Source organism: Saccopteryx leptura, chromosome X, assembly GCF_036850995.1.
Source record: "Saccopteryx leptura isolate mSacLep1 chromosome X, mSacLep1_pri_phased_curated, whole genome shotgun sequence".
Classification (NCBI taxonomy): Eukaryota; Metazoa; Chordata; class Mammalia; order Chiroptera; family Emballonuridae; genus Saccopteryx; species Saccopteryx leptura.
This window is the reverse complement of record NC_089516.1, coordinates 37,591,377-37,735,555: the sequence shown is the minus strand read 5'-3', so window position 1 is coordinate 37,735,555 and position 144,179 is coordinate 37,591,377. Positions and strand designations below refer to the sequence as shown.

Here is a 144,179-nt window from a genome sequence, read left to right as displayed (position 1 = left end):
TTATTGTGGCTCTGGAGTATAATTTGAAGTTATGTAATATTGTCCAGCCTCATTCTTTTTCCTCAGGATTGCATTGGTTATTTGGGTTTTTCTATGATTCCATACAAACCTGGTAATTTTTTGTTCTGTTTCTTTAAAAAATGACACTGGAGTTTTGATGGAAAATGCATTAAATTTGTACATTGCTTTGGGTAAACTGACCATTTTAACTATGTTGATTTTTCCAACCCATGAACATGAAATAGTTTTCCATTTCAATGTGTCTTTTTCAAGTTCTTTTAATAATGTTTTGTAGTTTTTAGTATATAGATCTTTTGTTAAGTTTATTCCTAGGTAGTTTAATTTTTGTTCAATTTTTGTTATTGTTTAATACACATAGAGTTTTTTGTTGGAAACAATGAAGACATTTTGAGTATGGGTAGTGAAGATGGTTACACAACATTGTGAATATATTTAATGTCACTGAATTATACACTTATAAATAAGAAAAGTGATAAATATTATGATATATATTATATATTTTACCACAACATAAAAATTAGTTTACCCCCAAATCAGGCCACACAAATGATGTTATTTTCCATTCCCTGAGTATTTCTTGAACTGTGGAAAGGGATAATTTTAGGCCATTGTGCACCAGGCATAAGAATATTGTTAATTAATGATAATAGATATAACCACTAAATTTAATGAGGGAGAGATAGAGTGAAAATAGTAGACTACTACAGATAGTATTTCAGTTAGGATATGGATAAAGAAATGGGGTGCCTATATTCAATGGAATATTACAAAGCAATTAAAAATTAAATCAGCATGAATAAAGCTCAAAATAAGAATTTTGAATAACAAGGCAAAAAGAATAACATGCACAGGAAAATACTATTTTTTAAAAACACGTGAAACAATAATGTTTCACAAACAAACAAAACATAACCATAGAACCAGAGATATGATTGTCAGAGGAGAAGGGGATGTAAGGATGGGTGAAAGGTGAAGGGGAATAAGGTAATAATATTATGACAAGTACATGGTGACAGATAATTACTAGAATTAGTGGGGTAATTATATTAGAAGGAATAAAAAGTCAAATCATTACATTGTGCATCTGAAACTAATATAATTAATATAACATGGTATACCAACTATATTTATGTAAAAATAAAGACATCTCCATATAATGCAAAAGAAATATAGAAACTTAAAATCTTATTGATGTTGAAAAAAAATTTTTTTTATTTTTCAGAAGTGAGAAGCAAGAAGGCAGAGAGGTAGACTCCTGCATGCACCCAACCTGGATCCATCTGGCAAGCCCACCAGGGGGCGATGCTCTGCCCATTGGGAGTGTTGTGCAGTTGCAACCAGAGCCATTCTAGTACCTGGGCAGAAGCCATGGAACCATCCTCAGCACCCAGGACCAACTTTGCTTCAGTGGAACCTTGGCTGGGGAGGGGAAGAGAGAGATAGAGAAAAAGGAGAGGGGGGAAGGGTGGAGAAGTAGATGGGCCCTTTTCCTGTGTGCTCTAGCTGAGAATCAAACACAGGACTTCCACACACTGGGCCGACACTCCACCACTGAACCAACTGGCCAGAGCCGATGTTGAAAATATTTTGAAAGACATGCCCAAAACTTAAAACACATAATTATGATTACTTCTGGTTGGCAAAGGATGAGGGAAAATCATCATGGAAGTTAGCTGTCAAAAGGAGTTTTGGCTTTATCTGTAATATACTAGTTTCAAAAGAAGAATGTATTTATCTATTACTTGTATAATTTAATTAAATAAAGGAAAATACTCAAAGAACAACAACAACAAAAAAAAACCTTTCAACTGTTCATTATTGTTTCCTAATACACTTCTCTATTGTTATACATTTCTGGAAAGAAAGAAAATATTATTATAGAAATTCTGCATAGTTCAGTGGTTAATTGTAGATAACCAAATATCCACTTTAGCTAGCTTAGGCATAACAAACTTTCATAGAAGAAATTAAATGTTTATTTGCTTGTTGAAAGCTCTGGAGGAGTAGGTTCTAAGCTTCTTTGCTTCGAACAACAAATTCAAGCCACCTAAGGCACAAAACCCTGGCTTAAATTAAGAAAGCTCATCCAAGTATTAAAGAACCTCACAATTTGGATACTACATCCCAAATTTTGAAGCTACCATTATGACCACATCAGCACTACCACAATTTGCATTAGTAAAATAAATACTTCCCATCTCTCCCCTCACTTAACATGACACATTTCTGAATCAGTCTCACAGATGTATATCTGATTTGTAAAATCCAAGTTGGGTACTGAACTTTAGCTGTAAGGGAATCTAGAGAATGTAGTGTTATTATTAATATTATTAACATTAACTTTCTAGCCTCTGCATAATAGAGGAAGTTAGGATGAATATTAAACAAGCCAATCCACAATACCTTCAATGGTCATTTTGAAAATTACAAAACCATAATCAGATTACTGATATTTAGATATAAGCTGATACATAAATACATGTTATCATTTTCAGCAACTTGTAGACAGAAATCATCATACAGCTGAAATTAGATTGCAAAAATGAGCTATCAAGCTCTGAGAAGATGTGGAAGAACCTTAAATGAATATTACTAAATGAAAGAAGCAAATAAGAAAAGTCTATATGCTAGACGACTTCAACTTTATGACATTAGACAACTTCAACTTTATGACATTATGGAAAAGGTAAAACTATAAAAACAGTAAAAAGATGGGTAGTTGCTAATAATTTGGGGAAATGGGAGAATGAATAAGTGGAGGGAAGTAAAGCTATTTTATATAATACTATACTGGTAGACACATGTCATTATACATTTGTCCAAACTCAGAAATATGCAATACTAAAGTGAGCTCTGATGTAAACTGTAGGTTTGGAGTAATAATGGTGAATATTAGTTCATTAGTTGTAATAAATATACAGCTCTTGTATGGGATGTCGAAGGTGGGGGATTGTGTGGAAGTGGTAAGTACATAGGGTAACTCTGGACTTTCCATTCAATCTTGCTATGAACCTAAAACTGCTCTAAAAATAAAGTCAATCACAAATCAGGAAGGTCATGATTGCTTAGTCTTCTATGACTAAGCAATTAGAGTCTTTCTCTCCTTTATCTTTTCAGCAACTAGTAAACAAATATCTTTTTAAAAATAACAAACATTTATTTAGAAATGAATAAGTAACAAGGTCCCTTCCATCCCTTAATGCCTCTTCCTCTCTTTTTTTTTTAAAGAAAAGAGACACAGATAGGGAGTGCAAGGGCATGGGAGGTGATGAGGGACACAATTATTGATTAGTCCATCACCTTCTCCCTGTTTCCTGCAATAACATCATATAGAGCAGGGGAGACAAACAGGTTCCACCCTACAATGTGCCACGTGGTTATTCAGAGGACCAGGTCCACATGACCAGATAGCTGCAGCTGGCCCAATAAAACTCTGGTAACCAGAGCAGTCTGTCATGGAACTGGAGGGAGAGAGGACGATAAAGTTATGCATTTAGGAAATTTACCATCTATTCTGAAAGCAGGCTCCAAGCAGTGACCATATTGTGCTCAGGACTTGAAAAACAAGGTCTTAATGTCTTTACTGCTCTCTTGAGCTAAGAAGGGGGGAATTGTTTGCATTCATTCACATGGGAAGAAGGGAACAAAAATTGCATTTTTAAAAGAACTGGAAAGTGGAACACCATTCCTTGGACTTCTCAGGTTTGGGCAACCTCAGAGTTAGAATACTGAGCTGGATTAAAACCCTAAGTTTTTCTTGCTTGATAGATTTAACTCTGTGGAAATATTAGGTTTTAGGTTGTTCTTCACTGGGCTGGCCCCAAGCAGGTCATGAGAGGTTCTTAGTATCTCAGATTCCTTTTACTTTCTAGGCTTGTGCCTTTAATAGCATTTGCAACTGATTCTGTAGAACTCCCAGAATCTTGCTTCCCAACTCTCCAACTGTGTCATACTGGGCACCCTTTATAGTTTTAACAAACTGGTGGGAGACTGAAAATGACTCTGGGGCAATGCTGTCTTGATATTTCAGGGGCTTCTCCTGTGTTCTATAGTTTTTTTTCCCAACTCCCTGGAATAATGTTAAGGGAATAACCCAGCAGTTACTTTGAAATACTGTTTGGTTTCTCAACTACCTCTCCACCACCCGCCATTATTCTCCCTCCACTGCTAATGCAGGAAAATAGCTCTCTGGTCATGAACAAGAGGGTCACTTACATTAGTGGAGACAATGCTGGATATATGCCTCTACTCATACCTGATTTATCCTGTATACATCTGAAACCAGAAAAGAAGAGCCAAGAGCAAGCCAAGATCTCCCCTTTTTATACTCCTCCAAACTCACATTGTCACAGAATTAGTGGAGAATTCACGCTGACACCTAAAACCAGGGTGTGACAAGTGCTGGTCTAGTTAGAATGGAAAAGCCTAGCAGGACAGGTTCTCCCAGCAGTGAAAACCAGAATCCAATAAAGCTGGGGTGGAGCACTCAAATAACCCAAGGGGAAAGGTAAATGTGACTTCTCAAGATTTAGTCTGGGTTTCTGAGACAGTATAAGCTCCTCAAGTCAAAGTTAAAGTAAACTCTTCCTAACAAAACAGTTACCACTGAATATTCTCCATACCAGATTAGTTTGAAGCCAGTTGTGATGAAAAGACAAGAGGCCTGTGACTTGATCCCTACCCAGGCCATTGCCATTGACTAGCTAGGTAAGTAGCACAGCTCTGGAGCTGACTTGACTCCCATTCTCTGCCTAAAACCTTTTTTTAAAAAAAAAAGGAGAGAGAGAGAGAGAAAGCAACCCTTCACTACTGAAGAATGCAATGTCCTTCAAACAGTCTCTATCCTGTATTCCATGGAGCCACAAGAAAGCCTTGCAGAAAATTTAGGGCACCATTTCCAGGAAAGAAATCAGTTTGTTACTGAGGTTAGGGAAAGAGACACTCTGTGCAACGCAAACCTGTCTTGATGAGGAGGTGGAGGAAAAAGAAACACATTATGGGAAATGTTAACATACAGAAGAGCACATGGTAGAACGCATCATAAAAAAGCATGTTTATCCAAGGAGGAAGCTCTCTATTTCCCACTTGGGGGCCTCCAGCCCAATGGCTCATTGGTCATAAGTTTTGCTTTACAAAACAGAGCTATCCTCGTCTGTCCCTATTTCTGACTGCCTCACTGCCCCTCTCAAAGTTTAATTTTGAATTCTGTGGGTTGTGTGGTCAAAGAGGCCTCTGAGACCTAAAGAATCCCTTCGTGATGGTGCCAGGATTCACTTTCGCTGGAGGATTGGATGGGGCAGCAGAGTTCACTATGAAAGGTAGCTCACTTTTTTTTAAGGTGTAGCAGGATGGGTTGGTCTGAGGATATAATGCTCCCATTCATGTGAAGGTTGCACATTGTTGATTGCCCTTACAAACACTGGTTGTTATACTTCCCTCTTTTTATTTTTTTTTCTTTTCCAAGTAAGAGGAGGGGAGATAAAAGAGATAGACATCCAGTGCCTAGACCAGGATCCACCAACCAAACCCCATATGAGGTCAGTACTCTGCCCATCAGGGGCTATGCTCGCTCGCAACTGAGCTATTTTTATTTCCTGAAGCAGAGGCTCTGTGGAGCCATTGTCAGTGCCCAGAGCATGCTTCAACCAATCGAGCCATGGCTGTAGGAGGGAAAGAGAGAGGGAAGGGGGAGGGGAAGGGTTGGATAAGCAGATGGTCGCTTCTCCTGTGTACCCTGACTGGGAATCAAATTGGGACATTCACACACTGGAGTCGCTGTACCACTGAGCCAACCAGACAGAGCTGTATTTATTTTAAAAATTTTATTTTTTATTTTTCTGAAGTGGGAAACAGGGAGGCAGAGAGACAGATTCTCACATGCACCTGACCAGGATCCACCAAGCAAGCCCACTAAGGAATGATGCTCTACTCATCTATGGTATTTCTCAGTTGCAACCAGAGCCATTCTAGCACCTGAAACAGAGGCCATGGAGCCATATTCCAGTGTCTGGGCCAACTTTGCTCCAATGGAGACCTGGCTGCAGGAGAGGAAGAGATAGAGAGGAAGGAGAGGGAGAAAGGTGGAGAAGCAGATGGGTGCTTCTCCTGTGTGCCCTGGCTAGAAATTTGAAACACTAGGCTGACTCTACCAATGAACCAGCCAGCCAAGGCAAGGCTGTAATTCTATTATTTTATCTTTTTTTGTGACAGAGACAGAGAGAAACAGAGAGAGGGACAGAGAGGGGCAGACAGACAAGAAGGGAGAGAGATGAGAAGCATCATTTTTTTTGTTGCAGCACCTTAGTTGTTCATTGATTCCTTTATCATATGTGCCTTGACCAGGGGGCTACAGCAGAGTGAGCAACCCCTTGCTCAAGCCAGCAACCTTCGGTTCAAGCTGGTGAGCTCTGCTCGAACCAGATGAGCCTGTGCTCAAGCTGGCCAACTCAGGTTTTTGAACCTGGGTCCTCTGCATCCCAGTCTGACACTCTATCCACTGCACCACCACCTGATCAGGCACAGGGCTATATTTCTTATACACATTGATGGACATAGTCCTTCTAAACAAAGAACACTTTTGCTACTCCAGCCCAAAAGATAAGTATTTTTGATGATTTGAGAATGAAGTTCCTTTATGTTTAAAACACTCAATAAAATCATAATGGAGAAAATACTTCAACATAATAATGGCCATATATAAAAAACCATCAGCTAATATCATACTAAATAGTGAAAAATTGAAGGTTTTTCCTCTAAAATAAGAAACAAAACAAGGTTGCCCAATCTCTCCACTCTTATTCAACATAACACTAGAAGTTTTAGCCAAAGCAATCAAGTAAGAGGAAGAAATAAAAGGCATCCATATCAGGAAAGAAGAAGTGAAAGTATCACTCTTTGAAGATGACATAATCCTGTATATTGAAAACCTCAAAGACTAGAACAAAAAACTATTAGAAACAAAAAATCAATCCAGTAAAGTCACTGAATACAAAATTAATACAAAAAGTCTATTGCTTTTCTACATGCCAAAAATGAAACTTCAGAAAATGAATTCAATAAAACAATTCCTTTTACAATTACAACAAAAAAAATAAATACCTAGGAATAAATTTAAGAAAAGATGTAAAGTACCTATATACTGAAAACAACAAAACATTATTGAAAGAAATTGAAAAATATAGAATGAAATAAAAAAATATTCATATTCCATGTTCATGGATTGGAAGGAACAACACAGTTAAAATGCCCACATTACCCAAAGCAATATAAAATTTTAATGCAATCACCATAAAATTCCTGATGTCATTTTTAAAATAAATAGAACAAAAAATAACTAGGCTGGTATGGAACCATAAACAACCCTAAATAGCCAAAGTAATCCTGAGCAAAAATAATGAAGCAAGAGGTATCACAATAGATGGCTTCAAATTATACTACAGGCCATGTTCAGTTGTCTCAGTAGTAGAGTGTCAGACTGGTGTGTGGATGTCCTGGGTTTGATTCCTGGTCAGGGAACACAGAAGTGACCATCTGCTTCTCACCTTCTCCCCCTCTCTCTTTCCTTTATCTATCTCTCCCTTCCTCTCCTGCAGCCATGGTTCAGTTAGAACAAGTTGACTCTGGGTGCTGAGGGTGGCTCCATGGCTTCCCCTAATGTGCTAAAATAGCTCTGTTGCCAAGCAATAGATCAATGACTCCAGATGGGCAGAGCATTTCTCCATAGTGGGTTTGCAAGGTAGATTGCTGTAATGACACTTTCAGGAGTCTCTGCTTCCCCAATTCTCATTTAAGAAAAAAAATTTAAAAATTATACTACAGAGCTATGATAACCAAAAACAGCATGGTGTTAGACATACGAGTTTGTAAAATTTGTATTTTTTGAGTCTGCTCACATTTACTGCTTGAAAATGGCACTAGGGCCCTGGCTGGTTGGCTGAGTAGTAGAGCGTCAACTGAGCATGTGGATGTCCTGGGTTCGATTCATACTCAGGGCACACAGGAGAAGCAACCATCTGCTTCTCCTAACTATCCTATCTCCTTTCTCTCTATCTCTCTCTTCCCCTCCTGCAGCCAAGGCTTTATTGGAGCAAAGTTTACCTGGGCACTGAAGAAGGCTCCAAGGTCTCCACCTCAGGTGATAGAATGGCTCCAGTTGCAATGGAGCAGTTATCCAGATGGTTTAAGCATCATCCCCTAGTGGATAAGCTGGGTGGATCCCATTTGCATACATGTGGGAGTCTGTCTCTCTACCTCCCCGCATCCACTTCAGAAGAATAAAAAAAAGAGACACCTAAAGATGGCAGTGGAGTAGACAGACACACAGACTTCCAGGTCACACCACCAAGCTGGATTACAAATTAATTTAGGAACAATCAGAGTTAAAAACCAACTCTGGACTATAAGAACAGCTCTCAAAAACCAAGGAGCAAAGAAGAAGCCACACCAAGCTTAGTAGGGAGCACCAAGGAGCAGTGCATGAAAATCTCTCACAAGTACAAGAAGCACAGAGAACTCCATTAAAGAGAAACACAAAGAAATCTACACCAAGGCACATCATAATTAAAATACCAAAGCTAAGTGATAAAGAGAAAATATTAAAAGCTGCTAGAAAAAAAAAGGCTGTCACCTACAAAGGAGCCCCTATAAGGATGACATCCAACATCTCAACAGAAACACTTGAGGCCAGAAGGAAATGGCAAGAAATATTCAAAGTAATGCAGAACAAGAACCTACAACCGCCCTGGCCGGTTGGCTCAGCGGTAGAACATTGGCCTAGCGTGCGGAGGACCCGGGTTCGATTCCCGGCCAGGGCACACAGGAGAAGCGCCCATTTGCTTCTCCACCCCTCCGCCGCACCTTCCTCTCTGTCTCTCTCTTCCCCTCCCGCAGCTAAGGCTCCGTTGGAGCAAAGATGGCCCGGGCGCTGGGGATGGCTCCTTGGCCTCTGCCCCAGGCGCTAGAGTGGCTCTGGTCGCAACATGGTGACGCCCAGGATGGGCAGAGCATTGCCCCCTGGTGGGCCGAGCATCGCCTCTGGTGGGCGTGCCGGGTGGATCCTGGTCGGGCACATGCGGGAGTCTGTCTGACTGTCTCTCCCTGTTTCCAGCTTCAGAAAATAGCAAAAAAAAAAAAAAAAAAAAAAAAAAAAAAAAGAACCTACAACCAAGACTACTTTATCCAGCAAGGATACCATTTAAAATTGAAGGAGAAATAAAAGCTTACCAGACCAAAAAAAAAAACAAAAAAAGCAAAAAACTCAAGGAATTTATAACAACCAAACCAATGCTGCAGGTAATGTTAAGGGGCCTGCTGTAAACACATCAAAGTGGGAAAAGAATATACCAAAAGAAGAATACAGCTTTAAAGAATAAAATGGAAATAAACAACTACATATCAATAATAACCTTCAATATAAATGGATTAAATGATCCAATCAAAAGACATAGGGTAGCTGCATGGATAAGAAAAGAGGCTCCCGTACATATGCTGTCTACAAGAGACACACCTTAAAACAAAAGATGCACACAGACTGAGATAAAAGTATGGAAAAAAATATTTCATGTAAATGGAAATGAAAAAAAAAAGCTGAGGTAGCAATACTTATATCAGACAAAATGGACTTTAAAACAAAGGCTATAATAAGAGAAAAAGAAGGCCACTACATAACGATAAAGGGAGCAATTCAACAGGAAGATATAACTATTTTAAATATCTACGCACCTAATATAAGAGCAACTAAATATATAAAGCAGACTTAAATGGATATAAAGGGTGAGATCAACAGCAATACAATAATAGTAGGGGATTTCAATACCCCACTAACATCACTAGATAGATTCTCAAGAAAGAAAATTATCAATGAAAAAGCAGACTTAAAGGACACACTACAACAACTGGATTTAATAAATATATTCAGAGCCTTTTACCCTAAAGCATCAGAATATACATCCTTTTCAAGTGCTCATGGTACATTCTCTAGGATAGACCACATGTTAGGGCACAAAAGCAGTCTCAACAAATTTAAGAAGATTGAAATCATATCAAGCACTTTCTCTAATCACAATGGCGTGAAACTAGAAATTAACCGCAACAGCAAAACTCAAAAATTCTCAAACACATGGAAACTAAATAGCAGTTGTTAAATAATGAATGGATTAAGAATGAAATCAAAGAAGAAATAAAAAAATTCCTAGAAACGAATGATAATGAACATACAACAACTCAAAATTTATGGGACACAGCAAAAGCAGTACTGAGAAGGAAGTTCAAAGCACTACAGGCATACTTTAAGAAGCTAGAAAAAACTCAGATAAACAACTTAACCCTGCATCTAAAAGAACTAGAGAAAGAATAGCAAGTAAAGCCCAAATGTAATAGAAGGAAGGAAATAATAAAGATCAGAGTGGAAATAAATGACATAAAGGCTAAAGAAACAATACAGAGGATCAATGAAACCAGGAGCTGGTTCTGTGAAAAGGTACACAAGATCGATGGACCTTTAACTAGACTGACCAAGAAAAAGAGAGAGAGGACTCAAATAAATAAAATTAGAAATGAGAGTGGAGAAATAACAACTGACACAATAGAAATACAAATGATTGTAAAAAAAATACTGTGAAGAACTGTATGCCAAAAAACTAGATAACCTACATGAAATGAATAAGTTCCATGAAACATACAATCTTCCAAAAATCAATCTGGAAGAATCAGAAAACTTAAACAGACCGATTACAACAAATGAGATCAAAACAGTTATCAAAAAACTCCCAACGAAAAAAAAGTCCTGGACCGGATGGCTTCACAAGTAAATTCTACCAAATATTCAAAGAAGAACTCACTCCTATCCTTCTCAAGCTATTTCAAAAAATTCAGGAGGAAGGAAGACTTCCAAGTTCCTTTTATGAGGTGAGCATAATTCGGATTTCAAAACCAGGCAAAGAGAACACAAAGAAAAAAATTGTAGGCCAATATCCTTGATGTTTATAGATGCTAAAATCCTCAACAAAATATTAGCAAATTGGCTCCAACAATATATGAAAAAAAATCATATACTATGATCAAGTGGGATTTATTCTGGGGAAGCAAGGCTGGTATAATATTTGTAAATAAATCAATGTGATTCATCACATAAACAAAAGGAAGGAGAAAAACCACATGATAATTTCAATAGATGCAGAAAAAGCATTTGATAAAATGCAGCACCCATTCATGATCAAAACTCTCAGTAAAGTGGGTTACAGGGAACATACTTCAACATGATAAAGGCCATCTATGACAAACCCACAGCCAACATCATACTCAATGGGCAAAAATTAAAAACAATCCCCTTAAGATCAGGAACAAGTCAGGGGTGTCCCTATCACCACTCTTATTCAACATAGTCCTGGAAGTCATAGCCACAGCAATCAGACAAGAAGAAGAAAGAAAAGGAATTCAAATTGGAAAAGAAGAAGTAAAACTATCATTATTTGCAGATGATATGATATTGTATATAGAAAACCCTAAAGTCTCAGTCAAAAAACTACTCGACCTGATAATGAATTCAGCAAAGTGGCAGGATATAAAATTAATACTCAGAAATTAGAGGCATTTTTATACACCAACAAAGAACAGTCAGAAAGAGAAATTAAGGAAACAATCCCCTTCACTATTGCAACCAAAAAAATAAAGTACCTAGGAGTACATTTAACCAAGGAGATTAAAGATTTGTACTCGGAAAATGATAAAACATTGATAAAAGAAATCAATGAAGATACAAAAAAGTGCAAGCATATACCGTTCTCATGGTTAGGAAAAATAAACATGTATATTACCCAAAGAAATTATAAATGCAATGCAATACCAACTAAAATACCAATGACATACTTCAAAGATATAGAACACATATTCCAAAAATTTATATGGAACCAAGAAAGAACACGAATAGCCTCAGCAATCTTGAAAAGGAAGAATAAAGCGGGAAGTATCACATTCTCCATATCAAGTTATACGACAAGGCCATTGTACTCAAAACAGCCTGGTACTGGCATAAGAACAGTCATATAGATTAATAGAACAGAACAGGGAACCCAGAAATAAACTCACAGCTTTATAGGCAACTGATATTTGACAAAGGAGGTAAGAGCATACAATGGAGTAAAGACAACCTCTTTAATAAATGGTGTTGGGAAAATTGGACATCTACCTGCAAAAAAATAAAACTATACCACCAACTTACACCATTCACAAAAATAAACTCAAAATGAATAAAAGACTTAAATGTAAGCCGTGAAACCATAAGCATCTTAGAAGAAAACATAGGTAGTAAGCTCTCTGACATCCCTCACAGCAATATATTTGCTGATTTGTCTCCATGGGCAAGTGAAATAAAAGACAGGATATCAAATGGGACTATATCAAACTAAAAATCTTTTGCACAACTAAAGACAATAAGAACAGAATAAAAAGAGAAACTACACAATGGGAAAACATATTCGACAATATGTCTGATAAGGGGTTAATAAACAAAATTTATAAAGAACTTGTAGATCTCAACACCAGAAAGACAAACAATCTAATCAAAAAATGGGCGAAAGAAATGAATAGACACTTCTCCAAAGAGGACATACAGATGGCCAATAGGCAGATGAAAAAACGCTCAACATCACTAATCATTAGAGAAATACAAATTAAAATCACAATGAGATATCACCTCACACTGGTCAGAATGGTGCTCATCAACAAAACAAAACAGAATAAGTGCTGGCGAGGATGTGGAGAAAAGGGAACCCTCCTGCACTGCTGGTAGGAATGCAGACTGGTGAAGCCACTGTGGAAAACAGTATGGAGATTCCTCAAAAAATTAAAAATCAACTGCCTTTTGACCCAGCCATCCCACTTTTAGGAATATATCCTAAGAACTCCATAGAACTGTTCCAAAAGGAGAAATGCACCCCCATGTTTATGACAGCACTGTTCACAATAGCGAAGATCTGGAAACACTGCAAGTGTCCGTCAGTGGATGAGTGGATTAAAAAGCCTTGGTATATATATACTATGGAATACTACTCAGCCATAAGAAATGATGACATCGGCTCATTTACAATAACATGAATGGACCTTGATAACATTATACTGAGTGAAATAAGTAAATCAGAAAAAACTAAGAACTATATGAACTCATACATAGATGGGACATAAAAATGAGACTCAGAGAAATGGACAAGAATGTGATTGTAAGGTAAGGGAGGTAGGAGGGGGAGGAAGGAGAGAGAGTGGGTGGGGGGAGGGGAGGGGCCCAAATAAAACCAGATAGAAGGTGATGGAAGACAATTTGACTTCGGGTGAAGGGTATGCAACATAATCATATGTCAAAATAATGTGGAGATGTTTTCTCTGAACATATGTACCTTGATTTATCAATGTCACCACATTAAAATTAATAAATTTTTAAAAAAAGAATAAAAAAAGAAAGAAAAAAAAATGGTGGTGGGCAGTGCCAGGTATGTATGGTCTCTGAAACTGCACATTATCTTCTCCCATGGGAGAGGCTATTGTTTTGCTAATGTTTGTTGAAGGAGAGGCCTTTGTGGGCCCCAGCCAGTTTTGCAGAGAGAGCAGAGAGCATGCAGAGAGCTGAAGAAGAAGCCAATTGTGCAGAGAGAAAGAAGGTGAGCAGATGGGGAATCAGAGTGAGGAGCTTTGGTAACCCTACTGAGGCTTATGGGGTCCTTTGATTCTAGGAAGAATAGAAGATTCGCCGGTTGTAGAATGGAGAATGCTCCAGGGTTTTGAGAGCCACTGAATGAAAGGGAAGTGTCTTCATTGCCTGTTTGTTTGTCAGCTGGTGGACGACTTTAATAAAGGAATGGCCCATCATTTTTTCACTCCACTGTTTCTTTACTGTCTGCCTGAATCCAATGAGAACCTGCATGGCCATGACAGCTGCAGCCTCTGGCCCTACACATGGTATTAGCAGAAAACTAGACATACAGACCAATGGAACAGAATTGAGAACCCAGAAATAAAGCCACATGTATATGGACAAGTCATCTTCAACAAAGAATCCAAAAACACATGATGGAGAAAAGAAGGCCTCTTCAATAAATGGTCCTGGGAAAACTGGAAAGCCACATGCAAGAAATGAAACTTGACTACAGTTTTACCCCTTCACAAAAAGCAAGTAAAAATGGATCAAAGACCTAAATATAAGATCTGAACAATAAGTTACAGAGGAGAAAATATAGGTACTAAATCCATGGACCTTGGCCGTAGAGAACAATTTATGAATTTGACCTCAAAGGCAAGGGAGGTAAAGGAAAAAATAAATGACTTGTATTATATCAAACTAAAAAGCTACTACACAGCAAAAGAAACTTATAACAAGATAAATAGGCAGCCACCTAAATGGGAGATGACACTTGCAAATAACAGCTTTGATAAGGGGTTAATATTCAAAATATAGAAAGAATTCATAAAGCTCAGCAAAAAAGAAGTAAACAATCCAATTTAAAAAGAGGAAGGAGCCCTGGCCAGTTGGCATAGTGGTAGAGCGTTGGCCTGGAGTGTGGAAGTCCTGGGTTTGATTCCCAGTCAGGGCACACAGGAGAAGCGCACATCTACTTCTCCAACCTTCTCCCTCTTCTTTCTTTCTATCTCTCTCTTCCCCTCCTGCAGCCAAGGCTCCATTGGAACAAAGTTGGCCTGGGCACTGAGGATGGCCCCATGGCCTCTGGCTCAGGCATTAGAATGGCTCTGGCCACAACAGAGCAATGTCCCAGATGGGCAGAGCATTACTCCCTGGTGGGCTTGCCAGGTGGATCCCGGTCGGGTGCATGCAGGAGTCTGTCTCTGCCTCCCCGCTTCTAATTTCGGAAAAATTCAAAAAAAAATAAAAATAATAAAAAAAAGAGGAAGGAGAGAAGACTTGAATAAATACTTCTCCCCAGAAAACATACAAATGGCTACAGATATATGAAAAGATGCTCATCTTCAGTAGCTATTAGAGAAATGCAAATCAAAACTACAATGAGATACCACCTCACACCTGTTAGATTGGTTATTATCAACAAGACCAATAATAACAAGTGTCAGGGGGCTGTGGAGAAAAAGCTGGTGGGAATGTAAACTGCTAAAGCCATTATGGAAGAAAGTATTTTGGTTTCTGAAAAAAAACTAAGAGTAGAACTACCATATGACCGAACAATCCCTTTACTTGGTTTCTTACTCGAAAACATTGATAAGTAAAGACACATGCACCCCCATGTTCATCACAACAGCATTATTCACAGTGGCCAAGACATGGAAACAACCAAAGTGTCTCTTGATAGAGGATTGAATAAAGAAGATGTGGTACATATATATATACAATGGAATACTATTCAGTCGTAAGAAATGATGACATAGTGACATTTACGACAACATGGATGGACCTTGACAACATTATACTGAGTGAAATAAGCAAATCAGAAAAAGCTAAAAACTATGATTTCTCACATAGGTGGCATATAAAATTGAGATTCTTCTACATAGATAAAAGTGAAGTGATTAGGGGAATGTAGGGGAGGAGGATGGGGGAAAGGGTGGGGGAAAGGTGTAAAAAAGGACAAACATAAGATGACGGAAAATGATTTGACTTTGGGTGATGGGTACACAACATAATCAAGAGTTCAAATACTATAGAAATGTTTACCTGAAACCTATCTACTCTTATTGATCAATGTCACTCTAATTTATTTTTTTAAATAAAAGTTTTAAAAAGTTTGAAACACATAATGCAATATATAAATGTATTATAGAATTGTACATATGACACCTATAATTTATTTAATGAAAACCACCTCAATAAAGTCAATAAAAAAGAAAAAAAAAGAAAATGAATATTAATTTTTTACCATGTTTTGAGACTTTTCTACAACTAGATTTGACTCTCAGAAGGCACATGTTGTTACCCCAGCCCAAATTTGCTTTTAGAAGCTGAAATTTCTTGTGCAATCCTGATAACCTAGTTTCTTAAGCCAAAAACTTACCTATATATAAGCAGAAAGGCCACACAATGAGTTTCAGTCTCATCCACAAGCTAAAGTGAGCTTTGAGTCATGTACTATGTGTTTATAGCTAGTCATCAGCTCCCTTTCTTTTAGTGTTCACCCATTCTATTCAAGTGTAATATAAAGAATATATATTCTGAGGTCATAGAAGCTTGGTTTGAATTGCAACCATATAAATATTAACTGCATGGCTGTGTATTTTACTTAATCTCTCTGAACATCCATTTTCCCATCTGTAAAAAAGAGAGATTGATTCCAGAGAGGATGGATATGGAAATTAAATGGAGTAACATGTTAAAATCATATATTAGTGTCTAGGATACAATAGAAGCTCAAACTCAAAATAAGTTAATTTCCTTCCTTCTTCCTTCCCTCCCACTTTCCTTCCCTCTATCTTCTCTCTCTCTCCTTTTCTTCCCTCCTTCCTTTATTTCTTCCTTCATTTTTTCCTTCCTTCCTTCTTGCCTTTATCCCTCCCTCCCTCCTTGCTTTTTTCTTTCTTTCTTTCTTTCTTTTTCTTTCTTTCTTTCTTTCTTTCTTTCTTTCTTTCTTTCTTTCTTTCTTTCTTTCTTTCTTTCTTTCTTTCTTTCTTTCTTCATTTTTTTCTCTATCTCTCTTTACTTATTTATTTATCTCTTTATTTTATTCTTTCTTTCTTCCTGTCCCAGATCCATCTGTCCATCTTCAGACTGAGCTTATAAACTATACCGGAAGAAATCTGTCTACTTGATAAAGTCTTTTACCCACCTGCACCAATCCTCCTTGTCCAATTGTATACAACTCCAATCCCTATAAATCCAAACTGCACAAATGTTTGAAAATGCTGTGAACCACTCTATGCATTCACTTAATTCTCACATGTGTGTCTTCTAATCTGTATTTTAAGTGGCAGAAAAACCTTGTTTAATCCTAAACATTTCCAGCGCCTTAAAACTCCAGGATTGAATGCACAGAACTATGGTATCAAAAGACAAACAATTAGCCTCTGGGATTTGGACTATACATGAAGTGGGGGATAAGGGGCAGCAATAATAAAGACTTCACTCCTAGGTGAAAACAAAACAAGAGAAAAAAATAAGAGGGCCCTTTGTCTATTAAAGGTAAGAAATTCACACACTGTGGTCAGATCACAACTATGCAAAGTCACCTTAAATATCTAGTAACTTCTAAGCAACAACAAGCCTTGACTAAAAATAGAGAACCTATATAGAGGAAAAAAAATCATTAATCAGAGGGTGATAATACAAGTTTTGACATATTAAATCTCAAGTCAGAAATGCAAATACAGACAATATTTAACAAATATAAACAAAAAGAAAATGGTGCTGGGCGGAGCCAGGTAAATATGGTCTGTGAAATGCAAATTACTTTCCATGCTTGGGAAGACCATTGTTTTGCCAATGTTTGCTGGAGGAGAGGTTTTCATGCCAGAACGTTTTGAAAAGAGAGAGAAGAAGGAGAAGGGAGAAGGAAGCCATGTTGGCAGGGAAAGAGAAGGAGTGTAGATGGGGAACCAGAGCTGAGGGGCTTTGTGAGCTCTGCTCTGACTGGCAGGACCTTTGATTCTAGAAGAAACCAGAGAAGATTCTCCTGGTTGTGGAACTGGAGAACGTGTCAGTGGCTTTGGGAGCCCTGTGTGTTTGCTTGTCGGCTGGTGCGAGACTTTAATAAAGGACAATTTTTTTGGCTCCACTGTTTCTTTACCATCTGCCTCTATTCAATGAGAATCTGTATGTTAATGGCCATGACAACTGCGACTACTGGCCATAAAACTGGAATAGTTTGTGGTAGGATTCGGATCAGATCAGTATGGAGCCACCACCAACCTTGAGGTGTGGAGTAGAGGATTGGTTGTTGTTATGGTTCCCCATGGCTGTCCTTTTGGGGACTGTGGGCTGGCTGTTTTTTATAGCCCTTAAGAGAGGAAACTGAGAGCTCTGTGTAAGAGGCTGCCAGAGGCCTGAAAACCAAAGAGCAACAGGTGGGAGATGACGTCAGAGTAATGGCGGGGTAGGAAGTGATATCGATAAATCTCCCCCAAAACTCAACAAGATCTTCAACCAGAAACAGAAAAACCTATCCTTGGAGCCTCCAGATGTTTCACAATACACCCGAAGGTATGGTCGAGCAAAGAGCGACAGTTGGAATGGCCATGGGAGAAAGAGATGCAGAGCCTGGAACTGGAGCAAGCACTGAAAAAAGAGGCCACATGGGTTCATGAGTTGCAGTTTGCCCTGAAAGTTGAACGTTCACAAAAGCAGTTGTTGGAGGAACAACTGTGGGTTCAACTTCACAAGAGCTGGCAGCCGCAGGAGCCTAAGATGGAGCTGTGTTGGCAGAGTGGCTCTGAGACTGTGAAAGCAAGGTTTTCCAGCTCCTCTTTTGAGGATGAGGAGACTTGGGCTAAAACTGCCATCTGCAGAATCCAGAAGGTAAAAGCCCAGCAGCAAAAAGTGCCAAGTAAGATCCTGGTTGGTTTGCTGCAATTGTGAAACATAGGGAAGGATGGCATCATGCTCTCTGGAGCAGAGATGGAGATGTTGGCCACCATTGTCATGCGCTCCTCCTTGTGGCAGTGTCTTCAGAGCTGCCATGATGACAAGGATGAGGGTGGTGGCGTGATGTTCCATGTGCATGGACTGATTCTTGGACTGTGACCAGAGGGGTTGCCAGCTTCCATGTTGGATGGACATGTGGCTTTTGGATAATATGAAAGACTCTGGTGGGGGGCAGCTTTGGTGGAGGCTCTTCTGCACCAGGAAGCTTTTCATCAAGTTGAAGAGAAGCTCCAAGGACATTTTGCACTTTGGACAAAGTGCTCAGAAAGACATTGTGAAGGGCACCTTTGTAATTGTTGAAATTGTATGACTTGTATTGTTACTGTAATTTGTATAATGTGCCTCATTACTTGCACAGGAATGCCTGTGGTATGGATTGTAAAGTGAGCAAAAGGGGTGGAATGTTGGTCAAATAAGTTTTTAAAATATGATTTTTATATTTGCTCGCTTATAGTTTGCATTGGGGGCTGGGCAGCTCACCTATACGTGGTCTGTGAAATTGCAAATTACCTTCCATGCTTGGGAAGGACCATTGTTTTGCCAATGTTTGCTGGAGGAGAGATTTTCATGCCAGAAAGTTCTGAAAAGAGAGAGGAGAAGAAGGGACAAAGAAGCCATGTTCGCAGGAAAAGAGAAGGTGTGTAGATGGGGAACCAGAGCTGAGGGACTTTACGAGCTCTGCTAAGACTGGCAGGGCCTTTGATTCTAGATGAAACCAGATAAGATTCTCCTGGTTGTGGAACTGGAGAATGTGTCAGTGGTTTTAGGAGCCCTGTGTGTGTTTGCTCATCAGCTGGTGTGAGATTTTAATAAAGGAATGGCCCACCATTTTTTACCTCCACTGTTTCTTTGCCATTTGCCCAAATTCAACGAAAACCTGTATGTGAATGGCTGTGACAACCATGACCCCTGGCCATACAGGGACAAACTAGTCAAGTTTCATTCTTTTGCATACAGGCATATATTCTTTTAAATTATTACTTTGGGTTTCTTTGGATAAACTCCAGAAGTGGAAAAACTGGGTCATAAAGCAGTTCTGTTTTTTCTGTTTGTTTTTTTGTTTTTTGTTTTTTGTTTTTTTTTCTGAAGCTGGAAACAAGGAGGCAGTCAGACAGACTCCCGCATGCGCCCGACCAGGATCCACCCGGCATGCCCACCAGGGGGCGATACTCTGCCCATCTTGGGGCTTTACTCTGCCGCAACCAGAGCCATTTTAGCGCCTGAGGCAGAGGCCACAGAGCCATCCTCAGCGCCCGGGCAAACTTTGCTCCAGTGGAGCCTTGGCTGCAGGAGGGGAAGAGAGAGACAGAGAGGAAGGAGAGGGGGAGGGGTGGAGAAGCAGATGGGCGCTTCTCCTGTGTGCCCTGGCCGGGAGTCAAACCCGGGACTCCTGCACGTCAGGCCGACGCTCTACCACTGAGCCAACTGGCCAGGGCCAAGGCAGTTCTATTTTTAATTCTTTGAGGTAACTCCATATGACTTTCCATAGTGGCTTCATCAATCTGCATTTCCATCAGCAGTGCACAAGGGTTCCCTTTTTTCAACTACCTTGGCAACACTTATTTGTTGACTTATTGATGATAGCTATTTTGACAGGTGTGAGGTGATATTTACTTGTGGTTTTAGTTTGCATTTCTCTGATGATTAGTAACTTTAAGCATCTTCTTTTAAAATTTATTTATTGATTTTAAAGAGAGAGACAGAAACATCGTTCTGTTCCTGTATATGCCCTGATCAGGGGTAAAAAAAAAAAAAAAAGGAGCAAGCTTTGCATATTGGAATGATGCTATAACCAACTGGGCTATCAAGATAGGAAAAATTGAGCATGTTTTTATATGCTTATTGGTCATCTGTTTGTCTTCTTTGAAGAAGTGTCTATTCAGTTCCTTTGCCCATTTTTAATTGGACTTTCTTGTTCTAGAGTTTTATAAGTTCTTTATAAATTTTGGATATTAACCCTTTATTAGATGTATTGGTGTATATGTTCTTTCATTCAGTGGGTTGTCCTTTTTCATTTTGTTGATTGTTTCTTTGGCTATGCAAAAACTTTTCATTTGAAGTAGTTCAATCTATTTATGTTTTCTTTTGTGTCCCTTGCCTGAAGAGACATATCAAAACAAATATTGCTATGAGAAGTGTTGAAATTTTACTGCTTACATTTTCGTCTAGAATTTTTATGGTTTAAAGTTTAACATTTAAATATTTTCTTCATTTTGAGTTTATTCTTGTGTATGATGTAAGAAGATGGTCTGGTTTTACTTTTTTGCATATCTTTTCAACACCATTGATTGAATAAAATATCTTTATTCCATTGTATATTTTTGCCTCCTTTGTCAAATATCAATTGAGTATAAAGGCATGGGTTTATTTATGGGCTCTCTATTATGTTCAATTGATCTATGTGTCTGTTTTTATGCTGGTGCTAATGTGTTTTGATTACTATGACCTTGTAGTATAGTTTTTACCAAGTAGCATGATTCTTCCAACTATTTTGTTTCTCAAGATTGCTGTAATTATTCAGGGCCTTTAATGGCTTTATATAAATTTTTGGATTATTTGTTCCATGTATGTAAAGTATGCCATTGGTATCTTAATAGGAATTACATTGAATTTATAGATTGATTTGGGTAATATAGACATTTTAATGATGTTAATTCTTCCTATCCATGAACACAGTATATGCTTTCACATATTTGTATCTTCTTCAAATTTTTGGCATAATTTTCCAAGTATAGTTCTTATATATCCTTGTTTAAATTTACACCTAGGTATTATATTATTTTTGAAGCAATTGTGAATGACATTGTTTCTTAGTTCCTTTTTCTGATAGCTCATTATTGGTATATAAAAATACAACTGACTTCTGGATATTAATTTTGTATCCTGCTACTTTACTGAATTCATTTATCAGTTCTAGTAGGTTTTTTTTTTTTTTTTCACTTTTCCGAAGCTGGAAACAGGGAGGCAGTCAGACAGACTCCCGCATGCGCCCGACCGGGATCCACTCGGCATGCCCACCAGGGGCTCTGCACCTCTGGGGCATCGCTCTGTTGCTTCCAGAGCCATTCTAGCACCTGAGGCAGAGGCCACAGAGCCATCCTCAGCGCCCAGGCCATCTTTGCTCCAATGGAGCCTTGGCTGCGGGAGGGGAAGTGAGAGATAGAGAGGAAGGAGAGGGGGAGGGGTGGAGAAGCAGATGGGCGCCTCTCCTGTGTGCCCTGCCTGGGAATCGAACCGGGACTCCTGCACGCCAGGCCGACACTCTACCGCTGAGCCAACAGGCCAGGGCCTCTAGTAGGTTTTTGATGGAATCTTTAGGGTTCTCTCTAAACAGTATCACATCATGTGCATGTCATCTTCATTTCTAATTTGGATGCTTTTTTCTCATGTTTTTGTCTAATTGCTGTGGCTAGACCTTCCAATACTATGTTGAATAAGATTGGTGACAGTAGACATCCTTGTCCTGTTCTGGATCTTAAGGGAAATGCTTGTAGTTTTTGCTCATTGTGTATGACGCTGCCTGTGAGTTTGTCATAAATAGCCTTTATTGCATTGAAGTATGTTACTTCTAGCCCCGCTTTGCTGAGAGTTTTTATCTTAAATGGGTGCTGGGTTTTAGCAAATGCTTTTTCTGCATCTATTGATATGATCATGTAATTTTTATCCTTAATTCTGTTTATGTGGTATATCACACATATTGATTTGAGAATATTGTACCAACCTTGCATTCCTGAAATAAATTCCACTTGATCATGGTGTGTGATCTTTTTAATGTATTGCTAGATCCAGTGTGCTAATATTTGTTTAAGGATTTTAACATCTGTGTTCATCAGGAATACTGGCTTATCATTTTCTTTCTCTGTAGTGTCTTCATCTGGTTTTGGAATTAGGATAATCCAGCCATTGTGAAATAAGCTTAGGAGTCCTCCCTTATCTTGAATTTTTTTTGAAAAATTTGAGGATAGGTGTTAGTTCTTCTCTGAATGTTTGGTAAAATTCACCACTGAAGCCATCTGGTCCAGAACTTTGTTGGGAGTTTTTTGATTACTTTGATTTAACTAATTACATAATATGACTATTCGGATTCTCTGATTCTTCCTTATTCAGTTTTGGAAGATTGTATGTTTATAGAAATGTATCAATTTCATCCATACTTTCCAATTTGTTAACATATAGTTGTACATACAAGGTCATGTTCTTAAGGGGAAGATGCTGGCTCTCCTGTTTCTTCTTCCCAGTTTCTTTATCTAAGATGTGTTTATCTTGGTCCATAGAAATTTAGAGAATATTGTGATAATAGCAATGTAACGCAATAATAGAATCTTGGTTACTGGCCTTTGCAGAGCAGCATAATATTACAATTTGAAAATACTTTGGAATTTTAGCCATTATTTTAAGTTTTCTCTTATATGCAACTGAACCTATATCCTAATTATATGAATAGTAAAGTAAACCTCTCTAGTTTCTCTCAACGTATTGGTGCCAGAATAACTTAAATTCTAATTATAAATTTCTCACCTATAAACTCAACAACTCTCAACAAATTCCCCCCTCAGAGCCTCAACTTATGCATTTGTAAAATAGAAATAAAAAATATTTATAATATGCAGTCAATCTCTCTTTCTTAGTACTTCTGTTTGGGTCTTTAAAATAGAAATATCAGTCTTCTATATAAGACTTTCTTTCATCCCCTTATTTACTCCTCATCATAGGAGAGAAAGTCATTATCAGTTTGGTGATATTAGAGAAAGGGTCTGCACAGGCATAATCTGCCTTCTTTCTTTCTCAAAGTAATCTGTTCAGACAATGTTTGAGTAATCAACATAACCTTAATCAATTTCTACTCATGCAGAGAGTGGACTGCAAATCTAGTTGCTCTGCTGGTACCTGGTACAAAAATTTGATTTTGGAACAAAGAATTAGGAAGCTACATTGTGGTCACAGATTGAAGCTACATTCTCTAAGTCAGCTTTAACAGATATAAAACTGATGTTTTGATCTCCATCTAACTGTCGTGTCTTTTTTTAACTAGTTCTGAATTCACAGAAAGATGTTAACATGTGATGTCACATCAAACTTTATAACAATACTTTATTAAAGATCAAAATTAAATAATTCATAAAATGTGTGTGAGACTCAATTAGTGCTCAATAAATGATAATATTCTTCCTATACCTATAATTTCCTCAAATTACTGATGATAGTACCAATTTATTAACTTTATTGTGGAGATTAAATGAAATAGCAGAAGTAAAGCATTCAGGACCAAAACCACTTCATACATGAGTTAGTACTAAGTACTATAAGTAGGTCAAATTATTAGTTGTAAAAGTGATTATTTTCTCATTAAAACTCTAAATTAATTGCTTCAATGATGGAGTTCTCTCCCACTATGGAAACTTAATTTTAGGGTTTCTCACCAGTTCTACACTCAAATTCTCCACTTCTCCCCTCTTATAGTACTAACGTCTTTGACTTCAAAGCCGTTATTCTCCAATAATGCTCCGATAGGACTCCAACATTCCCAGAGGTATTTCAAGGATTCCACAAATAAATATAAAATATTGTATATTATCTAAGTCATACATATGTCACTTTTATTTGGTTTATGTAACAGAGCTCCATGTAAGAATTTATTCCTTTAAAATTTACATTAGGAAAGTTTGAAAACCACTAGCTTAAAACAGTGACTCTTAGAATATTCTTGTTAAAATGTAACTTTGCTACTTAGCTGAAATAACACATTAATAGTCTCTCATTTGATTTTTGTTAAACTAATGCAAATTCTTAAAACTAACTCAAAGACCTAGAACCATTGATTATATATTTTAATTAAAAAGTCAGCTAACATTGATAATTGTATGTTTCCACCATATAAATGAAAGAGTATATGGTTTAGTTTTATTTTTTCCACTTCAGTTAACTTTCTTCTGACTCTGAAGTAGATATATATTACCTTTATGGTCATGTAGCATATAAAAAATGTTCTGCTTTGGCAGAATCTTGTATTTTAGGAGCCTGCTTCCCATATAAAAAATGCCAGACACTTTCCTATATTACCTTAAATTTTTACTGTGCTGTCATGCATGCTTGCCCTGAGTGACAAACCAGTAGCAGAAAGAATTGGGGATTTCACAAAATTCATTGTGATCATAGGTGGTGGTCAAAGTAGCAAGGGCAGAGGCTCTAAATGCAGTAACACTAGTGTCCAGTGCTACTGGGGTAGACAGTAGAAGTTGCAGTATCACTAGTGCCCAAGAATCACAATATTGAATTCCTTAGAGTAGTTCTACAGTTTAATTTTGGAAATTGTTCCTGGCTTTGTAGCCTCTGCAGATATTCTGAAATTTAACTAGTTCACAGAATTTCTGGAAGGATAATGCTGTGAACTTGGTAAATTTCTTTTCTGTAGCTATCAACCAGATTTAATTCCTGATGCGTCCAACAACAGCCTTGATAGAAAGTCATTTATGATTTTAATTATAGTTTGAACAATAATTTATGAACATCTACCACACTAGTGACTCCCAAATGAAAACAAAAATATAATTATTTTTCTATCCAGTTAAATATTTCCTTATTTAGCCTGTGAACACTCGTATGTTCTAACTTCTTAATGTAGTGGGCAACCTGAGAGATTATTATAATTTATTTTCTCACTTTTCCTCATTTATTGCTAGATGAAAGGAGAGTAATATTACCTAGCTAATATATTTATAGTTTGAAGAACAAATGATACAGTGTTTTGGAATTAATTTGAACCCAAGAGGACAGTAAATTGATTACAGAATAAAAGTGAGTAGAGCAATAGTCCTGGCTCTAAGTGGGGTTATGAATCTTCTACAAAACAAGCTAAGTACATTTCTAGGAGGCCAAGACAAAGGTGTGAAGCAATAGGTCACCACTACATATCTCCCTATCCTTATGACTTAACTGTGGTCTACATACAACACAGAACAAAAGATAACCTACTCTTTACTGCACAATGAAGCCATTGATACTTACAGTATACCAAAAGTATGTCAGAGGGGATGGAGCTATTAAACATATATAAGTAAAAGTAAAAATAAACTTATTAACTCACTTTTTAAAATATTAGATTAATAATGCATGAGGGATATGAGAATGGTATGAACCATGAGAATGGTACATAACTGGCTGAGTTTAGGAAACTCTCCATAGCATCTAAAATGTTGCCCTTCTAGGGCAGTAACTTATCAGAAGGGTATTGGCAAAGCTAAACTGGAAGACCATGAAAGATGATCCCTGATTACATTCTAAAACTATCACTTTTATTAACAATCTGGACTCTGAGACCTTTGGAAATACTAGTCATCAGCTAGTCTTACATGTTACACACTTATTGCTTACTATGTGTCAGGCACAGGTAATAATTCATTTAGAAATGTTGATAACAGTCTCTTGTTGGAGTTTTGGTTGTCAACACTCACAACACTTTTGCCCTTTGAGATCCTCCTTGTTAAGCTACAACTGATAGGGATTTTTTTGAAGAAGGTATTACTAACAAAGTTAACTATGAAGAATGGCTGAAAATTCATGCTTGTTGAAGGGTTGACATATCTTTTACAGCATGTACAAGCTGAGAAAAAGAAGATGATACTAAGATGTGGAGAGAAAAATATGGACCTGACAGACTCAGTTGATCAAAGAAGTCCTATGGCTTCTGACAGACAAGAGAGAACATCAGTTCTTGACATCTTCCCAGATCATTTGATACTTTATTGGACTTTAATTTTTGCCTTTGGATTCAACAAGACAGGTGCATTTATAAAATGTCCACTCACTTGCATCCCTGACACATGTACTTTTTATTTTTCTCAAGACACATTAGGGCAGGCAGTGGATAGTGTCAGACTGGGAAGTGGAGGACCAAGGTTCAAAACCCCGAGGTCATCAGCTTGAGCGCAGGCTCATCTGGTTTGAGTAAGCTCATCAGCTTGAGCCCAAGGTTGCTGGCTTGAGCAAGGGGTCACTCAGTCTGCTGTAGCCCCCCCAGTCAAAGCACATATGAGAAAGCAGTCAATGAACAACTAAGGTGCAGGAAATTATGCTTCTCATCTCTCTCCATTCTTGTATGTCTGTCCCTCTCTCTGTCTCTGTCACACACAAAATAACACATTAAATGGATTTTTGTCCTTATAACCCAGAGTCCCAACTAGAAAATAAATCAAAAGATAATAAGTACAATACAGACATGGGGTAAATATCAAGGAAAGAAAAAAGAAAACAGAGGATCATTTGGTCATTGGGTTTCTGTAAAGTTATTCAGAGATATTTTTTAAATGAGCCTTTAGTATTTTTTTACTTGTCTCATATTCTCTAGCAATCTAATTATTTATATTAAACTCTGGTATTTTCACATCGGGCTTTTCTTTCAATCTGTGCAATAAAAGTTATTAGTAAGGATTTCAGAAGGTGATTTTTTATTTCTTTTTTTGAAAGTCTTCCTTTTGTTCATCTTCCTTTCATACTTCTCCCTCTCCAACCCCAGACACCCGCACACACACATGCACACACATGTAGTTCAGTAAAAGTCAACAGTTAACATACATTCAAATATTGACTTAGTGAAAACCAAAGTACTACATATATGTATTTACAAAAAACAATTTTTTTTCTTTCTTTTTTTTTTTTTTTTCATTTTTCTGAAGCTGGAAATAGGGAGAGACAGTCAGACAGACTCCCGCATGCGCCCGACCGGGATCCACCCGGCACGCCCACCAGGGGCGACGCTCTGCCCACCAGGGGCGATGCTCTGCCCATCCTGGGCTTCGCCATATTGTGACCAGAGCCACTCTAGCACCTGGGGCAGAGGCCAAGGAGCCATCCCCAGCGCCCGGGCCATCTTTGCTCCAATGGAGCCTTGGCTGCGGGAGGGGAAGAGAGAGACAGAGAGGAAAGCGCGGTGGAGGGGTGGAGAAGCAAATGGGCGCTTCTCCTGTGTGCCCTGGCCTGGAATCGAACCCCGGTCCTCCGCACGCTAGGCCGACGCTCTACCGCTGAGCCAACCAGCCAGGGCAAAAAACAATTTTTTGCTTACCCTTTCCTTAGCTACAGGCTCTTGTGTTTCAATTCTAATTTTTTTAAAAAGATATTTTGACAGTTTTTTAAAGTGAAATACCTGCCTATGCTTATGTAATAGTCATGCTGTTCACCCTCACTATCTTTTTCGAGTAAAAGCAATTTGAATGCTAGGCCTCTTATTTTTTGCAGTAATTGCTTAGGTTGGCTGTTTTCTTTGCATTCATCTTCTAATAAGAATAATTAGTAAGTATAGAATTAATTGGCCTTTCTGTGAACCTCCTGGAGGATGTTTGTCAGTTTCTCCCATTTTGTCTGGATTAAAAGAATAGCAATAACAGTACAAAGCATATTCACATTTACTGTAGAGGTCTCAAGTTCGGAATAAGTATACATGGGGTTTTCCTTAAGAAAATACAAATAGCAAAGTATTAATATATAAAAACCTCCAAGATGAGGTGGAGAGTATTAGTTTGGAAACCATGGCTTAACATTTCTCACCTACCACTTCTGGGTTTAGCAAACTGCATTCACTCAACAAATACATCCCTACTATATGTAGTGAAGTGCATGTACATATACTTACACATTAAATACATTTCCTGAAAAGACTTCCAACTCCACAATTCAAGGCAGGTTGAAAGCCAAATAGAATAGATTGTGTGAGAAAGAAGTTACCAAAAAAGGTTCAACTGGTTATGGTTAAGAGGGTGGTGTTGTCCGATATTTAATAGATCCAAAATTAATGTGTTTATTTCTAAAAGGGAGAGTTGACACAGGAACAGAGAAGGGAGAGTGAGTTGGCTACTTGGTTTGTATTTTATGGTTGATTTTTTTAACTATCACTCCCGGAAGAAAACATATTCAGTGTAAGAGGTCCAGATCCTGTCATCTTTCTGGTCATGGGTGATAGTGCAGGTGCCAGTGGAGTTGCATGTTACCATGTGAAAGCCAGCATTAGCTAGTTTGTCAAAGGCTTGTTCCAGAAAGGTAAATTTGAGATAATATCGAGAAGTGTATTGCTCAGGGGGACGGTCAGGGTCTCTGCTCTCATTTAGAGTATCTCCAAATACTTCTTTGGCCAATGAGATCTTACCACACACCATGATTCGAGCCACACGGCGGAATTTGACATCTGTTTGGCTATCCCGACCCAGAGCATAAGAACCTCGATATCCAATGGTGATGAAACCTGCCTTTTTGAGGTCAGAATTAATGTTTGCTGGCAGAGCTGGGGGATTATCATGGCCACTAATTTGGATGTTATTTCTTGAAGAGAAATTATATGTTATGTCAATGTTGGTGGAAAGCTCTTCTAAATCACTTTGGCATAAATCATTGCCAATTGAGTTGATCTTGTTGATTTTAGGAGCCAACATCTTCACTAACTCTGGTAGCTTGAAGTATTCTGCTTCTCTCTGGAGCCTACCACACTCTGGAAAGTGGTCAGGAAGCACTAGTTTCTGGTCTCTCATGTAGTCTAGCACATAGCGAAAGAGGAAACCATCTCGGTCTACAAAGAATCTCCCTTTGTTGTCCTGGATTAGGGAACAAGGAGTCTTTTCCATGAACATTTCCCAGAGTAGGGAGCCAGGAACACTGACCAATGTAGGATAACGAGTGATGTACACTTGACCACCCACATTGAGTTCAATAATCTCAGGAAAATGACTGAAATCCTCACTTGGTTTAGTGAAAGTTGATTTCTCTGGCATGGCCATATTGATCTGCAGAATAAAAAACATTGGTTCTAAGTAAATGTTTACAGTATGGGGATTCTGTTTATAAACATTATTTTCTTCACTCATACATACCATATACCAAGAAAATCAAGCAAACCATAACCTTTTTCAAATTAACTTTTTTTAAAGAGAAGAGGAGCAAGAGATGAGAAGCATCAACTCATAGTTGCTTTACATTAGTTGTTCTATTGACTGCTTCTCATTTGTGCCTTGACAGAAACGCTCAACCCAGTAACCTTGGGCTTCAAGCCAAATTAACTTGAGAATTTCAGAATATAAAAATCGTACAGAATTTGACTTTACAATGATATTTTTAATGTTTTTCTGAATGTTGGTTGCATCAAGTGATCACAATTTTCAATTCATGGCATCTTATCACAGTCCATGAAAGTCCCCCTTTTCTTGTAGTGTTTATTTGTTTTTGGTTATTCTATTTTACTGTCATATTCCATTCCTGTTCCTATCCCATCAGAAGTTACCATTCTTTCAGGTTTAGTGTGTATTTTTTTGTGTATGTATATCCTTGAGAAGTGAATTTTGTTGTTTTAAATAGATGTATGTTATTGTGTTATATATTTCAGTCTTAATTGATACATATTTATATGTTTTTCACTCTCAGCACTATATTGCTCAAATTCCTTCATGTTGTTCTGTGTTTATCTAATCTCCTGCTTCTAATCATGACATAATACTCTGTGGCATGAACCCACTATGTCTTTCTATCAATTCTCCCGGTGAGCAACACCCAGATTTCCTTTAACTCCCTGCTCCAATTTGCACTCCTGTACATGTTTCCTATGGACCTGTGGCAGAACATTTTTAGGCTGTATGTCTAGCAGTGGTATCTTGAGTCACACTGTATGCATATACCTAACTTGACAAAGTAATAACATATTGCTCTCTAAAATGTCCCTTGTCTGTATTCCCATTTAATCCTCATATACCTACCACAAGTTTTCATTATCCAGATTTCTAAATTTTTGCCACTCTACTGTGTGTAAGGTGATACTTCATTGCAATATGAGAAAATTAGCTATAAAAAAGGATATAGGCAACAATTAAAGACCATAACTTAGTACCTTTTCACTGTCCATTCATTCTTTGCCTTTTACACCCCAACACTTGCCTTTACTAGAAACACTGTTTCCAACATAAAACAGTATGCTTATCACCTTTCTTTTCCTCTCATTCCACTTTATATCATTCAAGATTATTGTCCATATTAGACTTTGCTGAGTCTCTTCTTAATTCATGGTCCATTCTAATTTCATCTCTGTCACTGACTTCTTTCTTCTCAAACGATCTTAAACTGGAATTGTACAATCCTCAAAACTGTGCTTTTGGCTTTCTAATCTCTCTTTCAGAAAACTCATTCTCTTAAGCTTTTCCAACTATTATGTTTACGTAGATTATTACTAAATCTTAGTCTCTTTTTTAAAGTTCAGTTTGCTATTGTTAACTACTTCCTGAATGTGCCAGTAGTACTTTGAATTCATCATTTTCCAAACAACACTCATGTATTTGAAAGTGTTTTGTAGAATCTATGTTGTTCTAATTATTTTTATCTTTATTTTTACAACCTAAACAGATCATGTTTTATGACTTTTTTATGTCAATGATGCTCACAAGTTTTCTAATCATTTAACCTGAAGATTTAAAAACTTCAGAGTCATCTTATTAACCTATTTATCTACCTGATGCGTACTCCTCACTCTCCTAGAAATTATTCCTTCATGATGTCTCTTGTAGACATTATTACTACTGCTTCTTGTGTACTTTATTCTGTACTAATTGATCTGAACATCCAAATTGATCTGTCCATCTCTAATTGAGATCCATCAACATTTGTCTTACAGCCTACACCCACTTCCAATAAATGATCCTACCTGCTATTATCAGATTATCATATCAATTTCTTCTCTGTTTAAAAATTATCAGTGACTCCACTTTGCCTAAAGATAAAATCTAAAACTCTTACCCTGGAGCTCAAAGTGATTTTATAAGCTAATTCTTTTCTCTCTTTCATATAAGAATACCTAGCATTACAGAAGACTTACTATGTGCCAGACATTGTCTTTAGCCAATAAAGTGAGTATGAGCATTATCCTCATTTTGCCCATGAAGAAACTGGTAAATAACTTGTCTAACATGAAACTAATAAGTGTCTGAGGTGGTATTCAGACTCAAGCAGTAGGACTCCAGTGTCTATGTTCTTAATTGACTATATCTGTCAAGACTTCTTAACATATACAAAAATGGTGTAAGCATTATTGTTTGCCTGTGAAATGTACATTTCTTGTTACCTTTGCCCATACTTTTTACTTTCTAAAAAGGAGCGTTCTACTTTCTTGACATCAAGGACTGATTCATGTCCCAATTAAGATTATCCTTTTTCTCATAGTTCTATATTAAAATTGAAAATTTTATTTAATTTTTTATTCTTTGGTTTCCTACTTGTTTATATAACATAATAACAATAGTAGCAGTAACATAGTAACAATAGCTAACATTTATGAAACACTTATTGTATGCCAGCTTTTTTGGATCTCTTTTAATGTAATGACAATATTTTTAAAAATCCAATGAAGTAAATATTATTGCAATCTTTATTTCTCAAAGGAATAAACAAAGACATAGTTCATTATTATTTCTTATAGAAACTAGTGTTTTTAGTCTCAATTTAATAATCTACCTTTCACATTTAAGCTAGAATTATTTTTCTAAAATGTAAAACTTATTATAGACTTCCTTGCATAAACACTGTCAAAAGTTTCTTAAAGTCTAGAGAAAGAAATTCAAACATGTTAAATACAGTATATGAAAAGTTTCACACCAGTCTTTGCTTGTTCTTGGGTTTTGATTCCAATTATCTTTCCCTTTGGTACCTTCAAAATGACTCTAAATTTTAGATACTGAATTTAAACCCAGTTCACCAGACTCATCTACTTTTACATGCCCACCTTGCTTTTAATTGTGATTCTTTTTGTGCCAAAAATATCCTCTTTTACTCTACCTATGCTCAATTTCCCTGTCCCTTTTTGAGAAATATTATAACATAGTGGTTTGGGGAAAGTCTAAGTTTGAATCCACCTCTGTAATTTACTACCTGGGTAACTGTGGAAAAATTACTTATTCCTATGAGCCTCAGTTTTCTTATCCAGAAAATAGATTAACAAAAATGCATAAGATAAAATTATATATAATGTATATAAAGTACTTAACACAATGCTTATATAATAACTGCTTAATGGATGGTTAGCTACATTGGCCTCCTTAGCCTTACATTGGGACAAGTAGTGAAAGAGTGCAACCCACCAGCTGATTACGGCACTACAAATCTTACAGTGATCCATTAAGAGTCCAGTAAAATAAACATCTTTTCCGACTGCTCACTTCATCTCTCCATATTCTTATTTTATCATTTCATATTGGAAATACCTCTTAGAGTATTTATTATACAACACACCTTAGTTATTTATATGGTTGTTTTTTTTTGTCCCAAATAACCTCTAAGATAAATAGTAATCTTGACTTAAAAATCTTTGTATCCTCACCACTGTGAGCCTAGCAAGTAGTAAGTTTATGGTAAGCAATTATTGAATGATAACTAAATCACCAACAAACAAATGTGATATCAATTTTATTACTTTCATAATCCCAAAATATATAAAAAGAAATTGATTTATAGAAATTCATTTTGAATACATGTGTGAGTATATAAACAAGAAATATACATATACTCGATGTTGCAGATTTCTGAATGCAAAAACAAAATTTGTTATATATTCTCTTTTAAAAACCCATAAAAGATAGTTGTTTCCTATTGTACAAAAAGATAATTTTATAACACAATTCAGCAGGTGAAAAATAGTAGTGAAAATTTGATACCTTCTTATTTCAGGTTTTTCTTTCTTGATTCTTTAGAGTTACTTCCTTTGCTCAAGTAAACTGATGATTTAAAATCGTAGGATTCTGAGTCACATTCAGCTTGTGAAGTCGACAGGGGTAGTCTATTTTGCCTCTCACGTTAGGATAGGATTTTTAGCTAAATCCTAAGGGCAGAACCTTCATTTCTGGAGGAGGAAGTCAAAAGGGGAAATTTTAGGACTGGAACTGCAATAGATTCTCAACTACCATGCCCTTCTGGCACAACCACAGCCATATTTTGAGACATAAATAGGAATTTTACACTGAAAATTCTTGGTAAGACTACTCCTGAAAACTAGGAATTTCAAGTTACTTTAAAGAAATAAAAATGGAAGTAGTGAAAAAGTGAAAGAGTCCCTGATATATTATCATAACATGAAGTCAGGAAAGGCAATTCCCAAAAAGGAAGACTTCTCATCTGTTTTGCATGCATTTGTAATGTAAAATTTATTTTTCATATAAAATCCTTTAGGTATGCCCCCTCCCTCACTTCCCCATCTCAGTGTTTCCTGTTTAGCTAGCTTGCTCAAGAGGAAGCGGGGGAAGGGGGTGTTCAATCAAGTTAACCATTCCTCTGTTTTTTCAATTATTTTTTAGGGGAATATAGTCGTATAATGTCTCATTTTTTCTCTCCTGTACATAAACCTCAGGTTGATAAGGGCTTGTGGTTGGCTGCCCTCAGTAAATCAAAGAAATAAAGGTCTCTGCAGGAGGAAATTAAAGGAGACAATGTGAAAGTAAATAGTATAAATCAAAGGATGAAATGTTCAATCCAGCTGTATGCTGTAAGTCCGGAATTGTTGAACTTCACATTTCAATGTTTTAAAGGCACTAAAGAATGTAGCTAGCACATCATTTTCTGTTGTCAAAAAACCCTGCAAGCAAGATGCAGTATTTAAAACAACAGCAATTAACAAAGTCAGACACATCAAAACCCCTGATTTCTACCCTAAAACTAGAGAGAAGTACTTTCTAAGGAAATCAGCTTATAAAATACCAATTTCTAATTTTATGAAACTTGATATCTTTGTGTTCTAATATCTCTTCTTCTCCTCACTCTCTACACTTTTTGACCAGTCTGTCTTAAAAATACACTTTTAAAAATTAACATGTCAATATATATTTGAAATATGATTCCCACTTTTTATGGTCAATTTCAAAGAAATTCAAGACAGCTAAGTAGGTAACAGCTGAACTGGAAGTGTAAGCAAAAGGAAAAAACAACCTTAAGTAAGAATTAGAAAATAGTTTTGTTTTGTTTTTTTCTACTTGAAGTAAGAAAGCCTTGGCAACATTCCCAGCCCCTACTAGTAGCTTGGCTCTATGGCTTTTTGTCTGCTCATAAAATAAAATGCAAAAATTAAATAAATTTTAAAAAATAAAATGCTAGTATCAAGATGCTTAAAATTCAAAATAAAGAAAATAATCACATGAAGAAAGGCAGTTTGAATTTTCAGAATTCCCTTCCGGGGAATAACTTGCCTGCTTTTGGATCTCTAGGCAGGCTTCACGTACAGTCCTCTCTCAGTACACAGAAAGAACACACGGAGACATACACATCCCCCACTCAAATGTAGAAGCTTCTGAATACCAGAAGCAGCGAACCAGAAAGGTAAGGAATCAACAGAGCAGTTACCTTGAATCTCGAGCCACTCAAATAGGCACAGCCTTTAGCCCCTCACTGCCTCATTGCAGGCTTGACTCAGCTTGTGAACTGGCTTCCTGCTTTCTTCCCTCTCCTTTGTTGTGCTCTTTGGTGCTGTCTGAACTTCTTTTTATACTAAGAAGCATGTAGCCTCTCCCTTCCTGCTATGACTTACTTGGCTCTCTCCCCTGTCAGCCTTTCAGATGGAAAAGACGAACTTTATACTTTGTAGTCTGAGGAAGAAACAAAGTCCAGAAAGGATGAAGATGATGGTGGTATTAATAAAAATAACATTATTTAGGAATAAGAGAAATTTTTCTAAAAAATTTTTAAATTTTTATTTAGAAAATTTAATTTAATGGGGTGAAATTGATCAGCAAGGGTACATAGGTTTCAGGTAAACATTTCTATAAATAAACCTTCAGCAGCTGCAAATTAATTTAATGTTTTTCTTTTCATTTTCATTTTTTAATGTATTGTGTTGATATGGTTTCAAGTGTCCCACTCAATTTAACACCCTCTACACCCTGCATCATGCTCCCATGCCCCAAAGTCTCTTCCCAACCCCCATTTCTTTTCCTTTGCCCCATCCCCTTAGCTCCACTTCCCCTTTCCCTCTGGCTATTGCTAGCCTGTTGTCTGTGTATATGTGTGGTGTGTACATGTGTGGTGTGTACATGTTTTTGGCTATTCCCTTCACTGTCTTTGATCCTGTACCCTCGTCCCCCTCCCTCTGACAGCTGTCCATCTGTTCCCTGTGAACCTGCCTCTGTTCTATTTTCTTCCTCAATTTATTGTCTTCATTACATTCCACATATAAGTGAGATAAAATGGTATTTATCTTTTTCTGCCTGGCTTATTTCACTTAACATAATAATATCCAGGTCGATTCATGCTATTGCAAAAGGTAAGATTTCCTTCTTTTATAACAGCTCCATAGTATTTCATTGTATACATATATCACATCTTTTTTATCCCCTCATCCATTGATGGACATTTGTGCTGTTTCCAGATCTTGGCTATTTCAAATAATGCTGCAATGAACAAAGTGATGTATATCTTCTTTTTAATTAGTGTTTTGGAATTTTTAGGATATATTCCTAGAAATGGGATAGCAGGGTCATAATGTAGTTCCATTTTTAATTTTTTGAGGAAATTCCATACTGTTTTCTACTGTTGCTGAATGATTCTGCATTCCTACCAGCAGTTGAATGTGTTTTTTTTATAAATAAATTTTTATTAATTTTAATGGGGTGACATCAATAAATCAGGGTACATCTACTCAAAGAAAACATGTCCAGGTTATCTTGTCATTCAATTATGTTGCATACCCATCACCCAAAGTCAGATTGTCCTCCGTCACCTTCTATCCAGTTTTCTTTGTGCCCCTCCCCCTCCTCCTCTCCCTCCTTCCCTCCCTCCCCCCGCCCCGTAACCACCACACTCTTGTCCATGTCTCTTAGTCTCGTTTTTATGACCCACCAATGTATGGAATCCTGCAGTTTTTGTTTTTTTCTGATTTACTTATTTCACTCCGTATAATGTTATCAAGATGCCACCATTTTGTTGTAAATGATCCGATGTCATCATTTCTTATAGCTGAGTAGTATACCATAGTGTATATGTGCCACATCTTCTTTATCCAGTCTTCTATTTTCTTTACAGTGATTAAAGCCTTTAAGCAAACTCTTGGCCAATACAGCAAGAATCCATAAAAGAGTAGTGTCCTTAATATGTTCACCGAGTCCAAGTTGGCACCAACACCATTCCAAATCCCTGCGAATGCAACCCAACCCCAGTTCAGTCCGTTAGGAGCTGTCACAAGGAGCAGGAGTCCAGAAAAAGTCTACATCCAGGAAAAGTCCGCATGGCACTAGAATTGTTGTCACAATTCTATACTTTGCAACTCACGTCCAATTCCCAATGACCACTGCTTCTAGCAGGTAATGATTCAGGTAGACGGGAAAAAGCCATCTGCAGCATGTGTGGAGATGGAGCCTCTGTTCTCCTCTGCCTGAAGAGATGAGACCAGAGTGCTTTTCCCTGGAGCTCTGCGACTGTGGCGTGGTAAAGAGAACCTTAGGATACACTAAGCTGGGTGGCAAAGGTAAATTCACAATAGACGTTGGCAAAAGGGGGAGAATGTGTTCTTTAACTAAAGAGTTGGTTGAATTCTCAACATGGATGCATCAGATACGTCTACTTTAATAACTTCATTGCAATAAACACCCAAATAACCTTCATAGGTTTTTGTTTTGTTTTGTTTTTGTTTTTTTTACAGAGACAGAGAAGAGTCAGAGAGAAGGACAGACAGACAGGAATGGAGAGAGATGAGAAGTATCAATCATCAGTTTTTCGTTGCAACACCTTACTTGTTCATTGACTGTTTTCTCATATGTGCTTTGACCATGAGCCTTCAGCAGATGGAGTAACCCTTTGCTCAAGCCAGCGACCTTGGGTCCAAGCTGATGAGCTTTGCTCAAACCAGATGAGCCCACACTCAAGCTGGCGACCTCGGGATCTCGAACCTGGGTGTATTTCTCTGCCATCTCACCTCTTACTTCATAATAAAAAAACTATACTATTGGTTATTTCAGTAAATAAATGACATCATTGAGGACACCTTCCAGTATTATGTTCAACTATCTTTGTCATGTAAACAACACCCTCCTCAGTTACAAAATGTCTTTAGCAACTACAAATAATGTAATGTTCCACAAATACTTTCTAAAACCCTGGAAGTGAAAAAAAGAGCTATTCTCTCCAAGAGCTCTCTCTCTCCCCCTCTTTTCTGTCCCATTTTAGCAGTATTTAATTAATGACAAAACAAAAAATGATATATGCAGTATTATCTATTATCAAATAGTATTTAAGAACTAATGCATTTGGACTCTTTAATTACAAGATATTATAATCAATAGACCTTCAAATATTCATTTTTAAGGTAAGACAATCATTCCCAGAAGCACTGCCTTTTTCCTCAGTAGATATTACCACAGATTACATTGGCCCTGATTGGACCATATGCCTACCAATAAACCAATCACTGGTAAGGAGATTTAGATAGCAATTATAGGATTAAATCAATATATATTTTAAATCTTTTATTAAATTTAATGCAGTGATATTGGTTAATACTAGTATATAGGTTTCAGGTGTATAATTCTATAATACATCATCTGTATATTTTATTGTGTGTTCACCATTCCAAGTCAAGTCCCTTCCATAACCACTTATCTCCTATATATACTCTTCTACTTCGCCCCACCCCAATTAACCTCTTTTAATTTCAGTATCTCTATCTGTGTATACTATAAGGATTTTTTTTTTTGCTCAATTGTTTCAACTTTTTCACCCAACTCTGCAACCCTCTTCCCCTCTGACATCTGTCAGTCTGTTTTCTATGAGTCTGTTTCTGTTTTGTTTCTTAGTTCATCTTGTTCATTAGATACCACATGTGAGTGAAATCATAATGGTACGTGTCTTTCTTTGTCTGGCTTATTTCACTTAAAATAATGTTCTGTGGGTCCATCCATGTTATCACAAAGGGTAACAGTTCCTTCTTTTTTACAGCCAAGTAGTATTCCACTGTGTAAATGTACCACAGGTTTTTATCCACTCACCTACTGATGGGCCCTTGGACCAGTTCCAAATTTTAGCTATTGTAAATAGCACTACAATGAACATAAGTGTGCATATATATTTTTGAATTAGTGATTTGGGTTTCTTCAGATACATTACCAAAAGTAGATACAATGAGTCATAAGGCAGCTCTATATTCAATTTTTGAGGTAACTCCATATTGATTTCCACAGTGACTGTACTAATTCTACATTCCCAACAATAATGCACAAGGATTCCCCTCCTCCACATCATGGACAACACTTCTTTGTTGATTTATTGATGATAGCCATTCGGACAGGTGTGAGGTGATATCTCATTGTGGTTTAATTTGCATTTCTCTGATGATTAGTGACCCTAAACGTATTTTCATATCTATTGGTCATATCCTTGTCTTTTTTTTAGAAAAGCGTCTATTCAGGTCCTTTGCACATTTTTAAAAAGATTTTATTCATTCTTTCTTTCTGTCTTTATTTATTTATTTATTTATTTATTTATTTATTTATTTTACAGAAGGGGAAGAGAGCGAGAAAATGAGGGAGAAAGAAGAGGTGGAGGAGCAGGAAGCATCAACTCTCATATATGCCTTGACCAGGCAAGCCCAGGGTTTTGAACCGACGACCTCAGTGTTCCAGGTTGACACTTTATCCACTGAACTGCCACAGGTCAGGCTGCCCCCTCTTTTTTTTTAAAGATTTTATTTATTCATTTTAGAGAGAGGAGACAGAGAGAGAGAGAGAGAGACAGAGACAGAGAGAGAGAAAGGGGGAGGAGCAGAAAACATCAACTCCTATATGTGCCTTGAATAGGCAAGCCTGGGGTTTCAAACTGACGACCTCAGCGTTCCAGGTCAACGCTTTACCCATTGCGCATCACAGGTCAGGACAGGCTGCCCATTTTTAATAAGGCAAGTTTTTTTTTTCCTTTTGTTTCCATTGCCTTAGGTGATATTTTTTAAAAAAACAAATATTGTTAGTAGGAATGCCTGAAATTCTATTGTCCAAGTTTTCTTCTAAGATTCTTATAGTTTCAAGGCTATCATTTAAGTCTTTATTCCATTTTGAGTTTATTCTTGTGTATGGTGTATAAAGATGGTCTATTTTCATTTTTTTGTACATATTTGTCCAATTTTCCCAACATCATAGACAATCTTTGCCTGATTGTAAGTTTCTGCCTCCTTTATCAAATATTAATTGATCATAAAGGCATGAGTTTATTTTAGTGGTCTCTGTTCTGTTACATTGATATATATGTTTGTTTTTATGCCAGTACCATAATGTTTTGATTGGTATGGTCTTTTAGTATATAGTTTATTATCAGGTAGCATTATTGCTCCAACTTTGTTCTTCTTTCTCCAGATTGCTATTGCTATTCAGGGTCTTTTGTGCCTCCATATATATTTTTGGAATATTTGTTCTAATTCTCTGAAATATGCCATTGCTATATATATTAGAATTGCTTTGAATTTATAGGTTGCTTTGGGTAGTATGGACATTTCAATGATGTTAACTCTTCTTATATATGAACATAACTTATGCTTCCACTTATTAGTATCTTCTTCAATTTCTTCAGTATCTTATAATTTTCCAAGTACAGGTCTTTTATAACCTTGGTTAAACTAATTGATAGATATTTTATTCTTTTTTGAAGCAATTGTGAATGAGATACTTTTTTTGGTTTTTCTTTGTTTTTAGTTTCCCTTTCTGATTGTTCATTATTGTGAAAAATACACCTGATTTTTAGATATTATTTTCTACCCTGCTATTTTACTAATTTATTTATCAGGTCTGGTAGTTCTTTTTTGCTGTTGTTATTTGGTTGGTTGGTTGGGTTTTGCTTGTTTTTTTTTTTTTTTTTTTTTTTTTTTTGTGAGTGTGTGTGTGTGTGTGTGTGTGTGTGTGTGTGTGTGTAATCTTTAGGGTTCTCTATATACAGTATCATGTCATCTGCAAATAATGGCAGTTTTACTTTCTCCTTTCCAATTTGGATACCTTTTATTTCTTCTTCTTGTCTGATAGCTGGGGTTAGGACTTCCAGTACTATATTGAGTAAGAGTGGTAAAAGCAGACATCACTGCCTCATTGCTGATTTTAAGGGAAATATTTGTAGGTTTTACCCATTGAATATGATGTTGGCTGTGGATTTGTCATATATGGCCTTTATTATATTGTGTTATATTCCCTCTATTACCCCATTTCTGAAAGTTTTTATTATAAATTGGTGTTGGATTTTATCAAATTCTTTTTTTCTGCATTTATTGACATGAACTTGTGGCTTTTATTCTTCATTTTGCTTATGTGCTTTATCACATTTATTGATTTGCAGATATTGAACCAACTTTGTATTCCCAGAATAAATTCCACTTGATCACGGTGTATGATCTTTTAAATTTATTGCTGTATCTGATTTGCTAAAATTTTGTTGAGGATTTTAGCTTCTCTGTTCATTAAAGATATTAGCATACAATTTTCATCTTTGTAGTGGTTTTGAAATTGGGATAATGTTGACCTTGTAATATAAGTTTAGAGTATTTCCTCCTCTTTATCTTTTTGGGATAATTTGGGAAGGATAAGTATTAGTTTTATTTGACTGTTTGGTAAAATGCACTTGTGAAGCCTTTCCATCCAGGACTTTGTTTTGTTGGGAGTATTTTGATTATTGCTTTAATGTCACTAGTTGTAATATGTCTGTACAGGTTTTCTGATTCTGTCTGATTCACTTTTAGAAGCTAATATGTTTCTAAGAATTTACCTATTTCACCCAAGTTGTCCAATTTGTTAGTTCTTTATACTTTCTATATATTTATTATCCCTTGCTGGATATACTAGTTGCAATTGTTTTCTCCTATTATTTAAATTATATTCTTACTTTCCAGATAATGACTTTAGCACACAAAATTTTAATTCTAAGAAAGTATAATTTATTTGTGTTTATTTTGTTGTCCATGCTTTCATTGCCAAACCCAAAATTCCATTGCTAAATCCAAGTTCATAAAAATTTTAGGTCATAAAGATTTTACTGTTTTGTCAGCTTTTCATTTGAACTAATTTAATTAAAATCTACAAAGTACTAGTTACTGAAACATCAAGATTTCTCTTTTTCTTACTTTATTTTTTATTATTTCTAACTTATTGAGATATAAATGAGATACAACCTTGTATAAATTAAAAGTGTACAATGTAATAATTTGATAACTGTATTTATTGTGAAAAGGATACTATTGTTTAACTAACCATATGGTTAGTTAAAATCTACATCATCTGGCCCTGGCCGGTTGGCTCAGTGGTAGAGCGTCGGCCCGGCGTGCAGATGTCCCGGGTTCGATTCCTGGCCAGGGCACACAGGAGAAGCGCCCATCTGCTTCTCCACCCCTCCCCCTCTCCTTCCTCTCTGTCTCTCTCTTCCCCTCCCGCAGCTGAGGCTCCATTGGAGCAAAGATGGCCCGGGCGCTGGGGATGGCTCCTTGGCCTCTGCCCCAGGCGCTAGAGTGGCTCTGGTCGCAACAGAGTGACGCCCCGGAGGGGCAGAGCATCCCCTCCTGGTGGGAAGAGTGTCGCCCCCTGGTGGGCGTGCCGGGTGGATCTCGGTCGAGCACATGTGGGAGTCTGTCTGATTGTCTCTCCCGGTTTCCAGCTTCAGAAAAATACAAAAAAAAAATCTACATCATCTCACATAATTACCTTTCTTTGTCTGTGGTGAGAACATTTATGACCTACTGCCATTACAACTCTCAAGAGTATAATACATTGTTAACTATAATCACCATGCTACACATTGGTCCCCAGTACTTATTCATCTTATAGCTACATGTTTGTATCTTTTTACCAATATCTGCCCATTTCTCCCATCACCCAGACTCTGGAAACCAATATTCTACTTTGTTTTTTATGGATTTGGCTGTTAGATTATCTATATAAGTGGGATTATAGATAGTTTGTCTCTCTCTCTGATTTACTTCAATTAGCATAATGCCCTCCAGGACCATCTATGTGTTTGTAAATAGTAGGACTTCCTTCTTATTTATTTATTTTTAGATTTTATTTATTCACTTTAGAGAGGAAAGAAAGAGAGAGAGAGAGAGAGAGACAGAGACAGAGACAGAGACAGAGAAAGGGGGAGGAGCAGAAAACATCAACTCCTATATGTGCCTCGACCAGGCAAGCCCAGAGCTTCTAACCAGTGACTCAGCATTCTAGGTGTATGGTTTATCCACTGTGCCACCACAGGCCAGGTTTCCTTCTTTATCATGGTAGAAAAATAGTTCATTTGACATATACACCATGCTTTTTTATCCATTCATACATATATGGAAACAATATTGTTTCCATATCTTGGCTGATGTGAATAATGCTGTAATAAACACAGGGTTAATATATTGTGAAATTGATTTCCATTTCTCTAGATATATACACATACGTGGGACTATTAGATCAAAGGATTGCTCTTTTATTAATACTCTGAAAAATGTCCAGACTACTTTATTTTTTAAAGTGGATGTAATCATTTATACTCCCAACAATAATGCTGTACATGTGATCCTTTTTCTCCACATTCTCAAAAACTCTTATTTATTGTCTTCCTGATAATTGCTATTTTTACAATTGTGAGTTAAGATCTTACTGAGGTTTTGATCTGCATTTCCCTGATAATTAATGATGTTGATCATTTTTTCATGGGCCTATTTATGATTTTTATGTTTTAATTGAGAAAATGTCTATTCAAGTCCTCTGACCACTTTAAAATTTTGATTATTTGTGTTTTTTCCTATTAGGTTGTATGAGTATTGTTTATACATTGGATGGTATCTCCTTTCAGATAGATAATTTGAACATTTTTTTTCATTTTCCATAGGTTATCTTTACATTTTGTGATTGTTCCCTTTGCTGTGCATAAGCTATTTACTTGAAACAGTCTTACTTATGTATTTTTATTTTGTTTGTGCATTTGGTGTAATATTAAAAAAATAATCTCCATGATAATGTCAAGAACTTTTTTCTCATCTAGTCTTCTAAGATTTTTATGGTATAAAATCTTATGATCAAGTTTTTAAACCATTTAGAAATAATTTTTAAATTTAATTTAGTAGAGTAAAATTGGTTAATAAGATAATATAGATTTCAAGTGTACATTTCTATGATCTGTATATTGCTTTGTGTGCCTACCACCCACAGTCAAATCACCTTCTGTCACCATATATTTAGCCCTCTGCCCCCTTTACTACACTCCACCCACTTCCTTCTGATAAAAACCATACTGTTATCTATGTCTGTGAGTTTCAGTTTTATATCTCACATATGAGTAAAATCAAATGGTTCTCAGATATTTATTTATTCTCTGAATAAATTCTTTTGCTTCATGTTATATTCTCAAGGTCCTTCCATGTTGTTGCAAATGGCAGTATTTCACCTTTCCTTATGGCTACATTATAATATTTCATAATATATATGTACCACACCTTCTTTATCCAGTGCTCTATCAAAGGACACTTTGGTTGTCTCCATGTCTTGGCCATCGTGAATAATGCTGAGTTACAGCTGCTTTTGTTATTTCTTTTCTAATTCTTAAGATGTATAAAAGTGAGACTCATGGATATAGATAAAAGTGAAATAATTACATTGGAGAGGAGTTGGGGGAGGGGATAAAAGAGGGACAAATGAATGATGATGGAAAATGATTTGACTTTGGGAGATGGGTATACAAAATAATCAAGAGTTCAAATGTTATAAAATGTTTACCTGAAACCTATGCACTCTTATTGACCAATGTCATTAAATTTAATTTTCTAAATAAAAATTTAAAAAGAATGATATAAGTTGTAAAATGAAGGAATGTTAAAAAGATACTATCTAAAATGCATGCATCAAAGGAAAGCAAGATGGTTCTACAGCTTTGGAGAAGTTGGCAGTTCCTCAGAAGATTCATATAGTTACCATTTGAGCTAACATCTAGGTCCCAATAAAAATAAAAATATATAGCCACACATAAAACTTTATAAGGATGGGCACAACAGCATTATTCATAATAGCAAAAAATGGAAACAACCTAAATGTACATATACTGGTAAATAAATAAACAAAATGTAGTATAGCCATACAATGGAATATTATTTGGCCATAAAAAGAACTAAGTACTGAAACATGCTACAGCATTGATGAACCTTGAAAATACTATGCTAAATGAAAGAAGCCACTCATGAAAGGATTCATATTATTTTATTTATATGAAATATCAAGATATAGAAAATAGACTAGTGGTTTCCAGGGGCTGGAAGATAGAAGGAATTGGGAGTGACTGTTAATGGATATAAAGTTAGTTTGGGGGTGATGAAAATAATCTAAAATTAAATAGTAGTGAAAAAAAGATATTAAAGCATTAACTTGGGACTTCTCTTGCTTTTAGAGAAGGGCTTATAATAATGTAATATTCCTTCTTATCAGTGTTTTCGCTTTCTCCTAGAAGTTTTGATATGTCATGTTGTCATTCTCATTTGTCTCTCTATATATTTTTATCTCACCTTTCATTTCTTCTTTGACCCAGTCATATTTGAGTAGTATGCTGCTTAATCTCCACATAATTTTGGGTTTCTTTACTTACTTTTTGCATTTGATTTCCAATTTCAAAGCATTGTGGTCAGAGAATATGCTTGGTATGATTTCAATCTTGAATTTGTTGAGGCTAATTTTTTGACCCAACATGTGGTCTATCTTTGACAATATTCCATATGCATGGCAGAAGAATGTATAATCGAGTGTCCTGTGATGAAAGGAATGGAATAAATGTCAATTATTCCATTTTGTCTAATTTGACATATAAAGCCAGTATTTCTTTATTGGTTTTCTGTTTGGATGATCTATCTAGAGCTGTCAGTAGAGTATTAAGATTCCCAAATATGAGTGTGTTTTTGTCTGTTTCTCTCTTCATTTCTATTAGTAATTGCTTTGTATATTTTGGTGTTCCCTGATTGGATTTATATATATTGAGAAGTGTTAATTCTTCTTGATTTAGTGTCTTCTTCATGATTATAAAATGTCCATCTTTGTTTCTTATTACCTTTCTTATCTTGAAATATATTTTGTCAGGTATAAATATGGCTACACCTGCTTTTCTGTGTAGAGTTCTTTCATTTATTTTATGCTCATGTCTCTCTTCTCTCCTCTGCATCATTTCTAGATTTCTATCTTCAATATCACTATTTCAGCCTGACCAGGCGGTGGCGCAGTGGATAGAATGTAGGACTGGGATGCGGAAGGACCCAGGTTCGAGACCCCGAGGTCGCCAGCTTGAGTGCAAGCTCATCTGGCTTGAGCAAAAAGCTCACCAGCTTGGACCCAAGGTTGCTGGCTTGAGCAAGGGGTTACTCGGTCTGCTGAAGGCCTGTGGTCAAGGCACATATGAGACAGCAATCAATGAACAACTAAGATGTCACAGTGAAAAACTGATGATTGATGCTTCTCATCTCTCTCTGTTCCTGTCTGTCTGTCCCTATCTATCCCTCTTTCTGACTCTCTCTCTCTGTCCCTGTTTAAAAATATATAAATATATATCTATATATATATATATATATATATATATATATAGATATATATATATTTCATTCTTCCATATGGACAGCTCTATTTCTTATGTTTATTTGTTAATTTTTTTATCTCTGTTATTGAGTTCTTCATCTTCAGAATTTTTTTAAGTTTCAATCTCTTTTGTAAAGTAGATATTTTGTTCATTGATCTGTTATCTCATATTATTAAACTGAGTGTATTTTATGTCATCTTGTTGAGTTTTTCAGAAGAGCAATCTTTAATTTTCTGTTATTTATATCATGTATTTCCATGTCTTTAAGCTTGTTTTCTGGAGATTTTTAATTTTCTTTCTGAGTTGCCTCATTACTTTGGTTATTCGTGGTATTTTATGAATTCTTTCACTGCCTAGGCCTCTATGTATGAGTGACACTTCTCTAATACATAAAGATCTTTCTATTATTTTCTAGTAGGTAGTGATAAATCACAAGTTTTATAGCTTACTTGCATTTCAGTAGCTTTTCAGATATCTGAGAGGTGCTATTCTCTGGGTAAATGGTTTCCTCCCTGTGGTCTGTTTGTTTTCCTTAGCCCCAGGGTACCAACCCAACAGGAGAATGCAGAGGATGATGATACTCCAAATTTGTGAGTCCCAGCGCTGTCTTCTATACTTTGACACTGATGTCAGTATAGTAAGCATGTCTGCGGGAGGGTGGACTGGAGAAACCTGGTGGGCTTTTCTGTTGTTTTGCTTTCCTTGTAATAGTGACATTGGACCTCCATGGGTTCCTCCTGCACCCTGACCCTAGGACCAGTCACAGAGTGCATCTGTTGATTAGGGGGAAAAGCAATTCTGTAGTACCCAAAGGCAAAAAGCAGTGAGCTCTGGGAGGTTTTGGGGTGGCTAGAGTTTATGTCTATTTTCTTTCTAATGCAGATTACCTGACAACTGTGACCAAATCTTTATGCTATTCTTGCTCAGGTTTCTGGGCTCAGCCACATCTTATACTGCCCACTCCTGTAGAAAGTCCCCTGAATCTCTTTGCTCTTCTCAGCTAAAGAGAGTGCAGCCACAACCCTATTCCTTTTCTGTACAAGTTGAACTCTTCTGTAGCTCTTAGCTGTCAGGCTGTGTCCCTGGCTCACCTCAGCTTTTCTCTTTTCACTTCCGTGTCTCGCTCCTACTCTCCCACCTTTAGATGTTTCAGTATGAGGATCTTTCAGGCATGTTTTTGTTCTGTGCAGAGAACCTTTTGTTGAGCTATAGCTGTTCAAATTTTGAAACTTCAAGGGGGGAGACTAAGGAGATCTCTCATACCACCGTTCCTCTGATATCACCCATTTGAATTAATTTTTATGACTGTTTTTAGATATAGATTCCCTTTTATTCTTCTGTATGAGATTATCCAGGTTTTTATCACCATTTACAGTATTAAAGAAACTATTTTACATGGACTGTTCTTTGATAACATCAAATGTTAGTTGAGGCCCTGGCCGGTTGGTAGAGCGTCGGCCTGGCATGCAGGGGACCGGGGTTTGATTCCTGGCCAGGGCACATAGGAGAAGTGCCCATTTGCTTCTCCACCCCCCCTCCTTCCTCTCTGTCTCTTTCTTCCCCTCCCGCAGCCTAGGCTCCATTGGAGCAAAGATGGCCCAGGCACTGGGGATGCCTCCTTGGCCTCTGCCCCAGGCACTGGAGTGGCTCTGGTCACGGCAGAGCGACGCCCCGGAGGGGCAGAGCATCGCCCCCTGGTGGGCAGAGCATCGCCCCTGGTGGGCGTGCCGGGTGGATCCCGGTCGGGGGCATGCGGGAGTCTGTCTGACTGTCTCTCCCCTTTTCCAGCTTCAGAAAAATACAAAAAAAAAATGTTAGTTGAACATATATAAGAGGGTTTATCTCTTGTTTCTCATTCTGTTCCATTGGTATCTGTGTCTATTTTTATGCCAGTACAATACTGTTTGATTGTGATATTGTTTCAAATAAGAAAGAATAATGTTTGCAGCTATGTTGTTTGTTCTCATAATTGTTTCAATTATTCACATTCATTTGTGGTTCTTTGTGAATTTAAGTTTTTTTATTTCTGTAAAAATGTCATAGTAATTTTCATAGATATTAAATTGAATGTATTGATAACTTTGAAAAGTAAGGACATTTTAATAACCTATAATCTTTCTTATCTATTAACATAGGTTATATTTCCATTTATTTGTGTCTCTATTGATTTCTTTAATAAAAGCCTTCAAATTTTAAACATACACACATTTCACTTCCTTGGATAAATTTATTCTTAGAAAATGTATTGTTTTTGATGCTGTTGTAAACATGATATCAGGTAGAGTTGCAGAATTAATTTTGTGCACATTCATATACATTTTTCTTAAATTATTTATTGAAGGGACTGTTATTTTTCCTATTCTGTCTTCTTAAAAACACTGTTGAATATAATTTATTGATAAATGTGTGGGTTTATTTTTTGGTTCTTTATTGCATTCCACTCCTTTCTATATATGATTCCTTTATTTTTGTTTTTATTTGAAAAATTAAATTTAATAAGGTGACATTTATCAATAAGAGTACATAGGTTTCAGGTAAAGATTTCTATAGCATTTGATTATGAAATGTACCCATCACCCAAAGTCAAGTCATTTTCTGTCATCATATGTTTGTCTGTCTTTACTCTCCTCCCATCACCACTGTCCCTTAAAACCTCCTGTTCCTGCTAACCACTTCACTTTCATCTATGTACATGAGCTTCAGTGTTATATCCCACCTATATGTGAAATCATATAGTTCTTAGCTTTCTCTGATTTACTTATTTCACTCGGTATAATGTTCTCAAGGTCAATCCATGTTGTCATAAATGGAGCTATGTCATTTATTATGGCTGATTAATATTTCATTGTATATATGTGACATATCTTCTTTTTCCAATCCTCTATAAAGAACACTTTGGTTGTTTTCATGTCTTGGCCACTGTGAATAATGTTGTGATGAACATGGGAGTTCATGTGTCTTTACATACCAATGATTACAAGTTTATTTTAGTAGATAACCAGTAGAGGGAGTGCTATGTTATATCATTGTTCTAGTCTAAAACTGTTGAGGAACCACCGTATTGTCTTCCATAATTGCTGTACCACTTTATATTCTCTCCAGCAGTGAATGAGAGTTCTTTTTTTCCATAGCCTCTTCAGCATTTGTTATTACCTGTCTTGTTGATAACAGCCAGTCTAACAGATGTAAAGTGGTACCTATTTGTAGTTTTGATTTGCATTTCTTAGACAGCTAGTAAAGATAAGCATTTTTATATATCTGTTGGCCATTTGTATGTCTTCTTCGGACAAGTGTCTGTTCAGGTCCTCTCTTCATTTTTTTTTTTTTTTTGCATTTAATAATTTCATTTTTAATGGGGCAACATCAATAAATCAGGATACATGTGTTCAAAGATAACAACTCCAGGTTATCTTGTCGTTCACTTATGATACATACCCATCACCCAAAGTCAGATTGTCTTCTGTCACCTTCTATCTAGTTTTCTTTGTGCCCCTCCCCCTCCCCCTTTCCCTCTCCCTCTCCCCCCTCCCCCCATAACCACCACACTCTTATCAATGTCTCTTAGTTTCACTTTTATGTCCCACCTATGTATGGAATAATGCATTTCCTGGTTTTTTCTGATTTACTTATTTCACTTCGTATAATGTTATCAAGATCCCATCATTTTGCTGTAAATGATCCGATGTCATCATTTCTTATGGCTGAGTAGTATTCCATAGTGTATATGTGCCACATCTTCTTTATACGGTCATCTATTGAAGGGCTTTTTGGTTGTTTCCATGTCCTGGCCACTATGAACAATGCTGCAATGAACATGGGGCTGCATGTGTCTTTTTGTATCAATGTTTCTGAGTTTTTGGGGTATATATTCAGTAGAGGGATTGCTGGGTCATAAGGTAATTCTATTTTCAGTTTTTTGAGGAACCACCATACTTTCTTCCATAATGGTTGTACTACTTTAAATTCCCACCAACAGTGTATGAGGGTTCCTTTTTCTCCACAGCCTCTCCAACATTTGTTATTACCTGTCTTGTTAATAATAGCTAATCTAACAGATGTGAGGTGGTATCTCATTGCAGTTTTGATTTGCATTTCTCTAATAACTAAAGAAGATGAGCATCTTTTCATATATCTGTTGGCCATTTGTATTTCTTCCTGGGAGAAGTGTCTGTTCATGTCCTCTTCCCATTTTATTATTGGATTGTTTGTTTGTTGTTGAGTTTTACGAGTTCTTTGTATATTTTGGATATTAGGCCCTTATCTGAGCTGTTGTTTGAAAATATCATTTCCCATTTAGTTAGCTGTCTGTTTATTTTGTTATCAGTTTCTCTTGCTGAGCAAAAACTTCTTAGTCTGATGTAGTCCCATTCATTAACTTTTGCCTTCACTTCTCTTGCCTTTGGAGTCAAATTCATAAAATGCTCTTTAAAACCCAGGTCCATGAGTTTAGTACCTATGTCTTCTTCTATGCACTTAATTGTTTCAGGTCTTATGTTTAGATCTTTGATCCATTTTGAGTTAATTTTAGTACAGGGGGACAGACTGTAGTCCAGTTTCATGCTTTTGCATGTGGCTTTCCAGTTTTCCCAGCACCATTTATTGAAGAGGCTTTCTTTTCTCCATTGTGTGTTGTTGGCCCCTTTATCAAAAATTATTTGACTATATATATGTGGTTTTATTTCTGGGTTTTCTATTCTGTTCCATTGGTCTGAGTGTCTACTTTTCTGCCAATACGATGCTGTTTTGATTGTCGTGGCCCTATAATATAGTTTGAAGTCAGGTATTGTAATGCCCCCAGCTTCATTCTTTTTCTTTAGGATTGCTTTGGCTATTCGGGGTTTTTTATAGTTCCATATAAATCTTATGATTTTTTGTTCCATTTCTTTAAAAAATGTCATTGGAATTTTGATGGAAATTACATTAAATTTGTATATTGCTTTGGGTAATATGGCCATCTTGCTTATATTTATTCTTCCTAACCAAGAACAAGGTATATTCTTCCATCTCATTATATCTTTTTCAATTTCCCTTAACAATGGTTTATAGTTTTCATTATATAAGTCCTTTACATTCTTTGTTATGTTTATTCCTAAGTATTTTATTTTTTTGTTGCAATCGTGAAGGGGATTGTTCTTTTGAGTTCATTCTCAAATGTTTCATTGTTGGCATATAGAAAGGCTATTGACTTCTGTATGTTAATTTTTTATCCTGCGACCTTACTGTATTGGCTTATTGTTTCTATTAATAGTAATCTTTTTGTGGATTCTTTGGGGTTTTTGATGTATAGAATCATATCATCTGCAAAAAGTGATACCTTTACTTCTTCTTTTCCGATATGGATGCATTTTATTTCTTTGTCTTGTCTGATTGCTCTTAGAACCTCTAGTACCACATTAAATAAGAGTGGAGAGAGTGGACACTCTCTTCATTTTTCAATTGGATTGTTTGCTTGTTTATTGCTGAGTTTTATAAGTTCTTTATATATTTTGGATATTAACCCCTTATTGGAACTATTATTTGTAAATATAATCTTCCATTTGGTTGGTTATCATTGTTTTTCTGTGCAGAAACCTTTTAGTTTGATATAGTCTTGTTAATTTATTCTTCCATTTACCTCTTTGCTTTTGGGGTCAAATTCATAAAATTTTCTATATGGCTGGATTCCATAAGTTTAGTACCTATGCTTATCTATATCTTATTTATTATCTCAGATTTTATACTTAAGTCTTTGATCCACATTGGTTTAATTTTTGTGTATGGGAACACATTGCAGTCATGTTTCATTTTTATCCATGTGGCTTTCCAATTTTCCCAGTACCATTTTTTGAAGAGGTTTTCTTTTCAATGAAAAACTTCACATCAATGTTTGACTCTACTAAAAATAGATACATAAGGATAATAGATGTCCCAGAAGAGGAAGAGATGGATAAGAAAACAGAGAGTCTATTCAAGATATGATTAATGAGGAATTCTAAAATCTTGGGTAAGATCTGTTAAAAGAAGCACAAGAAACTAACAGAACATAATTCTCTCAACTTAATAAGACCTTCTCTAAGCACATTATATTAAAACTGTCCGATGTCAATGATAAAGACAGAATTCTAAAATCAGTTTAAGAGAAAAAAGGACTAAAACTGACAAAGGGCACCACATCAGGTTATCATCAGATTTCATCAGAAACTCATTGGCTAAGAAATAGTGGAATTATATATTCAAAATATTAAAAGATAAAAATCAAAAGCCAAGAATTCTATTTCCAGGAAAGTTACCACTTAGGTATGAAGAATAAATTTTTCCCACATAACAGAAGCTAAATTTAGTTACCACCACAAGAACTGCATTATAAAAATTAAGAAAAATTCTATTATCTAAAATGAAGTGTACTAAACTTTGGGTAAGGTGACAGACATAAAAAGAAACTTGCAACATGTCAGAATAAGTTGTTTAATAATTTTGACATAAAGGTTAAAATGGGAAGGCATTAAACACAACTATCATACATTAATATGGTAAATAACACAGAATGTAGAAAGCAATAATTTGTGACAACAAAAAATAAATGATGAGGAGAAAGACAGATTTCCACAAGAAAATGAAGATGCTATCAAAACAAAAATGACTAGTTTATCTATTAGACATATTATATGAACCTCATGGAAAACAAAAATACAGATCTGAGACACAAAACATTTAAAGAAAAGAATACAGACAATAAAATCACCAATCTAAAATCGCAGACAGAAACAGAAAGGGAAAGAACAATAGAGTAAGCAGAAAACAAAAGCTAAAATGGCTATTTTAAGCACTTATATATCAATAATCATTATAAATTACAGTGATTCAGGAGCGGCAAGATGTTGATGGAGTAGGCAGACATTCCAACTTCCACCTCCCAGAACAAACGTGGATTACAACTTAATTTTAAGAACAATCATCTGGAAAAACCAATGCTGGGCTAAACCAAGAAGAATCTATAGCCAAAGAACACTGAAGAAGCCACACTGAGACTGGTAGGAAAAGCGGAAATGTGGAGAGGGCTGCCCAGCTCTCAGAAGCAAGCAGCGGCCCAGAGGTACTCGTGTAGTGGTGGGGTTTTACCTGAGAGTGGAGGGTCCTGGGACCCAGCCTGCAGCCTTGAAGCCAAGAGGAGGCATACAGACAGTATTTAGCTATAAAACAAGTCAGGATACTGTTTGTGAGAAAGAGACAGATTTCTCAGACCTAGGATACATCTTAAAGGAACTGTGCAGAAACCTCTTTCACAACCACTCACTTGAGACTCCGGAAGACAAGGAGAGTTGAGAGGACCGGAGTAACAGGAAGCAGGAAGAGAATGTAATCTAGAAGGCACAGGGAGAAACACTTTGAGGATCGGCCACACTAATCCCTGGGCTGAATCACTCCCCAAATCTAAAGTGAATATTTTTCCTGGAACAGCAAAACTAGCAAAGGGAAGTAGGTCACCAGCCAAACAGAAGCTCTCCTGCTACACTCAGAGCAGTGTCACTTAGAATCAGGAAGCCTCTCAGAGATACAATGTTGAGTGCTGAGGTCTGAGCTACAACACCACCCCCACACTGCTGAGTGCTTGCTAGAGAGTGGGCAGGTGGTGGCTGGACATGGGAGCGTGGTCCTGTCCATGGGGGTGGAAGCTGGCTGCAGCTGCTACCCAAAAACATGAATGCAGTCATGCCTGCAGGGGTGGAGTGAATGCCTGGGAACAGGCCTGAGCTTGCAGCCCAGGCATGCCAAAGCAGCCCGCAAGGGCAATGGAAAAGCCTGGGAACTGGCTCAGGCTTGTGACCGAGGCATGTGAAAGCAGTCTTGCCTGTGGGAGCAGGGCGGAGGCCGGGGGCTGACCAAGGCTTACAGACCAAGCACACATGTGCAGTCCCACCTGCAGAGGCAAGGCAGAAGCTGCAGCCACAACAGTGGTGGACCAAAGCTGGTAGCACCCATGTCTGAATGCCTGAGGCACAGTAGTGGTGGGGGCAGGTCTGTGAATAGACCACACCTCGGGAACACAAAGGTTACACCCACTGGAATCTTGCGGCTACAGCCTTCTGAGGGCTGAAAAGAGAAAAAAGTATAAAATAAAATAAAATAAAGTAAAAATGAAGGTTGGATAGAACAACACTTGAGGCTAAGGGGCAAATCACATCCAATACCTATGTAACCCCTGATTTATACTACTGAGCCCAACAAATAGCCACCAATAAGAGGTGGCAGAAAGCGGATCTCAGGGGAATGTAAACATTTAAATCAGGGTTCTCCAAACTTTTTACACAGGGGACCAGTTCACTGTCCCTCAGACCATTGGAGGGCTGCTACATACAGTGCTTCTCTCACTGACCAACAATGAAAGAGGTGCCCCTTCCAGAAGTGTGGCGGGGGGGCAGATAAATGGCCTCAGGGGGCCGCATGCAGCCCGCTGGCCATAGTTTGGGGATGCCTGATTTAAATGAACATCCTACAGACCAAAAGTAGATAAAAACCAGACTAAGTAGATATTAATAATGGAACCTGGGCTCAGCAGAGGCAGCCACAGGATCTGTGTTAGAGTGACATCTTAAGAAAGGGCTCCTCTGCCCTGACCCAGTTAAGATAAGAAAATGGAAAATTGGCTCTACTAGTTAAGGAGACCAGAACTTGAATAAGCCTGCAAACCACAAACAGAAATAATGGAAAGACAGAGGAAAGTAAGCCATATGAATCAACAAGAAAAATCCCCAGAAAAAGACCTGAATGAAATGTAAGAAATCAAATTATCGGATGCAGAGTTTAAAATAATGATTGTTACAATGCTTAAGGATCTCAAAGCTGCAATGGATGGACTTAATAAGCACCTAAATAAACAAATTGTAAGCATCAAAAAGGACACTGAAATTATTTAAAAAAAAAAGCCCAGACAGAAATGACAAATACAATAAAAGAAATGAAGACTAAGCTAGAAGGAATTAAAAGCAGGCTGGATGAAGCAGAGGATCGAATCAGCAACTTAGAAGGAAAGATAAGGGAAAGTACGTAAGCAGAACAGCAAAAGGAAAATAGTATCAAAAAGTCTGAGGAAACTCTAAGAGAGCCCTGTGGCAACATGAAGAGAAACAATATCTGCATAATAGGGTTTCCTGAAGGAGAAGAAAAAGAACAAGGGATAGAGAACCTGTTTGAAGAAATTATAGCTGAAAATTTCCCTAAATTGATGCAGGAAAGAGTCATACAGGTTCAAGAAGCAGAAAGAACCCCATTTAAAAAGAACCCAAAGAGACCTACACTGAGACACATCATAATCAAAAGACCAAAGCTGAGAGGTAAAGAAAGAATAATAAAAGCTACAATAGAAAAATAGCCAATCACTGACAAAGGAGTCCCCATAAGGAAGACATCCAACTTTTCAACAGAAATACTTGGGGGGGGGGGGGACAAGATGGCGATGGAGTAGGCAGACATACCAACTTCCACCTCCAAGAACCAAAGTGGATTACAACTTAATTTTAAGAACAATCATCTGAAAAAACCAACTTTGGACTAAACTAAGAGGACTCTTTAACCAAGGATCACTGAAGAAGCCACACTGAGTTTGGTTTGAAAAGTGGAAACATGGAGAGAGTTACCCAACTCCCAGAAGCAATCAGTAGCCCTGAGGGACTTGCGTGGTGGGAAGTGAGTTTAGCGGAAAGGGAGGGCCCTGGGACCCAGGAACGAAGCCTCAGCCTTCAGCCCCAGAGCTAGAAGAGGGATATAGATAGTATTTAGCTGTGAGACAAGCCAGGATACTGTTTTCAAGAAAGAGACAGATTTCTCAGACCCAGGATTTGTCTTAAAGGGACAGCACAGAAAATCTCACAACCACTCACCCTGACTCCAGGGGATGGGGAGAGATGAGAGAACCTGAGTACCAGGAAGAGAGTGTAATCTAGGAAGCACAAGGAGAAACACTTTGAGAACAACCACCCTAACCCTTGGGCTGAATCACTCCCAAAATCTGAAGTGAATATTTTTCCTGGAACCAGCAATACCAGCAAAGGGAAGCAGGTCGCCAGCCAAACAAAAGTTCTCCTGCTTCACTCAGAGCAAGGTCACTTAGAAGAAGGGAGCTATCAGGGATATAGTATTGAGTGCTAAGGTCTGAGCTGCATCGCCCCCCTACACTCACTGGAGAGCGGGTGGGGGCGGGACACAGAAGCGTGATCCCATTGGCGGGGGCAGAAGCCAAGGGTTGGCCATGGCTGTTGTCTGGGTGTGAGAGCAGTCCTGCCTGTGGGGGCAGAAGCTGGGTCCGGCCATTACTGAGGCCCAGCTTGAGCGCAGTCCGCCCAGTGGGAGCAAAGGCCGAGGGCGGCTGTGGCAGTGGAAGGGATGCACAAAAGCGGTCTGACCCACAGCTGTAGGCCAAGTAAGTGAGAGCTGTCCGCCTGCAGTCCCACCTGCAGGGGCAAGGTGAAAGCCAGGGAACCAGATGAGACTTGAAGCTGAATGCAGGTGCGCAGCCCCACCCACGGAGTCCAGGCTTGTGGTGTCAGCACACGAGCGCAGTCCCATCTGCGGGTGCAGGGCAAAAGCTGGAGAACCACCTGAGACCTGCGGCTGAGCGTAGGTGCACAGCCAAGCCTGTGGGGCTGAGTTTTACAGCCCTGGTGCTTGAGCGCAACCCTGCCTGTGGGGGCAGGGTGAAGGCCAAGGCCAGCCAAGGTTTGTAGCCCTGGCACGTGAACACAGTCTCACTTGCGGAGGCTAGGTGGAAACTGCAGCAATCTCTGCAATGGGCTGGTGCAGAAAATGCCCATACTGGAATGACCGAGGTGATGGCAGAAGATGTGGCAAGCCTGCAGACAGATCACACCTAGGGAACACAGAGGTCACACCTATTGGACTCCAGTGGCCACACCCTTCTTGTACACAGATAAAATGAAAGGCAGAGAAATGCAACCCAAATGAATCAAAAGAAATCCCCAGAAAAGGCCTTGAGTGAGTGGGAAATAACCAAATTATTGGATGCTGAGTTTAAAATAATGATTGTTAGGATGCTCAAAATTAGAACAACAACAAATGGACATAACGAGCACTTAAAGATATAGCAAGTATAAAAATTGACATTGAAATAATTTAAAAATCAGTAAGAAATTACAAATACAATATGAAAAATAAAGAGCACACTAGGATTTAAAAGCAGGATGGGTGAAGCTGAGGATCAAATCAGTGAGTTAGAAGGCAAGATAATTGAAAGCAAGGAAGCAGAGCAGCAGGAAGCAAAGAGGCTCAAAAAGTCTGAAGAAAATCTAAGAGAGCTCTGCGACAACATGAAGAGAAATAACATCTGCATCATAGGGGTTCCTGAAAGAGAAGGGAAAAAAACAAGTCATAGAGAATTTGATTGAAAAAAATCATAGCTGAAAACTTCCCTAAATTGAAGAAGGAAAAAGTCACACAAGGTCAAGAAGCACAGAGAGATCAATTAAGGATTAAACCAAAAAGGCCAACACTAAGACACATCATAATTAAAATACAATATTAAAAGATAAAGAATGAATACTAAAAGTGTAAGAGAAAAGCAGTCTATTACCTACAGAGGAACCCACATAAGGATGACATCCGACTTCTCAACAGAAACACTTGAGGCCAGAAGCGAATGGCAAGAAATATTCAAAGTAATGCAGAACAAGAGCCTACAACCAAGACTTCTCTATCCAGCAAGGCTATCATTTAAAATTGAAGGAGAAATAAAAAGATTTCCAGACAAAAAAAATCTCAAAGAATTCATTACAACCAAACCAATGCTATAAGAAATTGTAAGGGGGCTTCTGTAAACAGAACAAAAGGGGAAAAAATCTAGTAAAAGAGGAATTTTGATTAAAAGAATAAAATGTCAATAAACAACTACATATCAATAATAACCTTAAATGTAAATGGATTAAATGCTCCAATCAAAAGGCATAGGGTAGCTATGTGGATAAGAAAACAGGCCCCATACATATGCTGTCTACAAAAGACACACCTCAAAACAAAAGATACACATAGATTGAAAGTAAAGGGATAGAAAAAAATAGTTCATGCAAAGGAAAATGAAAAACAAAACTGGGGTAGCAATACTTATATCATCCAAAATCGACTTTAAAGCAAAGGCTATTAAAGGATAAAGAAGGCCACTACATAATGATAAAGGGAGCAACCCAACAGGAAGATATAACCACTATAAATATTTATGAACCTAATATAGGAGCACCTAAATACATAAAGCAGATTTTGATGGGCATAAAGGGCGAGATCAATAGCAATTATATAATAGTAGGTGATTTTAGTACTTCACTAACATCACTGGACAGATCCTCAAGAAAGAAAATTAACAAAGAAACAGCAGACTTAAAGGACACATTAGATAACTGGATTTAATACATATCTTCAGAACCTTTCACCCTAAAGCAGCAGAATATAAATTCTTTTCAAGTGCTCATGGTACATTCTCTAGGATAGACTACATGCTAGGGCACAAAACGAGTCTTAAAAAAAATTTAAGAAGTTTGAAATTATATCAAGCACTTTCTCAGATCACAATGGCATGAAACTAGAAATCAAATACAATAGAAAAACTGAAAAACACTCAAACACTTGAAAACTAAATAGCATGTTATTAAAGAACAAATGAGTTAGCAATGAGATCAAGGAAGTAATAAAAACTTTCCATGAATCGAACATAAAACAACTCAAAATTTATGGACACAGCAAAAACAGTCTTGAGAGGGAAGATCATAGACTACAGGCATACTTTAAGAAGCAAAACAAAGTCAAATAAACAATTCAACACTACATATAAAAGGACTAGAAAAAGAACAGCAAATAAAACCTAGAGGAAGTAGAAGGAAGGAAATAATAAAGATCAGAGCAGAAATAAACAACATAGATGCTAAAAAAAATAATACAAAGGATCAATGAAACCAAGAGCTGCTTTTTGAAAAGGTAAACAAGATAGATGAACCTTTAAGCAGACTCACCAAAAAGAAAGAGAGAGGACTCATATAAATACAATTAGAAATGAGAGTGTAGGGAGATGACGTCAGAGTAATGGCGCGGTAGGAAGAGATACCAATAAATCTCCCCCAAAACTCAACAAGATCTTCAACCAGAAACACAAAAACCTATCCTTGGAGCCTCCAGATGTTTTGCAATACACCCAAAGGTATGGTCGAGCGAAAAATTGGCTAAATATATAATCAAACCCTGAAGGAAATAGGGAGTAAAAAAGGCTCCGCCTTCCTCACTAACCTAAATAGGGCTGTTTTCACTGGGAACTGAGAGTATAGAAACTAAGGCGGGCAAAGGGGGTGAATAGATCCAGGCCGAGGCACAAACGGCCGAACCAGGCTGTGGCATGGAGATCCAAGCCGAGGAAAAACTGTTCCTATGGCAACCCAGGCAATACAAGCTAGCACTCATGCCAAACCCAGACAAAGAAAGACAAGAGGGGCAGCCATTTTCCCCGATCTCCTGGTTGGCACGCGCAGATAGTGGGCGAAAGATTCCTTCGAAAGTCCCGGGAGTGGGTGCCCGTGTTATCCCACAGAGAGGCAGAGTCAGAGGCCTTTGTGTGGGCTGAAAGCAGAATCTCTGGGCCGCCCCAGCGCCCTGAAAAAGCCACACACGGGGAGGGAGCGAGAGCTAATTCCAATGCTGGAACTTTTCCGTGCGGGCGGGGGTTTCACTCAGAGGGTGAGAGAAGGCCAGCCTGATACCCTGGTCTATGCGCATGGAGAGTGAGCAAGAGATTGCTCTGAGCACCTCGGGAGTGGGTGCCCGTGTTATCCTCAGAGAGGCAGAGTCAGGGGCCTTTGTGTGGGCCAAAAGTGGAATCTCGGGCCTCCCCAGCACCCTGAAAAAGCTGTGCACAGGGAGGGAGTGAGAGCTAATTCCAACGCTGGAACTTTTCCATGTGGGTGGGGGTTTCACTCAGAGGGTGAGGAGGCCAGCCTGATATCCTGGTCTGTGTGTGCAGATAGTGAGCGAGAGATTCCTCCGAGTGCCTCGGCAGCGGGCGCCCGTGTTATCCCACAGAGGGGCAGAGTCAAGTGCCTTTCTGTGGGCTAAAAGCGGAATCTTCAGGCCACCCCAGTGCCCTGAAAAAGCCGTGCACAAGGAGGGAGCGAGAGCTAATTCCAACGCTGGAACTTTTCCGTGCAGGTGGGGGTTTCACTCAGAGTGTGAGACTGCCGGCCTGATATCCTGGTCTACTCATGCAGATAGTGAGTGAGAGTTTCCTCCAAGCACCCCGGGAATGGGCGCCCGCCCGTGTTACTGGACAGAGTGGCAGAGCCACAGGTCTTTGAGTGGGCGGAAGCCCCGCCTGATTATGCTAGCAGCTCTGACTGACTAAGCCATACCCAGAGCTCTTTGCTGAGTGGGAATAGAGTGGGGAGTTCCCAGCTCTTTGAGCCTCTTACTATCCAGGCAGAGGCAGCAGCAACCCCATAGCTGGATTATCAGGCTACTAATTGAGGAAGGAAAGACTAGGTGAGAAGCTCCAGGAACATGGACTCTCTCACTGTCGGAGTCTATAAATGCTAATGAGCCTCGACTGCCAACGAGACTGAAGCATAATACATGACATCGCCATAGAGACTTATCAACTGCAAACCTCTACCTGAGCATCCCAAAGGGGAAGAACCTGGGGTACAGAGTCACCAACCAGGAAGAGGGAGAGAAAAGAAAAAGCAAGAAGATAACCTCTCAAAATCAAGAATAATCTGCAGACTTTATAACCTATCCCATTTTATTATATTTGTTCGTTTGTTTCTCTTATCTTCATTCTTGACTTTTTTTTCCTCCTCCAATTTGGTTGTTTAACTCTCTGCCGGTCTTACTCTCTCCTCTCCTTGAACTACACTACCCATAAGTGTTACATCTCCTATTATCTTTTCTTTCCTCTTCCTTTCTCTCTATGAGTATTACACTCCAAAACCTTAACTCTCTCTCTCTCTCTCCTCTTTTTTCTTTTTACTTCTTTTAGTAGTTCCCTCTTTTTTTCTCTCTCTCTCTTTCTTTTCTCCCTCTATATTAGTTTCTTCCTTTCTCCTTTATGTCTCCTCTCATTCAAACCTCAATAACGAACAAATTATCTTATCTGGGACTCAAACTTATGTTTGTGGCATTTTAGGGTTTTTTTTACTTCACCTTTTTAACTTACAGTGCTCCCATCCCTGGCTCTCCATTTTATCTAGTTCTTGTTCCACTAAATACAATAGTAATTTTTTAATTTGTCCCTCCATTTTTCTGTTTCCCTCTTATTCCTCTCATCATAACTCTTAGTCAACCAACACCTGAAAGCATATCATTTTATTCTTGACCCAAATTTTCTCCTTATTTGCTTTTTGTGGGTCCATACCTCCTTTTTTTTTTTTTTTTTTTTTTTTTTTTTTTTTTTTTTTTTTTTTCCCTTTTATTACTTCTCCCAATTCAGGATTTCCATTACAGGCATTGTTTGTTCTATTTAATACAATATAATTCACAGTTCACCACAAGATTTTCTCAAGAAAGAGGGGAGAGGAGAGGAGAGGGAAAAAGGAGGGGGGGAATAATTTCCTTTTTTTAATTTTTATTTTATTTTATTTTTCTTTATTTCATTATTAATTTTTTTTAAAAAAAAACTCTTTTTGAGTTTTTATTTTTTTAACTTTTTATTCTTTATTAAATGTCATTAATACTATCAACAAAACCACCCTCAGATGCCATTAAGGAAGAGAAAATTGAATATCATGGATACAAAAGAAAGAGAGGTAACACAGATAGATGAGGAAAAATCTATGGAGAAAAAATTTAATATATTGGAAACCGTGGAGCTAAATGACAGAGAATTCAATATAGAAATCCTAAAAATCCTCCGAGATATACAAGAAAACACAGAAAGGGAATTTAGGGAGCTCAGAAAACAACTCAATGAACACAAAGAATATATTTCCAAGGAAATTGAAACTATAAAAACAAATCAAACAGAGATGAAAAACTCAATTCACGAGCTGAAAAACGAGGTACCAAGCTTAGCTAATAGAACAGGCCAGATAGAAGAGAGGATTAGTGAAATAGAATACAAGCAACTTCAGGCACAACAGAGAGAAGAAGAAAGAGACTCAAAAATTTAAAAAAATGAGATAGCCCTACAGGAATTATCTGACACCATCAAAAAGAATAACATAAGAATAATAAGTATATCAGAGGGAGAGGAGAGAGAAAATGGAATGGAGAACATACTCAAACAAATAATAGATGAGAACTTCCCAAGCCTGTGGAAAGAACTAAAGCCTCAAATTCAAGAAGCAAACAGAACTCCGAGTTTTCTTAACCCCAACAAACCTACTCCAAGGCACATCATAATGAAATTGGCACAAACCAACGGCAAAGAAATAATTCTCAAGGCAGCCAGGGAAAAGAAGAATACAACATATAAAGGAAGGCCCATTAGATTATCATACGATTTCTCAACAGAAACTCTACAAGCTAGAAGAGAGTGGACCCCAATATTTAAAGTCCTGAAAGAGAGGAACTTTCAGCCACGAATACTATACCCATCAAAGCTATCCTTCAAATATGAAGGAGAAATAAAAACATTCACAGATACAGAAAAGATGAGGGAATTTATCATCAGAAAACCCCCACTCCAGGAATTACTAAAGGGGGTTCTCCAATCAGATACAAAGAACAAAACAAAACAAAAAAACAAAGCCACAAGTAAAAGCTCCAAGAAGAACACAATAAAACCAAATTTAAACTGTGACAACAACAAAAAGAAAGGGGGGAGGAGAGGATGGAGATTAACAGTAGCAAAGGACGATGGAGTGCAAAAGTACTCACAAAATAGTGCACTACAATGAACAGGGTAGGAACCCTTTTTCATTACTTAAAGGTAACCACCATTGAAAAAACCACCACAGAAGCACATGATTTAAAAAAGATAGCAACAGAGGAAGGATGTATGGAATACAACCAAATAAAAACAAAAGATAGAAAAACAAAAGAAAAGGATAAACAAGACACAAAACTAACAAAAAGCAATCTATAAAATGGCAATAGGGAACTCACAAGTGTCAATAATTACACTAAATGTAAACGGATTAAACTCAGCAATAAAAAGAAACAGAGTAGCAGAATGGATTAAAAAAGAAAATCCAACTGTATGCTGCCTACAAGAAACTCATCTAAGTAACAAGGATAAAAACAAATTCAAAGTTAAAGTCTGGAAAACAATACTCCAAGCAAATAACATCCCAAAAAAAGCAGGCGTAGCAATATTCATATCTGATAATGCTGACTACAAGACAGCAAAAGTATTCAGAGACAAAAGTGGCCATTTCATAATGGCTAAGGGGACACTGAATCAAGAAGACATAACAATTCCTAATATATATGCACCAAACCAAGGAGCACCAAAATATATAAGACAGCTACTTATTGACCTTAAAACAAAAACTGACAAAAATACAATCATACTTGGAGACCTCAATACACCACTTTGACAGCTCTAGATAGGTCATCGAAACAGAGAATCAACAAAGATATAGTGGCCTTAAACAAAACACTAGAGCACCTGGATATGATAGACATCTACAGGACATTTCATCCCAAAGTGACTGAGTATACATTTTTCTCCAGTGTACATGGATCATTCTCAAGAATTGACCATATGTTGGGCCACAAAAACAACATCAGCAAATTCAGAAAAATCGAAGTTGTACCAAGCATATTTTATGATCATAAAGCCTTGAAACTAGAATTCAACTGCAAAAAAAGAGGAAAAAAATTCCACAAAAATGTGGAAACTAAACAACATACTTTTAAAAAATGAATGGGTCAAAGAAGAAATAAGTGCAGAGATCAAAACATATATAAAGACAAACGAAAATGAATATATGACATATCAGAATCTATGGAATGCAGCAAAAGCAGTGATAAGAGGGAAGTTCATATCACGTCAGGCATATATGAACAAACAAGAGAGAGCCCAAGTGAACCACTTAACTTCACAACTTAAGGAACTGGAAAAAGAAGAACAAAGACTACCCAAAACCAGCTGAATAAAGGAGATAATAAAAATCAGAGCAGAAATAAATGAAATAGAGAACAGAAAAACTATAGAAAAATTAATAGAACAAGGAGCTGGTTCTTTGAAAAGATCAACAAAATTGACAAACCCTTGGCAAGACTTACCAAGGAAAAAAGAGAAAGAACTCATATAAACAAAATCCAAAATGAGAGAGGAGAAATCACAACGGACACCATAGATATACAAAGAATTTTTGTAGAATACTATGAAAAAGTTTATACCACTAAATTCAACAACCTAGAAGAAATGGATAAATTCCTAGAACAATACAACCTTCCTAGACTGAGTCAAGAAGCAGAAAGCCTAAACAGACCTATTAGTAGAGAAGAAATAGAAAAAAACATTAAAAACCTCCCTCAAAATAAAAGTCCAGGCCCTGAAGGCTATACCAGTGAATTTTACCAAACATTCAAAGAAGACTTGGTTCCTATTCTACTCTAGTCTTCCAAAAAAATTTAAGAAGAAGCAATACTTCCAAACACATTTTATGAGGCCAACATAACCCTCATACCAAAACCAGGCAAGGATGGCACAAAAAAAGAACACTACAGACCAATATCTCTAATGAATACAGATGTTAAAATACTAAACAAAATACTAGCAAATCGAATACAACAACATATTTAAAAAATAATACATCATGATCAAGTGGGATTCATCCCAGAATCTCAAGGATGGTTCAACATATGTAAAATGATTATCGTAATACACCATATCAACAAAACAAAGAACAAAAACCACATGATCTTATCAATAGACGCAGAAATGGCTTTCGATAAAATACAACACAATTTTATGTTTAAGACTCGCAACAAAATGGGTATAGAAGGAAAATATCTCAACATGATAAAGGCTATATATGATAAACCATCAGCTAACATCATATTAAATGGCACTAAACTGAAGACTTTCTCCCTTAAATCAGGAACAAGACAGGGTTGTCCACTCTCTCCTCTCTTATTTAATGTGGTACTAGAGGTTCTAGCCAGAGCAATCAGACAAGACAAAGAAATAAAAAGCATCCATATCGGAAAAGAAGAAGTAAAGGTATAACGTTTTGCAGATGATATGATCCTATACATCGAAAACCCCAAAGAATCCACAAAAAGACTACTAGAAACAATAAGCCAATACAGTAAGGTCGCAGGATACAAAATTAACATACAGAAGTCCATAGCCTTTCTATATGCCAACAATGAAACATTTGAGAATGAACTCAAAAGAATAATCCCCTTCAAGATTGCAATAAAAAAAATAAAATACTGTCTGACCTGTGGTGGCGCAGTGGATAAAGCGTCGACCTGGAAATGCTGAGGTCGCCGGTTCGAAACCCTGGGCTTGCCTGTTCAAGGCACATATGGGAGTTGATGCTTCCAGCTCCTCCCCCTTCTCTCTCTCTGTCTCTCTCTGTCTCTCCTCTCTAAAATGAATAAATAAAATACTTAGGAATAAAAATAACAAAGAATGTAAAGGACTTATATAATGGAAACTATAAACCATTGTTAAGGGAAATCAAAAAAGATATAATGAGATGGAAGAATATTCCTTGTTCTTGTTAGGAAGAATAAATAAAATCAAGATGGCCATATTACCCAAAGGAATATACAAATTTAATGCAATTCCCATCAAAATTCCAATGACATTTTTTTTAAAGAAATAGAGCAAAACATCATCAGATTTATATGGAAGTATAAAAAAACCCGAATAGCCAAAGCAATCCTAAAGAAAAAGAATGAAGCTGGGGGCATTACAATACCTGACTTCAAACTATATTATAAGGCCACAACAATCAAAACAGCATGGTATTGGCAGAAAATTAGACACTCAGACCAATGGAACAGAATAGAAAACCCAGAAATAAAACCACATATATATAGTCAAATAATTTTTGATAAAGGGGCCAACAACACACAATGGAGAAAGAAAGCCTCTTCAATAAATGGTGCTGGGAAAACTGGAAAGCCACATGCAAAAGAATGAAACTGGACTACAGTCTGTCCCCCTGTACTAAAATTAACTCAAAATGGATCAAAGATCTAAACATAAGACCTGAAACAATTAAGTGCATAGAAGAAGACATAGGTACTAAACTCATGGACCTGCGTTTTAAAGAGCATTTTATAAATTTGACTCCAAAGGCAAGAGAAGTGAAGGCAAAAGTTAATGAATGGGACTACATCAGACTAAGAAGTTTTTGCTCAGCAAGAGAAACTGATAACAAAATAAACAGACAGCTAACTAAATGGGAAATGATATTTTCAAACAACAGCTCAGATAAGGGCCTAATATCCAAAATATACAAAGAACTCGTAAAACTCAACAACAAACAAACAAACAATCCAATAATAAAATGGGAAGAGGACATGAACAGACACTTCTCCCAGGAAGAAATACAAATGGCCAACAGATATATGAAAAGATGCTCATCTTCTTTAGTTATTAGAGAAATGCAAATCAAAACTGCAATGAGATACCACCTCACACCTGTTAGATTAGCTATTATTAACAAGACAGGTAATAGCAAATGCTGGAGAGGCTGTGGAGAAAAAGGAACCCTCATACACTGTTGGTGGGAATTTAAAGTAGTACAACCATTATGGAAGAAAGTATGGTAGTTCCTTAAAAAACTGAAAATAGAACTACCTTATGACCCAGCAGTCCCTCTACTGGGTATATACCCCCAAAACTCAGAAACATTGATACGTAAAGACACATGCAGCCCCATGTTCATTGAAGCATTGTTCACAGTGGCCAGGACATGGAAACAACCAAAAAGCCCTTCAATAGATGACCGGATAAAGAAGATGTGGCACATATACACTATGGAATACTACTCAGCCATAAGAAATGATGACATCATCATGGTGGGGTCTTGATAACATTATACAAAGTGAAATAAGTATCGATAACTCAGAAAAAACCAGGAACTGCATTATTCCATACGTAGGTGGAATATAAAAGGGAAACTAAGAGACATTGATAAGAGTGTGGTGGTTAGGGGGGGAGGGGGGAGAGGGAGAGGGAAAGGGGGAGGGGGAGGGGCACAAAGAAAACTAGATAAAAGGTGATAGAACAATCTGACTTTGGGTGATGGGTATGCAACATAATTGAATGACAAGATAACCTGGACTTGTTATCTTGAATATATGTATCCTGATTTATTGATGTTGCCCTATTAAAAAAATAAAATTATTAAAATAAAAATAAAAATATTAAATCACCTAAAAAAAAAGAAATGAAAGTGGAGAAGTAACAACTGAAACAACAGAAATACAAAGGATTGTAAGAAAATACTATGAAGAATTGTATACCCCAAAATTATACAATCTAGGTGAAATGGACAAATTCCTTGAAAATATAATCTCTCAAAAATCAATCTGGAAGAATCAGAAAATCTAAATAGGCCGATTACAAAAATGAGATCAAAACAGTTATCAAAAAACTCCCAACAAACAAAAGCCCTGGGCAAGATGGCTTTCACAGGTGTATCCTACCAAACATTCAAAGAAGAACTATCTCCTATCCTTCCCAAGCTATTTCAAAAAATTCAATAGAAGGGAAGACTTCCAAGCTGCTTTTATGAGGTGAACGTAATTTTGATTCCAAACTCAGGCTAAGACAACACAAAGAAAGAAAATTATAAGCCAATATCCTTGATGAATTTAGATGCTAAAATCCTCAACAAAATATTAGCAAACCAGATCCAGCAATACATGAAAAAAATCATACATCATGATCAAGTGGGATTTATTCTGGGAAGGCAAGGCTGGTACAATATTCACAAATCTATCAATGTGATTCATCACATAAACAAAAGGAAAGAAAAAGACCACATGATAATATCAACAGATGCATAAAAAGCGTTTGATAAAATCCAGCAAACATTTATTAACAAAACTGCCAGCAATGTGGGAATACAGGGAACATACATCAACACGATAAAGGCCATCTTTGGCAGACCAACAGCCAACATCATACTCAGTGGACAAAAGTTAAAAGCAATCCCCTTAAGATCAGGAACAAGGCAGGGGTGCCCCTTTTCACCACTCTTATTCAACATAGTTCTGGAAGTCCTAGGCACAACAATCAGACAAGAAGAAGAAATAAAAGGCATTTAAATTGGAAAAGAAGTAAAACTATCATTACTTGCTGATGATATGATACTGTACATAGAAAACCCTAAAGTTGCAGTCAGAAAATTACTGGACCTGATAAATGAATTCAGCAAGGTGGCAGGATATAAAATTAATATTCAGAAATCAGAGGCATTTTTATACACCAACAATGATCTGTCTGAAAGAGAAATTAAGAAAACAATCCCCTTCACTATTGCAACAAAAAAAAGTAAAGTACCTGGGAGTAAATTTAACCAAGGAGATTAAAGACTTAAACTCGGAAAATTATAAAACATTGATAAAAGAGATCAAGGAAGATATGAACAAACAGAAGCATATATAACGTGTTCATGGATAGGAAGAATAAACACCATTAAAATGTCTAAATTACTTAAAGCAATCTATAAATTCAATGCAATTCCTATTAAAATACCAATGACATACTTCAAAGATATAGGACACATTTTCAAAAATTTATATGGAACCAAAAAAGAACACGAATAGCCTCAGCAATCCTCAAAAAAAGAAGAATAAAGTGGGAGGTATCACACTTCCTGATATCAAGTTATACTACAAGGCCATTGTACTCAAAATAGCTTGGTACTGGCATAAGAACCGGCATGTAGGTCAATGGAACAGAACAGAGAACCCAGAAATAAACTCACAACTTTATGGTCAGTTGATATATTACAAAGGAGGTAAAAGCATAAAATGGTTTAAAGACAGCCTTTTTAACAAATGGTGTTGAGAAAATTCGACAGGTACTTGCAAAAAAATAAAACTAGAACACCAACTTACACCATTCACAAAAATAAACTCAAAATGGATAAAAGACTTTACTCTAAGTTGCGAAACCATAAACATCTTGGAAGTAAACATAGGCAGTAAACTCTCCGATATCTCTCATAGCAATATTTTTCCTGATTTATCTCCTCAGGCAAATGAAATAAAAGACAGGATGAACAAATGCGAGTATATGAAACTAAAAAGCTTTTGCACAGCAAAAGACACCATGAACAAAATAAAAACACTTCCCACACAATGGGAGAACATATTTGCAAATAAGTTTAATAAAGAGTTAATAATCAAAATTTATAAAGAATTTTCAAAACTAAACCCCAGGAAGGTAAATAATTCAATTTAAAAATGGGCAAAAGAACTAAATAGACAGTTCTCCAAAGAGGACATACAAATGGCCAATAAGCATATGAAAAAATGTTCAAGGTCACTAATCATCAGAGAAATGCAAATTAGACAACAATGAGATACTACCTCACACCTGTCAGAATGGCACTCATGAACAAATCAACACACAAGGAGTGCTGGTGAGGGTGTGGAGAAAAGAGAACCCTCCTGCACTGCTAGTGGAATGCAGACTTATACAGACACTGTGGAGAACTGTATGTGGTTTCCTCAAAAAATTGAAAATGGAACTGCCTTTTGACCCAGCCACCCCACTTTTAGTAACATATCCTAAAAATACCAAATTACTGATTCAAAAGAAGAAATGCACTCCCATATTTATTGCAGCTTTCTTTACAGTAGCCAAGATCTGGAAAGAGCCCAAGTGTCCCTAAGTGGACTAGTGGATTAAAAAGCAGTGGTACATATATATAATGGAATACTATGTGGAAGGAAATACTACCTTTTGTGACACAATGGATGGACCTGTAGATTATTATGCTAAGTGAAATAAGCCAGGCAGAGAAAGAAAAATATCATATGATCTCACATATGTGTGGAATCTAATGAATAAAGTGAACTGAGGAATGGAATAGAGGCAGAGGTGGGGTCACAGGGACCAGAGGGACAGCAGTCAGAGGGAAGGGGGATGAAGGAATGATATTAGAGAAGGTAAAAGGATTCGTGAAACTATATATACGTAATACAGAGAAACAGATAACAGGACAGCAAATCCTAGAGTAAAAGGAGGAAGGAATCAGGGGGAGGGAGGTGAAGAGTGTATAAAAAGGGACACAGGGGTGGAGGGTGAGGGAGTTATTTTCAGTGGCACACTTGAATCCATGTAAACACAATAAATTAAAATTAATAAAAATTAAAAGAAAAAGAACAATGTTGGAGGTATAGCATTATCTAACATCAAACTGTAGTACAAGGCTATAGTACTCAAAATAAAATTGTACTGGCACAAAAATTTGTACATAGATTAATGGAACAGAATAAAGAACCCTGAAATAAATGTTCACATATAGGGTCAATTAATCTATGACAAATGAGACAAGAATATACAGCAGGATAAAGACAGTCACTTCAATAAATGGTGTTGTGAACCAAGAATGATATATGCAAAAAATAAAACTAAACAACTTTCTTATACCATGCATAAGAAAAAACTCAAAATCGATTGAAGACTTGAATGTAAGACCTGAAACCATAAATATTTTAGAAGAAAACATAGGTAGTGAATTCTTTAAATTTACTTTTAGAAATATTTTTACATGTGTCCTCAGGCAAGGGAATCAAAATGAAAAACATAAGGAAATAAGGCTGCATGAAACATAAATAAATAAATCGATCCACAGTGAAGGAATCTGTCACACAAATGAGAAGACATCCTACTGTGTGGGAAAAGATATTTGTCAAGACACATCCAATAAGGTATTAATATAGAAAATATATAAATACCTCACACAACTTAACAGTAGGAAAACAAACAATCTGATTAAAAAATGGCCAAAGCACTTAAATACACATTTCTCCAAAGAAGACATTCATTGGCCAACAAACATGTGAAAGCATGCTCAATATCATTAATCATCAAGGAAATACAAATTAAAACAAGAGTGAGATATCACTATACACTTGTCAGAATGGCTAGCATCAGTATATCAACAAACAACAAATGTTGGTAAGGATGTTAAAAAGGGGAACTCTTTTACGCTGTTGGGAGACTATAAATTGTTGCAGCCACTATGGAAAACAGAATGCACTTTCCTCAAGTATTAAATATAGAAATACCATCTGACCCAGTAATTCCACTTCTGCGTTCTTATCTGAAGAAATCCAAAACACTACTTCAACAATGTTCATAGCAACACTACTTACAATATCTAACATATGGACGCAACTTATTTGTTCATCTGTAGATGAATGGATAAAAAAAAAATGTGACATATAATTACAACGGCATATTACCAGCCATAAAAGGAATGAAATCTTGTCATTTTTGTGATAATAAAAATAGACTTAGAAGGTATTATGTTGTGTGAAATAACTCAGACAAAAACAAATCTTATGTGTTTTCACTTATATATGGAATTTAGTAAGTTAATTAATTAATTAAACAGAAACAATATGATAAATATAGAGAACAATTTGATGGTCACCAGATTGGATTGGTGTGAGAGGATGAATAAATGAAGGAATGGAATTAAGATGTACAATTTGCCAGTTATAAAAATAAACATTGCAATGTAAAGTACAGCATAGGGAATATAGTGAATAAAATTGCAATAACTATTTATTATTCCAAATGGGTACTAGACTTATTGAGTGATCACTTTATAAGTTATTTAAACATCTAATCACTATACTGTATACCTGAACCTCATGTAATACTCTATTTCAAATATAATGTAAAAATAAACTTAAAACAAAAAATTTAAAGATTGAAATCATTTGAAGCATACTTTCTTTTTTTTTCATTTTAAAAAGGAGGGGGGAGGGGCAGGAAGCATCAACTCCCATATGTGCCTTGACCAGGCAAGCCCAGGGTTTAGAACCAGCGACCTCAGCATTTCCAGGTCAATGCTTTATCCACTGTGCCACCACAGGTCAGGCTTGAAGCATACTTTCTTACCACAACAGTATGAGTCTAGAAAGCAAGTAGAAAGAAATCTCAAAGAAATCACATTTGTAGAGTTCAAATAGTTTTGTTTGCTACTAAATAAATATTGAGTCAATTAAAAAATAAAAGAAAAAAACCTAAAATTACATAGATTCCTGAAAATGAAAATATGACATTCCACAATCTTCAGGGTAGAGCAAAAGAAATACTACCTCAAAAAACAAGAAAAATTTCTCATGAACAGGTGGTGGCACAGTGGATAGAGAATTGACCTGGGATACAGAGGACTCAGGTTTGAAACCCTCATGTTTGAAAACCCAAGGTCACCCGCTTGAGAGCGGGCTCATCTGATTTGTGTGAGGGCTCACCAGCTTAAGCACAGAGTCTCTGGTTTGAGCCCAAGGTCGCTGACTTGAACAAGGGGTCACTTGGTCTGCCATAGCCTCCCTCCCCATCAAGGCACATATGAGAAAGCAATCAATCAACAACTAAGGTGCCATAATGAAGAATTGATGCTTCTCATCTCTCTCCCTTCTTGTCTGTCTCTGTCCCTGTCTGTCCCTCTCTCTGCCTCTGTCTCTGTCTCTCTCTCACTTAAAAAAAAGAAACAAGAAAATTTCTAAAAGATAATTTAACATTATTCCTTAAGGAACTAGAATAAGACAAACAAAGCCATAGTTGTAGGAGTTTGGGGAAAATAACAGAAGTAAACAAAATTGACAAACCTTTAGCTAGACTCACTAAGAAAAAAGAGAGAAGACTGTAATGAAAAAAATCAGAAATTAAAGAGAAGTTACAACAACTACTACAGAAATACCAACTATTATACAATAATACTGTAAAAGATTATATGTCACCTAATTGGACAACCTAGAAAAAATAGATAAATTCTTAGAATCATACAACCTTCCTGGGCTGAATCATGATGAAATAGAAAGTGTGAATAGACCAGTTACTAACAATAAATTGAAACAATAAAAATTCCCCCAAATCAAATCTCCAGGGCCAGGTATCTCCACTGGTGAATTCTACCAAACAATCAAAGAAGATTTAAAACCTATTTATCTCAAATTCTTTCAATAAATTAAAGAAGAAGAAATGTTTCCTACTTCATTGTATGAGGCCAATATTGCCCTAATAACAAAATCAGGGAAAGACATCCCCCCAAAAGACATCCCCCCAAAATATGTCTGATGAACATAGATAGAAAAAATCCTCAACAAAATCAAATATAATTACATTAAAATGATCATACACTATAATCAAGTTTGATTCATTCCAAGGATGCATAGATGATTAAACATCTGCAAATCAATCAATATGATACACCACATTAACAAAATGAAGAATGAATAGCAGTCATCTCAGTAGATGCTTAAACCACATTTAATAAGATATAACATCCATTTATAATAAAAATTTCAATAATATTGCTATAAAAGAAAAGTACATAAATGTAATAAAAGACATGTATGAAAATTCTACAATTAACATTATACTTAATGGTGAGAAATTGAAAGCTTTTCCTCTAAGATCATGTAAAAGATAAGAATGCTCATTCTCACCACTTTTATTCAATATAGTAGTTTAAGACCCAGCTAGAGCAATTAGGAATAAAACAAAAACAATATACAGATGATGAATTGTAGAATTGTGCAGCTGAATGTCACCCCTATAAATTCAATAAAAAATTTTAAAACTAAGTAAAAAAACTATGAACACCTCATAAAATTTTTAAAAATTTCTAGGTAATTAGCACATCAAAACTAAATAAAACAAAAAGCATACACAATGTAATACTACATGGCCATGAAAAGAAGGAAATTTTATCTTTTGCGACAACATGGATGGACCTGGAAACTATTATGCTAAGTGAAATAAGCCCGGCAGAGAAAGAAAAATATCATATGACCTCTTTCATTTGAGGAATCCAATGAACAATATGAACTGAGGAACAGAATAGAATAGAGGCAGAAGCAGGATCAAAGGGACCAGAGGGAAAGCAGACAGAGGGAAAGGGGATGAGAGGATGGGATCAGAGAAGGAAAAGAGATTGGTGAAATTATATATACATAACACAGCGTTATAGAGAGCAGAAAAGCAAATCCTGGAAAAAAGGGAGGAGGGCGTTGGGGGGAGGAGGCCAAGGGGGATGTTGAGGGAAACATGGGGGTGCGGGATGTATTCTGTGAGACACTTGAATCTATGTAAACACAATAAATTAAAATAAATAAAAAATAAAATAAAAATGCATATGTGTATTCTCTCCCTAAACCATTTTTATTTTTCACTTTATGAGAATGTTACAAAAACTCCATGATTCTTGCTTGTCCTTATATATGTACTTTAAAAACAATGAACAGAGCAACCCTTTATATTTCCACATGGAAGAGAAAAATTCTCGACCTTTATTTGAAAGCTCATTTCTAAAAGAAATCACAATAAATCAAGCAACTTCTCAATTTAAAATAAAAACATAAATGAAAACATGTTACTATTACTCAGAGGTAGGTTTTATTCTTTGTTTTTGTTCTTTCTTTGGGCACTTTAAATTCTGAAAGAAATTGAGAACTACAGCATTTTTAAAATCTGGTCCTTCAACCTAACAGTGCCCTCTTCTGGTTCCATGATTCAATTCACATTCAGTTAATTAATTCATCAATGGTGAGGAGAAAAAAAAAAAGGTTAACTTGGTGATGGGGAAAAAGGCATTTTGAAACCTAGAAGTAAAACATTTTAGTTTTCCATTTTACTATGACAAAAATAAATGAACAAAAATCCAGTTGCAAATATAATGGTAGTTGCCAAAGGCTGGATAGAGGGGAAGATGGAAAGCTATGTTTAACGTATATGAAAAATTTCCAGAGACTGTAGAACATTGGGAATATACTTTGTACTACTAAACTGTACACTTAAAATTGTTAAGGAGTTAAATTTTGTTATTTTCATTTTACCACAACTAAAAATAAAAATAAATAAATTCCAGTAGAAATAGAAAAAGTCCAGCTTGATGACAGTAGCTCTAAATTGAGACTGTTTTCACCTCAAGTCAAATGTTTACAATAAATCAAAGCCACTTGGATTTGATATAATTTTTATCCCTATCATTTTACTAAAATAAGCACATATTTTTCTTAATTTACTAATACTATAAAATAACTTCAACTTTTATTATTAAAATGTTTAGTCTTATAGATTTAGAGACATGTGTAAAAAGATTGCAAAAATGATCCATTTACTTTAGGATATAATAAAATATTCTTCAATATCAAAAAAATATAAAGACTCTAATATTTGACTTCTACTGGGTAGAAGGAATGACATTCACTGAGATGAAAAACACTAAGAAAGGAACAAGTGGGGTTACTACTGGCCTGGGTTTGGATACTGCCTAATATCCTGCAATGCACAGGACAATCTCCCCCTCCCCTCCCCAAGAATGATCTGGCCTTAAATGTCAATAGCATCAAGTGAGAAATTCTGAGTTACAATTCTCTCCTCCAATTTTGGCCATTTTTCTTAGCCTTTGTAGCAGGTTTCTCTTCTTCTGTCTCTAATTACTCACTATTCTTTCTTGAGCCCACTTCTCTTTTCTCTATATTTTCTCTTGGAGATATTATCCATTCTCATGACTTCAATTACATCTGTGCTATTGATTCCCATACCTACATGCCTAGTTCCAACCACCCTCCTAGGTCTAGCACTTTGTTTCTCTTGATTTCCTTTCACATATTTCTATTAACCTACTGCAATATTCCCGTTTTTATTAGTAGCATCTGGTAGAAAGCCACAGAGACATTTATATGTTCAAAACATTTTCTGAATATCTACTTTGCATAAAGGGCGGGGCTGATACTTGGAGGAAGGTAGTGATGTTGAAGATGAGAGGCAGTCATGGTTAATAGCGCTTTAATTGCATTATCCCTGGCTATGACAATAGTTCTGCAAGGGAAATAAATTATGTTTTAGAAACTAAAGCTCAAATTGTTTAATCAGCTACTTAAATATCCCACAGCTTGCATTTAGCAGAGTATTTCAAAAGTCAGCTATATTTTGATATTAAGGATTGAACTATCTTCATTTTTATAATTCAAAAAAAAAAAAGGATGACAATGCTGGAAATGTGTGGTCTAGTCTGGTTATCACCAAAGGAAAATGGATGTGAGTGATGAAGATTCGGTAGCCTTTTTTTCTAAGCCTATTTGCACCCTCTTCTGGTTATTTACCACATATCATAGAATATAAAGCACTTGTGACATAAGATGAATAATTATTTTTCATAACTCTAGGAAAACCATCAATTATCTAAGATTTTCTAGATGTTCAAACATTTTTTAAAAAGGTAAGCCTTCAAAGGTTTCCAATTTGTTAAAATATGAAGAAAAACGTGATCTTAGATTCTATGACGTAAGGTGAATTTATCTTCCCCATTCAATTTCCAAGGTCAGCGCTAGTGTGCAATTTTGCACTTTAGTCAACTAACACGTTTATATATTGTCTTTTAAAGGTAGTTACATAGCTTTGTGTTGTGTATCTGCAACTCAATCTTAAAGCCTTTGGCTCTTCAGTAATTTCTTTGTTCGCCCTCCTCGCCCCTCACACACCGCGCCATTCCACAATCTATGCTGAGTTTACCATTTAGGAATAAACCTGAATTTCTTCTAATCATAAAATTGCATAGATCGTGTAAGATTGTGCATAGATTTAGTTACACTGGGGGTGGGGGGAAAGGATGGAAAAATACTATTTTATATACACGCATCTTTTTTAAAAGACCCATCCTCGTAAAAACGTTAAAATGGGGTGGGGTAGGGAACTGGGGCGGAGGCAGAGAGGGGATATACGTCTCAGGATACAGGAAATACGGTAAGAGAGTGACTGGGAGGAAGCTCTGTGTCTAGAAGGGACCCGCCGCCATCTCAGGTCTCTTTGCCTTGCTAGGGCCCACCAGAGAGAGCTAACGCCAGGTCCTATAATCCTTATGGGGGACCAACCTTGTAACTCCGGGAGATCCACTCTCCCACCTGGAAACACGCGGGAAACCAAGCCTCCAAAAAAGCGTTGCCTCCTAGCTCCACGGTGGGATTATCCGGAAGGGACCCCCAACGGAGGCAGTACCTCTCTCCCCTCCGCACCTCCTTCTGCATCATCCGGCCTGAAGTCGCATCCTCCTCCTCCGGAGAAGTAGCAGAATATACTTCTCTCACCTAAAACAGGTCAGATTCTTTTTCATCTGGGACATACTGGCTCTCTGAAACTTTACACATTTTCCAGATAGCCTTCCTGTTTTGCCTGTTCTCTCCACGATTTTAAAATGGAAAAAAAGAATATGCAGGCATTAAATAGTTCTTTCACAAAATATGCTTGTATGAAATTTTGGGTATTTAATGACATTACATAATTATTTTTAATATATTAGTTGTGATCATTGCGGGTTATATTTTTAAGAAGTAGACAAATCTTTTTATGTGCTTGAAGGTAATTTATTGGGGATGAGGTAGGGTGAACAAATAAAAGGTTCATGAATTGATAACTGTTATATCTGGGTGATGTGTCCATGGTGATTCATTATAATGTTCTCACTACTTTTGTGTACTCTTGAAACTTTTCAATTTCAAAATGCATTGTTCAAGATTAATAACAACAATATATTCAAGACCGAATTCTTATGCCTAACACTATGCGAACAGAAGGTATTTATAAGGTGAACTACAGAATTGTGTGTGTTTCTCTGTGTCTGATGGAAGAATTTAATAAGTAAAAACAAAGTTACAATATGTAAATCAAATCCAAGTGCCAAAATATTTGCTTGTTCAAGGTGTTCAAGAAGCATCCTAAGACGGACCAAGTAATTCTGCCTGGAAGTAATTATGAACGTTAAAAGAGGAAAAGGGAAATTTGGGTGGGCTCTAATGGATGAATTGCATTTGTCATGTAGATGAGGAGAGAATGTTTTTCTGGGCTAATGTTTCTAGAGCAAAAGCTCCAAGACAGGATTGTTCTGGGAAAGCTTGGTTGTAATTCTGAAATCTATGAGAAGGATTAGGAAGTGAGATGGAGTCTATCAAGGCCTTCAGTGTTATGCTCAAGAGTATGTACATACATACTCTTTTAATCCATAAACAGTGGGAGCCATTGAAGATTTTCAAGCAAGTGATGTATTTTAGGAGTCCAGTTTTTACTATCAGAGAAACAATCTTTTATTTACTTGAGGTTATAGAATGCAAAAAGTAAAACTAAATCTGATCTAAGCTTCACAAATCATTATAATAAAAAGTAGACAGGGTATCCTTTCTTAATTTATGCAATAAACCTATGAAACCCTTGCATTGGACTAGGCATTGTGCTAAGAGCTGGAAGGGATGGAGGACCAAGACATAGTGCCTGGTACGTAGTAGAAGTGAAGTAGATATTTGAATGAATAAGTCAGTGAATGATAGGACAACAGTAGCAAATAAGGGGCTTCTGGATTTAGGGCTTGGTGGTAGTGCATAGAAAATGAATGAACTCTATTTCACTTAAAAGCATTGCCAGATCATTCCTTAGAACCTGACTTCCCACAACTTTACTTCTGTGTCCAAACAGTGCATGAAGTAGTAGAGGTGGTGAGTGGGAGAACCTATGGATAGCAGTGTTCAGAGAGAAAACAAAGGAGATAGTATAGGGCAAGAAGTATAAGAGCTATACCATTTCTTCCAGTGATCCAAGTCACTGAAAATTGTAATAAGAGTAAATATTTACTGAACATTTTTATATGTCAGATAGTGTTCTAAAGGACTTCTATAGTCTATCCTTATTATTAAGCTTGCTATTAGTTTTACTAATTATTATTGACATGCAATAAACCCTTTCTAATATTATTGACATAACTGTTTTACAGGAATATATCTATATAATTGAAATGGGAGAATGGTGGAGCATAACGACTTGCGGAGGCCAGGGGAAAGAGATAAACAGTAACAGAAAAAAAATGATTTTACTTTATTTTCCTATTTTTCAGGCTTTTAAGGGATTGCAGTATGTCTCCATTTTCTTGGTGCATTAGTAAAATAGTATATCCAGTGAAGACAATGAAGATTATTGACAATGATATCCTGCTCTTACTGTTGTCTTGCACTGGGAAGTTGTGATTTTCAAGGTAATGTCATTACCAAAAACTTATTAAGGGGGGAAGAAAAATATGAGTTATGACATTAAATTGATTGACATTACAAATGACTAGCCATACAAAAACCAAAAAGCTATCACCAAATAACAAAATTGAAACCCTTTTCTATACTATATGAAACCATATATACCGCATAATAATGTAATCTATAAGCTGTTTTGTTAGATTAACTTTTAATTACTTTACAGTTTCCCTTGTTACTGTGAAATGTATCTTTTAAACCACATTTTCTGATTATTTCTGGTAAATGAGAACATGGTTGATATATTTACATACTGATTTCATATGCTGCAACCTTTTTGAATTCTATTTATTCTAATAATTTATGAATTCTGTTAATTAATTATATTAGATAAAATGGTAATTTCTTTCCAATATTTTTTAGCTTGTCCAATATTTTTAGCAATTTTTTAGCTTGTTTTGCTGTGCTAGCTAAGATCTTCAGTACAACAAAAAAATAGAAGTGATAGAGAATTTCCTTGTCTTGCTACTGATTTTACAAGGAAATTTTACAAATGTTTATTTTTAGTAGATTTTTTTTCAGCTTAAGGAAGTTTCTTTCTATTCTTAATTTGCTGAAAGTTTGCATTATGAACTAGTACAGGTTTTTCTCCAGATACTTTGTATTTATAGCCATGATTATATGTTTTTTTCTCCATTAATATGACAGTGTTACTGTGTGATAAATTGTTGTAATCAATTTTTAATAATTTTTTTGCTTTTAGCTTCATCAGCTATCACCATTGAATATTTTGTTTTCTATTTTAATAATTTTTGCTTCTTTTTCTTTATTTTCTGTTTTTGCTCTTTTTCTAATTTATTTATTTGAATCTTTAGCTCAGTAATTTCAATTTACTAGAAATTTCTATAAAATTTTCACTATGTACCATTTTAGAAGAATCTCACGGGTTTTTTATATGTAGTTAATTATTATTTTAAATTTTTTCTTATGTTTCTTAACACTTTTTTTACTCATGACTTATTTGATATTTTAAATTAACAAATATGTGTCTCTTTTAAAAAATATTGTGAAATCATTAGTTTAATTACAGATGAACTTCATCTTATTTTCTACTCTGAAATGTTTAATGTTTTTTTATATTTCTGGTAACAAATATCAAAACTACACGCTGGCACCTCATCCTAGTAGATTTTGACAATATCAAACTTACTTTATTACATACATAAGAAAAGTGTGATTGTACTATTCAGTGGTGGAATTATTTCTGATATTTGTGCTTGCATTTTTAAGCATTTTTATTTTGATCCAACACTATACTTAAAGAAAATTTGTAAGAATATTACAATGAACTTGCCTATATCCTTTACCTGGATTCATCAATTAAAACATTATCATGTTTGCTTTATCATTTTCTACCTCAATCTTTATTTCTATTGCATTCTTTATCATTTCCAATCATTCTGTTCCTCCTCTTCCCTTTTTTCTTCCCCCACCCATTCCTGTCTCCTCTACCTCCCCTCTTCCTTCTTTTCTCTCTCCCTTTTTCTCTCTTTGAAATATTTGAGAGTAAGGTGCAGGCATCATATCCCCTTACCTGTAAATACTTCAGTGCATATATCCTCAGAACAATATCTTTCTCTTACACAACCTCAGTATATGTGGCAAAATAAAAAATTGACATTGTTCCATAAACTTTTATTGTCAAGATCATATACTCATACTTACTGAAAAGGGAACAAGTTTGGGAAAATGTATTTCAGATAGACAATGTAAGCTGTATTCTTTTTTTGTCAGATTTGTTGCAATTTATTTAACCTATGATATTTCTGTAAATTTAATATGTTAATTTGTTACACATATACATCACAGAATGATTAGCACTATAAGGTTAATTAACAGTCATCCCACATAGTTACCGTTTTTTGTGTGTGGTTAAAGCATTTAAGATCTACTCTCTTAACTTTTATATATACAATACACTATTGTTAACTATAATCACTACTCTGTAGTATAATACTATACTATAACTATAGTTACATAACTATATAGAATTAAATATAATATAAATAGTGCTAACTGGAGTATAATATGCATCATGCTGTACATTAGAACCTGAGAACTTGTTATAATTGAAAGTTTATACCTTTTGACCAACTTCATTCATTTTCCCCACCCTTCCACCCCAGGAAACCACTAACCTAACTCTCTGTTTCTATGAATTAGGCTTTTTAAAATTTCATGCAAAAGTGAGATTAAACAGCATTTCTCTTTCTCTTTCTGAATTATTTCACTTAGCCTAAGGTCCTCAAGATTTATCCATTATGTCAGAAATTACAGGATTACCTTATATATGGCTGAATAATATTCCATTGTATATATGTATGCCACAGTTTCTTTGTCCATTTATCTATCTGTGGACACTCAGTTTGTTGCAATGTCTTGGTTACTATAAATAACGATGCAGTGAACATAGAGGTACAGATATCTCTTGGAGATAGTATTTTCATTTTCTTCAGCTATATTCCCATAAGTGGAATTGCTGAATCATATGGTAGTCCTATTTTTAATTCTTTGAGGAACTTCCATACTGTTTTCCATAGTATGTGTAACAATTTACATGCTTCCCAACAGTGTACAATGGTTCTTTTCACATCCACGCCAGCATTAGTTATCTCTTGTCTTTTTATGATAGTCATGTATAGGATATCTCATTGTGGTTTTGATTTGCATTATCCTCATGATTAGTGATGCTGAACAATTTTTCATGTACTTGTTGGTCACGCAAATATCTTCTTGGAAAAAATATCTAATCAGACTGTGCACTATTTTATATTGGATTACTTTTTTATTCCCACTGAGTTTTATGAGATCCTTATATATATTTTGGATATTAATTTCTTATCAGATAAAGTGTTTTGCAATTATTTTCTTTTATTACATAGGTTTTCTTTTAAATCTGTTAATCATTTATTTTGCTGTGTAGAGCTTTTTAGTTTGATGTAGTCCCTCTTGTTTATTTTTTCTCTTTTATTGCTTTTTCTTTGGGTGTCATATCTATAAAACTATTGCAAAGACCGAAGTCAATAAGGTTTTTCATTATTTTTTCTAAGACTTTTACAGTTTCTTGTTTTACTTTAATTCTTCAATCCATTTTAAATTAGTTTTTGTGAGTGGTGTAAGATAGGGCTCCAGTTTTATCCTTTTTCATGTGAATATCCAGCTTTTCCATCATTATTTATTGAATAGGTTATCTTTTCTCCACTGAGGACTCTTGACTTCCTGGTCAAATATTAGGTGAGCATACATGTCGGGGTTTATTTCTTGCCTCTCAATTCTGTTCTGTTGGTCCAAGTGTCTCTTTTATGCCAGTACCATACTGTTCTTTTATATAACTTTTTGTAAAAGCATAGTAGCCATGCAATATTATATTAGTTTCAAATGTACAACATAGTGATGTGACATGTATACACCTTACAGTGTGATCATTACATTGAGTCTAGTAACAATCTGTCACCACACAAAGTTATTACAATGTTATTGACTATATTCTCTGTGTTGTACACTATATCCCCATGGCTGATTTATTTTATAACTGAAATTTTGTACCTCTTTTTCCTCTTCACATTTTCACCCATCCCTCAACTACCCATCCTTCTAGCACCCATAAGGTTATTCTCTGTATCTATGAGTCTGGTTTTTTGTTTTGTTTTGTTTTTTAGATTCCACATATAAGTGAAATCATAAGGTATTTGTCCTTGTCTGACTTATTTCACTTAGCACAGCTCTCTCTAATTCTATTCATGTTATAGCAAATGACAAGATTCATTCTTTTTATGATGGAGTAATGTTCCATAATATGTCTGTGTGTGTATCACATCTTCTATATTCATTCATCTTTTGATGGACACCTAGGTTGCATACGTATCTTAGACATTGTAAGTAATGCTGAAATGAACATGGAGCTGCATTTATCTGTTCAAATTGGTGTTTCTGTGGGCTCTTTTTTTTGATAAATTTCCAGAAGTGAAATTGCTGAGTTGTATGGCAGCTTTGTTTTGAATTTTTTGAGAAATCTCCATGCTGTTTCCCATAGAGGTTACATCAATTTACAATCCTACCAGCAGTGCGTGTCAGTTCTTTTTTCTATACATCCTTGCTCACACTTGTGTGTTGATTTATTGATAGCCATTCTGACACCTGTGAGGTAATATTTTATTGTGGTTTTGATTTACATTTCTCTAATGACTAGTGATGTTGAGAATTTTTTCATATGTCTGTTGGCCATCTGTATGTCTTCTCTAAAGAAATGTCTCGTGTCTTTTGCTCACTTTTTGACTGGGTTGTTTATCTTTTGTATTATTGAGTTGAATGAATTCCTAATATAGTTTGGATATCAACCCCTTATTGGATATACCATTTGTGCATATCTTCTCCCTTTCAATAAGTTGTCTTTTTGTTTTGTTGATGGTTTCCTTTGCTGTGCAGAAGCTTTTCAGTTTTACAAAGCCCTACTTCCTTTTGTTTTTGGGGTGTTTATTTTGCTTTTGTTTACCTAGCTTGAGGGGACATATCCAAAAAGATGTTATTATGACTGATGTCAAATATTATACTAATATTTTTTCTAGAAGTTTTATGGTTTCAGAGCTTACATTTAAGTATTTGATCTATTTTAAGTTTATATTTGTATATGATATCAGAAAGGAGTACAGTTCCTTTTATTTCATGTATCTGTCTAGTTTTCCGATGCCACTTTTTGAAAACACTTCTCCATTGTATGTTCTTGTCTCCTTTCTCTCAGGTTAGTTGACCATATACACAAGAGTTTAGTTTTGGGCTGTCTATTCTCTTCTATTGATAAATGTGTCTGTTTTTCTGCCAGTACTGTATTATTTTGATTATTATAGCTTTGTAGTATAGTTTGAAATCAGGGACTATGATAACTTCTTCTATGTTCTTTCTCTAGATTGCTTTGGATCGCTGGCTGGTTGGCTCAGTGGAAAAGCATCAGCCTGGTGTTTGGATTTCCAGGGTTTGATTCCCCGTCAGGGCACACAGGAGAAATGCTTATCTGCTTCTCTACTCCTCCCCCTCTCACTTCTCTCTCTCACTCTCTTTTCCTCTCCTGAATCTTTAGCTTGATTGGAGCGAGTTGGCTCCAGGCACTAAGGATGACTCTATAGTCTCCACCTTAGGCACTAAGAAGAGCTTGGTTGCTGAGCAATGGAGCAGCGACCCCAGATGGACAGAGCATCCCCCTCTAGGGGGCTTGCTGGGTGGATCCTGGTCAAGGTGCATGTTGGCATCTATCTTTCAGATTCCCTGCCACTCACTTAAAAAAAAAAAGATTGCTCTGGCTATTTGTAGTCTTTTGAGGTTCAATATAAATGTTAAGATTCTTTTTTCTAGTAATGAAAATGATGTTATTGGTGTTTTTATGAGGATTACATTGAATCCATAGATAGTAGTAGTACTATCTTTGGGTAGTTATTTTTTTTTTAGTGACAGGTGGAAAGGTTGAGAGATCAACTCACACATACACCCAACCGAGATCCACCCAGCAAGCCTGCAACAGGGTGATGCTCAGCCCATCTAGAGACATTGCTCCGTTGCTTGGCAACCGAGCTATTTCAGCCCCTGAGGGGAGGCCATGGAGCCATCCTCGGCACCCTGGGCCAGCTTGCTCAAATCATTCAAGCCATGGCTACTGGAGGGGAAGAAAGACAGAGAAAGAGGGAGCGAGAAGGGGGGAGGAATGGAGAAGCAAATGTCACTTCTTCTGTGTTCCCTGGCCAGGAAATGAACCAGGGGCTTCCACACACTGGCCAAATGCTCTACTACTGAGCTAACCAGCCAGGGCCAGTGTGGTCCTTTTAACAATATTTATTCTTCCAGTCCATGAGGATGATATATTCTTCCATTTATTTGTGTGCTTTTTCTTTTTTCAATGTCATATAATAGTGCAGATCTTTTACATACTTGGTTAAATATATTCTTAGGCATTTTATTCTTTTGGATACTATTGTAAATGACATTATTTTCTTAATTTCTTCTCTGATGGTTTTTTATCAGTGTATAGAAAAGTGGATACTGATTTTTGTATCTTTCTGCATAACTGAATTCACTTATTAATTTTATTAACTTTTGGTGGATTCATTAAGATTTTTATATATAATATAATGTCATCTGCAAATAGTGACAGTTTTATTCCTTCCTTTGCAGTTTGGATACCTTTTATTACTTTTCTCATTGTTGTGGCTAAAATTTCCAATATTATATTGAATAATTGTGATGAGAGTGGACATTGCTGTCTTGTTCCTTGTCTTAGAGGGAAAGCTTTGAGTTTTTCACCATTCAGAATGATGTTATCTATGAGCCTCTCATATAATAGCCTTTATTATGTTGAGGTAAATTCCTTCTATAGCAACTTTGTTGAGAGTTTTTATCAAAAATGAATGTTGAATTTTGTGAAATACTCTTTTGTACCAATTGAAATGATCATATTACTTTTTTTGTTGCTGTTGTTGATGTAGTGGGTCACATTGTTTTTTAGACACTGATCCACTCTTACATTCCGGGAATAAATCCTACTTGATCATGGTGTAAAATCCTTTTAATATTGAATTCGGTTTGCACGTATTTGTTGAGAATTTTGACATCTATATTCACCAGGAGTATTGGCCTAATTCTTTTTTGTGTGTTGTTTTTTTTTCCTCCTGTATTTTTTTAATAGAATAATCTTGGCCTCTTACAAGTTTGGAAACATTCTTTCACTTCAAATTTTGGGAATAGTTTGAAGAGGATAGGTATTACATCTTCTTTAAATGTTCAGTAGAATTCACCTGTGAAGCATTCTGTTTTGGGCTTTGGTTTGTTAGGAAGTTTTGATTACCACTTTAATTCCATTGCCAATAATTGGTCTGTTCAGATTCTCTGTTTCTTCCAGGCTTAGTCTTGGCAGGTTTTATGTTTCTAGAAATCAGTGTATTTCTTCTAGATTGCTTACATTGTTAGCATATAATTCATAGTATTTTTTAATCAATTGAACTTATCTGGATGACATTGTTTTGCAAAACCATACAGGTTTCCAGTGTACAACTCAGTATGACACCATCTGCATACCATTTCATGTACCCTCCATCCTAAGCAAAGTCTTTTTTGTCCTCATTTTCCTCTCATTTGCCTTCCTTCACCTTGCTCCCACCCCTATTTCTCTTTGGCTGTTGGCACTGTTGTCTGTGTCTGTGTGGTATGTATATATGTTTTTTGGCTAATTCCTTAACCTTCTTTCATCCAGTCCCCACACACCCTCCCTTATGACCGCTGTTCATCTGTTCCGTGTGTTCATGCTTCTTTTTCTATTTTGTTCATCGGTTTATTGTGTTCATTAGATTCCACATATTAGTGAGATCATATGGTATTTGTCTTTCTCTGACTTATTTCACTCAGTATAGTAATATCCAGGTTCATGCATGTCAAAAAAGGTAAGATTTCTTTAATTTTTATGGCTGCATAGTATTCCATTGTGTAGATGTACCACAATTTTTTAAGCCACTCATCCTCTTATAGGTTCTTGGGCTGTTTCTAGATTTTGGCTATTATAAATAGAGTTGCAAGGAAACTGTGGGCCATGTATGACAGACAGACCAATACCCAACATCATGATCAATGGACAGAACCTAAATGTGTTTCCCTTGAGACAGGACCAAGATAAGGTTGTCCACTTTCACCACTCTTATTCAACATAGTACTAGAAGTCTTAACCATAGCACTCAAACAAGAAGAAGAAATAAAAGGCATCCAAGTTAGAAAGAAGAAAGTAAAACTGTCATTATTAACTGAAGACATGATATTGTACATAGAAAAACCTAAAGACTCCACCAAAAAAACAAATAAATGAATTTGGTGAAGTAGCAAGATACAAAATTAATATTCAAGAATCAGTGGCATTTTTATATACCAATAATGAACTATCAGAAAGAGAAATTATGGAAACAACCCCATTTACTATTGCAACAATAACAGAAATAAAGTACCTATGAATAAATTTAACCAAGGAGGTAAAAGGTTTGTACTTGGAAAATTACAAGACATTGAAGAAAGTAATTGAGGAAGATACAAATAAGTGGAAGCATACATTGTGCCATGAATTGGAAGAATTAACATCACTAAAACTTCTATACTACCTAAAGCAATCTATAGATTCAACTCAATTTCTATTAAAATAGCAATAGCACATTTCACAGATCTAGAACAAATATTCCAAAAATATATATGGAATAATAAAAGACTCCAAATAGCCTCAGCAATCTTGAGAAAGAAGAACAAAGTTAGAGGTATCACACTGCTTGATATCAAACTATATTACAAGGCTATTGTAATCAAAACAGCCTGGTACTGGCATAAGAACAGGCATATACTATAATTCATAATATTGTTGAATGATCCTTTGTTTTTGTTGTGTCAGTTGTTATCTTCATTTATTTCTGATTTTATTTATTGGGCTCTTTTCTAGATGTGTCTTGGTAGAATGTCAATTTTATTTTCCTTTTCAAATGTCCAACTTTTAGATTCATTAAACTTTCTTATTGCTTTGTAGGCTCTATTTTGTTCATTTCAGCTGTGAACTTGAGTTTTTCTTTCTATGTACTTTGGATTTTAATTTTGCTTTTGTTTTGTTTTGTTTTGTTTTGTATTTTTCTGAAGCTGGAAACCAGGAGGCAGTCAGACAGACTCTCGCATGTGCCCGACCGGGATCCACCCGGCACGCCCAACAGGGAGCAATGTTCTGCCCATCTGGGGCATCGCTCTGTTGTGACCAGAGCCAGTCTTGCACCTGAGGCAGAGGCCATGGAGCCATCCCCAGCGCCCGGGCCATCTTTGCTCCAATGGAACCTTGGCTGCGGGAGGGGAAGAAGGAGACAGAGAGGAAGGAGAGGGGGAAGGGTGGAGAAGCAGATGGGCGCTTCTCCTGTGTGCCCTGGCCAGGAATCGAACCCAGGACTTCCACACGCCAGGCCGACGCTCTACCACTGAGCAAACTGGCCAGGGCCTGGATTTTAAAATTTTATGAATTTCTTTAGGTGTAAAGTAAAATTGTTCATTTGGGATTTTTTCTGCCTCTTCAGGTCAGTCTGTATAGCTATAAATTTTTGCTTTTTCTGCACCTCATGAATTTAGTAAGGTTGTGTTTTTTTCATTTTCATTTGTCTTGAGACAGTGTTTTATTTCCTGCTTAATTTCCACTGTAGTCTATTATTTTAATGCTATGTTATTTAATCTCCACATATTTGTTTTTTGGGTTTTTTTTTTTTCAGTTTTCCTCTACTAGTTGATTTCTAGTTTCAAGACATGGTCAGAAAATATGTTTGATATAATTTCAAACTTCTTCAGTTTATTGAGCCTTTTCTTTTTTTTTTTTTTTTTTTTTTTGTGGTGGTGGTCTAATATGTGGTTTATCCTGGAAAATGTTCCATGTACACTTAAGAAGAATGTGTAATCTAAAGTTTGGGGATGGAATGTTTTATAAATGTCTATTAAGTCATTCTGGTCTAATGTGGCATTTAAGATATTTATTTCCTTATTAAATTTCTATCTGGATTATCTATCCATTGAGGTAAGTAGGGTATTAAGTCCTCAACTAATGTATTATTGCTTATTTTCTTCCTTTATGTCTATTAATATTAGCTTTATGTACCTGGTTGCTCCAATATTACATCCATAGTACAATTGATATATCCTTTTCTAGGATTGAGCCCTTTATCATTATGGAAAGTACTTCGTTGTCTCTTTTTATATTGTTTGTTTAAAGAGTATCTCATCTGATATGAATATGCTACCCCAGCTTTCTTTTTCTTCTATTTGCATGGAGTATCTTTTTCTATCCCCTCCTTTTCAGTCCATTTGAATCTTTTATAGACAGCATATATGTGGGTCTTGTATTTTTATCCATTCTGCCCCCCTGTCTATTAATTGGAATATTTAGTCCATTTATTTTTAAACTAATTATTTATAGGTATATGGTATATGCTTATTGCCATTTATTTATTGTGTTTTGGTTGTTTTTGTTGTTCTCTGTTCCTTTCTAATTTGCTATTTTATTTTTTCAGTGTTTTTTTGGAGTTCTTATCTCTATTTTGGATATTTTTTGTACTTTTTAGTTTGTGGTAACTGTGATGTTCATAGATATCAATCTATATTCATAGAATTTTAGTTCAAATTTTTAGAAGTTTGAGTTTGGGCACATTTTAATAGAACTGCATTTGTACTCTCATTTTTTACTTTATGGTTTTGATGTCACATTTTAGATTTTTTTGTTTATTGTATCCCCTAAATACTTTATTGTAGCTATAGTTAATTGTGTTGCTTTTTTCTATTAATCATTATTTTTTATTTTCTTATTTTGTGGTAGAGTATTCTAGAAAGTAAGTTCCTTTTTTCTAGTACTTTAAATACACTGCTCATAAAAATTAGGGGATCAGGGAATGTGCAGATATTTCTGTACTTTCAGCCTTTTGTATAGTGCATTTTCACCAATGAAATAAGTTGGTTTTGCATTTCATTTACATAATCAAACAACTTTCTTTGACATGTCGTTTGCTTACCGATGTTCTTGTTTAATAAAAAAAATCAAATGCTTCTTTTTTTATCGCTTCATATTCATTTTGAAATATCCCCTAATTTTTGTAAGCAGTATATATCTGTCTTCTTCTTTCTGGCCTGTAGAGTTGCTTCTGAGAAGTCAACTAGATAGCCTTATGGAGCTTCCTTTGTATGTGACTTGTTTCTTCCCTCTTGCTGCCTTCAAGGTTATCTCTAGCCTGACCAGGTGGTGGCACAGTGGATAGAGCATTGGACTGGGATGCGGAGGACTCAGGTTCGAGGCCCCGAGGTCAAAAGCTTGGGCGCAGGCTCATCTGATTTGAACAAAAAGCTCACTAGCTTGGACCCAAGGTCTCTGACTTGAGCAAGGGGTTACTTGGTCTGCTGTAGCCCCACGGTCAAGGCACATGAGAAAGCAATCAATGAACAACTAAGGTGTAGCAATGGAAAACTAATGATTGATGCTTCTAATCTCTCTCCATTTCTTCCTGGCTGTCCCTATCTATCTCTCTATCTGTTAAAAAAAAAAAAGATTGTCTCTATATCCTTAACTTTTGTCATTTGAGTTATAAGATCTCTTGGTTGGCCTCTATGGGTTCTGTGTGCTTTCTGGACCTGGATGTTTTGTTTTCGTTTCTGTTTTTCTACCACAGGTTAGGTAAGTTTTTTTTTATTTTATGAATTTAATATTTAAATAAAAACAACAAAACAGGTACACAAAACTAGATTGTTATAAGAATTTTAAAATATTAATGAAAAATATTAAATAATGCCTGACAAAAAACAATAAAACGGTTATTTAAGATATTTCCATATTTCTTCTTTTTTTTTTTCATTTGCAGTGGGGTTTTTCTTTTATTAATTTTAATGGGGTGACATTGATAAATCAGGGTACATATATTCAGAGAAAGCATCTCCAGATTATTTTGACATTTTGTTATGTTGCATACCCCTCACCCAAAGTCAAATTGTCACTTTATATCTGCTTTTCTTTGTGCCCCTCTCCTCCCCCCACCCCCTCCCTCTCCTACCTTACCCCCCTGTAACCATCACATTCCTGTCCATGTCTCTGAGTCTCATTTTTATGTCCCATCTATGTATGGAATCATATAGTTCTTAGTTTTTTTTATTTACTTATTTAACTCCATATAATGTTTTCAAGGTCTATCCATGTTATTGTAAATGATACGATGTCATCATTTCTCATGGCTCAGTAGTATTCCATAGTATATATGTACCATAGCTTTTTAATCCACTTGTCCACTGACGAACACTTGGGCTGTTCCAGATCTTCGCTATTGTGAACAATGCTGCCATAAACATGGGGTGCATTTCTCCTTTTGGAACAGTTCTATGGTGTTCTTAGGGTATATTCCTAAAAGTAGGATAGTTGGGTCAAAAGGCAGTTCGATTTTTAAGATCTTGAGGAATCTCCATACTGTTTTCCACAGTGGCTGCACCATTCTGCATTCCCACCAGCAGTGCAGGAGGGTTCCCTTTTCTCCACATCCTCGCCAGCACTTATTCTGTGTTGTTTTGTTTTTTGTTTTTTTGGTTTTTGATGAGCGCCATTCTGACTAGTGTGAGGTGATATCTCATTGTGGTTTTTGTTTTTTGTTTTTTGGGTTTTTTTGTATTTTTCTGAAGCTGGAAACGGGAAGAGACAGTCAGACAGACTCCCGCATGCGCCCGACCGGGATCCACCCGGCATGCCCACCAGGGGCTACGCTCTGCCCACCACACTGTCGAATATGTTCTCTCATTGTGTAGTTTGTCTTTTTATTCTGTTCTTAATGTCTTTAGCTGTGCAAAAGCTTTTTAGTTAGATATAGTCCCATTTTTTTCCCTGTCTTTTATTTCACTTGCCCATGGAAATAAATCGACAAATATATTGCTGCGAGAGATGTTGGAGAACTTAATGCCTCTGTTTTCTTCTAAAATGCTTATGGTTTCATGGCTTACATTTAAGTCTTTTATCCATTTTGAGTTTATTTTTGTTAATGGTGTAAGTTGGTGGTCTACTTTCATTTTTTTGCAGGTAAATGTCCAATTTTCCCAACACCATTTATTAAAGGGGCTGTCTTTACTCCATTGTATGCTCTTACCTCCTTTGTCAAATATCAGTTGTCCATAAAGCTATGGGTTTAGTTTTGGGTTCTCTGTTCTGTTTCATTGATCTATATGCCTGTTCTTAGGCCAGTACCAGGCTCTTTTGGGAACAATGGCCTTGTAGTATAACTTGATATCGGGATGTGTGATACCTCCCACTTTATTCATCCTTTTCAAGATTGCTGAGGCTATTCGTGTTCTTTTTTGGTTCCATATAAATTTTTGGAATATGTGTTCTATATCTTTGAAATATGTCATTGGTATTTTAATTGGTATTGCATTGAATTTATAAATTTATTTGGGTAATGTAGACATTTTAATGATGTTTATTCTTCCTAACCATGAGCACGGTATATGCTTCCACTTGTTTGTATCTTCCTTGATTTCTTTTATTGATGTTTTATAATTGTCCAAGTAAAAGTCTTTAGTCTCCTTGGTTAAATTTATTTCTAGGTATTTTTTTTTTTGGTTGCTATAGCGAAGGGAATTGTTTCATTAATTTCTCTTTCAGACAGTTCATTGTTGGTGTATAAAAATGCCTCTGATTTCTGAGTATTAATTTTATATCCTGCCACCTTGCTGAATTTATTTATCTGGTTCAGTAGCTTTTTGACTGAGACTTTAGGGTTTTCTATGTACAATATCATATCATCTGCAAATAATGATAGTTTTATTTCTTCTTTTCCAATTTGGATGCCTTTTATTTCTCCTTCTTGTCTGATTGCTGTGGCTAGGACTTCCAGGACTATGTTGAATAAGAGTGGTGAAAGGGGGCACCCCTGCCTTGTTCCTGATCTTAAGAGGATTGCTTTTAATTTCTGCCCATTGAGTATGATGTTGGCTGTGGGTTTGTCATAGGTGGCCTTTATCATGTTGAGGTATGTTCCCTGTATTCCCACTTTGCTGAGTTTTGATCATGAATGGCTGCTGCATTTTATCAAATGCTTTTTCTGCATCTATTGAAATTATTATGTGGTTTTTCTCCTTCTGTTTATGTGATGAATCACATTGATTGATTTGCGAATATTGTACCAGCCTTGCCTCTCCAGAGTAAATCCCACTTGATCATGGTGTATGATTTTTTTCATGTATTGCTTTTGCTAATATTTTGTTGAGGATTTTAGCATCTATATTCATCAGGGATATTGGCCTACAATTTTCTTTCTTTGTGTTGTCTTTGCCTGGTTTTGGAATCAGAATTATGCTCTCCTCATAAAAGGAGTTTGGAAGTCTTCCTTCCTCTTGAATTTTTTGAAATAGCTTGAGAAGTATAGGAGTTAGTTCTTTTAATATTTGGTAGAATTTACTTGTGAAGCCATCAGGCCCAGGATTTTCTTTGTTGGGAGTTTTTTGATAACTGTTTCAATCTCATTTGTTGTAATCAGTCTGTTTAGGTTTTCTGATTCTTCCAGATTGATTTTTGGAAGATTGTATGTGCATCTTTTGTTTTAAGGTGTGTCTCTTGTAGACCGCATATGTACGAGATCTGTTTTCTAATCCATGCAGCTACCGTATGCCTTTTGATTGGATCATTTAATCCATTTACATTTAAGGTTATTATTGATATGTAGTCATTTATTTTCATTTTATTTTTTAAAGCTGTATTCCTCTTTTGCTATATTCTTTTCCTCCTTTGATCTGTTTACAACAGGCCCTTAACATTTCCTGCAGCAGCACTGGTTTTGTTTTAATGAATTCCTTCAGTTGTTGGTTTTTGGGGGTTTTTTTTTGTTTGTTTGTTTGGGAAACTTTTTATTTCTCCTTCAATTTTAAATGATAGCCTTCCTGGGTAAAGTAGTCTTGGTTGGAGATTCTTATTCTGCATTACTTCAAATATTTCTTGCCATTCCCTTCTGGCCTCAAGTATTCTGTTGAGAAGTCAGATGTCATCCTTATGGGGGCTCCTTGTTAGATGATAGCCTTCTTTTCTCTAGCAGCTTTTAATTTTTTTCTTTATCACTTAGCTTTGGTATTTTAATTATGATGTGTCTTGGTGTAGATTTCTTTGGATTTATCTTTAATGGAGTTCTCTGTGCTTTTTGAACTAGTGAGAGTTTTTCCTGCATTAATTTAGGGAAGTTTTCAGTGATGATATGATTGTACAAAGTCTCTATCCCTTGTTCTTTCTTCAGGAACCCCTATGATGCAGATGTTATTTCTCTTCATGTTGTCACAGAGCTCTCTAAGAGTTTCCTCAGATTTTTTGAGTCTCTTTTCTTTTTTCTGCTCTGCTTCCATGCCTTCATTCAACTTGTCCTCCAAGTCGCTGATTCAATCCTCAGCTTCATCCATCCTGTTTTTAATTCTTTCCATTATGGTCTTCATTTCTTTTATTATATTTGTCATTTTCGACTGATTCTTTTTTAATATTTCGTGGCCTTTTTTTATACTTGCTATCTCTTTATTTAGGTGTTTGTGATGACCATCCATTGTTGTTCTAAGATCCCTAAGCACCCTAACAATCAATATTTTAAACTCTGCATCCGGAAGCTTGGTTATTTCTATATCACTCAGTTCATTTTCTGGAGGTTTCTCTTGTGGTTTCATTTGGGTTGCAGTTCTCTGTCTTCTCACTATGTCTGTGTGTTTGGGTGTGTTGTTTGTAGAGTTGGTTGAGTCTGTGCTTGGTGTTGTCCAACTCCAGTTTTCAGTTGTGTTATTTCTAGTTCTTCTTGGGTTGGCATCAGCTGTTCTTTGTAATCCACTTTTGGATTTGGGCCCCTTTGAAGTCTTGATATGTTTTCTTCTCATTTTTATTAACAGGTGTAATCTTGTTTACTGATCTCAGCAGGGAGCTTATTTGAAGCTGTATCCAGGAATGCGGTGGGTGTAACCTGAGACTCTGAAGGCCTGATCTACCACTTACTCTCTCTGGGGGCAGGGTGTTTTCTCAGCTTCAGTATGGGGAGGTCCATGGAGACCTGAGTTACTGCCTCTCCTCCCCACTTCTTGTTTTCAGCTGTGTCTTGTTGCACTAATTGGAGCTGGAGAGACATCTTGAAATGGGTGACCTGGAACCATTTTAGTCTTATGTAGAAGGATCAAACCTTCCTGCAGCTATGGCCACTTCAAGCACTGGATGAGTCAGCTTCTCTGGTCCTCCCATGCATTCCTTTGCTTGTCATTGTCTATTTCTCTCCCCCCCCCTTTCCGTTTTGAAGATAAGCCAGCCCTTTCAACACACCTCATTCCAGGTCCCCAGGCAAGTGGCTGTGATTGATATTTTCTACTCTTTTCCTTGGAATGAGAGCCCTTCTGGGCTCTCAGCCTCACTCCCTCTCCGTTCCTGTAAGCAGGAGAGACCCACTGCTCCCTGGCGCTCCCTACCAGGCTCGGTGTGGCTTCTTTACTCCTCGGTTTTTGAGAGCTGTTCTTGTAGTCCAGAGTTGGTTTTTCACACTGATTGTTCCTAAATAAATTTCTAATCCAATTTGGTGGTGTCAGCTGGGAGTCTGTGCATCTGCCTACTCCACTGCCATCTTGGAATCCCTAGGAAAGTTTTCAGGCATTATTTCTTCAAATAAACTTTCTTTCCTTCCTTTTCTCTCTTCTCCTTCTAATATTCTTATAAGTAAATTTTTGTGTGCTTAATGTTGTCCCAAAGTTGCGCCCTCTTTTTTTTTTCGTTCTTTGGTGCTCAAATTGGGAGATTTCCACTATTCTATTTACCAGGCCACTAATTTTTCTGTATTATCTTTTCTTCTGTTGATTCTTTTTAGTGTATTTTTTTTTCATTTCAGTCATTATATTCTTTAGTCCTTACTGGTTCTTTATTATATTTTCTAATTCTTTGTTGAAGTTCTCTCTAAATTCCTCTATTTTACTCTCAGGTTTGATGAGCATCCATTGAATTCTTGATCAAGTAATTATCTCTTTTTCATTAGGGCTTATTTCTGGACTTTTTTCTTTTATTTGAAACATAATCCTATGTCTTATCATTTTCTTTGATTTCATTTTTTTCATTGATGTTGACTAATTTTGTTGAGTCTTTAAAAGACATTTTAAAGAGCAGGTTAAAGTTAACAACAAAACTAAGAGGAAGGTATGGAGTTTTCTCATCTTTCCTTGCCTCTACACATGTGTAGTCTACTCTATTAATAACTTAGGCTACCAGAGTGAGACAAATGATGTCATAATTGATGAGCCTGCTTTGACAGATAATTACCCAAAGTTCATAGTTACATTATTATTCACTCTTGGTATTATACAGTCTATGGGTAACAAATATATGCTGTAATGATATATTGATCATTATAGTATCATACAGAGTAATTCATCCCTTGAAAATTCTCTATGCTCTGCCTATGCATCCCTCTCCTTGCAACCCTTGCCAACCGTTGACCTTTTTACTGTCTCCATAGTTTTATCTTTTCCAGAATGTTCTGTAGTTGGAATCATACAATTTGTAGCCTGTTAAGATTTTTTTTCATTATTTTATTTATCCATTTTAGAGCGGGAGGGAGAGAGAGAGAGAGAGAGAGAGAGAGAAAGAGAGAAGGTGGGAGGAGCAGGAAGCATGAACTCTCATATGTGCCTTGACCAGGCAAGCCCACTCTTTCGAACTAGTGACCTCAGCATTCCAGGTCGATGCTTTACCACTGCACCACCACAGGTCAGGCCCAGATTGGTTTCTTTTCATGTCTTGATAGCTCATTTTTTAGGTCTATATAACATTCCATTGGCTAAATTGTACCAATTTACTTAACTATTCACCTGCTGATGAAACATCTTGGTTGCATCCAAGTTTTGGCAATTATGAATAAAGCTGTTATAAACATCCATGTGCAGTTGTTTGTGTGGATATAAGATTTTAATTCCTTTTAGTAAGTATTAAGAAACACAATTGTTTTTGTTTATATATTTATATAAACATGCATGTATAAATAGATATATACATATACATTTTTCTGGACCATTTAACCATAAGATACCTCATGATTATTTAATATTTTAGCATGTGCTTCCCAAAGACCTTATTTATTTTCACCAGTTGAGCCAATAAATGTATTTTAGACTCAGTATAAAAAATAAAATAAAATCTAATCCAGGATCCAATCCAGAATCATATGTTGCATTTAGCTATCATGTCTGTTCAGTTTTCTCAAAATCTGCAGTAGTTTCTTAGACTTTCATTTTCTTACAAAAAAAATACTTTGAATGTGATAACACAGTTTCTCATAAAATGTCCTTCAAATTTAGTTTGTCTGATGTTTTCTCATGATTAAATTTAGCTTATAAACTTATGTCAAAGAATACCACTGAAATAATGTTTTGTTGCTTTAGAGTATTTTATCAGGAAGCACATGGTGTCAAATTGCTCTATTATTTGAAATTTTAATTTCTCCTTACAGAATGCTATTTAGGAGATTTCAGAATATAAGGCTTTGAAACATTTTGGTGACTTAATAGATAGTTAAGCAGGAACTCCCCCCCCCCCATTAAGAAATAGTCACCTTTTTTTGGACACAGGCAGAATTATGCTTTATAAATAGCACCACATTCCTTGTATAGGTTACTTGTTCATAGAAGTACTCATCATTAAAGGAAATGCTTCTGTCTGTTATGCCATCATATTTTCCTGCCTCAGAGCATTTACTAGCCTGACTGGTTGGCTATTTTTCTCTTTCAGAAGAGTTTTTTCAGCACCTTCATCTGGAGAGTCTTCTTAACCATCTGTCTCTCTGAGGTTAGCCAGTTTTTTTCTGTCACATTGCATAGGACCTTTCTACATTATGATAGATTGATTTTCTTTTTAAATTTAGTGAGAGGATGGGAGGCAGAGACAGACTCCCGTATGTGCCTCAACAGGGATCCACCCGGAAAGCCCACTAGGGAGTGATGCTCTGCCCATCTGGGGCCCTTGCTCTATTGCAACCAGAGCCTTTTCTTTTTTAGCAACTGATGTGGATGCCAGGAAACTATCTTCAGTGCCCAGGGCCAACTCGCTCCAATCAAGCCATGGCTGTTGGAGGGGAGAGAGAGAGATAGAGAGAAATGGGAGGATAAGAGGTGGAGAAGCAGATGGGCACCTCATCTGTGTGCCCTGACTGGGAATCAAACCCAAGACATACACACGCTAGACCAAAACACTACCACTGAGCCAACGAGCCAGAGCCAGACTGATCGTTTTAAAAGGAAAACATGATATGATTAAGTGCCTGTTATGATAATCTTATGACCTTTTATCATATTATCTCAGTTCTTTATTTTTCTTGGAAGTTCACCAACTTTTGTTACATTGATTCTGTATGTTTTCTAATATTGCCATAGTACATTTACCATGAACTTAAGGGCTTAAAACAACACATTTATCTTATAGTTCTGCAGATCAGATGTCTGGTATGGATCTCATTAGATGAAAATCAGGGTGTTGACAGGATACATTTTTTCCTGAGGTTCAAGGGGAAATTTTGTATCTTACCCATTTGGTTGTTGGCAGAATTCTATTTCTCTCTGTTTCCTTGCTGGCTGTTCCCAGCTTCTAGAGGCCAACTGCCTTCTTTGGCTTGTTGTGCCTTACTTTCATTTTCAAATTTAACAACTGCAGATTGAGTCCTCATGATAGAATTTTTCCACTTCCTTTTTTTCTGAGAGATAATGGCTTTAAAAATTTACAGAACCTAGGATATGTGTGTATCTTTGAATAGCATTGCATTTAAAAAGATATATAGGCATACTAAGAGAGTGTATCTTTTTTTTTAGCAAGAGAGAGAGAGAGGGACAGACAGATAGACAGAAAGGGAGAGAGATGTGAAGCATCAATTCTTCATTATGGAACCTTAGTTGTCATCAATTGCTTTCTCATATGTGCCTTGACTAGGGAGGCAGGGCCACAGAAGAGCCAGTGACCTTTGGGCTCAAGCCAGAGACCATGTGTTCATATATATGATCCCATGCACAAGCCAGTGATCCTGCACTCAAGCCGGTGACCTTGATGTTTCCAACCTGGGTTCACTGCATCCTGGGCTGACACTGTCCACGGCATGACTGCCTAGTCAGGCAACATTATTTTTCTTTTAAAGACTATGGTTATGAGACTCATTTTTAAGGAAAATTGACATTTACTGGAAGTATTTTATGTTGTTATAAGATAATCTTTTCTGAAATCACAAAACCTGGGTTCAAATATAATTTCTTTATTTTCTGATTAAATTACCTGAACTTCTGAGTCCAATTTTTATCTCTGTAAATTAGGATAATAAATATCTGTAACATTTTACTCATAAGTTGTTATAAAGGTCAAGTGACATGAGTAAAATAAAAGAACTATATATGTGGCATGGAACAATATATTATATATATTAAGATAAATCTATTATAATTTTAGTTTTGGCAGAATTTTCAAATCATATATATCAACTCCTCCAAGCTTCCAAAGTCAGCCATGACACCAGCAAAAAGGTGAATGAAAGCCAGTTGTGTGACTATTAGTCTCAACCATAAAGAGCATATATAAGGGTCTGCATGGGTATAACATGCAGAAAATTTTCTGCAACTGGACTATATGTACCACATACCTTCTAATAAAAGAGGGAATTAATATTTTTTAGTATAGTTAGTATTTGTTTATAACATTATATAGGTTTCATGTGTGCGATATTTATAATAATTCAACATCTGTATTTACTACATAATGCTAACTACCAAAGTATAGTTTCCAATCCCCACTGTAAAATCGACTCTATCTGATTCACATTCCCTCCATTCCGATTTCATCTCTGCTAAAGAATGATCTATTGTCTGCCTCTATGAATTTTGTCTTATATACCACACATAAGTACAGTGGTATGGTATTTATGTTTTTCTCCCTGACTTATGTCACTGAGCATGATACCCTCAAGGACCATACATGTTTTCATAAATGGCAAGATATCACCTTTATATGGCAGAATAGTATTTCCATGTGTGTGTATGTATGACAATGATATATCTTTTTTTTTTTTTTTTTTGAGAGAGACAGATAGGAACAGACAGGAAGGGAAAAAGATGAGACGCATCAATTCTTTGTTACAGCACGTTAGTTGTTCATTGATTGCATTCTTATTTGACTGGATGGCTATAGCAGAGCAAGTGACCTCTTGCTCATGCCAGCGACCACGGGATCATGTCTATGATCCCATGCTCAAGCCATCAACCCCACACTCAAGCTGGTGAGCCCACACTCAAGCTTGCAACTTTGGGGTTTCGAACCTGGGTCCTCCACGTCCCAGTCTGACACTCTATCCACTGTGCCACCACCTGGTCAGACTGATGGTGATATATCTATCACTTATTGACTTACTTGTCGATAAACCTTTATATTGTTTCTATATCTTGGCTATTATAAATAATGCTGCAATGAACAGGGGTGCATATATGTTTTCATATTTGGTTAAATACCCAGAAGTGGTATAGGTGGATCATATGGTAGTTTTAGTCTTTTTTTCTTTTTCTTTCTTTTTTTTTTTTTTTTTTGTGACTCCTACATGTGCCTCGACTGGGATCTACCCCGCAACCCCTCTCTTAGGCCAAAACTCAAGTACCAAGCTATTTTTAGCACCTGAGGCTGATGTGCTTGGCCCAAGGGAGCTATCCTCAGTGCCTGAGGTCATACTCTAACCCAGGGGTCCCCAAACTACGGCCCGCATGCGGCCCCCTGAGGCCATTTATCCGGCCCCCACTGCACTTCTGGAAGGGGCACCTCTTTCATTGGTGGTCAGTGAGAGGAGCATAGTTCCCATTGAAATACTGGTCAGTTTGTTGATTTAAATTTACTTGTTCTTTATTTTAAATATTGTATTTGTTCCCGTTTTGTTTTTTTACTTTAAAATAAGATATGTGCAGTGTACATAGGGATTTGTTCATAGTTTTTTTTATAGTCTGGCCCTCCAACGGTCTGAGGGACAGTGAACTGGCCCCCTGTGTAAAAAGTTTGGGGACCCCTGCTAACCAATTGTGCTGTGGGAGGGGTAGAGGGAGAAAAAGGAGAGATGGAAGGTGAGAGAAGCAGATGGTCACTTCTCTGTGCACTGGCTAGGAATTAAATCCAAGACATCCATATACCAGGTCAGTGCTCTATCCACTGAACCACCAGCCAAGACGTAGTCTTAAATATTTTTGAGCATCTTTCTACAGTTTTTCATAGTGGCTGTACATTCCCACCAGTAGTATACAAAGGTTCATGTTTCTCTGCATCCTCTCCAGTACTTATTTCTTGTCTTTTTTATTATAACCATTCTAACAGTGAGGTGATATCTCATTGTGGTTTGGATTTACATTTCTCTAATAACTAGTGATGTTGAACATCTTTTCATATGCCTGTTGACCACCTGTACATCTTTAGAAAAATCTCCATTCAGATCTTTTACCCATTTTTAATAAGATCATTTGGGTTATTTTGTTGTTGTTGAGATGTATGAGTTCTTTATATATTTTGGATTTTAATCCTTTATTGGTTGTATGGTTTGAAAATACTTTTTTTTTTATTTGGTAGGTGGCATTTTTCATTTTATTGATGATTTCTTTTGCTAGGCAAAATATTTTTAGTTTGATGTAGTCCTATTATGTTATTTTTGCTTTTGGAATCTAATCCACACGGACACTTCTGAGACCAGTGTCAAGGAACTTACTGTCTATGTTTTCTTCTATGTGTTTATGGCTTTAGGCCTTTTATTAAATACTTTAATCCATTTTAAGTTTTCTTTTGTGTGTATGGCATAAGATAGTGGTTCAGTTTCATATTTTAGCATGTGAGTATACAATTTTCTCAACACAATTTATCTTTCCTCGTGTATACAATATTCTTGGCTCCTTTGTTATAAATTAATTGAACATATATGTCTGGTTTTATTTCTGAACTCTGTATTTTTTTACATTGATCTATGTGTCTGTTTTAATGTCAGTACCATAGTTTGATTAGTATAGCTTCATGATAACGTTTGAAATCAAGATTTTTTTCACTTTCTGAAGATTGCTTTGATTTTGGGGGTTTTTTGTTGTTCTATACAAATTTTAAGATTTTTTTTCTATTTTTGTGAATAATGCCATTGGATTTCTGCTAAGGAATGCATGGAATCTATAAATTGTTTTGGTAGTAAGGATATTTTCACAGTATTTTTTTTCCATCCACGAACATAGATATATTATATCTTTCAGCAATGTCTTATGGTTTTCAGTGTATAAGTCTTTTACTTCAGTTATTTTTCCAATATGTTTTATTTTTTTGATGCTTGTAAATGGTATTATTATATTAATTTGCTTTTCTGATATGTCATTATTAGTGTATAGAAACAATAGATTTTGTGTATTGATTTTGTGTTCTGCAACATTATTAAATTTGATCATTAGTTCTAAAAGTCTTATAGTGTAGTTTTTAAGATTTTTTTATTTTAATTTTTTATTAACACATAATTGACATACAATATCTTAATTTGTTTCAGGTGTACATCATAGTGAATGATATTTATATGCATTCTGTAATGATCCTCATGGTAAGTCTAGTTACCATCTGTCACCATACAAAGTTATTATAGTATTATTGACTATATTTCCTCCATTGTACTTTATTTATATTTCCAAGACTTATTTATTTTTTAAGCTAAAGTTTGTACCTCTTAGTCCCTTTACCTTTTCACTCACTGCCTAATCTCTTTCCCTTTTAGTGACCACCAGTTTATTTCTCTGTATCTATAAGTATATTTCTGTTTTGTTTTGTTTATTTATTTTTTCACTTAATAAGTGAAATCATATGGTATTTTCTTTGCCTGACTTACTTCACTTAAAATAATACTGTCTGGGTCCATCCATGGTACCACAACTGGCAAGATTTCATTCTTTATATGTCTAAGTGTATTATATACATATATATATATATATATATATATATATATATATATATATATACATACATATATACACACACATGTATGTGTGTATGTAATCTTCTTTACCCATTAGTCTATTGATGGACACTTAGGTTGTCTCTATATCTTTGCAATTTGTAAATAATGTTACAGTGAATGTAAGGGTATACATAACTCTTTGATTGTTTTTGTTTCTTTGCAAAAATGGAATTAGTGAATTATATAAGATTTTCTTTGCTTTGTTTTATATTTTTATAACATTTTTTAAAATTAAGTGAGAGACAGGGAGGCAAACACACAGACTCCCACATGTGCCCCAAATGGATCCTCTTGGCAAGTCCTCTACAGGGCAATGTCCTGCCCATCTGAGACCACTGTTTTTGTTTCTTGGGCAACCGAGCTATTTTAGCACCTGAGGCGAGGCCATGCGGCCATACTTAGCACCCAGGGACAACTTGCTTGAACCATTTGAGCCATGGCTGTGGAAGGGGAAGAGAATGAGAAGGGGAGGGGGAATCATGGAGAAGTAGATGATCGCTTCTCTTGTGTGCCCTGATCAGGAATCAAACCTGGGACTTCCACACATCGAACCAATGCTCTACCACTGAGCAAACCAGCCAGAGTCTAAAAGTTTTAGTTTTCATTTTTTGAGGAATCTCCATACTGTTTTTTGTAGTGGCTGCACCATTTTACATTCCCACCAACAGTGTATAAGTTTTACCTTTACTCCATATCATTGCCAACACTTGCTATTTTTGTCTTTTGGATAATAGCCATTCTGACAGATATGATGAAGTGATACCTTGTTGTGGTTTTGATTTGCATTTCCTTGATGATTAGTGATGTTAAGCATCTTTTCATGTGCATGTTGGCCGTTGTATGTTTTCCCTGTTAAAATGTCTATTGAAATCATTTGCTTTCTTATTTTTAACAGTTTTTTTATATTAACATTTGTAAGTTTTTTATAGATTTTGAATATTAACTTTTTATAAGATATATGACTTGCAAGTATATTTTCTCATTCAATAAGTTACTTTTTTAACTGTACAAAATATTTTATTTTGATGTAATCTCATTTATTTATTTTTGTTGTTGTTACCCTTGTCTGAGCAGACTGGTACAAAAAATATTGCTAAGACCAAAGTCAAATAATATATTGCTTATATTTTTTTTCTAGTAGTTTTATGGTTTCAAGTCTTACATTCAAGTCTTTATTTTGAAATTGCATTTATATATGGTATAAGATAATATTCCAGTTTCCTTTTTTTGCATATATATCTCCAGTTTTTCCAACTCTATTAAAGAGACTGTTTTTGCCTTATTGGATAGTCTTGCCTCCTTTGTAATTGATTAAATGACCGTATACGTATGGGTTTATTTCTGGGTTCTCAATTCTACTCCATTACTCCATGTGTCTTTTTTAATGCCAGAACATACTGTTTTGATTACTGTAGCTTTGCAGTATAGTTTGAAACCAGGGAATACGATATTCCTACTTTTGTTTGTCTTTCTCAGAATTTCTTTGGTGTTTAAGGTTTTGTATGTGTGTATGTGTCTGTGTGTGTGGTTCCATACAAATTTTAGAAATTTTGTTTTAGTTCTGTGAAAAATACTATTGATATTTTGATGGGTATTGCATTAAATCCGTAGATCTTTTGGGTAGTAAGGACATGTTAACAATATTCATTCTTCTAATCTGTGAGTATGGTATATCTTTCCATTTATTCGTATTGTCTTCAATTTCTTCAATTGCTCATGCTTTCCATATAGAGATTTTTCGCCTCCTTGGTTATATTTATCTTCATGTATTTTATTCTTTTTAATGCAGTTGTAAATGGGGTTTTAAAATTTTATCTTTCTGATACTTCCTTACTGTATAGAAAGGAATCCAATTTCTGTATATTAATTTTGTATTCTATAATTTTACTCAATTCATATATTTGTTCTAGTAGTATTTTAGTGAAGCCTTTAAGGTTTTCTCTACAATGTATTAGATCATTTGCAAACAGAGATGGTGTTACTTCTTTATTTTTCATTTGGATGCCTTATTTCCCCCCAAGTAATTGCTGTAGCTGTGACTTCCAATATTATGTTCAATAAAAGTGGAAAGAGTGGATATCCTTGTCTTTCTTTCTTTTCTTTTTAATATTTTATTTATTTATATTAGAAAAGAGAGAGACAGAAAGAGATAGAGAGGGAGAGAAGGGGGAGGAGCAGGAAACAACTTCCATATGTGTCTCGGCAAGCCTAGAGTTTCAAACCAGCAACCTCAGCAATCCAGGTCGATGCTTTATCCACTGCACCACCACAGGGCAGGCATTATCTTCTTTGTAAGTTTAGAGGAAAATCTTTCAACTTTTCATCATTGGGTTTGATATAAGTTACAGGTTTTTAATCTATGACCTTTAATATACTGCTCACAAAAATTAGGGGGATATTTCAAAACTAAATATGAAACTGTAAAATATCCCCTAATTTTTGTGAGCAGTATATTTTGAGTTATATTTCTTCCATACCCACTTTGTGGAGAGATTTTTTAATCATAAATGGATGTTGAATTTTTGATATGGTTTTTCTGCATCTGTTGATGTGATCATGTGATTTTTATCCTTTGTTTTGTTAATATGTATCACATTTATTTGTAGATTTTGAGCCATTTAGGGTTTTTTATATATAATATTATATAATCTTTAAACAGAGATATAGTTTTACTTATTCCTTTCTAATTTGAATATATATATTTTTGCCTAATTATACTATAGGTCTTATGGTACTAAGTTCAAAGGAAGTGGCAAGGGGTAGGCATCCTTGTGTTGCTTCTGATGTTAAAAGAAAAGCTTAGCTTTTCTCTGCTGGATATGTTAGCTGTGAGCTTGTCCTATACAGCGTTTATTATATGGTGGTATATTCGCACTATATCCAATTTGTTGAGAGTTTATTTTCCTTTATCATAAACATACGATTAGTTTTGTCTAACTTTTTTGCATCTATTGAGATGATTATTTGATTTTTATCCTTTATTTTGTTAGTGGTGCATCATACTGTCGTGTGTGTGTGTGTGTGTGTGTGTGTGTGTGTGCTGAATCATCCTTGCACCTCTGAAATAAGTCTGTCTGATCCTACCATATAATCACTTTCATGTGCTGTTGAATTCAGTTTGCTAATGTTTTATTGAGAATTTTAGTAAGTATTTTCATTGGGGATACTTGGTAATTCTAGTCTTGCAAAATGAGTGTGAAAATGTTCGCTCCTCTTCTGTTTTTTTGAAAAGTTTAGGAAGGATTTGTAGTAATTATCTTTTACTTTTTGATGGAATTCGGCAATGAAGCCATCTTGTTTTGGACTTCTGTTGGGAACCTTATTATTACTGATTCAGTCTACTTCACAGTAATTGATCTGTTCAAATTTTGTATTTTTTTTCATTCAGTTTTGGAAGGGCATATGTTTTCCAGCTTTTTTTCATGTATAATTGTACATAGTAGCCTCTTATGTTTCTTTGTATTTCTATAGTAAGTGCTGTAATGTGTTCTATTTAATTTCTGTTTTTAATTTTAATTTGTAATTTACTGTGTTGACATGGTTTCAAGTGTCCTACACAATGTCACAACTTCTACACACCACATTGTGCCCCCCATGCCCCATGCAAAGTCTCTTTCACCCTCATGTCCCCTAAACTCCTCCCACCCCATGCCCACTTCCCTGTTTCCCCTCTGGCTATTGCTACCCTGATGTTTACATATATGTGCTATGTATATATGATTTTTTCTAATGCCTTCACCTTCTTTGATTCCATCCCCTCTTTCCCCTGTCCTCTGACAACTATATATCTGTTCCCTGTTACCCTACCTCTGTTTCTACTTTGTTCCTCATTTTATGGTGTTTATTAGAGTCTACATATAAGAGAGATTACATGGTATTTGTCTTTTGCTGCCTGGCTTATTCCACTTAACATAATAATCTCCAGGTCCAACCATGCTGTCACAAAAGGTAAGATTTCATTCTTTTTTACAGCTGTATAATATTCCATTGTGTAAATGTATGGTAGCATTTTTATCTACTCATCCACTGGTGAACACCTGGGCTGTTTCAACATCTTGGGTATATCAAACAATGCTGCAATGAACATAGTGGTGCATATCTTCTTTTTTTTAATTTTTATTTATTTATTTTTTACAGAGACAGAGGGATAGACAGGGGACAGACAGACAGGAATGGAGACAGCTGAGAAGCATAAATCATTAGTTTTTCATTGCGCTTTACGACTTCTTAGTTGTTCATTGATTTCTTTCTCATATGTGCCTTGACCATGGGCCTTCAGCAGACTGAGCAACCCCTTGCTGGAGCCAGCGACTCTGGGTCCAAGCTGGTGAGCTTTTGCTCAAGCCAGATGAGCCTGCGCTCAAGCTGGCGACCTCGGGGTCTCGAACCTGTGTCCTTCCACATCCCAATCCACTGCGCTACCACCTGGTCAGGCCATAGTGGTGCATATCTTCTTTTGAATTAGTGTTTTGGGATCTTTAGGACATATTACTAGAAGTGGGATAGCTGAGTGGAAAAGCAAGTTTTACTTTTCTTTTTTTTTTTTGAGGTATCTTTATACTGCTTTCCACAGTGGCTGGACAAAGCTCCATTTTCACCAGTAGTGCCAGAGAATTCCCTCTTTTCCACAGCCTTGCCCACATTTATTGTGTGTTGATTTGTTAATGAAAGCTATTCTGGGAGGTGTGAGGAGATATCTCTTTGTTGTTTTAATTTGCATTCCTCATTTTTTTAAAAATTTTATTTATAAAATTAAATTTAATGGGGTGAATTTTATCAAACTGTGTACATAGATTTCAGATAAATATTTCTATAACATTTGAACTGTTGATTATGTGGTATACTCATCACTCAAAGTCAAAACATTTTTCATCACCATGTATTTGTACTTCTTTCCATTATTACCCGGACTTTCTCCCCCCATGTCTCCATCTCCCTAGTAACCAATTCACTTTTACCTATGTCTGCAAGTCTCAGTTTTATATCCCACCTATGTGTGAAATCATACAGTTCTTAGCTTTTATGATTTACTTATTTCCCTCAATATAATATTCACAAGGTCCATCTATGTTGTCATAAATGACAATATGCCATCATTTCTTATGGCTGAGCAGTATTCCATTGTATATATTTACCACATGTTTTTTGTCCAGTCTTCTATCAAAGAACACTATGGTTGTTTCAGTGACATGGCCACTGTAAATAATGCTACAATAAACATGAGAGTGCATGTGTCTTTGTGTACCAATGTTTTGAGGTTTTGGCGTCGATAAAAAGTTGAGGGATCGCTGGTTCATAATGGTAGTTTTGTTCTTAATTTTTTGAGGACCCACCATGCTTTCTTCCATAATGGTTTTACTAAGTTATATTCCTACCAGCAGTGAATGAGGGTTCCTTTTTCTCCACATCCTCTACAACACTTGCTATTACTTTTCTTGTTGATAATAGCCAATCTAACAGGTTTGAGGTGGTATCTCATTGTAATTTTGATTTCCATTTCTCAAATAGCTAATGAAGATGAACATCTTTTCATATATCTGTTGGCCATTTGTATGTCCTCTTGGAGAAGTGTCTGCTCAGGCCCTCTCCCCATTTTTAATTGGAATGTTTTTGTTTGTTGCTGAGCTTTGTGAGTTCTTTTTTTTTACTTTTTTCTTTTTTTCTGTATTTTTTTGAAGTGAAGTGGGGAGGCAGAGAAACAGACGCCCGCATGCACCCGACCGGGATCCACCTGAAATGCCCACCAGAGGGTGATGCTCTGCTGCAATCAGAGCCATTCTAGCACCTGAGGTGGAGGCCATGGAGCCATCCTTAGCACCTGAACCAACTTTGCTCCAGTGGAACCTTGGCTATGGGAGGGGAAGAGAGAGACAGAGAGAAAGGAGGGGAGAAAGAGTGGAGAAGCAGATGGGCACTTCTCCTGTGTGCCCTGACCAGGAATTAAACCTGGGACATCCACATGCTAGGCCAATGCTCTACCACTGAGCTAGCCATCCAGAGCCATGAGTTATTTATATATTTTGAATATTAACCCCTTATCAGAGCTGTTATTTGCAAATATCATTTCACATTTGATTGTCTGCCTGTTTGTTTTGTTGTCAATTTCTTTTGCTGTGTAGAAAATTTTAAGTTTGATATAGGCCAGTTTATTTATTTTTGCATTTACTTCCCCTGCCTTTGGGGTCAAATTCATGAATTGTTCTCTATGGCCAAGGTCCATTATTTGGTATCTATATTTTATTCGATGTAATTTATAATTTCAGAACTTATATTTAGGTCTTGATCCATTTTGAATTATTTTTTCTGCAGGGGAACAAACTGTAGTCAATATTCATATTTTTGCTGTTGCTTTTCAATTTTCCCAGCACCATTTATTGAAGAGGCTTTCTTTTCTCCATTGTGTGTATTTGGCAAAATTATTTGTCCATTCATATATAGGGTAATTATTGACAATTGAGGATTTCCTATAGAAATTTTATGTTTTGTTTTCTGATAGCTCTATGTCTCCTTTGGTCCTTCTCTATTGTGTTTATGCCAGTTTGGTTTTTTGTTTGTTTGTTTGTTTGTTTGTTTGTTTGTTTTTTGGTAGTATTCTATCTCTCCCCTGTTTCTTCATTTTTTAAGCTGCATATTTCAGAAGTGGCTTTTTGTGAGTGGTTGCCATTAAGTTATTAAGAGAAATATGTTCATATGTATAACAGTCCTTTGTTTTATGAGTGCTTCTACACATTGTCCTCATTTGTAACTACAGATCTTTATCCTCTCCCCTTTTATGTTATTGTTGTCACAGATAATCTTTGTGTTTTGGTTTTTTTTTTTACAGGAACAGAGAGGGGGACAGACAGACAGGAATGGAGAGAGATGAGAAGCATCAATCATTAGTTTTTCGCTGTGACACCTTAGTTGTTCATTGATTGCTTTCTCATATGTGCCTTGACCGTGGGCCTTCAGCAGACCGAGTAACCCCTTGCTCAAGCCAGCGACCTTGGGTCCAAGCTGGTGAGCTTTTTGCTCAAGCCAGATGAGCCCGCGCTCAAGCTGGCAACCTCGGGATCTCGAACCTGGGTCCTCTGCATCCCAGTCCGACACTCTATCCACTGCACCACCGTCCAGTCAGGCCGATAATCTTTGTTTTTATTGTGACCTTATTGGAGGTTTTACTCGTAGTTTTGATATGTTTTATTCTTTGTGTTTGGTCAAATAACTCCATTGAGAATTTCCGGCTTTGGTATGTCTATAAAAGTGTTTATTTCTCCTTCATATTTGAAGGATAACTTTGCTGGATATGGTATTCTTGCTTGTAATTCCTCTCTTTTAGTACTTTGAAAGTTTGGGTCCACTGTCTTCTGGCTTGTAGAGTTTCTGCTGAGAATTCTAATGAAAACCTAATAGGCTTTTCTTTTTATGTTATGTTCTTTTCCCTAGCTGCCTTGAAGATTCTTTCTTTCTCTTTGATATTTGACAATTTTATTACAATATGCCTTGAAATAGATCTGTTTGGGCTGAGGTAACTCAGCGTTCTGTTTACTTCTTGGATATGAGGCTCTATCTCTTTGCATAGGCATGGGGAATTCTCATCAATTATTTGTTTCAATTTGCTCTCTATTACCATCTTCCTCTCTTCTTCTGATATACCCATTATTCTTATCTTGCTTTTTCTGATGGAGTCAGATAATTCTTGCAGAGTTCTACTTTTTTGCTTAATTTTTGCGTGTCTCTCCTTTTCTCTCTGTAGCATCTCTAATGGCCTGTCTTTTTTTTGTGGCAGACACAAAGAGAGGAACAGATAAAAACAGACAGAAAGGGAGAGAGATGAGAAGCATCAATTCTTCATTGTGGCATCATAGTTGTTCATTGATTGCTTTCTCATATGTGCCTTGACCCAGGGGGCTACAGCAGACCGAGTGACCCCTTGCTCAAGCCAGTGATTTTTGCCTCAAGGTGGTGAGCCTTACTCAAACCAGATGAGCCTGAGCTCAAGCTGGTAACTTCAGTGCTTTGAACCTGGGTTCTCCGTGCCCCAGTCCAATGTTCTATTGCCTGCACCACCACCTGGTCAGGCTCTAGTTGCCTCTCTTTGATGTCACTGATTCTTTCCTCTCTCTGGCTTGTTCTATTAGATAAAAATGTTACCTCAGTTTTCAAATCGTGTATTGAGTTCTTCATCTCTGTTTTCAAAGATTCAATTTCATTGCTGAGCTCATTAAATTTTCTGTTGGTGTTTTTTCACATCTCACTGAGTGTTTTCAAACCTTCAATTTTGATTTCTCTATCATTTAACCCCAAGGATTCCATGTGATTGAAATTTTTTCCTGGAGGTTTTTCATATTCTTTCTGAAGTACATTTCTGTCTTGTATAGCCATGGTATTTGATTTCTTTTTTGGTGGCATTTGATAGTGATATTGTTAAGAACTCTAAAAAAAAGCTAAAGTAATAAAAATTTAAAATTAAACAATACAATAAAGTGTATAAAAATTTAAAAATTACTGACAGGTAAAAAGAAAAACAACAGCCCTGGCCGGTTGGCTCAGCGGTAGAGCATCGGCCTGGCGTGCAGGAGTCCCGGGTTCGATTCCAGGCCAGGGCACACAGGAGAGGTGCCCATTTGCTTCTCCACCCCTCCCCTTCTCCTTCCTCTCTGTCTCTCTGTTCCCCTCCCGCAGCGAGGCTCCCTTGGAGCAAAGATGGCCCGGGCGCTGGGGATGGCTCTGTGGCCTCTGCCTCAGGCACTAGAATGGCTCTGGATGCAACAGAGCGACGCCCCAAAGGGGCAAAGCATCGACCCCTGGTGGGCATGCCGGGTGGATCCCGGTCGGGTGCATGCGGGAGTCTGTCTGACTGCCTCCTCGTTTCCAGCTTCGGAAAGATGAAAAAAAAAGAAAAGAAAAGAGAAACAACAGAATAAAGATCAAAAAATAAGAAGAAAAAAGGAAAAAATTAAAAAAATAAATTTTGGTTTTGAGAGTTTACTGTTTTCTTTCAGTAGGGTGTTTCTGTCTTACATGTTTTAGCTCTTTGAAATTCCTGTGCTGTGTTCTGCTGAGATGGTGCCATCACAATTATATAGGCTGGCTGCAGCTGTGTTGGTGAGTGGGGCATGGTGTGAGGGCATTACATCTTTGGCTGTCCAGCTTTTCGGCTCTAATAATGGTGATCTCAGGCTTCCAGGCGCTCCTCCCCATGTCTCAACAGACCTGGGGACCAGATGTAGAGCACCTGTTATTCAGGAGAGAGAGTGGTTCTGGAGAGTTGGCTGTGGGGTTTGTCTCTGCCCACTCTCTATACCCTTGAGTTGAGGGAGGTGGGATCTGGGATGCTGGCGGGGCACACTTTAGTTTTCTCTTTCTTTGAGGAGTGCAGGTTTCAGGCATCTCCCCCTCTGCCCCTCTTATCTCACCCCTCCTCCCTTCAGAAGGAGACCCAGTCACTCTGGGTTTCCCTCTACCTACCCCTCAGAAGAAACCCAGACAGCTTGAGCCTGCCTCCTCTCCATGGTCCAGCAGAGAAAAGAAGCCCAGTCATTCTGGGTTTGTCTCCTCTCTAGAGCCCACCACAAATGTGTTTTATCTTCAGCTCCCCTTTTCAGCCCATCCCACCTTAGTCCATTTGATGTGTACATCTTTCATGTGCACCTGTGAGCCCAGCTGGAGTTCCTTCACTGTATATAGTTCAATATATTAACATTTCAAAGGGAGAGATCAGGTGTATCTCTCACACTACCATTACTCTGACATCATCCTAATTAGCATTTTTCTGATGATTAGTGATATCGAGCATTTTTCATATGCCTATTGGGTCATCCCTGTGTCCTCTGGGGAACTGTCTCTTCCAGTATTTTGCTTTTTGTTGTTTGTTTTTTTACAGAGACAGAGAGTCAGAGAGAGGGATAGATAGGGACAGGCAGACAGGAAGGGAGAGGGATGAGAAGCATCAATTATCAGTTTTTTGTTGCGACACCTTACTTGTTCATTGATTGCTTTTTCATATGTGCCTTGACCGCGGGCCTTCAGCAGACCAAGTAACACCTTACTCGAGCCAGCGACCTTGGGTCCAAGCTGGTGAACTTCGCTCAAACCAAATGAGCCAGCACTCAAGCTGGCAACCTTGGGGTCTCAAACCTGGGTCTTCCGCATCCCAATCCAATGCTCTATCCACTGTGCCACCGCCTGGTCAGGCTATTTTGCTCTTTTTATAATTGGATATTTTGTCTTCCTCGTATTGAGTTTTATGAATTCTTTATAAATTTTTGTTATTAACCCCTTATCAGCTGTATTGGCGAATATGTTCTCCTATAGAGTGCATTGTCTTTTTATTTTGCTAATAGTGCCTTTTGCTGTGCAAAACCTTTTTAGTTTGATATAGTCTCATTTGTTTATTTTTGTCCTTTTAGTTGCTTGAAGATATATATTGACAAAAATATTACTACAGGAAATGTCTGAGGGTTTACTGCCTGTTTTTTCCTGGAAGTTTTATGGTTTCATGATTTACATTTAAGCTGTTTATTCATTTTAAGTTTATTATTGTTAATGGTGTAAGTTGGTGGACTAGTTGCATTTTTTTGTATGTACTTGTCCAATGTTCCCAACACTATTTATTAAAGAGACTGTCTTCACTCCATTGAACACCCTTGCCTCTTTTGTCAAATATTAATTGACTATAAAAGTGTGGGTTTATTTCTGGGTTCTCTATTCTGTTCCACTGATATGTAAGCCTGTTCTTATGCCAGTACTAGGCAGATTAGATTACAATGGCCTGGTAACATAGCTTGATACCTCCCATTTTGTTCTTTTCGAGATTGCAGAAGATATTTGGGTTCTTTTTTGTTTGCATATAAATTTTTCGAATATTAGTTCTAAGTTTATGAAGTGTGCCATTGCTATTTTAATAAGAATTGCATTGAATCTTTAGTTTGCTTTGGGTAGTGTGGACATTTTAATGATGATAATTCTTTTTATCCATGAACATGGCATATGCTTCCACTTGTTTGTATATTTCTTAATTACTTTCTTCAGTGTCCTATAAAATTCCAAGTATAAGTCTTTTACCTCTTTGGTTAAATTTATTCCTAGGTATTTTATTTATTCCTAGGTGTCTTTTTTATTGCAATAATGAATGGGATTGTTTCCTAAATTTCTCTTTCTAGCAGTTCATTATTGGTGTATAATAATGCCACTGATTTCTGAATATTAATTTTATATCCTGCCACTTTGTCAAATTCATTTATTAGACCTAGTAGTTTCTTAGTGGAGACTTTAGGATTTCATGTCATCAGCAAATACAAAAGATTTACTTCTTCCTTTCTCATTTGGATACCTTTTATTTCTTATTGTCTGAGTGCTATGGTGAGGACTTCCAGTACTATTTTGAATAAGAATGGTGAAAGGGGAGACTCCTGTCTTGTTCCTGATCTTAAGGGGATTGCTTTAATTTTTGTCTATTGATTATGAAGTTGGGTATTGGTTTGTCATGCATGGCCTTTATTTTGTTGAGGTATGTTCCCTCCATTCTCACTTTGCTGAGATTTTTTTAGTCATAAATTAGTGCTGGATTTTATCAAATGTTTTTTCTGCACTTACTGATATGATCGTGTGATTTTTATCTTTCATATTGTATATGTGATGAGTCACATTTATTGATTTACAAATATTGTACCAGCCATGCCTGCAATAAATCACACTTGATCATGATGTATGATCTTTTTAATGTATTGCTGGATTCAGTTTGCTAACATTTAGTTGAGAATTTTAGTGTCTATGTTCATCAGGGATATTGGCTGATAGTTTTCTTTCTTTGTATTGTCTTTACTTGGTTTTGGAGTTAGCTTATGCTTGTCTCAGGAAATGACCTTGGAAGTGTTCCTTCCTCTTGAAATTTTTTAGAATAGCTTGAAAAAGATAGGTGTTAGTTCTTCCTTGAATGTTTGGTAAAATTAACCTTTGAAGCTATCTGGTCCATGGCCTTTGCCAATTTTTGTCATGTTAGTAAGATTAGGCCTTTGTATGCTGGGAGGTTTTTGATAAATATTTAAATTTCATGTGTTATAGTCGGTCAACTTAGGTTATCTGATTCTTTCAGATTCTATTTTGGAATATTGTATATTTCTAGGAATTTATCCATTTCATCCAGGTTGTCCAATTTTTCGGCATCTAGTTCTTCATTGTATTTTCTTATAATCCTTCGTAATTTTGTGGTTTCAGTTGTTACTTCTGCCATTCATTTCTAATTTTATTTATTTGGGTCTTTTTAATTTTTTCTTGCGTTGACTCCAGTGAAAGATTTGTCAGTCTTGCTTACCTTTTGAAATAACTAGCTCTTGGTTTCCTTGATCATGTATATTATTTTAGCCTCTATATCATTTATTTCCTCCCTGATCTTACATATTTTTTCTTCTACTTTCTCAGAGATTTTTTCATTTTTCTTTTTCTAGTTCTTTTAAGTGCAGGTTTAGATTGTTTATTTGAGATATTTCTTGGTTTTTGAGGTATGCATGTAATGCTATGAACTTCCATCTCAGGACTGCTTTCACTGTGTCCAATAGATTTTAGGTTGCTATATGTTCATTTTCACTTGTTTCAAGGAAATTTTTTTTTCAGTAAGAGCAGAAGAGACAGAGACAGACTCCTGCATGTGCCCAGACTGGGATCCATGTGACAAGCCCACTAAAGGGTAGTGCTCTGCCCATCTGGGGCATTGCTTCATTGCTCAGCAATCAAACTCATCTTAGTGCCTGAGGCAGTGGCCATGGAGCCATCCTTAGCGCCTAGCACCAAGTCAATCTGATCAAGCCATGGCTGCAGGACAGAGAGGGGGAGAGAGAGAGAGAGAGAGAGAGAGAGAGAAAGAAATGAGAAGGGGTGGGGTGGAGAAGCAGATGAGCACTTCTCCTGTGTGCCCTGACTGAGAATCAAACCTGGGAAATCCACATACCTGACCAACACTCTACCACTGAACCAATGAGCCAGGACCTCAAGGAAATTTTTTGTTTCTTTTTAGATCTCATTGTTAATTTATTTGTTATTTAATAACATGCTATTCAATCTCAAGTGTTTGCATGTTTTTCAGTGTTTCTACTGTAGTTGATTTCTAGTTTCATACCATTGTGGTCAGAGAAGATGCTTGGTATGATTTCAATCTTAAATTTATTGAGACGTGTTTTGTGTCCTAATATGCAGAGTATCCTAGAAAATGTTCCATGCACACTTGAAAAGAATGTATATTCTGCTGCTTTGGGGTGAAATATTCTGAAGATATCAATTAAATACAGTTGATCTAGTGTGTCATTTAAGACTACTGTTTCTTTGTTGATTTTTTTGTTTGGAGGTCCTATCCATTGATGTCTGTAGGATTTTAAAATCCCACTCTGACTGCTTTGGTGTCAATCACTCACTTTATGTGTCCACCAAAGTCTGCATTAAATATTTAGGTGCCCCTATACTGAATACATAAATATTTACAATGGCTATATCTACTTGTTGGATTCCTCCCTTTATCATTATGTAATGACCTTCTTTGTCTCTTACAATAACCTTTGTCAGATATAATTATTGTTACCCCAACTTTTTTTTAATATCCATTTGCATGAAATATTTTTCTTATCGCTTTACTTTCAGTCTATGAGTATCTTTTGTTCTGAGTTGGGACTCTTGTAGACAGCATATACATGGGCCATGGTTCTCTTATTCATTCAGTGACCTTATGTCTTCTGATTGTAGTATTTAATCCATTTACATTTAAGGTTATTATTGATATGTACTTATTTATTGGCATTTTATTCATTAAACTTATATTCCTCTTCCTCTTGATTTCTTTTTTATTTTCCTCTTATAGCTAGCACTTTAACATTTTTTGCAATGCTGGTTTGGTGGTAATGAACTACTGGAGTTTGTTTTTTTGTTTTGTTTTGTTTTTTTGTCTAGGAATCTCTTTATTTCTCCTTCAATTTTAAGTGATAGCTTTGCTGGATAGAGTAGTTTTGGTTGTATTTGTAAGTTCTTGTTTTGAATCACTTTGAATATTACTAATCCTTTCTGACCTGAAGTGTGTCTGTTGAGAAGTCAGATGACAGCCTTATGGGGGCTCCATTGTTGGTAATTAATTGCTTTTCTCTTGTAATTTTTAAGATTTTTTTCTGTCTCTTATCTTTGGCATTTTAATTGTGTCTTAGTGTGGGCCTCTTTGAGTTTATCTTGAATGGGACTCTTTGTGCTTCTTGAACTTATGTGGCTCTTTCCTTCATCGGTTTAAGAGGTTTTCAGTTATGATTTCTTCAGACAAGTCTATACCCTTTGTTCTCTTCTCCTTCAGGAACCCCTCGGATTTGGATGTTGTTTTGCTTGTTGCTGTTACAGAGATCTCTTAGAATTTCATCAGCCTTCCTGAGCCTCTTTTCTTATTGCTGCTCTGCTTCTGTGATCACATTTATTTTGTCTTCTAAATCACTGATTTGAGCCTTTGCTTCTAGTCTGCTTTTGATTCCTTCTAGTGAAGTTGTCATTTCAGATGTCATATTTGCTATTTCTGACTGGTCTCAGAGAAGAAGATTGAGAGAGTTTTCTTCTTGGTCTGAATTGTGACCTTTCCCCCAGAAGGTTTCTAAGCCCCTCAACAAGTCTGAACAATAAATTCCAAGGAACTCACACTTTGAATGTCTGAGCTCTAAGCCTCTCTCCTTTCCCCTGTGGAACTTAGCCCAGTGGAACAGAGTATCCGGGACTTCAATCGGCTGACTATGAAGCCCTAACTTGTTCAATGCATGCATGGGGCTGACCACAGAGAATGGAATATGCTTTAGCTGGATTTTTTTGCCTGCTGAGCTCTCCATTTCAATATGCTGCTAGTATTGCTGATTGTATCCTCTGATGCTGTCTCTAGCTGACCACTGGATGTGTTGGTTCTGGGTCTCTTAGAAGAGAACCTGGTGCAGTTCAGTGTAAGTGCCTGTGCCTGGCCCTCAGCAATCTTTTTAGAGCTATAAATAATCCAGAGTTGGTGGCTGGCTCTGCTGGTTCTAGCTGCACAATAAACTAAGTTGCATACCTAAGTTTGCTTTTACTAGCACCAGACATGGAGGCAGGTCAACAAAAAACCCAAGATTCCCTGATATCCACCTCCTGCTTCTGTCTGCTGGCTGCCTGTTAGTTTTGGCCCCTGAAGAAAACCTTTAGTGAAGTGTAGAGGCTGGAGCTAATCAGGCATCAAGAAAGGTTATGGGTGTGGTATACACCCTAAGGCCCCAGTTGTCAGTCTTTCCTGAATCTTTTCACAGATCTCAGTAAGATGCGTCCAGTTGAAGTATATGGTGGGTGTGGCCTCTGGAACCCAGAGATTTAGTCTGCCCCCAGTCCTGAAAGTTTCTACTGAATCTCTCATGGAGCGGAAGCACTAGTCATATTTTCAGGAAAGTGGGAGTAAAAGTTTCAGTTTCAATGTCAGATAGCTGAGTCATTGTCATCCCCTGAGTATTTTCAGCCTGCTGCTTCCTGGCTAAGGTTCATCACTTCTCAACAGGACCCAATCTCCATGAGTTGGGCAAGAGAGATTCCCGAAGGTAGAGCAGTTACTTTCACCCAGGCTGATGCCTCATGAGGGGTTTACTCTTCCCAAGAAAGATGCTGACTGTGGTATTGGAGAATGATTTAGCACAGGGATTCTGGTGGCTGTCCCCCTCTGTGCCTCTCCCCAAGTCTGCCAATTTCACACTTTACTCACACAATTCTAGACCTCTTTGCCCTCCCTCCACCAGATCCCAAGGTAAGTGGCTTTGAACGAGATTTTCTGTATTGGCCCTTTAAGAGGGTTACTACATCTCTGGGATCTCCCATCTGTTTCTCACAGACTGAAACCTCACTTATTTTCACCACCAAATGCAACTCTCTTAAGGTCTGGTGCTTTCGGCTAGGGCACCCAGCCTGCGGCTTAGGACCAACTCTTCTCAGGGAAATACTCCCTGAAGCTGAGATGTCCCTCTGGACCCTCAGGCTCCACTTGCTCCTAGAAGCAAAGGCAGCCTTTTTGCATTTCTGCACTTCCTAAAAGTCTCAATGTATCTTCTTCTGTGAATTCTTGGTTATAGACTCCTCTTCATTTAGTCCTGAGTTGGTTTTACAGGATGATTGTTCTTAAATTTAGTTATAACTCCAGCTTAGTCCTGGAAGGAGGCGAATGGAGCATCTTTCAACCTTTAATGTTGCCATCTTGGATTATTTTTTCTTTTTTATCAGGTAAATTACTTACCTCTTTATCGTTAGTTCCCCCCCCCCAGGGAATTTTCTTGTTCCTTCATTAGAGATATTTTCTTCTGTCTTCTCATTTTGTTTGTCTTTCTATGTCTGTTTATATGAATTAAGCAAAATAGTTATCTCTTGACAACTTGAAAAAGTCTTGAAAAAATGTCCTTGTGTTGAAGTGACTTCTGTATAGACTGTATCTCCTGGGTTGTTTTGTTCTATCCATTGCAGCCACACATAGAAGGAACCTGCTATAGGTCACTGGATGTGGGTTGGTGAGGCACATGGGTCATTGTGGTGTGCATTGTTCAGTTCAGGCAGTTCAGGGGATCTGTGGGTGAGGCTTTCCCATAGTTTCCTTAAAGGCACTTTTGTTCCTGCATGTATGTGGATGTGGTTTTTTTTCTTTTTGCAGTGTAACATAAGTTAAGAATGTCTTATACTTCATTTTATGTACATTAAAACTAATTATTGATATGTAAAGATTTACTGTTATGATTTTAAAAATTGGCTCAGCAGTAGAGCATCAACCCAGTGTGTGGAAGTCCCAGGTTTGATTTCCAGTTAGGGCACACAAGAGAAGCAACCATCTGCTTCTCCCCCACCATCTCTCTCTCTCTCTCTTCCCCTCCTACAGCTATGGCTCAAATGGTTCAAACAAAGTTGGCCTGGGTGCTGAGGATGACTCCACAACATCATCTCAGGCACTAAAAGAGCTCAGTTGCCGAGCAATGGAGCTGAGACCTAACCGGGCAGAGCATTGCCTGGTAAGGGACTTGCCAAGTGGATCCCCACCAGGGCATATGCAGGAGTCTGTCTCTCTGCCTCCCCTCCTCTCACTTAATAAAAAAATTATTTTAGGACTTGTAGTATCTCTCATCATTCTGTCTTCATTTCTGGTTTGATGACTTTTAGTTGTATATTTTGATTCCTTTCTCTTTATTTTTTTAAATCTACTACAAGTTTTTTAATTGTCATTACTATGAGATTAAATAAAATATCTTATAAATATAAATTTATTTTAAGGTAATAAATTCAACTGTGTATAAAAACTCTACAATTTAAATTATCTTCCTCCCACAGTTTATGTTTAACATCTTTTATGTATGATGTATTCAATAGCACATTATTATAGCTTAATTTTTAGTACTTTTTAAAATATTACCTTTATACCAGAGTTAAAATTGATTTGTGTACTGCCATTACAATATTTGAATATTCTGATTTTGACTACAGTTATGCACTAGTTAAAGAGGAGTACTTTTTGAGAAATGCATTGTTGGTCACCATGGTGTGAACATCATAGATTATACTTATACAAACCTAGATGTACAGCCTACTACACACCCAGGTTATATGGTATAGCCTATTGTTTCTACTGTACAAGCCTGTAATAGCTTAATAATGTATAAAATGACACGAGTAAATTAAGCACAAGAGAAAATGGGGCAATTAAGTGATATGATATAACTGCAAGATGAATTAGGTTGCTGCTGGCGTAACATAGCATACTGTTTGACAGCATTTTTTTTATAATTGGAAAGAGTACACTCTACAATAATCATATATAAACCAATAACATAGCTGTTTAACATTATCAAGTATTAGGCATTATACATAATTTGTACATGCTATACTTTTATATGACTGTCAGTGCAGTAGGTTTGTTTACACCAGCATCCACAACTACATAATGTATTGCATTACGATGTCATTATGCATACTACTTTGCAATAGAAAATTTTCAGTTCCATTATAATCTTATGTTACTGAAGTTGAATATGCAGTTTGTAGTTGATTGAAAAGTCATGATGTGGCACATGACTGTATATTCTTCCCTTTACAGTTAGTTTTATACTTTTATTTGTTGACATGTTATCATCTTTTCATTTCAACTTAAAGAACTTCCTTTAGCATTGTTTGTTAAGCAAATTTAGTAGTAACAAACTCCCACATCTTTTCTTTGTCTGGGAAAGTATTTCTTCTTCATTTCTGAGAGACAGCTTTGCCAAGTAAAGTATTCTTGGTTGTCAGGGGAGGAGTTTGTTTGTTTGTTTTGTTTTTTCAGCACATTGAATATGTTATTCCATTCTCCCATGGCCTGCAAGGAGAGTGGAATAATAGCCACCTTATCGTGGCTCCCTTGTATGTAAGGAACTTTTTTATTCAGTTTCTGCTTTTAAAGTTGAAACTTTTGAGGGCATTATGAGCTTAATGAACTTGGGTGTCCAAATCTCTTTCTAGATTCAGAAAGTTCTCAGCCATTATGTCTTTAAATAAGCATTCTCCCTTGTTCTTCTCTTCTCCTTCTAGGACTAAAATAATAAGTGGATTGTTTCTTTTAATAGTATTCCTTAATTCATAAACATTCTCTGCTCATTTTTATTCTTTTTTTCTTTTTTGCTTCTTGCTGGAAATTTTCAAATATTTTATATTTGAGTTCACCAATTCTATTGCTTCATTGGGTCTGATGTTTACACTCTGTTGAATTCTTCTTCAGTCACTGTATTATTTAACTCTAACCTTCCTGTTGCTTTTTAATGGTTTCTGTTTCATTGTTGAAATTCTCATTTTGTTCATGAATTATTTTCTTAACTTTGTTTACCTTTCTGTGTTTCCTTGTAGTTCACTGAATTTCTTTAACATGATTTTTTCTGAATTCTTTTTCAGAGATACTAAATCTCCATTTCTTTAGAATCACTTATTGAACCTTTATTAGTTTCCTTTGCTGGTTTTATGTTTTATTAATTATTAGTGATTCACATGGCCTTGCATTGGTGTTCCCAGTGATTGACCTGGAGCTTGTGTCTTTGGAGAATAGTCTTGGATGAGAGGATTGGGCTTGGTGCCAAAGTCCATAGGGTTGAGCTTGGGCCTTGCGTTTGTGAGTCAGCTAGGAATTGTAGTCCACAGGAATTATTCTGGAAATGAGTCTGCAGTGTTTTGTTTGGCACTGAGGTGGACCATGAGCTGCTCTGTGGCAGTTGGCCTGGAGCCTAAGGCTTCTGGGATAAGTTTGATTCCAGAGTTATCCTGAAGTCACAAAGTCAACCAAGAGGCTAGAGTCACAGAGTGTCAGTTCAAAGGGTTGATCTGCAAGGACAAGCCTGGTGCTAGGCTGGATCCTCAAGATTTGGCCTAGAAGCTGGGTCTTCTACAGTCTTGTGTAATTGTAGATTTGGGGTCAGGATACAGAAGAGCCACCCAGGAGACAGATCTTATGAGGCCGTTCTGCCTCTGTGGCAGGGTTTTAGGCTGAATTTCTGCCATCTAGGCTGGCACTGGGGAGGTCAGGTGCCTAGTCCATGGAAATCTGTCTGATGCAGGGGCAAGCCAGATGTCTGGTTTTGCAAGTTCTTGTCTCGAAGCTGGTTTGTCAGAGCTGGTGTAGAGACTGGGCCTCCATTACTATGCAGGAGCCAGTCAGATGCTGAGGGGAGCAGGATCCTGGCTCTGTAGGAACTTGTCTGGTACAAACTGGCTTCTGCTTCCAGTTTGACACTGGGTGTGTCAGGTCCTAGGGTTTTTAGAGTCAGCCTGGAGGCTGGGGTTATGGGGGGAGCACTCAAAATGCCTGTACCAACATCTTGCTAATGTCACTATCAGCTCAGGCTATTAATATCTGTTAACCTTTGTTAACTTGGAATGAAGATTATTAATATAATCTGTATATATTTCCTTTGGTTTTCTTTATTTCCATGTCTATTACATATGCAAATAAACTATTTTCATATAAAACATTCAATATGATGAAAGATATACACATATTTAGAAGACAACTGATGGACAATGTGATAAAATTTAAGACATACAATAGACAAATTGTTACTTCCTGGAATATATAAAACACTTGTATATAGTAATGTGAAAACACTATTCTGATTGAAAAATGGTAAAAAGAACAGAGTTCTCCTAGACATAATGGAGATGGTCAATAATTATAATAAATTAAGTTGACTTTGTTATTCCTCATGTTAATATAATTCAGTATGAGACACTATTTTAGCCTATCATGTTTGCAACAATAAAAAATCCAAAAACTTCAATTTTAATAAGGCTGTGATGAAATGTTCAGTTTTTGATACTGAAAATTTTTTGTATTATTTTAGCATTATCAAAACCTTAAAGTATGTACTCTTTGATAAATATTTCATTTATGAAGCCTATAGAGATACTCCCACATATGAACAAATATGCTTCATAGTTTGTAATAAAAAAAGATACAAGGGTACTAAGTACTTTTAAATAAATGAACAACTAAATATATTATCACTCAGATTGTCTCTTGCCATATGGTATGTGTTATGTATATATTTTTATTGTTTTTGTCAGTATTATTTTAATGTTATTTTCTGTTTCTTGCATTTGAAAGCAGATTTGCAAACTTTCTGAAGTCAGAAACATTGTTTATGTTTCTTTTTATCTTGAGTGATAAGAATAATGTTCTGTATGTAATATATATTCAGAATAGTAATTAGTAAATTAACCAACTATTAAATGAACACCTGCTATGATACAAAGTCACTTTTCAAGTTTGAGAGCATAATGAAACAGCACTTTTGAAGGAAGAAAATTATTCTGTTATACAACATAATATCATGAAGTAGTTGAAATATTGAGATAGATCTATTTCAATATAAAAAAGTTATTAAGACATTAAGTGGATTTTTAAAAAATGCAGAATAGTATATATGGTATGATATAATTTATATTCAAAACTTCTTATCTAAAACTATTTTACTCAAAGTACTTATTCTGTATACATATATATACATAGCAAAAGGTCCAGATATAACTGATACTTGTGGTTTTTCTAGAGATAGGATGACTGAAGAAAGACAAGTTTGGTGGCAAGAGTAATTTTGTCTATGTTTTTTAGATTATTTGCAGTAAAATTATAATCATGCATTTGTGTAAATAAATAAATACAATTTTTTCTAAATAATGTAAGAATGTGTTCAGGTGTAATATGGGCAGAAATGGGCAGAAATGGACCAGTGACCAATTATGGAGGCCTAGGGGAAAAAAAACCACAAAGGTAGACATCCCAACACTTTTCTCAGGGAAAGATGCCTAAGATGATGGAAATAACTGATTTACATGAAAGATCTTCATTGTGTAGGCAAATACATCAAATATAAATCACAAAGAGCCAGTTATCAGCATCTTCTGATTTTAACTTAATGTTCAAGAAGAAATGCTCTACCTGACAAGGCAGTAGTGCACTGGATAGAGCATTGGCCTGGGATGTAGAGGACCCAGTTTTGAAACCGTGAGGTCACCGGCTTGAGTGTGAGCTCATCTGGCTTGACCTGAGCTAACCAGCTTGAGCTTGGAGGTTGCCGGCTTGAGCATGGGATCATGACCCCCATGGTCTCTGGATTGAACCCCAAGGTTGCTGACTTGATCAAGATATCAGTGGCTCAGCTGGAGCCCCCAGGTCAAGGCACATATGAGAAAGCAATCAATGAACAACTAAAGTGCCACAACAAAAACTTGATGCTTTTCATCTCTCTCCCTTTCTGTCTCTCTCTCTCTCTCTCTTTCTCTCTCAAAAGATAAAAATAAAAGCTTAATAATTTTACTTCCATCAAAATCTGCCTAACAGAAAGTGACATGTTACCTTCTTAACTGATATAGCTAAGACTATACTTTCTGGGATCATTTCTATAGTTTGTTAACTAATATAGCTGATGTGTATGATGATTGCCTTTCTCAATTTAAAGTAATAAATTGTCCTTCTCATTTTATGTTTTTCAGTATTATGATATAATCAGCATAGTTCCATCTCCTGATTTGGATGAATTCTGGGACAAGATCAGGCTGTAGACCTCTAAGACTGGAGGCCATGACCTGGATCATGGTGAACTCACCAAAGCAAATAATGCCTGGGAGATGGCCCTGCAGCCGCCAAGCAGTGCTCTCTTTTGGTGACACCCAGTCCCTACTATATAACTTTGAATTTCTATAAAACCATTAAGGTCACAATAAATTTTGTCTCTCATTGCTGTATTAGTTGTGTATGACTACTATCTAGTAAATTGTGAATTTTTACAAAATGTTTCATAATAACTCCCAATATAAAATGTTGCTAAAATATGTGTCAAAATTTGATCTTCTTCCAACTACAAAGGACCATTCACTTATACATTGTAGTATGGAAATACCAGGAAAGTGTTTGTGGAGGGATAAGGGGTAAAATTTGAAAAAGAATAAATTTCCAGACTATCGTTTCACTTTACTCTCAAATTTTCTATGGTATTTATGTGTTCTATGATATGTTCTATGATAGTTCTTATTCTACATCTTAACTGTTCTTCTAGTCAAGATGGTTGGTGTACTTATGACTTGTAATTTTCCAGTTCATTTATAAAATATTCATATCAAATAAATGTGATATCTTAATTAAAAGCATTAATAAAAATTATGGTGAAAAATATAAGAATGGGAAAATCTCAGTCGGCAACTTTCAATATTTCACATAGTTCAAAATTGTTCAGAAATTCGATGAAAAATTAAGAATAATTTTGGGGATCTTTATGTACATTAAATAATACAGTAGAGATACATTGACTACACTATGTATTACTGTCATAGAAATATATACACAAGTCAGTGTAACAGGTTATAAAACCCAAAAACAGATTTAGGCTTTACCTAAGAATTTAAAGGTAGCATTTCAAATTAGTAGGGAAGGGCTGAATCATTAATTAGATTTGGGTTAAGAACATCTAGCTGATCATATGGGGAAAATTAGACCTCTGTACCATAAATTTAAATGATACATCAAATCATAAAAAAATACTAGAAGGAAACTTTGTTAAATATTTATATTATTGTGGAATGGGTATAAACCCATAGATAACAATAATTCAGTCTTTCAAAACTTATTGATTAAATACTTATGATGTGACATCTGGTATACCAGGTACTGTGAATATCATGGTGAGTAAGCTAAATCTAACCAGGAAGACTGATCATTGAACAAGTTATAAGAGCATGGCTGCTGGTTCTATGTGCTCAAGTTGCCTTTAGACATCTCTCTTCAAGTATCAGGTAGCTTTTCTTCACTTACTTTATTTTTAGCCAAGCCATCTTCATATTGAGAAAGATGGCACCCCAGAACCTTCAGGATTACATTACATTAAGATCACACATTCAGGATAGAGGAGCTCTTTTCCAGTTCCCCATATAAATAACTAAAAAAAAATACTTAATTTGACTCTGTTTGGATCACATATCAATTTATGGATGAATCACTGTCTGCCATAGGAGGTGCTCTGATTGGGCGAAGACTATATGCTCACCACTAAAGCGAGAACGGTGAGGTTCTTTGACAACCTCAGCAGAGTCATACTGAATCAGGGAGATATAATTCCTAAAACAAAAGGAAAACAGGACAGTTTACAATGTAACATGTTCACTATAAAGCTGAAGAATGTAACTAGGCAAACAGAAAGGGATAGAAGATGTCAATAAGAACAACCATGTGAAAGCCCAAAGATGAGAAAACATTGCACATTTGAAAAATTTAAAAAGTAGATGCAGTGGTGAGGGGTCATGCAGAAGAGATAGGTAGAGGAGATCATAAGGAGATAGGCAAATTGTATCACAAAATTTATACTTTATACCAAAGGCTTTTTATTGCAGTAAAATATACTTACTTATAAAACATTTTAACCATTTTAAGTGCATATTCACAAACACTTAATGTACAACCATCAACATAATGCATCTCCAGAACATTTTTATCTTCCCAAATTGAAACTGTACCCATTAAGCAACAACTCGTTTCTTCCCCCATCCTCTGAACACCAATCTACTTTCTGTTGATATGAATTGAACTACTCTGAGTATCTTCTATCAATGGAATTATATAATATTTGTTGTTGTGTGGTGGTGGTGTGTATAGCTTATTTCACTTAGTATAGCATCTTCAAAGTTTGTTCATGTAACAATGTATTAAAGTTCCCTTCCTGTTTAAACTTTGCTAACATGAACATAAAATTTACTATATTAACTATTTCTGACTAAACAGTTCAGTAGTGTTAAGTATATTCACATTATTCAGTCAGTCTCCTTTTGATCTAGCAAAACTAAGATATAAACATTAAGCTATTCATTTCCTCCTGTCAGCCACTGGTAGACAGCTTTCCACCTTCTATTTCTGAGTTTGACTACTCTAGAATCATGGTATTTCTGTAATTGTGCTGTTTCACTTAGTGTAATGTCCTCAAGGTAGCATATGATAAGATTTTCTTCCTCTTTGATTTTTTTATTTATAAAATTTTAGAACCATTTTAGGTTCACAGAAATATTGAGTGTAAATACAGAGTTCCCATATATATGCATAGACTCCCCTATTATTTATGTCGGCCAGCAGGGTGGTATACTTGTTAAAATTGGTAGACCTATATTGATCAATCATAACCACCCAAATTCCAGTTTATGTTATGATTAACTGTTGATGTTTTACATTCTATGGATTTGGACAGATGTATAATGACATATGAACATGATTATAGTGTTATATAGAATATCTTCACTGCAATAAAAATCATGTGCTTCACCTATTCATTCTCCCTTTCCCAACCCCCAAGTCTTGGCAACCAAATCACTGATCTTATCATCTCCATACTTTTGCCTTTTCTGAATACCATTTAGTTTGAATCATATAGTATGTAACCTATTCAGATTGGATTCTTTCATTTGGTACTATGCGTTTAAGCTTCCTCCATGTCTTTTCATGGCTTGATAGCTAATTTACTATTAGTGCTGAATAATATTGTGTTGTATGGATGTACCACAATTATAAACCCATTCACCTACTGAAAGACAACTTGTTTGCTTCCAAGTTTTTGGCAATTATGAATAAAGCTGCTATAAACATCTATGTGTAGATTTTTGTGTGGACATGTTTTCAAATTTTTTTGGCTAAATACCAAGGAGCAAAATTATTGGACTGTAGGGTAAGAATTGGTTTAGCTTGGTAAGAAATCACAAACTATCTTCCAAAGTGGTTGTATCATTTTACATTTTAAATAGTAATAAATGGGAGTTCTTTTAGAACTCCATTGCTCCATATTCTAGGCAGCATTAACTATTGTCATTGTTCTGAATTGTGGTCGTTTTAATACGTGTTTCTGGTATCATTGTTGCTTGAACTTGTATATCCTTGATGGCATATAATGTGGAGCATTTTTTCTATATGCTTTGTAGTGTATATCATCTTGGTGATTTGTCTGTTCAAGTCTTTGGCTCATTTTTAAATCAAGTTGGTTGTTTTCTTATTGTTGAGTTTTAAGAATCTTTTCTATATTTGAATAACTGTCCTTTTACAAATATTTTCTCCTCAGTCTGTCACTTGTCTTTTCATTCTTTTGAAATTATATTTTACAAAGCAGATGTTTTAAATGTTAATGAAATCCAGCTTATCAGTTACTTCTTTCATGAATCATGCATGCTTATGGTGTTGTATCTAAAAAGTCATTGTCAAACCCAAGGTCATCTGTGGTTTATCTTATATGATCCCTTAGGAATCTTACAGTTCTGTGTTTTATATTTAGGTCTGTGGCCTTTTCTGACTTAATTTTTTTTAAAGACTGTAACTATTGTGTCTAGAAACATGTGACTGTCCAGTTTTTGTGACATCATTTGTTGAAGAAACTCTTGTCTCATTGTATTGCATTTGTTCTTTTGCCGAAGATCACTTGCTTATAGTTATCTAGGTCTATTTCTTGGCTCTCTATTCTGTACAATTTATTTATTTGTCAGTTATTTTGCCAATATCACACTGTCTTGATTATTGTAGCTTTATAGTAAGTTTTGAAGTCAGGTAACATCGGTCTTTCAAGTTTGTTTTTCTTCAAAATTGTGTTGACTATTCTGGGTATTGTGCTTCTCCATATATTAGAATCACTTTGTTGGTATTTATTAAAAATATCTTCTTGGGCTTTCATTAAGATTGCACTGAATTTATAGATCAAGTTAAGAAAAACTGACATCTTGACAATATTGAATCTTTATCCACAAGCATGGAATATCTCTCTATTTATTTAATTCTTTGATTTTATTTGTTAGACTTCTGTAGTTTGCCTCATATAGATCTTGCACATATATTTATAGATTCATGTTTAAGTATTTTAGTTATTTTTCTGCAATGTAAATGTCATTGTGATTTTAATTTAAAATTCCACATGTTCACGCTGGTATATAAGAAAGCAATTGACTTTTTTAAAAATTTTTTGACAGAGAGTCGGAGAGAGAGACAGATAGGGTCAAACAGAAAGGGAGAGAGATGAGAAGCATCAATTCTTTGTTGCAGCACCTTAGTTCACTGATTGCTTTCTCATATGTGCCTTGACCAAGGGACTACAGCAGAGTGAGTGACCCCTTGCTCAAGCCAATTATCTTTGGGCTCACGCTAATGACCATGGGGTCACGTCTATGATCCTACCCTCAAGCTAGCAACCTTGTGCTCAAGCTGGTGAGCCTGTGCTCAAGCTGGCAACCTCGGGATTTTGAACCTGGATCTGGGTTCTCCTCATCCCAAGCCGATGCTCTATTCACTACGCCACTGCCTGGTCAGGCAAAAGCAATTGACTTTTGTGTATTACCTTTGTACCCTGAAAACTTGCTATAATCACTTATTAGTTCCAGGTAGGATTTTTTTTGTTTGTTTCTGTTTTTGTTTTGCTTTTGTTGTCAGTTCTCTCAGGTTTTCTGCATAGACTATTAGATCATCTGCAAACAAAGGGAGTTTTAAATAGTCGTTCCAAATATATACACATTTTATTGTCTTTTCTTGTTTTATTGCATTAGCTAGTACTTCCAGTACAATGTTGACAAGGAGTGGTAATAGGGACATACTGATACTAGGATAAGATTTTTAGTTTCTCACCATTAAACATGACATTAGCTGTCAGGTTTTTTGTAGATATTTATTTTCAAATTGAGGAAATTCCCCTTTATTCCTAGTCTATTGAGAAGGTTTATCATTCTCAATGGGTGCTGGACTTTGTCAAATGCAATTTCTCTGCATTTATTAATAAGAACATGTATATATTTTAGCATATTCATGTAATAGATTACATTATCTAATATTTGGATGTTGAGTCAACTTGCATATTTGAGATTAGTCCCACTTGATCTTGGTGTAAATTTCTTTTCATACATTATTGAATTCAATTTGCTTATATTTTATTGAAGACTTTTGCACCTATGTATACAAGAGATTTTGGTTTGTAATTTTCTGATCATGATATTGTTTGCCTTTTATATTAAGGTAATAATATTTTGTATGATGAGTTGGGATTTATACTGATTTTAGAAAAATAATATAATTCTTTTTTAAAAAATTTAGTACACTTCACCAGTGAACCCATATGGGCATGGAACTTTCTCTTTTGGAAGATTATTAATTATTATTTCAATTTCTTTAATCTATATAGGCTAATTCAGTCTATTTTTATATGACTTTGGGCAAATACTATCTTTCAAGCAACTGGTCTATTTCCTTTATAAAATTTGTGTACCTAAAGTTGTTCATACTATTCCCTCATTATTCCTTTAATATCTGTAGGATCTGTAGTGATTTTCCCTCTTTCATGTCTGATATTAGATATTTGTGTCCTCTTTGTTTATTTCTTAATAATGTAGCTAGAAGCTTACCAATTTTATTGATGTCTTCAAAAGAACAGCTTTTTTTAAATGTATTTTTTAAATTTCTTTTCCAACTTTATTATGGTAGACTAACAAAAATACTTTGTGATGATTTAATCATCACATGCATGTTGTGATAGGATTATGACATTCAAATTCATTACTTCATATAGTTACATTTTTGTTATTGTGGTAGAATACACATAACAGAACTTACTATCTTAATCATCTTTAAATGTACAGTTAAATGATATTGAATTTTATATGGTTATGCAATCATCACCACCATCCACCTGTGGAATACTTTCATCTTACAAAACTGAAACTCTGTACTCATTCAGTAATAACTCTTTTTCACTCCATCTTCTTAAATTCTGGCAACCAGCATTCCCTTCTCTTTCCTCCCACAACTCATCCTCTGATGATGTTGCTATAAGTATAAGTTTGGGCACCTATAACAGAGATTATGCAACATTTGTCTTTCTGAGTCTGGCTTCTATAGTTTCGCATAACATACTCCAGGTTCTTTTATGCTGTTGCAAATGGCAGGATTTTGTTCTTTCTCTTGAGTTAATAATACTATTATATATATTTATATATATATGTGTGTGTGTGTGTGTGTGTGTGTGTGTGTATATAAATCATGTTTATACACTCCATCAATGGACATTTAAGTTGTTTCTATTATTTTGGTTAATGTTAATATTGTTACAATGAAGATGGGAATGCAGATATCACTTCACAATAGTGATTTTATTTCTTGGATATATTTCCAGAAGTGGGATTTCTAGATCAAAGGATTTTTTATTTTTAAAGAACCTGCATTCTATTTTCAAAAATGGCTGTATCAGTATACATTTTCATCCACAGTCAATAATAGTTCCCTTTTCTCCACAATCTCATTAACAATCATTAGATTTCATTTTTTTTGTTGTTAATAGCCATTCTATCAGATCACAGGTGATATCTCATTGTGCTTTTGACTTGTAGTTCCCTGATGATTATTGATGCTGAACATCTTTTCATATACATGTTGGTCATTTTTATGTATTTGGAAAAATATGTATTCAGGATTTGTTTTCTGTTTCTTTTGCCCATATTAAACTGGATTATTATTATTTGGAGTTTTTAAAGTTTCTTATATTTTTTGTTATTAATCTATATTGTTTATATGGCTTTCAAATATTTTCTACCATTCTGTGGGTTATCTTTTCATTTTGTTTCATTTGCTTTACATAAACTTTTTAGTTTGATGTAGTACTACTTGTTTGTTTTTTCCTTTTGTTGCTTGTGCTTTTGAGATCTTATATATATAGCCAAGACTTATATGAAAGAGCTCTCCTGTTTTCTCCCAGTAATTTTATGTTTTCAGATATTATATTTAAACTTTATCCATTTGAGTTGACATTTATGTATCGTTTAAGATAAATTTCAGTAATTTGTATGTGGATATTCAGTTTTCCAACAATATTTATTGCAAAAAACGTCCCCATTATGTATTCTTGACACCTTTGTCAAAAATTAGGTGTCCATATACGCATGTTTTGTGTGTGTGTGTGTGTGTTCTCTATTCAGTTTTACTTATGTGTTTGTTTTTATGCTAACACTCTTTTGTTAACTATAGCTTTGTAATATAGTTAAAAATCAGAAATTGTGATGCTTCTAGCTTTGCTCTTCTTTCTCAGAAGTGTTAGAGCTATTTGGGGTATTTTATGTTTCCATATGAATTTTAAAATTGTTTATTCCATTTAAGTAAAAAATGCCATTGGAATATTGATGAAGATTGCATTTAATCTGTAGATTGCTTGGGTAGTATGAACATTTTAACTATATTAATTTTTTTCAATCCAAAAATAGATACTGCCTGACCAGGTGGTGGTGCAGTGGATAGAGCATCGGACTGGGATGTGGAAGACCCAGGTTCGAGACTCTGAGATCACCAGTCTGATCGAGGGCTCATCTGGTTTGAGCAAAAGCTCACCAGCTTGAGCCCAAGGTTGCTGGCTCGAGCAAGGGGTTACTCAGTCTGCTGAAGGCCCATGGTCAAGGCACGTATGAGAAAGCAATCAATGAACAATTAAGGTATTGCAACATGCAACAAAAAACTAATGATTAATGCTTCTCATCTCCGTTCCTTTCTGTCTGTCCCTGTCTATCCCCCTCTCTGACTGTCTGTCTTTGTAAAAAAATAGATATAGATATAGATATATAGATAGATTTTTTTTTATTTATTTGTGCCTTCATCAATTTCTTTCATTATTGTTTCTCAATTTACACTGTATAGATATTTCACTGCCTTGGTTAAGTTTATTTCTAATTTTTTTGATGCAACTGTAGATGGCATATTTTTCTTAAATTTTTTCAGGTAAGGCATTGTTAGTGTATAAAATATGGGTTTTTTATGACTTTGGTATATTGATTATTTCATCTTGCAACTTTACTGAATTGTTTTATTCAGTTTAATAGTTTCCTTGGTGGGGTCTTTAGGATTTTCTACGTATAAATCATGTCATTTGCAAATAGGAACACTTTTACTTCCCCCCCCCCCAATTTGGTTAATATATATTTGCTTAATTGCTGTGGCCAGGACTTCTAATATGTCTAATAGAAGTGGTGAGAGTAAGTTTTATTTCATCTTCTAGTAGAACAAAGTTTGTTGTTGTTTTTTTAATTGTTCCTAATTAGATATTGTGAAAAGTTTTCTGCCAAGGAAGAAATAATTCTCTGTTCTACAAAATAATTTTCTGTATTTTAAATCATCTTAATCAGGTCTTTGGTTACTTAATAAAACTGTATCATCTTACTAGTCAGAATTAACCTTTTGTGTTTGTCTTTGAGATATTTTAGTTTTACTTTAGTTAATTTCTTAAGCATCATTTCATAACAAGCTTTGTCAAAATATTCTGTATATGTATATAAGTGTTCCAGAAAATGTGTGAAACTCCTGGAAGTCTGATATGTTCTTGCATAAGATGTTGTTTATCTTAAAAATCGAGGCTCACACTAAAAGGACTGAACCTGGGGAACAAGAAAATGCCCTAGCTGAATTTCATGTAAAGGCAGAAGCAATCAAATCTATAATGATTGTGGCACATGTGGATGAAGTCCATTCTGCTTTTACAGAAACAATCCCTCAGTGCCTGACTACCTTTTAACATGGCAGCAGTTTGTTACTAAACCAGATAAACTATGACAGGTAAACAATAGCTGTAAACTAATTAATACTATGGAAAACCCTAAACAGCAATTAGTCCTTCAAGGCTCTTTGGCAAACGCACTTTTTATTTGTATTTTTTTCATTCTTTCATTTTCCATAGTGCATTTAAGTTGACCTTCATTCAGCTGCCACCATGATAGGTTTTGGATACGTTTTTACTGTATGTATGTTTTTCAAATGGGTTGAAAGATTCACCCAAAAGGCTAACGTCCTCACAGTGGCAAAGAAACTTTTAGAAAATGCGTTTCCTAGTTGTGGTATACTTTCAAAAAACTCTAGTATTTGAGACACCCCTTTTACTAAGTAAAACATATAAACCTTGATGGAAAGCCTTGAAAATTTCTTATAATTATCTATCACTAACCCAATACCCTCAATCATCAGGCCTGGTCAAAAGTCTTAATGGGAAAATTGGATTAAAAAGTGCTATTAAAAAATATCAAGCGCAACAACAGCAACAAAAATAAGAGGACTGATGAGTTAATACAGATGATGATAATTTCTATGAATTTTGTTTGAAATATTACTGGTTCTTTAATCTTTTCCTGGTGTAAGAAAACTGTTTCTCTTAAGCTACCTATTACTTAGCACATTTTGCTAATTTATACCTTTGCAAGCAATATTGAAATATTTACTTTTTTCTCCCTACTTGATTTCTCCAGAATTCAGAAACTCTGTGTGAGTATTCTATTTATATGGAAATATTGTTATTTACATAAGTTTAATAAGAATCGTTTTTCTTTATAACAGGACATAATTGGAAACTAGTTGTATTACAAAAGCTTTTACTGGAATATCATCTTTAAAAGAGACATGCATAGATTCAGATATGACCAAATAGTTGAAAGGAACTAAGTTTGACTTATGTAGACCAGTAAAGCCCTTACAGACATAGTGTATCCACCTGGTCACTTCCTTACAGGATCCCCAGCAACCTTACCAAGTGAGTAAGAAAGGTCACTTCTTGGCAGATACAGGAAAGTCAAGATATTCAGGGATCTTGAGAGGAAGGGAATTCAAGCTAATCTGTAGGTATTAGGGTAAAAGTCTAATGGCAAGTCCTTGCCTTCACTTTTCTTGCGTCAAGGGGCTTTTGAAAATTCAGTCTGAAGATAACTTATGAAAAATTTTAGCAAAGCAGATTTAAAAACATTTAAATTACTAATTTTGATGCATCTATGTAAATAGCAGAACAATATTAAAAATAGACTTCTTCTGGAAAAACTTCAGTCTTAATTTGGCTCTCTCTTGTAAAAATGAGGGTGATTTTGAAAAAAATATGTACCTTTTTGGGCATTAGATTCTGTTGCTGTTTGCTATCTTTTGAAATTTGTTTATTTTTTCCTACCTATAAACTAGATTGGATCTATAATTCTTATATCCTGCAACATATGGCTGACTCTCTAAACTAACATTTTTAATGTTTCTCCCACACTTATGACTTACAATCAAGAACTAAAAAAAAACTGTCCTTTTTCAAAAGCCATGCAAGCAAATGTGGGCAACTTAATATAAACTTCAGAAAATTTACAACTCGTATATGGACAATCTCTATGCTTGTTGCAGAAAAATCACCAGAGACATTCATTCTGCAATCTATCAGGTTGTAACTTCCTCCTTAGATCCCAGCAGAAGAATCTTCAAATGAGACATCTAAAAATATTTTCAAATGGCTGGCTTCTCAAATGAGAAACTGAGATTATAATTTGCATCACTAATTAACCATTGCTTATCTTTTTGTTTTCATAAGGGTATCTCTTAGTAAAAACCAGATTACTTGTACCATAGGCCTAAATTTGGGAACAACCTGCATCATTACCTCCTGAAATGAGAGGTAACTGTTTAACTGAACTTACTTATTTTCAAATCTGAGATTGGTTTTAAAATAAATATTGTCCTAGCCGGGAAGCTAAATTAGAGGATCATCCCAATACATCAAGGTTGTGGATTCAATTCCTGATCAGGGTATATATAAAAAATCAACCAGTGAATTTATAAATAAATGAAACAACAAATCAAAGTTTCTCTTTCTCATATCAATAGATAAAAGATCTTTTAAAAATAATATCAAAAGACATAATAATGGCTTAATTGGGCTTTTTCTAAGGTTTCAACATATAAATTCACACAACTATTGAACTGAATATAAACTATATATGGCAACCATGACTCTTGCTCTTATCACCCCCCCCCTCCAAAGGACACAATGAACCCAAGAAAGGCATTGTCAAGTTGGCATCAAGGGACTTTGTTTTTTTAAAAGACTGTTCATTCATTTTAGATATGGGAGAGAAAGAAAGAAGATGAAGAAGGAGGGGGAGGAGGAGGAGGAAGCATCAACTCCCATATGTGCCCTGACTGGACAAGCCCAGGATTTCGAAGTGGTGACCTCAGCATTACTGGTCAACACTTTACCCACTGTGCCACCACAGGTCAAGCTCAAGGGACTTTAAAATGTTATGTTTCTTTTTTTTTCTGAAGTTGGAAACGGGGAGGCAATCAGACAGACTCCCGTATGTGCCCGACCGGGATCCACCCAGCATGCCCACCAGGTGGTGATGCTTTGTGTTAGATTCAAGGAGTACTGACATGCTGGGGCTGCCAAGAGTGTACAAGGTCCCTGTGACGCTGAGAACAAAGAGTTCAGCAACATCCTGCATTGAGTCAGAGACCCTTATCAGAAGTTTATGTTTGAAATTCTCCACTGAGCAATACCCCCCCCGTAACTGCACACGACATCCCTAGCCAATGACTAACAGCCACATCAGCTTCTGTATGATGCTTGCTCATCCTAGATAGCCACCCTATAAAAAGGAGCCATTTTAGAAGCTCGTGGCTGCAGTGCTCCAGTCTCTTCGGAGGCGTGGGTTGCCTGCAGTCCCTGCGCAGGTTTGGGGGGCTGCAGTGCTCCAGTCTCTTCGGAGGCGTGGGTTGCCTGCAGTCCCTGTGCAGGTTTGGGGGGCTGCAGTGCTCCAGTCTCTTCGGAGGCATGGGTTGCCTGCAGTTCCTGCGCAAGTTTGGGGGGCTGCAGTGCTCCAGTCTCTTCGGAGGCGTGGGTTGCCTGCAGTCCCTGCGCAGGTTTGGGGGACTGCAGTGTTCCCCTGTGTGGGTTACCTGCGTCCCTGCGCAGGTTTGGGGGGCTGCAGTGCTCCCTTGCATAGATTGCCTGCAGTCCCTGAGCAGGTCTGCAATAAAACGTATAAAATTCACTTTGGGTCTGCTGTAGTCTTTCTCGCTAGGATGTAACACTTTGCCCATCTGGGGCATTGCTCTGTCGCAACCAGAGCCATTCTAGTGCCTGAGGCAGAGGCCATGGAGCCATCCTCAGCGCCTAGGCCAACTTTGCTCCAATGGAGCCTTGGCTGCGGGAGGGGAAGAGAGAGACAGAGAGGAAGGAGAGGGGGAGGGGTGGAGAAGCAGATGGGCACTTCTCCTGTGTGCCCTGGCCGGGAATCAAACCTGGGACTCCTGCACACCAGGCCAAAGCTCTACCACTGAGCCAACTGGCCAGGGCCAAAATGTTATGTTTCATCAATGATAGTTTCTCAGGGAAAAATTCTGATCAAGAGGGGAAATTTAAATTGGAGGAAGGGTTAAAGAGGGACAAATATAAGGTGACAGAATATGATTGACTTGAGATGATGAGTATACAATATAATCAACAGTTCAGATACTACAGAAATGTTTTCCTGAAACATATGTATGCTTATTGATCAATGCCACCCTGTTAAATTTAATTTTCTAAATAAAATTAAGAAAAAAAAAGAATGAAGTCTCTATAGTCAAGCTGTTAAAATGCTAACATCAAGTAGGTTTACATATGAGAAAACTTTTTTTGTGTGTGTGAGAGAGAGGCAGGAATAGACATACAGGAAGGGAGAGAGAGAGAGATGAGAAGCATCAATTCTTTGTTGTGGCACCTTAGTTGTTCATTGATTGCTTTCTCATATGTACCTTGACCAGGGGCTCCAGCCGAACGAGTGACTCCATGCTCAAGCCAGCAACCTTGGGCTTCAAGCCAATAACCTTTGGGCTGAAGCCAGCGACCATGGGGTCATCCTTATGATCCTCTGTTCAAACTGGTGACCCCCATGCTCAAACTGGAGAGTCCATGTTCAAGCCATCGACATCGGGGTTTCAAACCTGGGTCCTCAGTATGCCAGGCTGAAGATCCATTTACTGCACCACCACCTGGTCAGGCAAAACTATTCTATTGTTGTTTTAACTAGGCTGAGAACTTAAAAGTTATGAACCTTCCAGTCCTGTGTCAATGCCTGCATATACATCAAAGCTCCAGATAAACCTTGGTTAACCCCTGAAAGGTTAAGAAACAAATTTTATGTATCCAGACCTTATGATATCTAGTATTCACACTTCTGGTAATGTAGAGAATTACCATCTTGGACCAATCCAGAGCCTAAGAATGCAGTACTAACTTTTCTAAAGAGTATACTTTTTACTATAAGAATCCTTAGCTTTTCCCACTTAAAAAATTTTTTGGAAGACTAAAGCTATTGCTTAGCTGTGTTTCCACTTTGCAAACACTAAGACCCTTGAATAAATCATATTAATTATTTCTAGTAAAGCCTCCAGACTCTTTGAGTTTATTCAACAGGGACAGCTCTAGGGGCCACATTGGGGGTTTCAGTGATCCTGAATTTGAGGTAAAAAAGAAGGAGGAAGGAAGGAAGGAAGAAAAGAAGGAAGGAAGGAGAAAGGGAAGGGAAGGAGGAAAAAGGAAAGGAGCTGGGAAAGGTCATAATAAGAGTTTATTAGCCCACACAGTTCTTTTTCTATCTCAATCTTGCCCTATTTGTTCTAGGAAAAATACTCATTATTATTTTAAAAACATCCTTTCTCAGGTACATACAATTCTGCTTTGCCTTGTCAAGGTTATTTTGTAATTCATGCCCACATTGGAGGCCTAAATTTCACCCAAGATCAGATTTCCTGGTGAAAGTATGTTGGTGGCCACCATCCAAGTGAAAATGAGAAAATTATAAGGTGTTCCAAATTAAATTACAGCTGGCCAGAAGGTCAAGGGAAGAGACAACAGAGATTACTCAGTTAAAAAGTGGATGGCAAGAGGGAAAAGAGGTTGCAGGACTGAGTGAAAATGGCGAAGGGATTGAAAAGTAGAAATTGGTAGTTACAAAGAGAAATTGGAAAGTCATATATAGCATAGGGAACGTAGTAAATAATATCATAATATATTGTGCTGGGTAGGTACTGAAAATATCAGAGGAGAGCACTTTGTAAAGTATATGATTGTCTAATCATTATGTTGTACATCTGAAATTAATACAAAATAGTATTGAATGTAAACTGTCATTGAAAAATAAAAGTCACATGACATCAGAGTAATGGTAGCGTGAGAACTACACCAAACTCTCTCTTTGTAATTTCAACAAATTGAACAGCTATAACTCAACAAAGCAACACCAGCTGGGCTCACAGGTGTGACTGAAAGATCCATGAACCAAGTGGACTAAAGGTAGGACAGGTTGAGAAGGGGTGTAGAAGATAAGATATTCATGAGCAGCTTCAGACAGAAGAGAACCCCAGACTCTTGGATTTTGTTTACTGGGGCTCCAGAGAGGAAGGAAGCCCAGAATGACTAGGTTTTCTTTTCTGACAGGACTATGGAGAGAAAGGATGCTTGGGCTATAAGAGTTTTGTCTGCTGGGGCTCTGGAGAGGGGAAAAGCCTAGAAGAGCTGGGTCTCATTCTGTGAGTAGGAACAGAGAGATTGAGGGACAGAGAGGGAAATACTAAAGTGACAACAGTACACGGCCAGTATTCCCATGGTCTGCCCACAGCCTGCACTCAGCACAGAGACATAAAACCAAAGTGTGGTCCTACAGCCTCCCAGATCCCTCCTTACTGACATGGCAGGGTATGGAGACTGGCAGTGGCAGACTCCACAGCTAACTCTGCAGAGACACACTCTCACCTGAAGAACATAGGTACTCTGTATCTGGTCACCTGGCATAATGAGACATGGGGAGGAGCACTCAGAGGCCTGAGATTGCCATTGCTAAAGCTATATATAAGCCATAAATCCCTCAGAACACACCCTAACCTCCAATGAGACTGTAGCCCTACTTACATCATCGTGACAGCAACAACTCAATGGCGGTCAGCACAGGAAGTTCACAAAGCTTGTAACATAGTGGAACCTATTGGAAGAAAACAAAAAACTTTCTCAAAACATATTTTTTCTCTTTTTTTCTTCCAATTTTGAATGTCATTTTATTTCATTTTTATATTATTTTATCTATTGTGGGTACTGTATTTGCTTTTGATTTATTTTCTTTGTTTTTTGTAGTTTTTCATTTTTACTTATCATTTTCTTAAAATTTTCTTTAAAAAATAAAACTTAATAGAGTAACATCAATCAATAAGGGTACATAGGTTTCAAGTAAGTTTCAATTGCATTTGAGACATCAGAGAAATAGCGCCTTGAGGAGGGCTCCCGATACCTCTCCCTGAAAAGTCAAGAAGTTCGACTACTAGAGACAGAAAAACGATCCGAGGAGCATCTGAAATACACATAAACTGAACAAAGGTATGATTGGGCAAAACGATAGCTAAATATATAATTTACCCTGAAGGAAATAAGACAGAACACTCCGCCTTCCTCACTGACCTGAGCAAGGGCTGCTTTCACTTGGAACTTAGAGAAAGTGAGGGCTGGGGCGTGGAAAGAGCTGGGCTGAGGCAGAGATGTTCAAGCCAAGGAGAGAGTGTACCCGTGGCAGCTCAGCCCATGTGAGCTAACGCCAGCGGCGGGCCCCGGCAGAGGTGGGCGAGCAGTTGCCTTCTTTACTCCCAATATCTTGGTGAGTGAGCATGGACAGTGTGTGAGTGGTTCCTTCTAGCACCCTGGGAGTGGGTGCCTGTGTTTCTGGACAGAGGGGCAGGGTTGGAGACTGTCAGCAGTAGCCTTCTGCATGGGCTGCAAACCAGAGTTGGTGTAATTCCTGTTCCCCGAACAACAGCGCATGAGGAGTGTGTGAAAGCCGACTTCCTTATGCCCGGATTTCTCTGGGTGGGCGGGGCACCTCCGCCAGCCATACAGGCTAACAAAGCACATTCCAGGGAATAAATACAGAAGTGCTAAGGGGAGGGGCACACAGGCAGCTTACAGACACTCTAGAGCAGATTCTCAGATCCAATCATTGAAATTAGCTTAAGCCACAGTCTGCTCATTGCCCAGCTGGCATATGCCGGCAGCAGTTCTGGCTAACAAAGTCTTCTCAGGTCTGTGATCTAAGAGAACCCAATGGAGAGATGTGATATATTTTTTAGGACCTCTTGCTCTGCACGCAGTAGCTGCGATAACTTCCTGCCAGCCGATACAGGGTGAAAAACACATTCCTACCGAACAGACCTCAGAGAACACTGCAGAAGTTGGACACGCTAGGCAGTAGGCTTTTTAACAAGGGAGAAGCTTGCAGAGAGCAATCCCATGGAACACTAAGGCAAATTTAACTAGATATACTCAGGGAACCTTAGAAAGGAGCCTGAACAGAAGTCAACTTGCCCCCTCCTTACTTACGCTGGTGTCTGTGGTTGGCAGAGCTTTCATACTCGGGGCTGTGCTCTAAAAAAAACTAGGAGGAAGGACTTGGCAGCTTTTAAAACCTCCTGTTTTGCAGGCAGTGACTAGGGCATCTTCCTGCCAGCCAATACAGGTTACAAAGTGCAAAAAGCCTGGGGAGAGTGGTCCTGCAGAGTGCTGAGGCATACTGGACATGCCTGGAGGTTCATTGAAAGACACCTGGAGATCAATTGGCTCGCAGCCCTGCCTAATTACGCTGGTGGCTCTGGCTGGCAAAACCTTACCCAGAGCCCTGAATTGACTGGGGATAGAGTGGGGATTTGCCAGCTCTTAGGGCCTCTTACTCTCCAGGCAGTGGAAGGGGAAACTTCACAGCTGGGTCACCAGACTGCTGGTTCAGGAAGGAGAGACTTAGAGAGAGGCTTTGGGAAAATGGACTCTCCCATTGTTGGAGCCTGAAAACGTTAACAAGCCCTGACTACCAACAAGACTGAGGCCTAGTATATGTCATTGCCATAGCAACACATCAACTGCAAATCTCTACCTAAATGTGCCACAGGGCAGAGCCTGGGATACAGTGCCACCAACCAAGAAGAGAGAGAAGGAAAAAGGAAGATGATAACCTCTCAAAATCAAGAATAATCAACAGTCTTTATAACTTTTTCCACTTTTTCCTTTCATTTATTTATCTTTATTTTTTTTTCCTCCACCTTGCTCCTTTTATCCTCTTTTCATCTTTTTCTTTTCTCCTCATCTTGATCTTCATTACCCATAGGTGGTATATTCCCCATTCTTTTGTTTCTTCTTTTTTCTTTTTTCTTTCTCTCTATGAGGGTTACATTCCAAAAACCTTAATTCTCTCCCTTTTTTTTTCTTTTTCTTTTTTCTTCCTCTCTCTTAGTTTCTTCTTTTCTCTTTCACTTTTCCTCTCATTTAATTCTCAAAAACAAATTATTTTATTTTGGATTCAAATTTTTTCTTTGTGGCATATTGTGTGCTTTTTACTTTGCTTTTTTAACTCATTAGCATTCCTCCCAACCCCAGCTCTCCATTCTCTGTAGTTTTTGTTCCACTTAATACAATAGTATTTTTTTCTTTTTCTTGTTTTATTCTTGTCTCTTTCACTATATCTCTCATTCAACCATCATTTACAAGCAAATTATTTTATTCTTGATCCAAATTTTTTCCTTGTAGTATTTTGTGAGTCCTTACCTCGTTTTTTTCCCCTTTGTCACTTCTCTCCAACTCAAGTCTCCTGTTCTAGGTAGTTTTTGTTTCATTTAGCACAATATAATTTTTAGTTTTACACAGTATTTTCTCAAAAAAATAATAAGATTTTAAATTATTTTTTATTCTTTATCAATTCTTATTAGTGTTATTAACAAAACCACCCTCAGATGCCATTAAGGAAAAGGAAATCAAATATCATGGATACAAAAGACAGAGATGTAGCACAGATAGATGAGGGAAAATCTATAAAAAAATTTTTAATAGATTGGAAACCTTGGAGTTAAATGACAGAGAATTTAAAATAGAAATCCTAAAAATACTCAGAGATATACAAGAAGGCACAGAAAGGCAATTTAGGGAGCTCAAAAAACAACTCAATGAACACAAAGAATGTATTACCAAAGAAATTGAAACTATGAAAATGAATCAAACATGAAGGTTACCAGGGGTGGGGGGAGGGAGGACGCAGGAGGGAGGGAGGGAGAGTTAGGGGGAGGGGGAGGGGCACAGAGAAAACTAGACAGAGGATGACGGAGGACAATCTGACTCTGGGTGAGGGGTATGCAACATAATTTAATGACAAAATAACCTAGACATGTTTTCTTTGAATATATGTACCCTGAATTATTAATGTCATCCCATTAACATCAATAAAAATTTATTAAAAAAAAAAAAAAAAAAAAAAAAATTTAAAGGACAAAAAAAAAAAAAAAAAAAAAAAAAAAGAAAAACACAATTCACGAACTGAAAAATAAGGTAACAAGCTTAGCTAATAGAACAGGCCAGATAGAAGAGAGAATTAGTGACATAGAAGACAGGCAACTAGAGGCACAACAGAGAGAAAAGGAGAGAGACTCACAAATTTTAAAAAAAATGAGAAAGCCCTACAGGAATTGTCTGACTCCATCAAAAAGAGCAACATAAGAATAATAGGTATATCAGAAGGAGAAGGGAGAGAAAATGGAATGGAGAACATATTCAAACTAATAGACGAGAACTTTCCAAGCCTATGGAAAGAGCTAAAGCCTCAAATTCAAGAAGCAAACAGAATGCTGAGTTATCTTAACCCCAACAATCCTACTCCAAGGCACATAATAATGAAATTGGCACAAACCAATGACAAAGAAAAAATTCTCAAGGCAGCCAGGGAAAAGAAGAATACAACATATAAGGAAGGCCTATTAGATTATCATCAGATTTCTCAGCAGAAACTCTACAAGCTAGAAGAGAGTAGACCCCAATATTTGAAGTCCTGAAAAAGAGGAACTTTCAGTCAAGAATACTATACCCGGCCCTGGCTGGTTGGCTCAGCGGTAGAGCATTGGCCTGGCATGCGGGGGACCCGGGTTCGATTCCCGGCCAGGGCACATAGGAGATGCGCCCATTTGCTTCTCCACCCCT

At 36.5% G+C, this 144,179-nt stretch overlaps 2 protein-coding genes across 7 annotated transcripts; one reads left to right on the top strand and one right to left on the bottom strand.

Annotated features, from left to right (window-relative positions):
* Nucleotides 1–24,152: 24,152 nt before the first annotated feature.
* Nucleotides 24,153–77,292, bottom strand: LOC136386182 (BTB/POZ domain-containing protein KCTD12-like). Of its 3 annotated transcripts, XR_010747905.1 has the most exons (4): nt 34,955–35,076; nt 33,280–33,464; nt 27,669–29,376; nt 24,153–27,249 (listed from the first exon to the last, which is right to left on the bottom strand). XR_010747905.1 is itself a non-coding variant. In XM_066357641.1 (3 exons), exon 3 carries the CDS (start codon nt 29,368–29,370, stop codon nt 28,492–28,494), a length of 879 nt encoding a protein of 292 aa, XP_066213738.1. In that variant the 5' UTR covers nt 29,371–29,376; nt 33,280–33,464; nt 77,156–77,292; the 3' UTR covers nt 27,605–28,491. The 3 variants fall into 3 exon arrangements, 2 of the variants coding, with proteins under 2 accessions (XP_066213738.1, XP_066213737.1); XM_066357641.1 differs by lacking the exons at nt 24,153–27,249; nt 34,955–35,076 and adding an exon at nt 77,156–77,292 and having other exon boundaries at nt 27,605–29,376; XM_066357640.1 differs by lacking the exon at nt 24,153–27,249 and having other exon boundaries at nt 27,605–29,376.
* On the top strand, nt 76,766–126,503 carry NBDY (negative regulator of P-body association). Of its 4 annotated transcripts, none has more exons than XM_066357643.1 (5): nt 76,766–76,847; nt 77,103–77,377; nt 79,162–79,299; nt 102,418–102,468; nt 124,867–126,503. In XM_066357643.1, exon 2 carries the CDS (start codon nt 77,143–77,145, stop codon nt 77,347–77,349), a length of 207 nt encoding a protein of 68 aa, XP_066213740.1. In that variant the 5' UTR covers nt 76,766–76,847; nt 77,103–77,142; the 3' UTR covers nt 77,350–77,377; nt 79,162–79,299; nt 102,418–102,468; nt 124,867–126,503. The 4 variants fall into 4 exon arrangements, with proteins under 4 accessions (XP_066213740.1, XP_066213741.1, XP_066213739.1 ...); XM_066357644.1 differs by lacking the exon at nt 76,766–76,847 and adding an exon at nt 82,538–82,585 and having other exon boundaries at nt 77,059–77,377; XM_066357642.1 differs by lacking the exon at nt 76,766–76,847 and having other exon boundaries at nt 77,059–77,377.
* The last annotated feature ends 17,676 nt before the right edge of the window (nt 126,504–144,179 follow it).

What these genes read in the sequence shown, in the direction of transcription:
- NBDY (XM_066357643.1), top strand. Translation starts at nt 77,143, where the DNA reads ATGGGGGACCAACCTTGTAACTCCGGGAGATCCACTCTCCCACCTGGA.
- LOC136386182 (XM_066357641.1), bottom strand. Translation starts at nt 29,370, where the DNA reads ATGGCCATGCCAGAGAAATCAACTTTCACTAAACCAAGTGAGGATTTC.